Source organism: Heterodontus francisci, chromosome 17, assembly GCF_036365525.1.
Source record: "Heterodontus francisci isolate sHetFra1 chromosome 17, sHetFra1.hap1, whole genome shotgun sequence".
NCBI lineage: Eukaryota > Metazoa > Chordata > Chondrichthyes > Heterodontiformes > Heterodontidae > Heterodontus > Heterodontus francisci.
Genome location: NC_090387.1, coordinates 64,917,384 through 65,049,659, shown reverse-complemented (window position 1 = coordinate 65,049,659; position 132,276 = coordinate 64,917,384). Strand labels below are relative to the sequence as shown.

Here is a 132,276-nt window from a genome sequence, read left to right as displayed (position 1 = left end):
AAAGAACTTGGTTATTACTGCTTTATTCCACACAACAAATTTTATAATCCAATGTTGTACACTTCTGCACATTGCATTTTCATTAAATGCAATAACTGACTGCCAGCAAAGGAATAACTTGTGACTAGAGTATGGTCGCAGACCATAACCTCATAACCTCCATTGGAAACATCATGGGCACAACTCCTCCGATGGTTGAGCATTGTCCAGTGTGGTATTGAATTATACAAATCAGGAAGGGCCCAGGTTCAGTGCCTGATCTTTGCTGAGTTAACTGATTAAAACACTTGGCCTCAGCACTACTAGGTTAGGGAAGGGGAAAGTGACCTAGGATTCCCTCTCCTACTATCCAATGATCTCTGCTAGAATGCCCATATCTGTGGACATGAGGAGAGGAAAGGATCAGGTTCATAAGAACATATGAACTAGGAGCAGGAGTAGGCTATTCGACCCCTCAAGCCTGCTCTGCCATTCTATAAGATCATGGCTGATCTGTCTTGGGGACACAACTCCACTTTCCTGCCAACCCCGATACCCTTTAACTCTCTTGTTTGTCAAGAATCTGTCTACCTCTGCCTTAAAAACATTCAATGCCCTGCCTCCACTGCTCTCCGGGAAAGAGAGTTCCACAGACTCATGACCCTCTGAGAGAAAAAGTTTCTCCTCATCTCCGTCTTAACTGGGAGACCCCTTATTTCTAAACTGTGACCCCTGTTTTAGTCTCTCTCACAAGGCAAAATCCTTTCAACATCCACCCTGTCAAGTCCCCTCAGGATCTTATATGTTTCAATAAGATCACCTCTCATCCTCCTAAACTCCAATGACTACAGACCCAACCTTTCCTCATAAGATAACTCTCTCATCCAGGACTTAGTCGAACCTTCTCTGAACTGCTTCCAATGCAATTATATCTTTTCTTAAGTAAGGAGACCAAACCGATACACAAAACTCCAGATGTGATCTCACCAATGCCCTGTACAACATCGCTACTTTTATATTTGCCATAAGCAACAACATTGCATTTTCCTTCTTAATCACTTGCTGTACCTGCATACTAATTTTTTGCATTTCGTGTACTAGGACACCCAGATTCCTCTGCATCTCAGAGCTCTGCAATCTCTCTCCATTTAAATAATATGTTGCTTTTCTACTTTTCCGACCAAAGTGGACAAGTTCACACTTTCCCCACATTATACTCCATCTACCAAATCTTTCCCAATCAGTTAACCAATCTATATCAAACAATTAAGAAGCAAAACCTCAAAGGTAACAATCTCTGGATTATTACCCGAGTCACGTGCAAATTGGCATAGGACAAATAAGATTAGAGAAATTAATGGATGGCTCAAAGACTGGAGTGTAGACTGGTGTAGAAGTGGGTTCCGATTCGTGGGGCACTGGCACCAGTACTGGGGAAAGTAGTGGCTGTACCGTTGGGACAGTCTACACCTGAACCATGCTGGGGCCAGTGTTCTAGCGTGCCGCATAACTAGGGAAGTAGAGAGGGTTTTAAACTGAATAGTGGGGGCAAGGGATCAAATGTAGGAAGATATGGTAAATCAAAGACAAGGTAAGAGAGAAAGTTATTAATATGGGAAATGATAAAGAGACTGTGACAGGAAGGGACAGAGCGTACAAATCTAACAGTAAATCAACAGATAAGGCTAGAGGTTATAAAAATAATAAAAGGACAAAACTAAAGGCTCTGTATCTGAATGCACGTAGCATTTGAAAGAAAACAGATGAACTGTGTACAGTTCTGGTCACCACACGAGAGGAAGGATGTGATTGCACTGGAAAGGGTGCAGAGGAGATTCACCAGGATGTTACCTGGGCTGGAGCATTTCAGTTATGATGAGAGACTGGATAGGTTAAGGTTGTTTTCCTTGGAGCGGAGAGGGCTGATGGGGGACCCATTGAGGTATACAAAATTATGAGGGACATAGATAGGGTAGATAGGAAGAATAGGTAGATAAGAGGAGCATAGGTAGGTGCATAGGAGTTGTATTGCTGGTTAAAGAGGAAATTAACACAATAGCGAGGAAAGATATTAGCTCTGACGATGTGGAATCTGTATGGGTAGAGCTGAGAAACACTAAGGGGCAAAAAACATTAGTGGGGGTTGTATATAGACCCCCACACTGTAGTGGTGAAGTTGGGAATGGCATTAAACAGGGAATTAGAGATGCATGCGATAAAGGAACATCTGTAATTATGGGTGAATTTAATCTGCATATAGATTGGGCAAATCAAATTAGTCACAATACCGTAGAGGAGAAATTCTTGGAGTGTATACGGGATAGTTTTCAGAACCAATACGTTGAGGAACCAACTAGAGAACAGGCCATCCTAGACTGGGTATTGTATAATGAGAGGGGAATAAATGACAATCTAGTGGTGCGAGACCCCTTGGGGATGAGCGATCATAATATGATAGAATTCTTCATCAAGTTGGAGAGTGACATAGTTGATTCTGAGATTAGGGTCCTGAATCTTAGTAAAGGAAACTACGAAGGTATGAGGCGCGAGTTGGCCATAACAGATTGGGAAATGTTATTTAAAGGGATAACCGCGGATAGGCAATGGCAAACATTTAAAGAGCACATGGATGAACTGCAACAATTGTTTATCCCTGTCTGGCGCAAAAGTAAAACAAGAAAGGTAGCCAAACCATGGCTTACAAGGGAAATTAGAGATAGCATTAGATCCAAAGAAGAGGCAGATAAATTTGCCAGGAAACACAACAGACCTGAGGACTGGAGGCAGTTTAGAATTCAACAAAGAGGACCAAGGGATTGATTGAGAAGGGGAAAATAGAGTACTAGAGTAAGCTTGCGGGGAACATAAAAACTGACTGTAAAAGTTTCTATCGGAATGTGAAGAGAAAAAGATTGGTGAAGACAAATGTAGGTCCCTTACAGTCATAAACAGGGGAATTTATTATGGGGAACAAAAAAATGGCTGACCAACTAAATGCATATTTTGGTTGCGTCTTCACAAAGGAGGACACAAATATCATACCAGAAATGTTGGGCAACTCAGGGCTTAGTGAGACAGAGAGGAACTGAAGGAAATCAGTATTAGTAGAGAAATGGAGTTGGGGAAATTGATGGGATTGAAGGCCGATAAATCCCCAGGTTCTGATGGGCTGCATCCCAGAGTACTTAAGGAAGTGGCCCTAGAAATAGTGGATGCATTGGTGGTCATCATCCAAGATTCTATAGACTATGGAACAGTTCCCACAGATTGGAGGGTAGCTAATGTAACCCCACTATTTAAAAAGGATGGTAGAGAAGAAGCAGGGAATTATAGACCAGTCAGCCTGACGTCGGTAGTGGGGAAAATTCTAGAGTCCATTATCAAAGATTTTATAGTAGAGCACTTAGAGAACAGTGGTAGAATCGGGTAGAGTCAGCATGGATTTATGAAAGGGAAATCATGCTTGACAAATCTACTAGAATTCTTTGAGGATGTAACTAGTAGAGTTGATGAGGGGGAGCCAGTGGATGTGGTTTATTTGGACTTTCAGAAAGCTGTCGACAAAGTCCCACATAAGAGATTCGTGTGTAAAATTAAAGCGCATGGGATTGGGGGTAGTGTATTGCGATGGATAGAAAATTGGTTGGCAGACAGGAAACAAAGAGTAGGGATAAATGGGTCTTTTTCCGTATGGCAGGCAGTGAATAGTGGGGTACCGCAGGGATCGGTGCTAGGACCCCAGCTATTCACAATATACATTAATGATTTAGATGAGGGAACTAAATGTAATATCTCCAAATTTGCAGATGACACAAAACTGGGTGAGAGGGTGAGTTGTGAGGAGGATGCAGAGAGGCTTCAGGGTGATTTGGACAAGTTGAGTGAGTGGGTAAATGCAGTATAATGTGGATAAATGTGAGGTTATCCACTTTGGTAGCAAAAAAAGGAAGGCAGATTATTATCTGAATGGCTATAAACTGAAAGGGGAATATGCAGCAAGACCTGGGTGTTCTCGTACATCAATCGCTGAAGGTAAGCATGCAGGTCCAACAGGCGGTAAAAAAGGCAAATGGTACGTTGGCCTTCATAGCGAAAGGATTCGAGTACAGCAGCAGGGATGTCTTGCTGCAATTATACAGGGCCTTGGTGAGGCCACACCTGGAATACTGTGTGCAGTTTTTGTCTCCTTATCTGAGGAAGGATGTTCTTGCTATAGAGGGAGTGCAGTGAAGGTTTACCAGACTGATTCCTGGGATGGTGGGACTGACGTATGAGGAGAGACTGAGTCGGTTAGGATTATTTTCGCTGGAGTTCAGAAGAGTGAGGGGGGATCTCATAGAAACCTATAAAATTCTAACAGGACTTGACAGGGTAGACGCAGGAAGGATGTTCCCGATGGTGGGGGAGTCCAGAACCAGGATTCATAGTCTAAGGATACGGGGTAAACCTTTCAGGACTGAGATGAGGAGACATTTCTTCACCCAGAGAGTGGTGAGCCTGTGGAATTTGCTATCACTGAAAGTAGTTGAGGCCAAAACATTGTATGATTTCAAGAAGGAGTTAGATATAGCTCATGGATCTAAAGGGATCAAAGGGTATGGGCGAAAGCGGGAACAGGCTACTGAGTTGGATGATTATCCATGATCATAGTGAATGGCGGAGCAGGTTCGAAGGGCCAAATGGCCTACTCCTGCTTCTATTTTCTATGTTTCTATTGATAGGAGAGATAGGAAGGAACTTTTTCCCTTAGCGGAGGGGTCAGTAACCAGGGGGCATAGATTTAAGGTAAGGGACAGGAGGAGGGTTAGAGGAGAGTTGAGGAAAGATTTTTTCACCCTTGGTGGTTGGAATCTGGAACATACTGACTGGAGGGGTGGTAGAGGCAGGAACCCTCACAACATTTAAAAGTATTTAGATGAGCACTTGAAATGCCATAGCATACAAGGCTACGGGCCAGGAAAATGGGATTAGATTGTATGGGTGCTTGATGGTCGGCGCAGTCGCATTGGGCCGAAGGGCCTGTTTCTGTGCTGTAAAACTCTATGAGTCTATGACTGTATAACTGAGAGTGCAAATAGAAATAAATAAGTACAATCTGATAGTCATTACAGAGGCATGGCTGCAGGATGACACAGATTGGGACCTGAATATTGAAGGGTACATGGCATTTAGGAAGGACAGGAACTAGGAAAAGGTGGAGGGGTAGCTGTATCAATTAATGATGGTATTAGCGCAATAGAGAGAGATGACTTAAGTTCAGGAGACCAGGATGTAGAAGCAGTTTGGTAGAGATGAGAAATCATAAAGGCAAGAAGTCACTTGTGGGAGTGGTTTACAGGCCAACTAACATACTGTAGGACGGGGTATAAAGGAAGAAATAATGGCAGCTTGTCAGAAAGGTACAGCGATAATTTTGGGGGATTTTAACTTACATATAGACTCGAAAAATCAGATGGGTAGAGGTAGCCTATATGAGGAGTACATAGAATGTTTTTGAGATAATTTCTTGGAACAATACGTTCTGGAGCCAACCAAAGAGCAGGCTATACTAGACCTGGTATTGTGCAACGAGATAGGATTAATTAATGACCTCATAGCTAAGGCACCCCGAGGTAGCAGCGATCATAATCTGATTGAATTTGACATTAATTTTGACGGAAAGAAGAATGGGTCCAAGACTAGCATTTTAAACATATAAGGGCAATTATAAAGGCATGAAAGCAGAGCTAGCTAATGTGAACTGGCAAATTAGGTTAAGAGATAGGTTGATAGAGATGCAGTGGCAGACATTTAAGGGGATATTTCAGGATACACAGAATTTCAATGAGAAAGAAAAATTCCAAGGGTGGGACCCGCCATCCGTGATTAATTAAAACAGTTAAAGATAGTATCAAACTTTTTTTAAAAAGCCTATATTTGCGCAAAGATGGGAGGCAGGTCAGAAGATTGGCCAGAATATAACAAACAGCAAAGAATGACTAAAAGATTGATAAGGAAGGTAAAATTAGAGTACGAGAGAAAACTAGCTAGAAATATAAAGATAGATCTTTTAAAAAGAAAAGAGTTAACAAAATGAGCGTTGGCCCTATAGAAAGTGAGTCTGGGGAATTAATAATAAGGAGATAGCAGATGAATTCAACAGATATTTTGCATAGGTCTTCACTGCTGAGGATACAAGTAACATCCCAGTATTCGCTGTAAGTCAGGAAATGGAAGGGAGGGAGGAACTCAAGAAAATTACAATCACCAGGGAAGTGGTACTGAACAAATTGTTGGAGCTGCAGGTTGACAAGCCCCCAGTGTTAAAAGTGTCTAGTGCGATAGTTGATATGTTACTTTTAATTTTCCAAAATTCCCTAGATTTGGCAAAGGTTTTGTAAGATTGGAAAATAGTGAATGTAACTCCTTTATTCAAAAAGGGAGACAGAAAGCAGGAAACTACAGGCCAGTTAGCTTAACAACTGTCTGAGGGAAAATGTTAGAAGCTATTATTAAAGACGTTATAGCGGGGCATTTAGAAAAATTCAAGGTAATCAGGCAGAGTCAACATGATTTTGTGAATGGGAAATCATGTTTAACCAATTTCTTGCAGTTCTTTGAGGGAGTTACATGTGCTGTGGATAAAGGGGAACCGGTGGAGGTATTGTACTTAGATTTCCAGAAGGCATTTGATAAAGTGCCACATCAAAGGTAATTGCAGAAAGTAAAAGCTCATGGTGTAGGGGGTAACATATTGGCATGGATAGAAGATTGGCTAGCTAACAGGAAACAGAAAGCAGATATAAATGGGTCATTTTCTGGTTGGCAAGAAGTAACGAGTGTGTGCTGGGGGATCTATGCTGGGGCCTCAACTTTTACAAGTTTTATAAATGACTTAGATGAAGGGACCGAAGGTATGGTTGCTAAATTTGCTGATGGCACAAAGATAGGTAGGAAAGTAAATTGTGAGAAGGACATAAGGAGGCTACAAAGGGATATAGATAGGTTAAGTGAGTGGGCAAAGACCTGGCAAATGGAGTATAATGTGGGAAAGTGCGAAATTGTCCACTTTGGCAGGAAGAATAAAAAAGAAGCATATTATCGAAATGGTGAGAGATTACAGAGCTCTGAGATGCAGAGGGATCTGGGTGTCCCAGTGCATGAATCACACAAGGTTAGTATGCAAGTACAGCATGTAATTAGGAAAGCTAATGGAATGTTATCATTTATCGCATGGGGAATTGAATACAAAAGTAGGGAGGTTATGATTCAGCTATACAGGGCAGTGGTGAGACCACATCTGGAGTACTGTGTACAGTACTGGTCTCCTTATTTAAGGAAGGATGTAAATGCATTGGAGGCAATACAGAGAAAGCTTACTAGACTAATACCTGGAATGGGCAGGCTGTCTTCCGAGGAAAGGTTGTATCCGCTGGAATTTAAAAGAGTAAGAGGCAACTTGATTGAAAATATAAAATCTTAAGGGGTCTTGACAGGGTGGATGTGGAAAGGATGTTTCCCCTTGTGGGAGAATCTAGAACTAGGGGCCATTATTTAAAAATAAGGGATCACCCATTTAAGACAGAGATGAGGAGAAATCTTTTTTCTCTGAGGGTTGTGAGTCTTTGGAACTCTCTTCCTCAAAAGGTGGTGGAAGCAGAGTCTTTGAATATTTTTAAGACAGAGGTAGATAGATTCTTGATAAGCAAGGTGGTGGAAGGTTATCGGGGGTAGGTGGAAATGTGGAGTAATCAGTTCAGCCATGAACTTATTGAATGGAGGAGCAGGCTCGAAGGGTTGAGTGGCCTACTCCTGCTCCTAATTCATATGCTCGTGTATCCTTTTGCAAACTCCTTGGCCTGGATTTAGGCAAAAAAAAAGTGGCCCACACATGCCGTGCGATCTTCCTCATTGCAGCCCACAACAGTATGTCAGTTGGGCCACCACACCCCTACCCACAATCACGTGGAGGGGTTGGGTTGCCCGACACCAACAATGGTGTCAGCTGAAACAAAAACAAGAAATGCTGGATTCACTCAGCAGGTCTGGCAGCATCTGTGGAAAGAGAAGCAGAGTTAACGTTTCGGGTCAGTGACCCTTCTTCGGAACTGCCCAAGGGTCACTGACCCGAAACGTTAACTCTGCTTCTCTTTCCACAGATGCTGCCAGACCTGCTGAGTGAATCCAGCATTTCTTGTTTTTGTTTCAGATTTCCAGCATCCGCAGTATTTTGCTTTTATTATAATGGTGTCAGCTGCCTGTGTGCAGGTGTTGGCGCCATTTATAGAACCCCGCTGGCTAATTTAAATTTTTTAAGTTATACCCCCAACTGACTGTACTGATTAAAAATCTGCCACCCATTTTCCACCCCCAATAACAATAAAATTCATTATTTGCCTCCCCCCCCCCCCCCCCACAAAAAACTTACCTTCCACACTTGACCTTCCCCCCACAAACTGAACAAAGTGCACAGGTCACCCCTTCCCACACAAATGATGACAATTTGACCCCACTGCCCCCCACATTAAAAATCTTCAGTTCCCCCCTTCCCCACCACTGCAGCGCTTGCTTTCGCCAGACGGGAATGTGAAGTCACGTGTATGCTGGCCGCCGCTCAGAAGATCGTGGCCTGACGGTAAGATTGGAGTTAATTTTATTTAAATGTATGCATTCTACTAATTTGAATATTTTAATTGGGGCCTGTTGGCCAGCAGCGGGGGTGGGGGGGCCACCAAAGAGCCTCGCCGCCACAAGAAAGATCAGGCCCAGACCTCCCGATGTCAGGCTCTGTGGTGGGCCGCTTCCGGAACAATCTTCCGTCACCCCCTGCCACGGTGCCCGACATCGGGAGCTTTGTAAAATCCCGGCCCTTATGTCCTCTTCAAAACTTACTCTCCTACCTACCTTTGTGTCATCAGCAAATTTAGTAACATACATTCTGTCCCGTCATCCAAGTCAGTGATATAGACTGTAAATAGTTGAGGCCCCAGCACTGATCCCTATGGCACTCCACTAGTTACAGCTTGCCAACCTGAAAATTACCCATTTATGTCTACTCTCTGTTTTGTGGTAGCTAACCAATCCACTCTCCATGCTAATATGTTATCCCCTGTACCATGGGCTCTTATTTTGTTTAGTAACCTTTGATGTGTCACCTTGTCAAATGTCTTCTGGAACTCCAAGTACACCACATCCACAGGTTCCCCTTTATCCACATTGCTTGTTACTTCCTCAAAGAACTCTAATAAATTAGTTAAACACAATTTTCTTTTCACGAAACCATGTTGACTCTGTCTGATTGCATTGAGATTTTCTAAATGACCTGCTATAACCTCCTTAATAATAGATTCCAGCATTTTTCCTCTGACAGATGTTAAGCTAACAGGCCTTTAGTTGCCTGCTTTCTGTTTCCCTCCTTTCTTGAGTTACATTTGCTATCATCCAATCGGATAGGACCTTTCCAGAATCCAGGGAATTTTGGAAAATTGAAACCAATGCATCCACTATCTCAGCAGCCACTTCTTTTAAGACCCTAGAATGAAGTCCATCAGGACCTGGGGACTTGTCAGTTTTTAGTTCTCACAGAATTGTTACAGTGCAGAAGGAAGCCATTTGGCCGATCGTGTCCACTCCGGCTCTCTGAAAGAGTAGCTCCCTCAGTTCTATTCCCCTGCCTTCTCCCCATAACTCTTCAGATTCTTCCTTTTCATATAACTGTCTAATTCCCTTCTGAATGCTTCAATTGAACCTGCCTCCACCACGTTCTCTGATAGCGCATTCCAGACCTTAACCACTCACTGCGTGAAAAAGTTTTTCCTCATGTCAGTTTTGCTTCTCTTACCAATACTTTAAATCTGTGCCCTCTCGTTCTCGATCCTTTCACAAGTGGGATCAGTTTCTCTCGATCTGCTCTGTCCAGACCCCTCATGATTTTGAATACCTCTATCAAATCACCTCTCAGCCTTTTCTTCTCCAAGGAAAACAGTACAAACTTCTCCAATCTATCTTCATAACTGAAATTCCTCATCCCTGGAACCATTCTCATGAATCTTTTCTGTACTTTCTCCAATGCCCTCACGTCTTTCCTGAAATGCGACCCCCAGAACTGAACATAATACTCCAGCTGAGGCTGAACTAGTGTCTTATACAAGTTCAACATAACTTCCTTGCTCATGTACTCTATGCCCCTATTAATAAATCCCAGGATAGTGTATGCTTTATTAAACGCTCTCTCAACCTGTCCTGCTACCTTCAATGACTTATGAACATATACAACTAGGTCCCTTTAGAATTGTACCCTTTATTTTATATTGTCTCTCCATGTTCTTCCTACCATAATGAATCACTTCACATTTCTCTGCACTGAACGTCATCTGTCACTTGTCTGCCCATTCCACCAACTTGTCTATGTCCTTTTAAAGTTCTACACTATCCTCCTCACAGTTCACAAGGCTTCCAAGTTTCGTATCATCTGCAAACTTCAAAATTGTGCCCTGTACACCAAGGTCTAGGTCATTAATATATATCAGGAAAAGCATGGGTCCCAGCACTGATCCCTGGGGAACTCCACTACATACCTTCCTCCAGTCTGAAAAACATCCATTAATCACGACTCTTTGTTTTCTATCGCTCAGCCAATTTTGTATCCATGTTTTCTACCGTCCCTTTTATTCCATGAGCTACAAGTTTTCTCACAAGTCTGTTCTGTGGCACTGTATCAAATGGCCTTTTGAAAGTCCATGTACACCACATTAGCAGCATTACCCTCATCAACACTCTCTGTTACCTCCTCAAAAAACTCCAGCAATTTAGTTAAACATGATTTTCCCTGAAGAAATCCAAGCTGGCTTTCCTTAATTAACTCGCATTTGTCCATGTGACTATTGATTTTGTTCCGAATTATTTTTCTAGAGGTTTCCCCACCACCGACGTTAAACTGACAGATCTGTAGTTGCTGGGCTTATCTTTACATGCTTTTTTGAACAAGGGGGTAACAATTGCAATTCTCCAGTCCTCTGGCACTACCCCGAGTCTAAGGAAGACTGAAAAATTATGGTCAGTGCCTCTGTGATTTCCACCCTCACTTCCCTCATTATCCTTGGATCCATCTCATCAAGCCCAGGTGCCTTACCCACTTTAAGTACACACAGCCAATCTAATACTTACTCTTTATCAATTTTAAACCCCTTTAGTGTCTGACTTACCTCCTCTTTCAACATTGCCTGGGTTGCATCTTCTTCCTTGTAAAGACAGATAAAAAGTATTCATTTAGTACCTCAGCTATGCCCTCTGCCTCCATGTGTAAATCCCTTTTCTGGTCCGTACGTGGCCTCACTCCTCCTTTTACCACTTTTTTACCATTTATATGCCCATAGAAAACTTTGGGATTTCCTTTATTGCTAGCTGCCAGTCTCTTTTCATGCTAGTTCTAACAATTTCTGGTTAGCTATCTCTCGTACTCTAATTTCTCTCTCATTATTCTTTTCGCCATTCTTTGCTTTCTTTTATATTCTGTCCAATCTTCTGACCTGCCACTACTCTTCACTGAATTGCATGCTTTTCTTTCAATTTGATACTATCTTTAACTTCCTTCATTAGCCACGGATGGTGTGTCCTTCCCCAGAGTCTTGCTTTCTCACTGGAATGTATCTTTGCTGGATGTCATAAAATAGCACCTTAAATGTCTGCCACTGCATCTCTAATGACCTACCCTTAACGTAATTTTCCTGATTACTTTAGCCAGCTCTGTCCTCAGAATTACCCTTATTTAAGTTTAAAACACTAGTCTTAGATCCACTCTTCTCACCCTCAAACTGAATGCGAAATTCAATCATGTTGCGATCACCGCTGCCTGGGGCACCTTTACTATGAAGTAATTAATTAATTCTAGCTCGTTATACATTACCAGATCTACAGTAGCCTGCTCTGTGATTGGCTCTAGAAGAAAAATTGTATGGGGACTGAAGCATTCTGAATCTCATAGACCTGATTAGACATAACACACTTGTACTTTATCATGTGTGTGTTACGTGCCTGGGCCCACTTGACTGAACTGTTGTGCATCAACCTATACAAAATTCATAAGAACATATATCTCTAGAAAACTGATACTTTGTATTCATGCTTTAGGAACATGGGAACAGGAGTAGGCCATTCAGCCCCTCAAGCCCCCCATTCAATTAGATCTTGGCTGATCTGTATTTTATCTCCATCTAGCTGCCTTGGTTCTGTAACCCTGATAAGTTCTAGCTAGCAAAATCCATCAATTAAAATTTTGAATTTGTCAATTGACCTAGCCGCAATAACTTTGGAGGAGGGAGCTGGAATTCCAGGTTTTCATTAATCCTTTGTGTGACGTTACTCCTGAACGACTCTAATTTTAAGGTTATACCCCCTTGTTCTGGACTTCCATACTAAAGGAAATAGTTTCTATCTATTCTATCATATTATCTAACATTTGAAACACCTCAATTAAATCATCCCTTAATCTACTATATGAGTGATTACAAATCCAGTCAATCCGTCTCCATAATTTAACCCTCTCTAAACCCTGATATCATTCTGGTGAATTTGAACTCTAAGACAAATTTATCCTTCCTGAGGAGCGATGCCCAGAAAGGAAGTACTGAAAGCAGCACTCGAGATGCGATCTAACCAGAGCTCTTTAAAATTGTAAAATAACTTCCACCCCTTTGTATTCCAGCCCTCTTGAAAGTAAGACTAACATTCCATTAGCCTTTTAAAATTATTTTTCTACTTGACCTCTGGCTTTTAGTGAGTTCTGTAGATAGATCCCTAAATCTCTCCACTCCTCCACAGTTCCTAGCTTCTCACCATTTAGAAAATACTCTGTTCCTTTTTTCTTAGGTCTAAAGTGGATCACCTTGCACTTGCACTTGAACTCCAACTGCCACTGTTTCGGCTATTCACAATCTATCAATGTCCCTTTGCAACTTTCTGCTCCCATCTACACCAATCACTGTGCCAAGTAATGGCAATTTCCCACATAAAGTTTAGTTTCTATGTCATAACATATGTTTAATGATTGTCAAATGCACCTTGTTTAAGCATTAAGCCAGTTTTATCACAAACAATAACCTTGGTGCCTTGTTCAACATAATTAATGGTGGGAAAGCTTTTTTGCATTTCATGCGGACTCTTTAGCAGCTGCTTTACATTGATAAAAGGTTTTATTTTTGAATTGTGTATCTATCAGGCAGACAGCTGTCTGCACCCACACCCTCCCCCCACCCGATGTACCAATGTACTTTAATTGACTGAATGTTAAAAGTATATATATAAAATATATAGTGTGTACGTTAGGACAGTGTTGCTGAAAAATAATATTCCAGCTGTATATTCATTGAAAAAGAGCAAAATCATGAAATAAAATTCCAGAACAGCAGAGTCAGAACCACAACTGAAAATGCTTACACTTAGGAGCAGTCTGCAAAGTGGAAAGATAGAATCAATTCCCAAATGTTGTTGGAGGACAACAAAGGGGAAATGTGCCTTCTCCATTCTAGGGATAGTGATCATTGCACTGCATACTTCCCAATCAGGTTTACAGGAATAACTACACTTTAAAAACACTTTAGGACATCCTAAGGTCATGAAAGGCACTATATGAATGCAAATCTTTCTTTCAGGTGGATCATAGCAGTATTCATGCTAATTCCATAACACCAGCTAACTGCAGTCACCTTCACCTGACTCTTGATCTGTTACCATCAACTTTCTCTGGCAGTAACAACCCCCATTATTTTCTTTCTAACTCCCAAATTATATGTCGCATTGTATGATTTATTTTCATCATAATCAGCCTCATCACTTGTTTCTTGTGCTATCTTTATTTTCATTAGTCATTCTTCTTTCCCAACTAATTATCAACACTGTAGCATTATATAAATAATGTAGTAGATTGCCTAATAGAAAACGTAAAGATCAATTTAGAATTAGACTAATCCTAATGTGGCCCTTTGTTTAATCACATCATTGCTTTCAATTCATTTAAGTTCCCAAAAGTGCTTTCAGTTGGACCCAGAATGTCAGGTGAGCATTCTATTCCATCACTGCACATAACTTGCATTTTTAAACTTTTCATTTTAATAATTCTACAGGCTTCTGTCATGCAAAAGTGAGAACAATTCAGGTCAAATGATATGAAGTTTCAGTGAGAATGTTATACTGCATTGTTTGTCACTATATGTAATACCAATGAGTCCAGACTCAAAGGATTCAAAGAGAGACAGACAGAGAGTGAAAACCTTCCAATGGGGGGTTCCAGGTTGCTGGAACCTTAAGAGCATTTGGCTGATTATCTTCTCAGCTACAGGTTAGCAGATGCAACAGGGTGGGAGAGGGGTTAAAATAGGGGAAATTTATATAGAGAGAAAGAACAACAAAGAGCAGGAGGAAGGTGGAGAGGCAGAAAGATTTAGAGAGGAAATTCCAAAGCATAGAGCCTAGGGAGCAGAAGGCACAGTCATCAATGCGGGACAAAAGGAGGGGGGATACATAAAAGGCTAAGGTCAGAGGAGCAGAGAGTTCAGGCATTGTCGGGTTGGAGGAGATGATAGAAGATTGGAAGGACAGGACCATGAGGGATTTAAACACGAGGAAGAGAGTTTTAAATTTGAAGCATTGGAGGCCAGGTGCCAATGTGGGTCAGCAAGGACAGGGATGGATGAGCAGGACATGCTATGGGATAGGATACAGGTAGCAAAGTTTTGAATAAGTTGAAGTTTATGGAGAGTGGAATATAGGAGGCTGGCCAGGAGAACATTGAATAGTCAAGTCTGGAAGTAACAAAAGCTTGGATAAGAGTTTCAGTGGCAGACAGGCTGAAACAAGGGGAAAGGTACATGATGTTTTGTAGGTGAAATTAGGCCAAAAAGTGAATGATTTAGAAATAATGGGGATGGAATAAAAGCAAATAAAATGATGAATTTTGTCTCAAAGTATGCTTGTTTTTCCCACTTGAAGCATTACATCTAAAGAAAAGTGTCCAATGTATGTTTGTTTTGGTAGAAGTAATCTACCTCCATGGTCATTGTTTAATTGGTGAATTAATATTCCATATCAGTTACAGATATGGCTGACAGCAAAAGAACAGTTATAAAAGGCAGCAAGCCTGAACAAAGAATAACCAAACAAGGAAAACAAGCATGGCTCTCCTCTGGATTGTCTGTCTTGCTATTACCACGGTAACTACTGGTAAGTGATTTGATTCTTGACATTAAAACATTAACAAAAGTTTTATTTTAATTTTAAAATGTTGAAGAAAATCCTCAAAGTAACATCGTCAAATGGTTCATTATAATGTGATGTAGCAGCTCTGTACAGCACTGAAACAGGCCCTTCAGCCCACCGAGTCTGTGCCGACCATCAACCACCCATTTATACTAATCCTACATTAAGCCCATTACCTTCTGACATCCCCACCTTCCCTCAATTCCCCTACCACCTACCTACACTAGGGACAATTTACAATGGCCAATTTACCTATCAACCTGCAAGTCTTTGGCTGTGGGAGGAAACCGGAGCACCTGGCAAAAACCCACACGGTCACAGGGAGAACTTGCAAACTCCGCACAGGCAGTACCCAGAATCGAACCCGGGTCATTGGAGCTGTGAGGCTGCAGTGCTAACCACTGCGCCACTGTGCCGCCCAACATGAAATATATGTTAAACTTAAAATAATTCTTGGTTTTAACAACTTTGCTTGGATTTTGTAGAACCACAAGAACGTTTTTAATTCAAAGCATGCTTGGACTAAACTCCTATTGGGTCAGTTAATACTGCTGCATTCCTCAAACTCACAAGAAACCTAGTGGTAATGAAATGTGATCTCATATTCCTCATCCTGGTTAAAAAGGCAAACATTGAGATTCTGTCCATTTGATAAAAATGTGTTTACTTTACAGTTAGTGGTGTTCCATCAGCCATTCCCCTTAACAATTATGTTTCCAGAATTGTTAATGGACAGTTTGCTCAACCAGGATCCTGGCCATGGCAGGTTTCCCTGCAGGTAATATTAATTATATTATAACTTACAACAGATCATAATTTGCAATGTTGTATTTAAATCTCTGACAGCCTTATATGTAGTAACATAAAATTGTGATTTTTTTTTGAACTTATCTATTTGGCAGCAGCCTTCTTGTGGGCTCTTTAAGGACTGTTGGTTTGGCAGCTTAAAGGCCCAGAGAAAACTTTAGCAAAAGGGACATGAAACTGACATTAATCCCTCCATTTGCATAGGCAATGGGGCTACCACTCATTTCAGGCACACACCTGAGACTACTACCTATCCACTTGCTGTGCATTTTGTTTGAATTCAATCAATGACTACCATTGGTAGGTTGGGAGCCTGTTTTGTGTCCGAAAATGGGTAAAACAAGGTCCAATTTCGCCCCTGTTGTATCTGATGCATATTTAAGTTCCTCTGATTTAATAGTTACCTCTATGAACCCTTCGTTACAGGACTATAATGGACGTCATTTCTGCGGTGGTTCTCTAGTAAATGAGAACTGGGTTATCACTGCTGCCCACTGCAATTTTAAGTAAGTATTTGATATCAGGTCATCAATATTTAAATTGCAGAAATGTAACTACAAGGCAAACCTAATTCTGGCCCCAAATTAATAGACATTGATCAGGCAACACACTTCACCATAAACATAACCTCAATCTCCTTTCATCAGAGTTATTTCCTGACTGAGAAGCACATTATGTAGGAGCACTTAAAGCTTAAACTCTGATGGTTATAATGTTACTTAGAAAGCCTATGACAGTGTTAAACATTGCAAGTGCTGGCACAATAGGGAATGTTCGCACTAAAGCTGACATTTAAATAGTTTTTAAGCACCTCTTTCCAGTGAATAGAGACAAGTGAAGATTGACACTGGCAGCTTCAACATCACCTCTGGTATATGTCAACATCCAGAAAAGGTATGGATAAGTGACCACTCCCCTGCATGTTCTGCGCGATATGTGTAATCCAGAAAGAGAACTGAGTTTCATCTGGCCTGTGATATATCTAATCTATGATAATTCAATACTGTGACTGAGCAGAAGGTGAGGGAAATAAACACTGTCATGCACATTAATGAGTGCAAGGTTCCCCACCTATCACCATAAGGTCACACAAACTATCCAACCTTGAAGTTTGGGCTCCCAACAAAGGGAAAATTGCACCATTAAGAAGGAGCCCATCACCCAAGCTGACTTCTTAGACTGATACCATTGAGAGATACCATTTAATTTACTAACTTTCTGTCTCCAGATTATTCCAATATTTGGAGATTAAAGTGGTTCCCTGTGAAGGACAGGGAACTTCATCTATTGCAATAGCAGGAATATTTCCTATCCTTTTATTTAGTGACAATTAATGTACACTCTAACTTTTTTGTAGTATTTGGGCACTTTGTAAAGTGTGTGGTCCCCTTAATTTTTTTTTTGCGTCGTGCACACACGGTACCTTAAAGGGACCAATTTATGCCAGCCTCCAAGGGAACTTGCCAGTTGCTACACGGCTTACAGGGAACATTGGTGACAAGTACAATGTCAAAACCTCACCATACATTAACTTTTCAAATGATCTTTTTTGTTCATAGCCCTGGGTATCATCAGGTTGTGCTTGGAGAGTTTGACATGTATTCCTCAGCAGAACAGGTTCAAATCATAAGTGTTTCCCAGGTACGTACTGCTGATATATTACAACGTGCAACAAATGCAAATGCCTTACAATGATCCATTGCATTAAATTTTACTTTTGATCATATAGCATAGAAAAATTTACAACCACAATAGGGAACTTTATGCAAGTGGAATGATGTTAACTAAATATAGATTTTAAGATATAGTTGATCTCTAAACCACATGCACATGCAGGGAATTCTGCTCATTCTATGCCACTCATTCTTTCCAGTTTACCTCAAACACTGTGGAGCTTAGGAATTCCATATCATTTCCAGCAGTAATGTCACTGAGATTTTCAGGTTTTTTTCTCCCATTTTCTCCACTTTCTCTTTCCAAGAACATTTTTTGGTTTGAAAGGAAGGATCAGGATTTGGTAGAATTCATAGCAACAGAAGCTCGATCTCGAAGCACAGGTTTATATATAAACAGTTGCAAACTACATTTTCTTAATAAATTGAAGATTGAATGCATTTACATACTTCGCAATCCATTCCTCACCTTTACATCATCTCAGTCTCAAATATGACATACACAAGGTACTTACGGATGAGGAGGGCTATTCGGCTCATCTTAATTCCAGAACAACCCTAGACTGCCCCATTGCGGCATCTAATTGTTCTTAAATAATTCCAGGGTGTTCTCCTCCCACCCCCCCCCCCCCCCCACCCGCCCCCACTCTGCTCAGAGGTCAATTCCAGGTATCAATTAATCTCTGTGTGAAGAGGAACTGTCTGTTATCAACCCTAAAATGATGGTTTACTAGCTTGAACCTTCCCCCTGACCCACTCCTGCAGTTTAATTTTTTTAATTTTTTGGTAGGATGTGGGTGTCGCTGGCCAGGCCAGCATTTGTTGCCCATCCCTAACTGCCCTTGAGAAGGTGGTGGTGAGCTACCTTCTTGAACTGCTGTAGTCCATCTGGTGTGGGTACACCCACAGGGAAGGAGTTCCAGGATTTTGATCCAGTGACAACTTGCAGGTGGTGGTGCTCCCACACGTCTGCTGCCTTGTCCTTCTAGGTAGAAGAGGTCGCAGGTTTGGAAGACGCTGTCGAAGGAATCGTGGTGAGTTGCTGCAGTGCATCTTGTAGATGGTACACACTGCTGCCACTGTATGTTGTTGGTGGAGGGAGTGAATGTTTAAGGTAGTGGTTGGGTGCCAATCAAGCAGGATGCTTTGTTCTGGATGGTGTTGAGCTTCCTGCATGCTGTTTGAGCCACACTCATCCAGGCAGTGGAGAGTATTCCATCACACTCCTGCCTTGTGCCTTGTAGATGACGGACAGGTTTTGGGGAGACAGGAGTTGAGTTACTCGCTACAGGATTCCCAGCCTTTGACTTGCTCTTGTAGCCACAGTATGTATATGGCTGCTCCAGTTCAATTCCTGGTCAATGGTAACTCCCAGGATGTTGATGGTGGGGTATTCAGTGATGGTAATTCTGTGGAATATCAAGGGGAAATGGTTAGATTTTCTCTTGTTTGAGATAGTTATTGCCTGACGCTTAGATGGCACAAATGTTACTTGCCACTTATCAGCCCAAGCCTGAATGTTGTCCAGGTCTTGCTGCAAATGGACATAAACTGCTTCAGTATTGGAGGAGCTGTGAATAATTTAAAGTATTATTCCATATTAAACTTTTCCATATCATTTACTATCTTGTATACTCCCAGATGTTTTCTTTCCAGACTGAAAACCTCAAGTCACTCAAGTCTTTCTCCATAACTCAGACCTCTGACACCAGATGCTGCCAGACCTGCTGAGTATTTCCAGCATTTCTTGCTTTTTATTACCCCTGACACCAGGATGTCCTTGTTGCTCTTCTCTATGCTGTCTCCCTTGATTTTCGGCAGCTGTAACTGGGGCAGTGCTCATGGTGTGGTTTAACTAAAGCACTGTACAGTTTGATCACAACTTCCTCTGTTGTATATTCTACTCTTTTGGCTATTGACTTTGTTGATTGTAGCTTTGCATTGGTTGGATATGTTGGGCATTGAATATAGTATGTCACCTGAATCTCTTTCAATTCATCTTTAGCTTTATAACACCATTCATGAAGAACGTAGAATGAATAAGTGATATTTTACGTCTTTGTCGCAGGCCATAACCCATCCTTACTGGAACCCCCAAATCATGAACAATGACTGTACTCTTCTGAGACTCGCTACCCCGGCCATACTAAATGGTTACATCTCCCCGGTCAGACTTATTCCTGCTAATGTCGACATTGCAGGAGGCACAATATGTACCACTACCGGTTGGGGAAGGACTGTACCTGGAGGACGTAAGAACCTTCTAAAGTGCTTCTCTAAAGTAACTTTATGCAGTAAAGCAGATCTATTTGTAATTCTTTATTATTATTCTTTGCTTCCTTCATTTATTTTTTCCCAGCTATTTCTACCAAACTGATGCAAACCAATATTCCCATTATTGATTCACAAACCTGTCGACAGTACTGGGGGAGTCAAATCAGTGATATAATGATTTGTGCCGGTGCTTCTGGATCCTCCTCTTGCCAGGTAGGCATTGCCATGAACTTTTAGAAGTTTTCAAATGTCTGAGCGGGCATCTTCTATTGTGAGGTCTACTATTTATTGAACAGAAGGGTGCCAGGAAGGTCCAGCTGCATCAGAGGTCTACTATTTGTTTAAATAAGAAAGCTTCAGGTCACTTTTACTATTGATCAGGAATAAACAGCAGTAAGTTGAAATCAAGCAAACTTTATAATTTCTGTCCAGATGGTTGTCTTTTTCATCATTCTGTGCAATAAGACTACTGGTGACTTTTAGGCGCTGGCTCGAGTAACATTTTGTCATTCACTTGAGGTATGGGACTAATGAGCTCAGTGAATTCCATAACCAGCTCCTTCAATTAGTATTGATGGTTCCATTTCAAGTCAGTGAAACCACTCGGCCAATTTGAGTGGCAATTTCAAGCCAGAATGCATTTGATATCCCATTAGCAAAATTGAGCTACCTGTACAATGACACAGGTACAATCTCCTCTAAATATCCTGCACTTTATTGTGTGGGCAATCTCCTCTAAATATCCTGCACTTTATTGTGTGGGCTGCAGCGTCACTGAAAATTATTGGTGTTCGGATAACACAAGCCTTGGTGCCGCCTTGATCTTATCTTCCTCTTTCTGAAATAAATTCACTGTCACTAACTGGCACTTTCTTATTTTAATCGTTAATAATTTCATCAGTTAGATAGTTAGTTTGTATCCTATAATGGCAAAACTAATCTGTTAGAAAAAAAGATCAAAAAATGACAAAAATACATTCCAATTGGTACAGCATGCTATTTTATCCTTTCCAATGGGAATTTGGGGCATTGTCATAACTTTCAATGGGAATGTATTATAACTTTTGCCTTTTGAAGTGCAGATAGGTTCAATCAGAAAGTTTTACAATGGAATGATGAGGTTTTCCATTTTTGACATTGCAGGGGGATTCTGGTGGACCTCTTGTTTGTTATGGATATACTGGCTGGAACCTGGTTGGCATTGTATCCTGGGGAACAGGAAGCTGTGATATTTACTATCCAGCAGTTTACGCCCGTGTTTCCAAATTGCGCTCATTTATTGATCAATACATTAATTACTAATGAGCTTAACCACCATTTGACATACCAAGCTAATAAATTAATAAACTATGTGATTCCATTCAGTTTTCTTCTTTCATTGATTTAATTTACACTGAGTGACTGCATTAATGAGTTCCAAATACTGAGTTCCTCTGATCAGAATTGGAACGTACTTTGGAGCCAAAAACAAATGAACTCAAATTTTCTGACTGGTAATAGCTACATTTCAGGCATAAAGTCAACATTACCTACTGGAAAAGGTGGTGGTAATCTGTAACACTAGATATTGACCCAATTTACACTTCAAGCACTTTTCTGGTGAAGTGCCAAGACTGAAATGAAGTTTCCTATTTAGATAGCAATGCCAGTGTTTCCACCCACATTGCACAGAGTACATGCTCCCACGCATTCAAAATGGGTGTCCAGGATTGCTAGGCACAAGTATGGATTTCAAGAGCCTTGCCTGAAGATTGCTAGAATTTTATAGAACCTTACAGCACAGAGGACGACCATTCAGACCAACATGTTTCTGCTGGATCTTTGAAAGAGCTATCAAATTAATCCCACTCCATGCACTTTCCCCATAGCTCTGCAATGTTTTCCTTTTCAATTATATATCCAATTCCCTTTTGAAATTTACTAGTGAATCTGCTACCAATGTACTTACACGCAATGTACATCAGATCATAACTACTCACTGAATAAAAAAATTCTCTTCTTCCCCCAGTTCTTTTGAAATTATCTTAAATCTGTCTCCTGTGGTTACTGACCCTCCTGCCACTGGACACAGTTTCTCCCTCTGTGCTGTATCAAAAACCTTCATAATTTAGAACATCTCTAATAAATCTCCCTTTAACCTTCTCTGCTCTGAGGAGAACAATCTCAGGCTCTCTAGTCTCCAGTTTCTCCACATTACTCTCATCCTTGGTACCACTTTATGATTTTCACGAGATTTTCACCTCACGTTCTTGATTTCCACTGTTCTGATTAAAGCAGTAAGCAGATGATGTGGCAATTCTAGCACTGACATTTGTTTTGTCAATGGCATGAACAAGCCAATGGGTTTCCCTATGAGTAAGTCCTATACTTGCACCTATTTGAGGAAGAAAAGGAGAAGGAACAGAAGGATGCCAGGAAGGTCCAACTGCATCAGAGGTGTTCTGTGCCCACCCACCTGCAGATAGAGGTAGAGGTGCATGTACTTCACCTTGTCAGAGGATGGTGTGTGCAACAGCTCCAGTACAATAGGGAAGCTGTGATACAGCAGAGTCGATGGCACAAACACATAGAAGACTAACATAGAAAAGTAGCAAAAGTTGGCCAGCAACTTCAGAAAGGTTGTTACAGCTCCCGAAGAGCTGACAATTCAAGAAAGAAAGACTTACATTTATATAGCAACTTGCACAACTTTAGGATGTCTTAAAGTGTTTTACAGCAATGGAGTACTTTTGAAGTATAATCATTGTTGTAACATAAGAATGGTCCGATCTTATGAAACCGTAGGCTTTATACCTGAAACAGCTTTGGTATTCCCAACATTCCTTCACGAATATTAGAAGAAAAGCATGAGTGCATGAAAGGTTGAAGGCAAACAATTGGTGGTGCAATTCTAGAGGCATCTGCAGGCATGCTCCCCTGCAGAAAAGTTGAATGTTTACCTTAAATATGATCCAATCTAGTTAATTGTAAACACTATTATAGTTCACGATTAAAAAAGGAAAAGTAGTGAAATTTGGATTTTCAACAGGCAGGCCAAAGGTTACCTGAGCAGTCACCCTCCCACATCTAAACTCCACCACCCGAGTTCATAAAGGCACTCTATCACCTGTAGACACCAGGCACAGAGACACTGTACCCAATCCAATCTCCATTCCCTCACAGAGATACTCTCTTCTCCAACCCTCCCAGTCCATATACACTTATTTCTCCCTTCAATTCAATATGGTACTTGCTTCCACCTCCAACCTGGTTAAGCTGATACTCTTCTTCCACTCTCTTCCATTCAATCTTGTGCTATCCCCTCTCTTTTCAGGCTGCCACATTTTGTCTTAGCCCATGCTGACATCTCAGTTAGCGCCGTCAGTTTCATCCTGCCCAGCCCTAAAGCAGCCCTCCCAGCATCAACTTGGCTCAATTAAACTCTCAACTTTAAATCATAAAGTTTGTGAGTTTGAGCCCCAGCCAAGAACTTGAACACGGAACCTAGGCTAACACTTACGTGTGGTATTAGGACACAGACTGAGGTATCGGTTGAGATGTAAAAGCAAGACTCCATCTGTCCGTTCAAACAGAGGGAAAAGATCCAATGGTAATACTTGAAGAAGAGCAAGGAGTTTTCCCAGGATACCGGTCAATATTTATCCCTTAAGCAGCCCTCAAGTAGTATCTTTTTCCAACAACTGCACGTAGCTTGCTGATGACAAGTTGATAAATCAAGGCCTATTTGGGCAGTCACAGCCTCGGACAACTTACTCTGTCTAGCTGCGTAAGCAGACATCTAAGGAGCAAAATAAGGACATTGCGTGCAAAGATAAATTTCAAAATCTTTATGTTTGAAATCTGTGCATGATTCCAAAAAGTACCTTTTTGTGAATTTCAATGGATATTAAGGTAAATAGTGTTAGTACTGGAAATGGAACATTTCCCCATTTCAAGCAGCTGCTGTCAACATCGAGTGCTTCAAAGTCAATTAGAGGGTAGCCAGATAGAGAATTAAGTTCCCTTCACTCTACCCAACCGCAACAAAACACCCACCAGTGAAACATTTCCTTTGCTCACACCAGACACATTTGTGAATGAGATTGTCAATTTGTATTTGTGCTCAGTCGGAACTAGGTTGAAACTAACCAGGATAATTCCAACAGAAGGAGAAGACCTACATCCAATCAGTCTGGGTGGGATTGAAATCCAGCCACTGTGTCTCCCAGCTTTCCAACTGCATTCTTATATGCGATGGAAACAAAGTAACTAGCCTCCAAGAACATTCACTGCTGTGTCAAATACATTGGCCGAGTTTTACAAAGCTCCCGACATCGGGCTCTGTGGTGGGGGGTGGCCGGAAGATTGTTCCGGCAGTGGTCCGGGAAGGTCGGGCCCCATCCTCCCAGCAGCGGCGAGGCTCCATGGCAACACCCCCTGCAGCTGGGTAACGGGACCCGGATTAAAAATATTCACATTCAAATGAGCAGAATGCATACATTTAAATAAAATTGACTCCAATCTTACTGTCGGGTCACAATCTTCTGAGCAACAGCCGGCACTCACGCGCCTTCTCTTTCCCGTCTGGGGAAAGCAGGCATCACAGTGGTGGGGAAAAGAGGAACTTAATATTTTTAGTGTGAGGGTGGGGTGGAAAATGGGTCCAAATTTACAACATTAGTGCAGGGGATGGTGGGAAAGGGTGACCTGTGCACTTTGTTCAGTTTGGGGAGAGTGGGGGCCGGAAGGTCAAGTGTGGAAGGTAAGTGCATTGTGGGAGAAAGGGCAAATAATGAACTTCATTATCATTGGGGGGTGGGAAAGGAGTTGCAGATTTTTAATCAGTACAGTGTGGATGGGTGGGGGTATAACATTAAACATTTAAATTAGCCGGCAGGGCTTTAAAAATGGAACCACGCACAGGCAGCTGACGCCACTGCTGGCGTCGGACAGCCCGCCCCCTCCACATGATTCGGGGGGTTGGGAGGGCAGCCCGACCGGCGTATTATTGTGGGTCGCCATGAGGCAGGTCGTGGAGGCATGGCGGACGGCCCGCCATCTTTTACGCCTGCTGCCGCTCCCAGTGGCGGGTGCAGAGAATGCAGCCCTTACTGTGAACAGTGTTAAATTTCTCAAGTCATTTAATAAATAAATGATTGATACGGTGCCCGTATTATTCTTGAGTTGAATATCTGTTAGGTTTGACTTTAACAGGGTATGGAATTTTTATTTCATACTCACCCATGCTATGTAAGGCACTGCAATGAAACCTACTGAGGGATTTTGAAGCTTGTGAGCCAAATCATCCATGAAGTATGTCCCCAGAACACTGAAGCCACTAACCTCTTATGCTAATGAGCTCCAGTTTTCAATGCACCTTAGTTTTTTGCTATTCATTCATGGGATGTGGGCATCGCTGGCTAGGCCAGCATTTATTGCCCATCCCTAATTGCCTTAGTGAAGGTGGTGGTGAGCTGCCTCCTTGAACCGCTGCAGTCCTTGGGGGGTAGGTACACCTACAGTGCTTTTAGGAAAGGATTTTGACGCAGCGACAGTGAAAGTGCTGTTTAAGGAGCCTTGGTGAGTTGCCACAGTGCATCTTGTAGAAGGTACACAATGCTACCACTGTGCATCGGTGGTGAAGGGAGTGAATGTTGAAGGTGGTGGATGGGGTGTCAATCAAGCAGGTTGCTTTGTCCTGGATGATGCTGAGCTTCTTGAGTGTTGTTGGAGCTGCACCCATCCAGGCAGGTGGAGAGTATTCCATCACACTCCTGACTTGTGCCTTGTAAATGGTGGACAGGCATTAGGGAGACAGGATTTGAGTTACCCACCACAGGATTCCTAGCCTCTGACCTGCTCTTGAAGCCACAGTATTTATGTGGCTGGTCCAGTTCAGTTTCTGGTCAATGGTAACCCCCAAGATGTTGATAGTGGGGGATTCAGTGATGGTAATGCCATTGAACATCAAGGGGAGATGGTTAGATTCTCCCTTGTTTGAGATGGTCATTGCCTGGCAATTGTGTGGCGCGAATATTACTTGCCACTTATCAGCCCAACCCTGGATGTTGTCCAGGTCTTGCTGCCTATGGACAGGGGCTGCTTCAGTATCTGGGGAGTCGCGAATAGTGCTGAACATTGTTCAATCATCAGCAAATATCCCCACTTCTGACCTTATGATGGAGGGAAGGTCATTGATGAAGCAGCTGAAGATAGTTGGGCCTAGGACATTACCCTGAAGAACCCCTGCAGTGATGTCCTGGGACTGAGATGATCGACTTCCAACAATCACAACCGTCTTCCTTTGTTGCTGGGTATGACTCCAACCGCAGTGAGTTTTCCCCCTGGTTCCCATTGACTCCAGTTTTGCTAGGACTCCTTGATGCCATACTCGGTATAAAAATTGGCAAGTCATGCTGCAGCTGTACAGAACTTTAGTTAGGCCACACTTAGAATATTGCATGCAATTCTGGTCGGCACACTACCAGAAGGACGTGGAGGCTTTGGAGAGGGTACAGAAGAGGTTTACTAGGATGGTGCCTGGTCTGGAGAGCATTAGCTATGAGGCGAGGTTAGATAAACTCGGATTGTTTTCACTGGAACGACGGAGGTGGAGGGGCGACATGATAGAGGTTTACAAAGTTAAGCGCGGCATAGACAGAGTGGATAGTCAGAAGCTTTTTCCCAGGGTGGAAGAGTCAGTTACTAGGGGACATAGGTTTAAGGTGCGAGGGGCAAAGTTTAGAGGGGATGTGCAAGGCACATTCTTTACACAGAGGGTGGTCAGTGCCTGGAACTTGCTGCCGGGGGAGGTGGTGGAAGCAGGTACGATAGCGACGTTTAAGTGGCATCTTGACAAATACATGAATAGGAAGGGAATAGAGGGATACGGTCCCCGGAAGTGCAGAAGGTTTTAGTTTCGGCAGGCATCAAGATCGGCGCAGGCTTGGAGAGCCGAATGGCCTGTTCCTGTGCTGTACTTTGTTCTTTATATGCTGCCTTGACGTCAAAGGTAGTCACTCTCATCTCACCTCTGGAGTTCAGCTCTTTTGTCCATGTTTAGACCAAGGCTGTAATGAGCTCAGGAGCTGAGTGGCCCTGGTGGAACCCAAACTGAGTGTCACTGAGCAGGTTTTTGCTCAGCAAGTGCCACTTGATAGCACTGTCGATGACACTTTCCATTACTTTGCTAATGGTCGAGAGTAGACTGATAGGACGGGTAGTTGGCCGGGTTGGATTTGTTCTGCTTTTTGTGCACAGGACATACCTGGGCGATTTTCCACATTGCCGGGTAGATGCCAGTGTTGTAGCTGTACTGGAACAGCTTCGATAGGGGCGCAGCTATTTTTGGAGCATAAGTCTTCAGTACTATTGCCAGAATGTTGTCAGGGCCCATAGCCTCTGCAGTATCCAGTGCCTTCAGTTGTTTCTTGATATCATGGGGAGTGGATTGGACTGGATGAAGACTATCATCTGTGATGCTGGGGACCTCAGGAGGAGGCTGAGATGGATCATCCACTTGGCACTTCTGGCTGAAGATGATGCAAAGGCTTCAACCTTGTCTTTTGCACTGATGTGCTGGCCTCTCTCATCGTTGAGGATGGAGATATTTGTGCAGCTTCCTCCTCCTGTCAGTTGTTTAATTGTCCACCACTATTCACAACTGGATGTGGCAGAACTTCAGAGCTTAGATCTGATCTTTGGTTGTGGGATCACTTAGGCCTGTCTATTGCATGCTGCTTCTGCTGTTTGGCATGCAAGTAGTCCTGTGTTGTAGCTTCACCTGGCTGACACCTCATTTTTAGGTATGCTCTCCTGCACACTTTATTGAACTAGGGTTGGTTCCCAGGCTTGATAGTAATGGTAGCGTGGGGCATATGCCGGGCCATGAGTTTACAGATTGTGGTTGAATACAGTTCTGCTGCTGCTGATGGCCCACAGCACCTCATGGATGCCCAATTTTGAGTTGCTAGAGCTGTTCAAAATCTATACCATTTAACATGCTGATAGTGCCACACAATGCGATGGTGGGTATCCTCAATGTGAAGATGGGACTTTGTCTCCACAATGACTGTGCGGTGGTCACTCCTACCAATATGGTCATAGACAGATGCAGCTGCGACAGGTAGATTGGTGAGAATGAGGTCAAGTAGGTTTTTCCATCTCGTTGGTTCCTCACCACCTGCCGCATACCCAGTCTAGCAGCTATGTCCTTTAGGACTAGGTCAGAAATGGTGCTACCGAGCCACTCTTGGTGATGGACATTGAAGTCCCCCACCCAGAGTACATTTTGTGCCATTGCTACTCTCAGTGCTTCTTCCAATTGGTGTTCAACATGGAGAAGCACTGTTTCAACAGCCGAGGGGGGGGCGGTAAATGGTAACTTCCAGGAGGTTTCCTTGCCCAAGTTTGACCTGATGCCATGAGACTTCATGGGTCCAGAGTCATTGTTGAGGACTCCCAGGGCAACTCCCTCCCGACTGTATACCATGGTACCACCACTTCTGGTGGGTCTGTCCTGTCGGTGAGAGAGGACATACCCAGAAATCGTGATGACAGTATCTGGAACAATGTCTGCAAGGTATGATTCTCTGAGTATGAATATGTTAGACTGTTGCTTGACTAGTCTGTGGGACAGCTCTCCCAATTTTGGCACAAGCCTCCATATGTTAGTAAGGAAGACTTTGCAGGGTTGACAGGTTTGGGTTTGCCATTGTCGTTTCCAGTGCCTAGGTCGATGCCGGGTGGTCTGTCTGGTTTCATTCCTTTTCATAGACTTCGTAACAGTTTGACACAACGGAGTGGCTTGCTGGGCCATTTCAGAGGGCAGTTAAGAGTCAACCCCATTGCTGTGGGTGCGGAGTCACTTGTAGGCCAGACCAGGTAAGGATGGCAGATTTCCTTCCCTAAAGGACATTAGTGAGCCAGATGGGCTTTTAAAACAAACAATGATGGTTTCATGGTCATCATTAGCCTAGCTTTTAATTCCAGATTTATTAATTGAATTCAAATTTCACCATCTGCTGGGGTGGGATTCAAACTCATGTCCCCAGTGCATTAGCCTGGGGCTCTGGATTACTAGTCTAATGACACTACCACAAAGCCACTGCCTCTCCATTTGACAATGGGAATCTATCTTGCTGCTTGAAGACAGAAACAACAGAGGAAAGATGACACCTAATTCAGAATCTCAGAACTGCCTTTAAACATTACTTTGCACATGCACAAAGTATAAACTGTTGATGAAATTTTGCTTTACTGCTGAAAATCACAATGACACCTGTATCTCACACACATAAGAGCAGGAAAACAAACAATTTTAACTATATTAATCTATCTCTAGTAATCCAATTTAACTAACCTCGAAACTTTGATAAGGGTCATCGGAAATAATGAGCATGAGGTGATGGGGAGAAAAGGGATAATGCCATTTTACTTCAATCCAACAGGAATCCCAGTGTACCATGGGTAAAAGGTAACAAGCAGGTAAGGGAAGACCATATCCACAGGGAGAACTTGATAGACCAAAGGTGAATTATTTTGCCTTACTTAAGGAGTAAAATGGCTTTGTGGGGGGCAGGGTGCTAGAAATGAAAGGTTTGTATTTTCCAGATCTGTAAGATGCTGAGAGAGCGATAAACATTGGCTCGGACACCAGGGAGAATTCCCCAGCTCTCTGTTGAATAGTATCATGGGGTCTTTTAAGCCCACCTGACAGGACAGGTTCAACATCTCATCCAAAAGACAGCACCTCAGAGAGTGCAGCACTCCCTCAGTATTTGCACCGAAGTATCAGTCTAGATTATGTGGTCAAGTGTCTGGAATGGGACTTGAACCCACAACCTTCTGACTCAGAAGCGACAGTGATAATGGCTTTTTCCTCAATATGAAGCCAAGAAAATGATCCTCCTGGTGACAGCAAAATGCAACATATGATTCCTCATCCACAACCAATCTCATGAACCTTTTATCATTTCAGAAAAATTAACTCTATGCTGAATGTTCGGGGATTTTAAGTGTGGCTCAGATTTTCCCTCCTTCTTGTACTACACCCATGTACAAACTGCATAGGGACAGAGAGGCACATAAAATCTCCACCCAAAGTATTCATAGAAGAAACATTGATAAAGCTCGCTCAGTCACTCTGGTGGTTCTTTGTAGTAAGGATTGCTCAGATTTCCATGGTACACTGCCTGCAGCAGACCCTCACTATTCAGAAGCCCACCACCCTTTCTTGGTGGAAAATGGACCGCGGTCCTAACTGGGGATCAATCAGGAATTCAAAAACCTGCTGCATAAATTGGTAAGACAGACTTTTGATCACACAACTGAATGTCACAACAACTGACAGAATTTCCATTAATAATATCCTCGGCTCACCATATTGTTTGACTAATTCTATTTTACTAATTTCACCTCAGCTACAGACTGAAGTCAACTAACTGATTGAAAAAATGCATACTGATATTTGCTAGAACAATTGTATAAGACTCAACGCAATGTTGAATTCATTAAATGTCAACTTGTCAGTCCAAGCATTATCAAGTAGTAAAACATATACAAAAAAAATGATGAAAGGTCACTGACCTGAAACGTTAACTCTGCTTCTCTCTGCACAGATGCTGCCAGACCTGCTGAGTATTTCCAGCATTTCTTGTTTTTATTTCAGATTTCCAGCATCTGCAGTGTTTTGCTTTTATAACAAAAAATGAGAACTAATTTACATAAAAATAAAATGTGCCCCTTTGATGTATACTTTGATTTTTACCTTGTAAAAACCTTTATGCTCATTGAGCACCTGCCTGTACTGCCTATGCCATTGGGAATCCCCTCTGGCAGCTGTGTCAGTGGTGAAAGGAATCTCATCCACACTAGGTTGTACAGCTTGTGTTGTGGAATAAAGGAGCAGTCTCCAGCACTCTCTGACATCCCTTTCTAAATGCTGTTCAGCTGCGCACACCTTAAATTACTTTGTTACAATCAAATCTGTAGTAGAAAGTACATTGTATATCCACCTGAGAGTTCTCAGGGAGATGAGGCACATGCTATGTGAGGCCTTTGCCCATATTTTTAATAGCTCACTGCACTTCAGGACAGTTCCTGCAGTCTGGAAGGAGGCTATGTAGAATATAGACCACATATTTTAAAAAGGAGACAAGTCGGACCCACTTAACTATAGTTTCTGTGCAACACGGAAGTCTTTGATATGAGTGGTAATATGCTGAGCTGAATTGAGAACTGGCTGACAGGATGTAGACAAAAAGTAGTTATAGATGGATCTGTTTGGAGACCAGTCACTAGTGGTCTCTGGCAGGGATCGGTGTTGGAACAATTGCTCTTTACTATTTTTATAAATGATCTAGTTGTAAGTGTTGGTGGTACAGTCTGCAAATTCGCAATTATACCAAGATCTATGTGAATGTTAGGACTGTAGTCGATGCTTGATTGCTTCAGGTGGATATTGATGTGTTGGGGGAATTTGGCTCGTGACTTGGCAAATAATATTTAATTTGGAAAAGTGCAGTGTCATGCATGTGGGCAGAGCAAATACTCAACATACATACACTCTTCAGGGAAAAACATTAAAGGAGGCGGAGAAAGAGAGATTTAGGCATCCCAGTGCATTGATTTCTAAAGATTCATAAGCAATGCCATGAAATGATAGCTAGAACAAATTGGGTGTGGGCTGCATTCATAGGACAATTGACTATTTTGTCCTTGTACAAGATCTTGGTCAGGCTTCAGTTGGAATACTGCACCCAGTTTTGGTCTCTTCACATGGTGGGTGATATTGAGGCTTTGGAAAGGGTGCAGAAAAGGGCAATTAACTAAAATGCTTTAAAGTGGGACTTAGTCTATCAAGGTAGGCTAAAAGAGATGGGATTCTACACTTTGAGAAGCACAGACTCAGGGCTGATCTGATCGAGGTTTATAGATAATGGAGGAAAAAGATTGTGTTTCTGCTTCTGGCTGTGGATGGAGATCACCTCATACAAAATTTAGGTTCTTCAGGGAATTCACGGCCAGAGTGATCTCCAGGGCTGATTTAGAGTGCCTAGTTGGGTGAAAAGGGGAATTTCCCAGATTTTTTCCTCCAAATTGGCCTGGGTTTTGATTTGTTTTTCTGCCTCTCCCAGGAGATCACATGGTTTTGGGATAGGGTGGACGGTCTAGAGGAGCTTTACCTGTCCATCATTGTTCATATCTCCATCAGATTTTTTTGAAGCATTTTCTCCCCTTTCGTGCCACACACTGTAAAGTCAGTTCTGTAATCAATTTTCCTTTCTTCTCCGAGCAAGGCCTGGCAACTGCTCATCATATTCTCTGACAGCATGGACATCACCTAGTATACAAGTTAGCTATCTAAATAATTCTAAAGCTACGTGCATAGTAACTGTAGATTATTAATCCCCTCTTCCATAGCAACCTGACATTTGAACATTTTCAGTCACTGGATTCTCATATGTGGCTTCTTGGGCAGGAAAAATACATGTTATATCATGCCCAATGCAGCAGTTTACAAAAACTAAACTGTTGTCCTAAAACGTACAGTTTGTTCCACTTGAAATGCATTAAAGATCAAGAAGCCATTTTTGATTTTCAACCTAATCAGTAACAGTACTATGTTTCCATACATTAGCAACGCTGAGAAGTCAGGAATAAATACCTTCCTTCACTTTTTTTTAAATTTGTTTAGGGGCTGTGGGCATCACTGGCTAGACCAACATTTATTGCCCATCCCTAATTGCCCTCGAACTAAGTAGCTTGCTGGACCATTTCAGAGGGCATTTTAAGAGTCAACCACATTGCTGGAGGTCTGGAGTCACATGTAGGCCAGACCAGATAAGGACAGCAGATTTCCTGCCCTAAAGGACATTAGTGAACCAGGTGGGTTTTTACAACAATCGACAATGACCATTAGACTAGCTTTTTATTCCAGATTTATTGATTAAATTCAAATTTCACCATCTGGGATTTGAACTCATGCCCCCAGAGCATTAGCCTGGACTCCGGATTACCACTATGCCATTGCCTCCCCATAACGTAACTGTTTGTATACTGCAAAAAAGGTTTCCATCAGTGTTATAACTCGTGTCAAGCATATTGGAAACGTGATGATACAAGATTCACAGAATAACCATGAAGAGTTATGAAAAATGGACTTTGTCTTTAAAATGAACTTTTATTTTAAAAAGTGAATAATGGTCCAAAATAGCCACTGAAGAAAATGGGGATTAGCCTTTTGTGTATTCAAACATTCTGACAAAACAAAGGACAAATATTCAAAGCCAAAATGCATTAATGAAACCCATCTTACATTTACCCTAAAAACATTCCAAAATTGAATGTCTTCTTCTAAAACAAAGGAGGTGTGAAGTAGCCAGATCCTGGGCCATTGTGTGATCACCATGGGTAAGAAACCAGAGTGTCTCCTTACAGGAGGTGAGAGGTGACAGTTTTAAAACAAACACAGCCAGAGAGAGAGAGAGAGATTGACCCAGGTCTTCTAACTACTTCTGACAGCTGGCATTCCAGCAAGCCAGAAAGCATATGCCATCTACATTTAAACAGCAGAGAGAGCTGGAAGTGACCCATCATCTTCAACAGAACCTTCAATCAAGAGAGAAATCTACAATCATCTCAGGCCTGCAACTATCTAGAATTTGAGTCTCAAGAGAATTCAACAGGTTTATTGTAACCCTTCTCCCCCACAAAAACCCACCTACCTCTTTTCCTTCCACATCTGTTTCTTCTCGTGTGTGTGCGACGAATGCATGAGTGAATGAGGTTGCGACAATTTCAGGATAAAGCGCATTGATCAGTAAACAAGTGACTGTTTTTAAAAGCTACAAGAAAACTTGTCGCTGTCAGTTTATTTGAAAAACAAAACAGCAAGGGGCTAAACTCAATACAAATACACGGTGTGGTCAGGTGGTGAGTTGAGCTGTGGGAACCACACACATCACACCACGTAGCCGTAATACTAGGAAGAGAGGAAAATACAAAAGCAGAATTTTTGGGGGGTTGGAAAGTAGGGGAAAGCCTAAGGACAGCACTTGGAAGAGTGGCGAGGGAAGAGAAAGAATAGTACACTATGGGGAAAGAGTGCAAGTTTCACTTCCACTATTGCATGCATTTTCTAACATTTCCAATATGTTTGGCGCTGTGAATTATAACTGCTGTTGATCAGGAGGCAGACTCACTTCTCCACTTACCGTGTAAATGAAAAACAAAACATTGATAAAGAGAATCTCTGCAGCTCTGACAACAATAATTATATGGTATTGTTTGGTGGAGAGATTACAGATGATGTCAAAATAGTTACTGAAGTGCACTGATTAATCCTCTTCGCTTTGCATTCTCCAGCGATCAAGTCAACTCAAAAAGTACAGAGCACTATTCAAAACTCCTGCTTTCTAACCAGGGGGCCTCCCAAATTCTCTTCGCCTTGAGGTAGGTAGTCCCATTGTTTATAAAGAACTATCTGGAGCACAGCTGGTCATCTGCCTTTGACGGGTCTTTAAATGACAAATGAAAAGAGGGAATATTGTAGTATTTTAATTACACAATTTGTGGAAATAATGTTACAATTATCATACATTAGAGTTCCGTTTGGACATTAAAAACAACTTGTTTGATAATGCTATTTTTAAAAAAAAGTATTCAAGCTGTTCAGCGGGTAACACAGGACGTATAATCTATTCTTGGACGTTCAATTCACTTTGTGCATTTTGGGTCCTGGGGAGGCATGAAGCAGAGATCGACTGCTTTGGAAACATCAGTTAAAACCCCCCAGAGCAGCAGAGGCCAAAAGCAAGTGGCTACAATGAAAGAATGGTGCATAGTCTCGGAATGAAACGGGGGGCAGAGTAATTTAAAGAAGTGCTTTGCAGGAGGAACAATTAATAGGTTACAAAAGAGAGTGCAAATCAGTTGCGTTTCATTATTCAAACTATAGAAATATTGACCCAAGTAAAAGAGAGCCTTGCATTTATAGTCCGCTTTTCACAACCTCGGGACATCCCAAAGCACTTTCCAAACAGAAGTGTTATAATTCTGTGGTAAAGTTAGGCTGACAGGATTTCAGCTCAATACAGCTGATTAGAGCAGTTTATTATTGCATCCCATTGAATGACTCAAAAATACAAAGGTGTCATACCTGTATCAATCAGAAGATGTCATTCAAATTCCATCTTTTCAGCCCCCACCTGACCAGTCTTTTGCAAAATGCAAGACACAATATTCCAATTAACATTTTATTAATTACAGTAGATTTTTTGAAAATTGTTCAAGCAAACGAAGTTAGTGGGAAGCTAATCTGGAGAAATTAGGAAGTCTGGCAGGACGAATTAGCATCAGTCATCAACACTTCAGAACTCATATTTAAGTTGCAATGGTGGACAGCATCACCAGCTTGTGCTTCATGCTGACTCTCCGGAACCCATCAGCACTCAATATTTTAAAAAGATTTTAAAGCATACATTAAAAACATTTCAAGTTAATTCTAATTGAGGGCAATGCTGGCATTTTTAATAGGATTCCTGATAAGAAATAATTTAATAAGACTATTCCAGCCTGTTCTTCAGAGTATTGGTGGGGGCAGGTCCAAACATGCACATTAGTACCATAGAATGATACAGCACCAAAGGTACTATGCCCTGCGCCAGCTCTGGTAGAGCTATTCAACCAATCCCACTCCCCTGCTCTTTCCATATAGACCTGTAATTCCACCACCTCCCCCCCCCCCCCCACCACCCCCCAACCCCACTTCAAGTTAGTAAGAGAAGCAAAAGTGCAAGGAGGAAAATATTTTTCACGCAGCGAGTAGTTAAGGTCTGGAATGCACTGCCTCAGAATGTGATGGAGGCAGGTTCAATTGAAGCATTCAATAGGGAATTGGACAGTTATATGAGAAGGAAGAATGTGCAGGGTTACAGGGAGAAGGCGGGGGAATGGCACTAAGTGAAGTGCTGTTTCGGAGAACCGGTGGGGACACACGACTGGAAAAACTGGGTTTGTTCTCCTTTGAGCAGCGAAGGTTAAGAGGAGATTTGCTAGAGGTGTTTAAAATTGTGTATATTTTGATAAAGTAAATAAGGAGAAACTGTTTCCATTGGCAGAAGGGTCAATAACCAGAGGTCACAGATTTAAGATGATTGCCCAAAGAATCAGAGGCACATGAGGAAACATTTTTTTTACCCAATGAGTTGTTGTGATCTGTAATGCATTGCCTGAAAGGGTGGTGGAAGCAGATTCAATAGTAGCTTCCAAAAGGGAATCAGAGAAAAACTTCACAGAATCACAGAATTGTTACAGCATACAAGGCTGACATTCAGCCCATCTATATGCAGCTTTCTATAGTAGTGATTATGAGTCAGTTATGCAGACCCCAGCAGCTTGTTTATACAAACATGTGACCAATAGATTTGATAGAATGGACATATGATGGTAGCGGGAAGTGCAATAACGTGTTCCCATTTTGCACATCCAAAGAGATGGATTCAACGTCAATCTATAGTTAGATTCAAGAGGGACATCCTCAGTTTACAATTTCCCCCTTCATTTTTGGGATGATTCAGTGCAAGATCCTGTGAACGGAGCCCTGTCGGAACTGCATACTCAGGTAGAGATGAACTCTGTTTCTAATCCTAATTAGCACCAAGCTATTAACAGCTGCATTGAAGCAGGCCAAGGAGGTAAGATACTCTGGAAGCAGACAGCACTGGAGGGGTTGTGAAGCCCAGAAGGTGGGCAGCTTTGTGACTGGAACCACATGGGAACCTGCGATTTACAAGTGAACAAAGTCTTCTGTTCACTTTACCATTGCAGAATGTTGCTCAACTAATGCTGGCTTTCTATATCATTTCTAAGAACAGTACCTAACTGAAAATGATTTTTATCCCCATATGGAGGCAGAGAGGGGTTTCTTAAAGAAACTTTGCTTTGTGCTTCTCAATGCATGAAAGGGCAAGCTTTATTTTAAATGACTTTGCTCAAGAGAATTTCTGTCTGGTTAACCAGTCACTTCCTGAAAGTGCCCAAGGTCAGCACATACCACAGTTAGTTATTAATGGGAAGATAGTATGGAATCCCAATGGAAATCTAACAGCCCAATGTCAAAGTTTTTAAACAACTTGCATTTATATTGCACCTTTAACGTAGTAAAATGTCCCAAGACACTTCCCAGGACCGCTATCAAACAAAATTTGACACAGCCACATAAGGAATTATTAGGGCAGATGAAGTCAGAGAAATAGGTTTTGGGGAGTGTCTTAAAGGAAGAAAGAGTAGAGGTTTATGGAGATAATTGCAGAGCTTCGGGCCCCCGCAGCTGAAGGCACAGTCTCCAATGACGGAGCCGATTAAAATCGGGAATGCACAAGAGTCCAAGATTGGAGGAGCACATATCTCGGAGAATCATAGACTGGAGGAGGTCAGAGATAGTGAGGGCTGAGGCCATGGAGAAATTTAAGGATGAGAATTTTCAAATAGAGGCGTTGATTATCCAGGAGCCAAAGTAGGTCAGCAAGCACAGGGATAATGTGCGAACGGAACTTGGTGTGAGTTAGGAAACAGGAAGCAGAGTTTTGGATGAGCTTACATGGGCGGCACAGTGGCGCAGTGGTTAGCACTGCAGCCTCACAGCTCCAGGGACCCGGGTTCGATTCTGGGCACTGCCTGTGTGGAGTTTGCAAGTTCTCCCTGTGTCTGCGTGGGTTTTCTCCGGGTGCTCCGGTTTCCTCCCACAAGCCAAAAGACTTGCAGGTTGGTAGGTAAATTGGCCATTATAAATTGTCACTAGTGTAGGTAGGTGGTAGGGAAATATAGGGACAGATGGGGATGTTTGGTAGGAATGTAGGATTAGTATAAATGGGTGGTTGATGGTTGGCACAGACTCGGTGGGCCGAAGGGCCTGTTTCAGTGCTGTATCTCTAATCTAATCTAATCTACATTAATGGCAGGTGGAAGATAGGAGGCTGACTAGGAGTGCACTGGAATAAAGAGGTAACAGATGCATGAATGAGTGTTTCAGCAGCAGATGGATTGAGACAAGGTCAAAGTCAAATGATGTCAAAGAAGTGGAAATAATCTGTTTCAGTGATGGCGTGGATACGTGGTTCGAAACTCACCTCAGGCCAAATATGACACCAAGGTTGCAAACTGTCTAGTTCAGCTTCAGGCAGTTGCCAGGAAGTGGGCTTGAGTCAATAGCTTAGGAACAGAATTTGTGGTGATGACCAAAGACAAAAGCTTCATCCTTTCTAATACTTGAGGAAATTTGTGCTCATCCAGTATTGGATGGCAGTGTGACAAGTTAGAGATAGTACAGGGATCGAGAGAGGTGGTGGTGAGGAAGAGCTGGATATCATCAGCACTTACGTGGAACTAGATAGGTTTTTGATAATATTGCCGAAATAGGAAGTGGAGGCAAGGATAAAACTTTGGGGAACCCCAGAGGTAATGCTGTGGTAGCAGGAAGTCATTGCGGGTGATTCTCTGCCTATGACTGGATAGATAATAATGGAATCAGCCAGATGGACAACAGTGGAGAGGCAATGGAGGAGGATGATCTGGTCAATCATGTCAAAAGCTAGAGACAGGTCGAGAAGGACAAGGAGGGATGGTTTACCACGGTCACGATGTTATTTGTAATTTTGATGAGAGCCGTTTCAGTACTGTGGCAGTGGCAGAAACCTGATTGGAGTGATTTAAACATGGAGTTTCGAGAAAGATGGGCATGGATTTGGGAGGCGACAGCACGTTCAAAGATTTTGGAGAGGAAAGGGATGTTGGGGATGGACAATAGTTTGCAAGGACAGAGGTGTCAATGGTTGGCTTTTTGAGGAGAGAGATGACGACTGCAGATTTGAAGGGACTCCAGAATAGATTCAGCCGTACTGGCAATGAGAGAATAGAACATATTTTGGCACATTATCAAAATTCTTTGCAGAACCATTGGCCTATCCTATCTAAGTGCTAAAGAAATTGATTAAATGGATAACAGAAAATTTTCATGTGCATGGACAACAGTCAAGACTGCTGCCAATAACGTCAGCCAGAAAACTAAGTGTGACTGCAAATGCGGCTTTAAGTACAACTGGAGTGGTTAAGAGCACTTGCTGAAAGGATCTTGGGCAAAGTGCAACTCTCTAAGAAACAGTGTCACTCTCTTTCTTTCAACACCCCCAACCACCACCTCCCAAAACACTGACGTTCAATAAATGTACAAAAATATGTTTCAAGCCTGCCTTGTCCAGTAGTATTAAATAACTGCAAAGGGTCACTAAGTATACACAAACTTTATTTTACAACACAATACTCAGAGACAACTCAGATGAGTAGTACTCTCGTTTAATTGACAAATAAGGAGAAATACATGTAAAAGTTATCTATACAGTAAATCCCAGGATACATTACCGAGGAAAGGATAAAGTGAATGAAAACTTCACTTTAATGCAATATTACATACAAATTAAGCAGACTGAATACATAAAATAAATAACGTCTATAAAATCTCTAACTTTTGAGTTACAGGTTAAGGCTCAACAAATGATAATTATAGATACTGACATTTTTAGAAACAGCAATTGATGGAGAAACAGCAAAAGGCAATAAAACTGAACACAATAGTTTCCAAAACAGCAAATCCAAGAAAATTCTTGTGAACCAGCCAGAGACTGAATTTGGCAAAAGGCATTATAGGGATGCATATCAGATTGGCCACAGAGTATTCCATACTGCAAAGTCTTAACATTTGGTCCCAGTGGTAGACAAAGCTGCCTTTATTATTTTTTTACAACATATTAAAAAAAAGATGGGCCACTTTAAATCAGCACTTTGTATAGAGTATTTCATTTGCACTGAAGTGCTTTGGAGATTCCATAAGATGTGTGCTGTGACACTGCGAACATAATTAAGAGCATAAGTCACAGGAGCCTTTCTGCAGATTAACTTGCTGCACAGCAACGGGAAGGCAATTATCATATCCCTATTGTTAGTAAAGCACTGATTAGGTCTCCAAACTTTGGAACTTTCAAGCTGCTCACCTCCCACTTTCATTGCTGCTTGCCCAAAGTGGAAACAACTGTCTACAGTACTTACCTTATCATTCACAAGCTTATTTTCATAACATTATGTTCTGCACCATTATTACAGTTAAGGAAAACATCTACAGTATACAAACAGCACAATGATTTTATCTTAATAATGGTCCAGATTAATCAAGTGCAAAGAAAATGCTTTAGTGTTTCTACAGGTTAGGAGAAGCCACAGCAATAAATTCTCAACCGACCCATTGATCTGCAAAGGCAATTGAATTGTGCAGAGACACAGAATTAACCAGGTCGAGGGAAAAATCCCAACTTCTGTTTCACATTCATGTTTTAGAATTCAAGTAAGGCACATTGTTGCATGTAGTGTGTCACTAGGATTTTAGTAAAGCATACTGGTGTGCATGAGAAATTTTGATCCCATGTCCACTTTAAATTGTACAATAATTGATTGTATTATTCCAAATGTAGTTGTGCCTGGAGAATGCACTTGGAGCTTTATAATAGTACAGATGTTGAAAGTTCAACTGACAAATCAAGTATACTACATAACATTAAAGCGTATTGGCTCAAGTGTAATAATTCCTACAGTGGACTTACACCAATGTGCTAAATAATCCTTGTGACAACACTGACTGCATTACTGTCCTTTTTGGATTGGAGAATTTAAAAAAAACTTGAAGGAAAAAGGCACCAGCACCAACATGGTTTCAACATATTGGTACTGGACTTATTGGATATCACAACTGTACATGAAAAAAATCATAACTGACATACAGCAATTGTGAAAAATAAATTATCTGCTTGGTCTGAAGTTTATCACTTAAATTAGCAAATGTGGGAAGTTAATGTTGAAAAAACTGGTACACATTTTGCCTACAACATTTTGATTTCTAAAGCCACATCTGCAGAGTAGAAACGCAAATAGATGTATTTATTAACCAGTCTAAAAATCAAGGCAAAAATGTGAAATTTGATCCTGTATAACAGTAATTCAAATAAAAATTCAAAGCAGTATCAGCAATTGATATAAAGAATGTTTTTTAAAAACAATTCATTCTAATCCATGCAGCATCTGCCTGGACACATCTTGGACATTTTTTTCCAAAAGAAATTTAAGAGGAAATGAAATAACTGGAGAAATTCCACAACTTTAAATTCTTACACATTTTTCATTTCAAGAATACTGAAACTTCTTAAATGATCTAGTGAATAGATAAGTTATCCAAAAGGTTCTATGTGCAGTTCAGACAGGAAAAAAGACACTGAATCAATAATATTCTACGCAACATATTTCATTTATTGAGCAAAAAGACTTCTCAATAAAGGCAAAAAAGTAACAATTGCAGGGCCTGCTTCTTCAATGGTATTATAAACCCAACATTCCTTTGGAATATGGTACATGAATTTTATTAAGCAACAGTTTCTTTGTATTACTGGCTCTCAATTCACAGCACTTATTTACATTAGGTACAATTAATAAGACCTGGATAAAATATAATTTCCTTTTACATATAATACATAAAATGAACATTTTCATGAGACAAGTCACTAGGAATTCTTGTGCAGTCAACTAGAAATCCAGAAACCAACCACTATTGCAAATTGTTCCAATGATGAAATAATTGTGCTCTCAGGGTTTGGTCTATATTCAAGCATATCATGGAGAAGGGTGTTTGGAATTAATGTACACCTCTACTCAAAATTTTCAGCCATAACTTGCTTAAACTCAAATTAAATGAGTGAAGAGATAAGTTAGTTAAAAGATAAGCTAAGGCTGTGGCAGAAACCATTTTTCTTTCATAAAAAAAAATGTGCAGAGTACAATTTCAGCTAATGGGACCGAATCACGTTTATCCCAACTGATTTAGTGATAACACAATGAAGGGGAAAATAATGACAGACTGTCATAAGATCAAAACAGAATAAAGAAAGTTAACATATTGCACTCAACACCCTGGATGGCACAAGGCAGCCTATTATCTGAAACTGTGCAGCTTGAGGATTGCCTTTTAAAATGTATTAAGTTTGCACTACATCCCATTGCTTTACATTTTTGTGACTGCCCACAAAGTCTCAAATTAAAATTAGTTCTACATTGGTCAAAATTTGGATTTTGACATATTTCAACAGCAGTGAAATACCAAAATTATTTACCTACCTACAAATATTAATGGTGACAAGATGCAGAAATCAGCTGAATTTTAATCTCTGCTCTACTTAGCAGAGTTGTGTAGGCAGTACAATAGATTGAATACAGCAAGCTATGATTTCAGCTATTCAATTTAGTACTGTAATTGCATGAACCCACTTCAAATGGATGCACCTGTGGCAATTGCCAGAGACACTTTCACTTCAACATCAATATTATATGAAGTGGCATGTGTGCCTCAATTTACTGTTGTTTAGGCTACACTGTCTTATTCAGACCTGCCAGTGCCTAACCAGAAACAATAAACTACACATTTTTTTTTTTTTTACAGTAACCTACACTGCTTATAGTACAGTCAAGTATAATCAGTAATTGACCATTAAGAACTTCTGAAGCCAAAGGCTGACAATGTAAAATCCTAACTGCTTATAGTGTGGATGATTTAGCAAATGTGAAGAAAAGGAACAGAAATCCGGTAAGCATTTTACAACACTGCTGGATCTTTTTTACACCATTTTTGAGCTTCTACACCTAACAATTCTACAAATAGCCAGACTTTATGTTCATTAACAAGCTTTCTAACTGACCAGAAATTCCTGATGATGTTTGATCTCTAAAGAGACGGTAAAGGAAGATCATTGCAAAGAACTGGCTACATCATAGAACCATTAAAACACAAACTACTGACTGAATTACTTCTGCACACTGGTCCACCAAATCCAACATTCTGTAATAAAGAGTACTTTCATTGCCACAATGTAATTACATTAAGCGAATTAGTTTTCAATTATTATATTTGGGAAAACTATTAGGAAGGTGTTAGTTTCAATAAGTACTTACCATGGGTTAGCTATTATAGGTCATACTCTGGTATAACATTTCTTTTGAGAGGTCACAGACTACTGTTTTCATTTATGTGGCTATTGATGGGGAGTTATAAATTGTGGTCCCAGTGACTACATACCTTGCCATAACCAGTCCGGACTTACAACCACAATGTCTTCTAATAATAGCAATGTATCCCCCTATTACCCCCTCTCAAAAAAGACTACTTGATTTTAGAAGGTAATTATAGCATATTTATAAAAATGAATGATCTTTTAAAATATGTTTAAAAAGGATTACTGCCACTTTGAACTTTGAATATTGGCAAATGACTGAACAACACAATATATACCAGACAATTAGCAAAAAGACACAAACATAAAATGTGAGCAGGTTATTATTAAACTAAGCACAAATATAGCACCCATGTTACAAATGTACTTCTAAGGGACTCAAGCTATTTACCCTGCTTCAACTACCAGCAACATTTGCCGTTGGGGACTGGGGAAACTGCAGGTAAAATGCTCCTTCACTGACTACAAATGGTCAAAATTGCATCTCAAGTTGTGCTGTTTTGATGTGCAAGAGCAATGGTCCTTTTCTTTATATAGTGGCTTTAACGCAGAAAGGTTTCCATGGTGCTTTACAGAGGAGTAATCAGACAAGAACAGATGTTAAACCAAAAGTTGTTCTAAGTGGTGGGTTTTAAGGAGAGTCAAATCATAGAAATTTACAGAGCAGAAAGAGGTCCTTTGGCCATCTTACCTGTGCTGGCTCTTTGAAAGCTATCCACATAATCCCACAACTATGTCCTTTCCCTTCTCAAGTATATATCCAATTTATTTTTGAAAGTTACTACTGAATCTGCTTCCACCACTTTTTCAGGCAGTGCATTCCAAATCTTCACATGTTGCTAAATAAAAGTCTCATCTCGTGCCACCCACCTTGAAGGTGGAAAGGTAGGCAGAGGGAAGGAATTTCAGGACTTGGGGCCTAGACATCTAGAGGCATGGCTACCAATGGTGAGGCAATGGAAGGGGATGCACAAAATGCCACAGTCAGAGAAATCTAGATTCAGACGGGCAGTAAGGGAGGTTTGAAGGGCTAAAGGAGAGTACATAGACAGGGAAGGGTAGGAACAAGAAGGAAAGTAAATGTTAGGATGATAATTTTACACTGGAGGTGTTAGGGGACCGGGAGTTATTGTGGGTTAGCAAGAACAGGGGTGAAAAGTAAGTAGGACCTAGTGCAGGAATGCTAAAAGAAGTATAAATCTGCCCTGTGTTAGAGGCAAATGCCACCCAACATTTGGCACACTGAAAATTAATACACAAAGACTTACACAACAAATGACCTCCCTTCAGAAAAGCCATGTTTTCAGATGGGCACTAGTCTGCACCTGCAGCTCCCATCAGCTTTGGAACTCTCTGCCTCAGAAGGTGGTGGAGGTGGGGTCAGTGAATATTTTTAAGGCAGAGGTACATTGATTCCCTTGCCTAACAAGAATCTAAGATTATAGGGCTAGATGGGAGTGTGGAATTCAAGACAGAAACAGATCAGCCATGATCTTATTGAATGGAGGAGCAGGCTCGACGGGCCGAAAGGCCTACTTCTGCTCCTAACTCGTATGGTCGTATCAACGGGTACATTGGCTCTAATACCCTTGGGGAGGTAAGGATTATCTCAGCTGGAGGGTGACAAATTGAAGAACGAGTCACCCTGGGTTGAAGATGTACACTACAAGTTGACTAAACAGCAACTGAGGTCTGGCAACAGGTCAGCTGCTTACCCACCCATCCTGGAAATTGCATTGGAGATCTAGAGGTAGAAAATAAATACAGTCCTAAAACAGAAACGGAAATAGGGTTGAAAGAAGCTATCGGTTTGTCCATATTGAGGTTCTTGCTTGCATACTTTTGTTATGGCAGCATTTCACCATAACATTCACAACTGGCTTATGATTCCATCATTAACTGAAGAGGACAATCTCTCTTCTTCCATCCCAAGCCCTTCTCCCACACCACAGAAGCCATTAAATTAAATTGGGCAATTTTGGAAATAGACTAATTCAGATTCTATTTCTGGCATTTTTGGCACTATAAAGGGCACGACGGCTAAATTCATAATCATTTAATTAGCCATGCACATCTAGGTTAGCAAAAGAAACACTGATGAAGTGCACATAAAGGTAGTGTATGCAACAGTTGTGATTTTTGAATTTCTAGGCTACAGTGGCTCATTTATATCTATAACACAATATATTCAGCCCTAAAAAAAACTCTGTTGATTGCAAAAGAAAGATGTGCAGCTGTAAGAAAGTGTTTAAAATACAAGTTTGAAAATTGCTGTCTTAGTATATGGCATCAGATCAAACATGGACAAGGAAACCTCCTGCTGATTACCACCTACCGCACCCGCCCCCCCCCTCAGCTGATGAGTCAGTACTCCTCCATGTTGAACACCACTTGGAGGAAGCACTGAGGGTGGCAAGGGCACAGAATGTACTCTGGGTGGGGGACTTCAATGTCCATCACCAAGAGTGGCTTGGTAGCACCACTACTGACCGAGCATGCCGAGTCCTAAAGGACATGGCTGCTAGACTGGGTCTGTGGCAGGTGGTGAGGGAACCAAGAGGGGAAAACATACTTGACCTCGTTCTCACCAATCTGCCTGCCGCAGATGCATCTGGCCATGACAGTATTGGCAGGAGTGACCACCGCACAGTCGTTGTGGAGACGAAGTCCCGCCTTCACACTGAGGATACCCTCCTTAGTGTTGTGTGGCACTACCAGCATGTTAAATGGGATAGATTTCGAACAGATCTAGCAATGCAAAACTGGGCATCCATGAGGCGCTGTGGGCCATCAGCAGCAGCAGAATTGTACTCAACCACAATCTGTAACTTCATGGCCCAGCATATCCCCCACTCTACCACTACCATCAAGACAGGAGACCAACCCCGGTTCAATGAAGAGTGCAGGAGGGCACATCTCAAAATGAGGGGTCAACATGGTGAAGCTACAGCACAGGACTATCTGCGTGCCAAACTGTGTAAGCATCCCATAACCAACGGATCAGATCTAAGCTCTGCAGTGCTGCCACATCCAACTGTGAATGATAGTGGACAATTAAACAACTAACTGGAAGAGGTGGCGCCACAAATACCCCCATCCTCAATGATGGGGGAGCCCAGCACATCAATGCAAAAGATAAGGCTGAAGCATTTGCAACAATCTTCAGCCAGAAGTGCCGAGTTGATGATCCATCTCGGCCTCCTCCTGAAGTCCCCAGCATCACAGATGCCAGTCTTCAGCCAATTCGATTCACTCCACTTGATATCAAGAAACGACTGAAGGAACTGGATACTGAAAAGGCTATGGGCCCAGACAATATTCCGGCAATAGTACTGAAGACTTGTGCTCCAGAACTTGCTGCACCCATAGCCAAGCTGTTCCAGTATAGCTAAAACACTGGCATCTACCCTGCAATGTGGAAAATTGCCCAGGTATGTCCAGTACACAAAAAGCAGGACAAGTCCAACCCGGTCAATTACCGTCCCATCAGCCTACTCTCAATCATCAGTAAAGTGATGGAAGGTGTCATCAACAGTGCCATCAAATGGCACTTGCTTAGTAATATCCTGCTCAGTGACGCTCAGTTTGGGTTCCGCCAGCGCCACTCAGCTCCTGCCTCATTACAGCCTTGGTGCAAACATGGACAAAAGAGCTGAACTCAGGAGGAGAGGTGTGAGTGACTGCCCTTAACTTCAAGGCAGCATTTGACCGAGTATGGCATCAAGGAGCCCTAGCAAAACTGAGGTCAATGGGAATCAGGGGGAAAACCCTCCGCTGGCTGGAGTCATACCTAGCGGAAAGGAAGATGGTTGTGGTTGTTGGAGGTCAATCATCTGAGCTCCAGGACATCACTGTAGGAGTTCCGCACGGTAGTGTCCTCGGCCCAACCACCTTCAGCTGCTTCATCAATGACCTTCCTTCAATCATAAGGTCAAAAGTGGGAATATTCGCTGATTATTGCACAATGCTCAGCACCATTCGTGACGCCTCAGATACTGAAGCAGTCCATGTAGAAATGCAACAAGACCTGGACAATATCCAGGCTTGGGCTAATAAGTGGCAAGAAACACCCGTGCCGCACAAGTGCCAGGCAATGACCATTTCCAACAAGAGAGAATCTAACCATCTCCCCTTGACATTCAATGCCATTACCATTGCTGAATCCCCCACTATCAACATCCTCGGGGCTACCATTGACCAGAAACTGAACTGGAGTAGCCATATAAATACTGTGGCTACAAGAGCAGGCCAAAGGATAGGAACCCTGCGGCGAGTAACTCACCTCCTGACTCCCCAAAGCCTGTCCACCATCTACAAGGCACAAGTCAGGAGTGTGATGGAATACTCTCCACTTGCCTGAATGAGTGCAGCTCCAACATTCAAGAAGCTCGACACCATCCAGGACAAAGCAGCCCGCTTGATTGACACCCCATCTACAAACATTCACTCCCTTCACCACCGACGCACAGTGGCAGCAGTGTGTACCATCTACAAGATGCACTGCAGCAATGCACCAAGGCTCCTTCGACAGCACCTTCCAAACCCACAACCTCTACCAACTAGAAGAACAAGGGCAGCAGATGCATGGGAACACCACCACCTGCAAGTTCCCCTCCAAGTCACACACCATCCTGACTTGGAACTATATTACCGTTCTTTCACTGTCGCTGGGTCAAAATCCTGGAATTCCCTTCCTAACCGCACTGTGGGTGTACCTACCCCACATGGACTGCAGCGGTTCAAGAAGTCAGCTCACCACCACCTTCTCAAGGACAATTAGGGATGGGCAATAAATGCTGGCCTGGCCAGCGACGCCCACATCCAATGAATGAATAAAAAAAATATATTCCCCATGCACGTAAATCAAACTTAAGACATTTTGGCAAGAGATTAAGTTTCCATTATGCACGTTTGTTGAGTCAGAAACTTTCATTTATGCCTTGGATGTTTGAAAAACCAGTAAAAGGCTTTTTGCAAAATGGGAGCCAACTTTATCAGATTAAAAGGCATTGACAATAATGTGTATGGAGAAGACAGCAACACAATTAAAAACACAAGCTTATAATACTGGAGTTAACTGGATGTTATGAAATGTAACAAGAACATTGAGGTTCAACATTTTTAGCCCTTTTAAGACCAATTTCAGATATGTCAATCTAAAATTACTCCTGTAAACGGCCCCATTATGTACAGTAGTCATTTAATCATTTACATTTAGCTAATTTAATTAGAAAGTCTCATTGGCTCAATATTTTCCATCCTTATTTTGAATATTGGTCAGCTTTTTCTGCTGAAGGTGAGCGTTAAGTTCGCAGTATCATTTGGAAATTAGTTCAGACGAATCTTTGTAAATTGGCAGAAAGTGGTTTGTGTAAACTCTCCACGCAACCAGTTCACCGAATCCACAATGATCAACATGCCTTTGAGAGTTACAGAAATAGAAAGTGCATAGTGGAAGGCATCATTATGTAAAAAAGCTCCAACTCTCGTCAGCCCTCATACTGCTGTTGGTACCGTAAATTAAGCTCACGCAGTTCCCGCTCTCGTACTCTCCGTGATTTGTTGGACTTTGTGGACCTACTGGATCTTGTGGACTGGGCTGACTTGGTGCTTTGGCATCGAGATGAAGCTCTCTTCAAAAGGTTCTGAGAGATAGAGCGATGCAAGTTCTTCATAGAGGAGGAGGCTGCCATGCTTACTATCCAAGGGTGTTTCAAGGCCTGGCCCACAGTCAGCCTTTCATTGGGATCCACAGTAAGCAGTCGGTCTATAAAATCCTTGGCTAGGTTTGAAACACTGGGCCACGGCTAAAAACAAAACAGATAAAAACATCAAATCATTACAACTGCAGGATAAGTTTTGACATCACCCACATCACAATATGCCAAATCACTAAAAATACATCAGCATTTTTGTAAAATGAAAATAAAAAAAGTCAGTAATATGAGGGGAGAGCACTGGGGTGAGGGGCGAGAGAAGAGCACCAGGGTTAAAGGGAAGGGGGGACGGTGGAGATGAAAGGAGAGCGTTGGGAAGGTCAAAGTTTATGCAGTTACTCATGAAGTTTGATGAATCCATAATAAAGCATGGCTTTGTTACTAAGGTGACAAATGAATGCTCATAAGTGGATAAACGACAACATGAAATTATACACGCCCAAGGGAACAAAAACTATTGCTTAAAAATACACTTCCTCAAGGAAACTAACTATATCTTCAAGGATCAAATCGCAAAAGCATCCTGGTTTGCATTTTGAAGTTCGGTCCTAGCTTAGTATAAAATTTCCAGTGTCTCCTGACAACGCAGAGCATGTGCAAAGTGATCACGGATGTCATCAGTGCATCGGAACATTTGCCAGCTTGCAAGTATGGGTCTGTGCATGCGCTGACATCACTACACAATGTCGTCAGACATAATGACGTCTGAGCATTGCCTCACCCCTCAATGGCCACAATCGTCGCCTCCATTCCCCCCCCAATAGTACCCCGCTCTCTCCCGCCATCCCCACCTCAATTGCTGCTTTCAGTTTCCTGCTCCTCACTACTCGCCGCTCACTCCTTGCCTCGCTGCTTCGGCCGCTTGCTCCCCGCTTTGCCGCCCGGAGAAGCAGTGGGGGGCGGGAAGTGAGCAGCTGAGGGTGAGGCCCATGGCCGAGGGGTGACAGGGCGACGTGGGAGTGAGTGGCTGTGGGGGGGGGGGGGGGGGGGAGGTAGCGAGCTGGGGAGCAGACAGGCATGGGGGGGAGTGGCAAAGAGGAAAAAAAAGAGAAGGGGCAATGGTGGGAGCAAGCGGGGTACTGTAGGGGGTGGAATGGAGGCAGTGATCGCAGCCATTGAGGGGGTTTGGGTTTAATTCTTTTTTGTGTCAAATTAAGCAGCACCATCTTTATTATTGGCAGCTGCCTGAAACATCGCAGACAGTGACGTTTCAGTCACTGAGGCTGCATTTGCGCATGCGCCAGTACTGCACCACCTAGTGGTTGTGTTGCCAGTGCCACTGCCTTATAGTGACCTTGTAAGTAAAATTATTACAAAGTTTTACTAGCATTTGAGGACCTCATTATGACAGTGTAGTGTATGAATTAATGATTAGGGGCATTGGCTTATGGAAGCTGAATAAGTCAAATTCTGATTTTACTACATGGGAATCTGGGAGTTGTACTGCCCTTTTGGACATCACCTTTCACAATACAAGTCAATTATTATGTAAATTGCAAAATAGTGCTCTTGCTTAGCATACTTAGTTTTTGGACATTTATGTTAACAGAATTTGGTGTAAAGTCCTATTTATGGCAATACTGCACACATATGACTTTACAAGGCTATTAATTTTTTTAAATTAATGCACAGCATCACTTATCACAACCACAACTTGTCAGGAATTCACAAAAGCAAAAACATTTGGTAAATCACTGAATGGGTGCATTAGAAGTTTGAAACAGTATTTATACTAAAACACTTGTCCACATGTCTATATAAGCCTAGTGGCCTACATAATAGTCTTGAACATTAATTTACTGTCTCAAGCACTTTGAGATGTTGATATGAGGCACTACATGAATACGCAAATTTGTTTTACATGTGTAACTCAAAAAGTAGTCTGACTTTTCCACCACCTCCTGTCCCAAACAGTATAGTGCCAAAACACGCTGACGCACCAATTCTCTCCATTAGTGAACTAGGGCACCATGAGTGTTCAATTTTATCTGCAACCTTGGGAGAAAATGCAGTTCCTATAGCAGTGATAAAGGCAGTGTCTTTTACCACCACCCCCCCTCCCCCCACCAAACTCTGGAACAGTGCACAGTGCAGGGGCAATGGCAATCAGATACCCTGCATACCTTGTTTTCCATTTTTAAGTAATTTACTGCTCTCCCCCTACTCGTTCCTGTGACATTCTGGGCTCTGTACCCCTCAATAACAGCTATCGATACCATATAGTGTATCAGCCCAGCAACAAGTAAATCCCACATCTCTTCCCCAATTAGATCGACAGCCATTTACCATTGCTCCTTAAGTACAATAAAACTCACTGGCCGACAGCTTTGCTGCTCCTATTCCATTTTCAAAGCCAGCACCAATGTGATCTATTTTGATTCCTTAAATATTTTACTCTCTGCAGCTCTATGATTTATACAGTGTTAATAAAAGTTAATTAGAGTTCAATGTAATAAGCCCACATGTATTTGGCACTTGGACATTAGTTTACTTATCTAATGGATACACCCAAGACAGAAAGGTTCTGGTCCAAATTTTTGGTGCCATGGGACTGCTGTGAGTTTCTTTGCAAAACTCACAAATGCAGTTAGATGAGGGGCAATGTCATTGATTGGGTTTCTAATTGCACAGCTGTCTGGTGGAAGTCCAATTCTTTGTAACTAGAGCTACTAGGTCAATTTTAGAGCTTTATGACAACTGTTCAATGTTAATCCCCTCTCCAAGACAAAGAATCCGCACAGGCTGCTACTATAGTATCAGAACACAGTGCTGATTGATGTAGGAAATAGCCTGCCCTTTTCTGACATCCAGGGAATATATTCGGAAATGCATATGTAATACTTTATCAATTGAGGATGAAAATGTTGGATTCTCCAGGGTGACGAATTAATGAGGCAAAACATAGTTTCCATTCCACACCTCATTTCCTCCAGTTCTACATACTCAGCAGATGCCAATTTTCTGTTAAAGAATGCAGGCCCCGGTGATACCAAGTTAAAATACAGTCAGCTTGTTAAAAAATATGTTTGCAGGATTCTTTGATGCTGGGATCAAAATTCAAGACAGGAAATTGAGGCACGAGTAAAAGAAAACTACAAAGTTCACTTTCTACAAATCTTATTACTCACTGCAAGCATAACCAATAACCATTTGGCTACAGTCTTTCATACTTTTCATTCTGGTTCAAATATTTGAATTTATCTTTTACAGCAAGATGGCTTGACTATAATAACACAAACAAAAAGTTCATCATTCCTGCAAAAATGATTTTGCAGGAAATAGTTACAAAAAAACTTAATGTAACAGCAAAATGCAACGACACCATTTATCAGACCGTTACTGGGGATCACTATCAGGAGGTATTAGAACACTTCAATAGTACCAATGCATTTTTTTTTTAAATTAAATGCATATTAATGTATATTGCATTCTATTTTTATATTTGCCATACTAAACATGTGGCTTTTTTAAGATACACTAACCAGCAATATGACTAGAGAACTGCACAACACAGACATCCTATTGCAGGATTGATTAAACTGCAAAATCTGTTGCAATAATGTGTTGGAAGTACTATTTCTGTAAAATGTGGTTATCAGATTTGAATACAAGAATGCTGAAAATAATGACTGTAAAGTATTCAAGATGGCTGGGAATGTATTTGGAGGATAGGAAAATAAATCATGTTATTTAGCCAGCACAAGGACTACTACATCAATGGACTTCATTAATCAGGCCCACCAATTATTCTTCATTCAAACTGCCAGCATTTACAAAAGGTATGCCGGTCTAAAGGAGGAAAAAAATTAAACTGCATTGCTGTAGGATCGGTTGCAAACAGGTTGGTGCTACTAGATTGGTTACATTATTAGTAAATAAGCTTTGGATCACTATAAATACACAGCTTTAAAGGTTTTACATAACCTTTTTACAAAGGTTAACATCTCTAATAAAAAAAACTATTTTTGTAGATAATAGTAATATTTGCAAAAGACACCATATGGCACAAAATAAACATCTGAAGTTTTATAATTTTTTTTATTCATTCATGGGCTGAGGGCGTCGCTGGCTAGGCCAGCATTTATTGCCTATCCCTAATTGCCACTTAGAAGGTGGTGGTCAGCTGCCTTCTTGAACTGTTGCAGTCCTTGGGGTGTAGGTACACCAACAGTGCTGTTAGGAAGGGAGTTCCAGGATTTTAACCCAGCGACAGTGAAGGAACGACGATATAGTTCCGAGTCAGGATGGTGTGTGGCTTGGAGGGGAACTTGCAGGTGGTGGTGTTCCCATGCATCTACTGCCCTTGTCCTTCTAGGTGGTAAAGGTAGTGGGTTTGGAAGGTGCTGTCGAAGGAGCCTTGGTGAGTTGCTGCAGGGCATCTTGTAGTTGGTACACACTGCTGCCACTGTGTCAGTGGTGGAGGGAGTGAATGTTGAGGGTGGTGAATGGGGTGCCAATCAAGCGGGATTGTCCTGGATGGTGTCGAGCGTTGTTGGAGCTGCACCCATACAGGCAAGTGGAAAGTATTTCATCACACCCCTGACTTGTGCCTTGTAGATGGTGGACAGGCATTGGAGAGATAGGAGGTGAGTTCCTCGCCACAAAATTCCTAGCCTCTGACCTGCTCTTACAGCCACAGCATTTATGTGGCTGGACCAGTTCAGTTTCTGGTCAATGGTAACCCCCCAGCATGTTGATAGTGGGGGATTCAGCGATGGTAATGCCACTGAACATCAAGGGGAGATGGTTAGATTCTCTCTTGTTTGAGGTGGTCATTGCCTGGCACTTGTGTGCCACGAATGTTACTTGTCACTTATCAGCCCAAGCCTGGATATTGTCCAGGTCTTGCTGCATTTCTACATGGACTGCTTCAGTATCTGAAGAGTCACGAATGGTGAACATTGTGCTATCAGCGAACATCCCCACTTCTGACCTTATGATTGAGGGAAGTTCATTGGTGAACTAGCTGAAGATGGTTGGGCCTAGGACACTACCCTGAAGAATTCCTGCAGTGATGCCCTGGGACTGAGATGACTGACCTCCAACAACCACAATCATCTTCCTTTGTGCTAGGTATGACACCAACCAGCAGAGCGTTTTCCCCGATTACCAGGGTTGGTCTCCTGTCTTGATGGTAGTGGTAGAGTGGGGGGATATGCCGGGCCATGAGGTTACAGATTGTGGTTGAGTACAATTCTGCTGCTGCTGATGGCCCACAGCGCCTCATGGATGCCCAGTTTTGCATTGCTAGATCTGTTCGAAATCTATCCCATTTAGCATGCTGGTAGTGCCACACAACACTAAGGAGGGTATCCTCAGTGTGAAGGCGGGACTTCGTCTCCACAACGACTGTGCGGTGGTCACTCCTGCCAATACTGTCATGGCCAGATGCATCTGCGGCAGGCAGATTGGTGAGAACGAGGTCAAGTATGTTTTCCCCTCTTGTTGGTTCCCTCACCACCTGCCGCATACCCAGTCTAGCAGATATGTCCTTTAGGACTCGGCCAGCAGTGGTGCTACCAAGCCACTCTTGGTGATGGACATTGAAGTCCCCCACCCAGAGTACATTCTGTGCCCTTGCCACCCTCAGTGCTTCCTCCAAGTGGTGTTCAACATGGAGGAGTACTGACTCATCAGCTGAGGGGGGTTGGGGGGGTGCGGTAGGTGGTAATCAGCAGGAGGTTTCCTTGTCCATGTTTGATCTGATGCCATATACTAAGGCAGCAATTTTCAAACTTGTATTTTAAACACTTTCTTACAGCTGCACATCTTTCTTTTGCAATCAACAGAGTTTTTTTTAAGGGCTGAATATATTGTGTTATAGATATAAATGAGCCACTGTAGCCTAGAAATTCAAAAATCACAACTGTTGCATACACTACCTTTATGTGCACTTCATCAGTGTTTCTTTTGCTAACCTAGATGTGCATGGCTAATTAAATGATTATGAATTTAGCCGTCGTGCCCTTTATAGTGCCAAAAATGCCAGAAATAGAATCGGAATTAGTCTATTTCCAAAATTGCCCAATTTAATTTAATGGCTTCTGTGGTGTGGGAGAAGGGCTTGGGATGGAAGAAGAGAGATTGTCCTCTTCAGTTAATGATGGAATCATAAGCCAGTTGTGAATGTTATGGTGAAATGCTGCCATAACAAAAGTATGCAAGCAAGAACCTCAATATGGACAAACAGATAGCTTCTTTCAACCCTATTTCCATTTCTGTTTTAGGACTGTATTTATTTTCTACCTCTAGATCTCCAATGCAATTTCCAGGATGGGTGGGTAAGCAGCTGACCTGTTGCCAGACCTCAGTTGCTGTTTAGTCAACTTGTCGTGTACATCTTCAACCCAGGGTGACTTGTTCTTCAATTTGTCACCCTCCAGCTGAGATAATCCTTACCTCCCCAAGGGTATTAGAGCCAATGTACCCGTTGATACGACCATACGAGTTAGGAGCAGAAGTAGGCCTTTCGGCCCGTCGAGCCTGCTCCTCCATTCAATAAGATCATGGCTGATCTGTTTCTGTCTTGAATTCCACACTCCCATCTACCCCCTATAGTCTTAGATTCTTGTTAGGCAAGGGAATCAATGTACCTCTGCCTTATGTGGCTGGACCAGTTCAGTTTCTGGTCAATGGTAACCCCCCAGCATGTTGATAGTGGGGGATTCAGCGATGGTAATGCCACTGAACATCAAGGGGAGATGGTTAGATTCTCTCTTGTTTGAGGTGGTCATTGCCTGGCACTTGTGTGCCACGAATGTTACTTGTCACTTATCAGCCCAAGCCTGGATATTGTTCAGGTCTTGCTGCATTTCTACATGGACTGCTTCAGTATCTGAAGAGTCACGAATGGTGAACATTGTGCTATCAGCGAACATCCCCACTTCTGACCTTATGATTGAAGGAAGTTCATTGGTGAACTAGCTGAAGATGGTTGGGCCTAGGACACTACCCTGAGGAACTCCTGCAGTGATGCCCTGGGACTGAGATGACTGACCTCCAACAACCACAATCATCTTCCTTTGTGCTAGGTATGACACCAACCAGCAGAGCGTTTTCCCCGATTACCAGTGACTGCAGTTTTGCTAGGGCTCCTTGATGCCAAATTCAGTCAAAGGCTGCCTTGATGTCAAGGGCAGTCACTCTCACCTCCCTAAGCCATCAAAGCCTTGCCCATTTACATGCATCATTTTATGCAGTATTTATATTAGCAGACTCAATATTAGGTGCCTTGATAAGGGATTCAGGAATATCTATACTCTCTCTTTGCCAGATATTTGACAGAATGGGAAACGGAGAGGTTTAGGCTTTTTGGGACCAGACACGTTGACTCGAGTCTTTGATCCTGCACATTCCTATTGTAATATCAAATGTTACTTTGACACCCATCAAAGCCAGTATATATTTACTAGAATGATTCCTGGGATGGGGGAATTTTAGTTTAGGTTGGAAAAGCTGGGTCTGTTCTCCTTAAAACAAAGGAGATTGAGGGGAGATTTAATACGTGTACAAGATAATGACAGGCTTAGATAAGTTAGACAAGGAAAAACTGTTCCCATTAATAAATGCTACAAGGATTAGGGGAGACTGAAAGTTTTGGGCAGAAGATGCAGGGGAATGTGAGCACTTTTTCTTTTACACAGCAGGTGGTAATGACCTGGAACACTGCCCACAAAGGTGGTGTAAATGGAGACAATGACATCAAGAGGAAGCTGGATGGACACCTGAGAGAAAGAGACCTGCTGCGCTACGGAATTCGAGGTAGGGAATGAGACTAACTGTTTAACGCCATGAAGAGACGACAGACTTGATGGGCCGAATGGCCTTTTCCGTGCCATAAATGACTCTGACTATTTTATTAGGGAACAATCTATGCAATGGTGGCTTAAGGTACAGCGCAAGTATTTTGAAAAACGGATTGACTGTAATGTTTCTTTACACTTGCAAAAGTTGCAAAGGAAATGTTTTAAGATCAAAATGAATCACTGTGTGGTAACGGGGTGTAGGTTTGAATTTTTGCTACAGAATTCCCAATCTCAGCTGTCTTGCATGTGGGAGATACCAGACAGAGGCTGGGACTGAGGAAAGAATCTCAAGATGTCAACTCCAGATTGCTCTTGCACATCTTGACTGTCGGGGCACTGACAATCTACAAAGCAATCTGCCATCCAGTCTCTTGGCTGGTGCAAGTGTGTGGCTCAGAAGGGGATTCCAAGGGGAGAAAAGGCAGAGGAATTTTTTTTCAGCAGTGTTTCTTATTGTCAATTCAGAGATTGAGGTCTGGACACTTGGACATGGCATTGGAGAACTTCCAAATAAACCATCACCGCAGGATGGGAGTGTTGAGATGAAAAATAACTGGGGTAGAAAAACCTTTTTCTTCTGATGGCAACAACTCTTGTAGAATTTCCATTAGTTGCTGCACCTCTCTAGTACCAAATATGGACTCTTCACATATGAGTCTGAGTGTTGACAGACATACTCTCTGTGGCGAGGACCAGGGCTCTATCCATGCATGCACACTATTCAACAAATTAGCAGATAGCAAAACTTGACTCAATTTTTTCTTCCCATCAAGCAGAAGCAGAACCAGTAGCCATCTGTAGCTCAACTAAAATCGGCTAGCTCAGCACAGATCAGTACTTACCCACTGAACGACTAGGGAACCTAACATGCACATATAATCAAATGAATGATAGAGATATAGAATAACTGGGTAATCCTAACATACAGCTATGTAAAAAATGCCACACTATTAACCATGTCCCTTTCAGCAGCTATACTAGCTTGGAGACAGCCATTTTTCAAAACCAATAATAAAATAATAGGCCATTGAGAGACATTACAAAACAAACCTTTCGTATAGATTTTGCTCCTGACTAAACTAAAACAACAGATAAATGTTGACCGTGGCACTAGGAGACTCCCCGCTCTTCAAAGAATGCCATAGAATCCTCTGTATCCATATGGATAGGCAGACGAGCCTGAGTTTAATATCTCATCTGACAAACAGTACCTGACAGTGTAGCATTCCTTTAACACTGCAATAAAGTTTCAGCCTCGATTATGTGGTCAATTTCTGGAATGAGATTTTATCTCATGACCTTCTAACTCAGAGGTGCGAGTGCCATCACTGAACCCATTCAGGTGAATGTAGAAGATCCCACTATTCCAAAAAAGAGCAGGGAGGACTTCCCAGTGTCATGACAAATATTCAAATAACTTAACTGAACAATTATTTCACTGCTGTTTGCGAGACTTGCTCTATACAGTATTAAGGCTGAATATTGCTGCGCTATAAGGGTTATATTTAAGTACTTCATTGAAAACGTAGTTATCAATGTATTTTCAAAATCTATCAGAAAGATCCTTTTTTCCAGGCAATTGTTGATCATTTCTAACACATTCTGTGACCTTAGGTTATCAGCACGTCTTTCCTGTTATTTTAAAATCTAAAGCAGCTGGGCAATTTTCAGGACATTGAAATATTGCTCATCAACTTTCTTACACAATGAAATCATGCCACCAAATTGTTGATTTTAATCAGAAAATTAGTAATAATTGTATTTAAAATCAGTATTTTTACGAGAACAAAACTAGAAAAATAAGGTGCTGAAAATACCTGGATGCACTATTCAATTTACAACCGGCTATGAAATGCTTGCTGCGTTGGCCATTTAATAAAAAAGAGGAGTGTTAATGGACAGAACTTTGAGGTCAGAGCTCATTCCCTTCTACTTTCCATGACTTTTTTTCTCCCTTCTCCATTGCCATTTCAATAGTACTGAGATTATAATTATTGTTTACACTTGGGAGCAGTGCAAAATGCAATATGCTGGGTGAGAAGGGCAACTGAAGATTGAATATGGGAGGCTGCATCGATTGAAGATGCTGATGTAAGACAGAAAACTCCTAAAGGGATAGATGTTCCTAGATATTTATCATTAGGTTGTCATACATTACACTGGTCAACAAAGGAAAGTTACATTTGCAGTGGACAGCCATTTATAAACCATCCAAGATACCTTTTGAGGATTGAGACAACATCTGCAGCAGTTATATCTTATTCCTAGTCATAGGCACAAAATCTGATAGCCGTCTAATATGCATTGAAACAGTTAATAAATGCTCCTTTTCAAATCAGTCTGACAGTCAGAATCTATTGGTCTTTATTCCCCATCAAGATTTAGCAAGAATTTCAGTACAGCACTCAAAGAATAATGAAGCCATGATGAAGTGAATCCCTTTTATTAAAAATGTGAAAGGCCTTATCTTTTCACAGCATACCACAGTTCTATTTCAAGCTATCTTAGAACATCTTACTCTGAAAAGGTCAAAAAATACTCAATAGAAATTCTATATGCAACTTTTCTATTCATTGGTCTCTCAGCTTTCCTTATACACTTCCCATTTCCCAACAGCAGCTTTGTGTCTCTCAGATTCAGATACTTATTTTGATTGTTTTGCAATGATCAACAGCAAATTGAAGATTGTGGGACCCTGGAGAAATCTTTACTGAACTCTATAGGAAACTGGGGTAAAGAACAGGGAGCCTCAATGTACAAATCTTTTTCCCAAAGCTATTAAGTGAAATGTCAGACAGTTTTGTCGCTAACTTCAAAAAGAAAGCAGCCAGTCTACTAGGAAGCTCACACGTCGTACTTAAAGGCATTCTGAAGTTATTTCAGTTTCATACTTTTAGTACAGGAAGATATCCAGCATCTTCACATTATAATTATTTTCCACAATTACAACCAGATTCCTTTCTATTTAATTTTAAAAATTAGCCAATATGATCAGAACTGTGTCAAGGAGACACTATTCTGTATAAATAATATAATTTATAAATTTGACAGTACCGGTTGTATGGAACTTATAAACTAAATTACACCTGCTATACAGAACTTACAAAACACTTGCATATCTGGGTCCCTTCGAAGAATGCCTAATGAAGGAACCTGAACTGAGTAGTAGAGTGGGTTAGCATAATCTCCTTCCACCTTTCAGGTCTGAAGTTGAATCCAGCTCAGTGATTAAAAAGTTTCTCTCCGTCAATTCAAAGGGTCCCATGTGAAACAAGTGCACAATTTAAACCCAATGGTAATGCAGCTGAGTATAAATAACCATTTGCCTCCTCCACTCCCCCAACTATTTTTCCCTGCCAAAAAATTAATGTTAAAAAAAAATCAAGTAGCTCAATTTTCAACTTATGTACAGTACACAGTATATAATATTATTAGCTACTAAATATTTTGCACAGGCACTTCAGATTTCTGTACTAATATAAAAGCAAAATACTGCAGATGCTGGAAATCTGAAATAAAAACAAGAAATGCTGGAACCACTCAGCAGGTCTGGCAGCATCTGTGAAAAGAGAAGCAGAGTTAACGTTTCGGGTCAGTGACCCTTCTTCAGAACTTCTTTCTGTACTCCATACTTGAAATGTGCTTGTCCCTATCTGTAGATCAGAGTTGTCCAACATACGGCCTGAGGGCCAGAATCCGACTTGCCAAAGTTTTCCATCCGCTCAACGGTAGTCATGGTCAGCCTGGGAAACAGAGAGCATGATGAAAGTGAATGTGAGCCCGAGGCTTGCGGCCTAGGCCCAGCGGGAGGAGAGAGAGAGAGAGAGAGCGAGAGAGCGAGAGAGCGAGAGAGCGAGAGAGCGAGAGAGCGAGAGAGCGAGAGAGCGAGAGAGCGAGAGAGCGAGAGAGCGAGAGAGCGAGAAAGCGAGAGAGCGAGAGAGCGAGAGAGCGAGAGAGCGAGAGAGCGAGAGAGCGAGAGAGCGAGAGAAGGGAGAGACACAGAGAAGGGACAGACAGACACAGCAGCGACCGGCTCAGAGAGAACAACCGAGAGAGAGATACCCAGAGAGGGGGGGGGGGGGGGGGGGGGAGAAAGAGAGAGAGAGAGATACCCAGAGAGGGGGGTGGGGAGGGGGGGGGGGAGAAAGAGAGAGAGAGAGATACCCAGAGAGGGGGGTGGGGGGTGGGGGGGAGGAGAGCGAGAGAGATACCCAGAGCGGGGGGACGAGAGAGAGAGCGAGAGAGATACCCAGAGCGGGGGGACGAGAGAGAGAGCGAGAGAGATACCCAGAGTGAGCGAGAGAGCGAGAGAGCGAGCGAGAGAGCGAGAGAGCGAGAGAACGAGAGAGCGAGAGAACGAGAGAGCGAGAGAGCGAGAGAGAGACCCAGAGAGGGGGGTGGGGGGAGAGAGAGAGAGAGACCCAGAGAGTGGGGTGGGGGGAGAGAGAGAGAGAAAGAGAGATACCCAGAGAGGGGGGTGGGGGGAGAGAGGGAGTGATAGACACAGGGTGGGGGGGGGAAGAGAGGGAGTGATAGACACACAGAGGGGAAGAGAGAGAGCCATCAGTCCTGACAGATGGACATTTATCTGGAATACTCTGCATTGCTACATCAAGTGTGCAGGCAGACATTGCCTCTTGCACAAGCAAAAGCAATACCAGGTATCTCACTAAATTAGTGTTCAACATGGTAAATGAATTCATTAGAATTCTCGTATAAATCTCGTTCACAAAAATGCAAAGTTTTTGTTGTTTTGATTAATTTTAAAATAAATTTCTAATGCCTTTATCCTTCTGAAATTTGCTCACCGGCCCCCTATATACGACAAAATTTGTAATGTGGCCCCTCACGCAAAAAGGGTAAACATCTCTGGTGTAGAATAAGTTATCTTTTCATACTCATGGCTTGTTCTCCTTTCCCACTTTCCTTCCCCTACTCTGGTCTCTCCAGGAAGTGCACTTTCTGCCACTGAGAGGATGGGTGGGGCCTTGCTCCTAATCTTCCACTGATTTTTAGCCAGCTGCTTAGAGGCACATGTGCCAACAAAACTGTCAATGACTAAATTAATTTACACCCTGCGGGAAGGCAATTGGTTTGCTGCTTGGCATTTCCTCATAGTAATAGGTTAGGGTCCAGACTTGAACATGTCATGGTGCTGCAACACACACACACACAGAGCATACTGTTAAGATCCCTTTCTCATTCTATTGCCCACTCCAAAAGCATAAATATATAGTTAAAATCTTACATCTGCATTGCATCCGTGTTTTAAAAAAGTGGAGAAGGATAAACCTATTGCAGGTCAGGCAGCTTGATTTCAGTGTTACGGAAGCTTTTAGAAACAATAATCCGGGAAAATATCAACAGCACTTGGACAAGCATGGACTAATAAAGGAGAGCCAGCATGAATTTACAGAAAAATCCTGTTTGACTAACTTGAGTTTTTTGATGAAGTAGCAGAAGGTGTTTGAGGCAGTGCAGTTGATGTTGCGTATATGGACTTTCAAAAAATGTTTGATAAAGTACATTATTAGGCTGGTAAGCAAAGTTGAAGCATACGAGATAAAGGGGCAGTAGCAGCATGGATACAAAATTGGCTAAGGGATAGAACACAGATCTGGTGAATGGCTGTTTATCAGACTGGACGGAGGTATACAATGGAGTCCAGGACCAGGATCATTGCTGTTTTTGATATACATTAATGGCTTGAACTTGGAGGTACAGCACACCATTTAGAAATTTGCAGATGACATGAAACTTGGAAATGTACTTAACAATGAGGAAAATAGTAACAGACTTCAAAAGGGCATAGAGAAGCTGGTGGGGTGAGCAAACACATGGCAGACGAAATTCACTACAAAAAATTTTGAGTTGATATTGGGAAGAAGAGTGAGGACAGATTATACATGCTAAATGGTACAATTTTAAAGGGGATGTAAGAACAGAGACACCTGGGGTTATTTGTGCCCAATCTATGAACATGGCACAAGAAGTTAAAAAAAGCAGTTAATAAAGCATATGGATTGCTGGGCTTTATAAATAAAAGGCAAAGAGTACAAAAGCTAGGAAGCTACGCTAAACCTATATAAAACTAGTGTGGCCTCAGCTGGAGTATTGTGTCCAGTTCTGGGCACCACTCTTTAGGAAGGGCATGAGGCTTTTGAGAGGGTACAGAAGAGATTTACTAGAATGATTCCGGGATGACGGATTACAGTTATGTTGCTAGAATAGAGAAGCTGCGGAGCAGAGAATGCTAAGAGGAGATTTGATAGAGGTGTTTAAAATCATAAATGGCTTAGAGTAAATAAAGAGAAACTGTTTCCAATGGCTGAAAGGTCAATAACTAGAGGGCACAGATTTAAGGTGATTGACAAAAGAAACAGAGGTGACATCAGGAAAAACTTTTATGCAACAAATGGTTAGGATTTAGAATGCACTGCCTGATAGGGTGGCGGATACAGATTGAACAGTAGCCTTCAAGAGGAAATTGAATAAATAATTGAAGAAAATAATTGAAGAAAAAAATTGCAGGGATATGGGGAAAGAGAAGAGTGGGATGAACTGGATTGTTCTTCAAAACAGCCAGTGCAAACTCGATGGCCAAATGGCAGCCTTCAGTGTTGTACTGGTTTATGAATCTATGAAAGCTGCCGTCAAAGGAATCATACCTCTACAGCATAAGACATCACAATTGGCCCAAATAGTCTCAATTAAACCAGCTTACAGATATCATATTTAGTCAATAGGAGATTTCAGCTAATCAAAAACAAGTTCAATTTACAAAAGAAAAGCTTTCAATAAACAACAGTAAGCATAACAAAAGCAACCAGTTAAATCCTTCAATTTTTTTTCAAAGCTACTTACTATTCATAAACTCTCAGGAGGGTAGTGGAAACGTTTACAGATGTCCTCAAAGCATCCCTGAAGAGATCTAAAACATTCTCGTCGACTCATGGGAGTCCCTGGCTGGTGACCATCCTAGATGGAGAAAACTCATTTGGGAAGGCATCGCACACCTCGAGGGACTGTGCGGGAACATGCAGAGGCAAAGTCGAGGCTTTGGAGGGAGGCACACAAACCTCCAAACTACCCATCTACCTGACTCTTCAAGCACCATCTGCTCCTCATGTAGCAGAGTCTGCAGATCATGCATTGGACTTATCAACCACCTCAGAACCCATCATACCCGAGTGGAAGCAAGTCATCCTCTATCCCGAGGGATTGCCTAAGAAGGATTCATAAACTACCAAGTACCACATAATCTTTATAAAGCAGCCAGACTGCATAACAATAACTCTTAAGGTTTACTCTCACACATGTAAAATGTATTATTTTTCAATTGCACAATTCTGCAAGAAAAATCTTGTCCCTAAAGTTAGCAATTGTAGATCAGAAATGTTACCAGCAAGTTTCTACCATTCAGTTCTGCCCTATTTCCAAATCTTTGACTCTTCAACTGACACAGGGCATTTAGCTCCCATTCTGGCAAATTGCCTGTGCTCATATGCATCTGATGGTGTTATTACAGATGAAGAGCTTGTAGTGTTGTTGAGAGGGGGTTTTGACATTTGCTCAAGGGCATTGAGAAAGTGTGGGTGGGGGGCAGGGGTGGGAGGAGAAACACAGCGGCTGACTATCTGTTCTTCAAAGTTCTGGTCAATGCAGACTTGATTCTGTGCTGCACCAATTAGCTTCATCGCAAACTACAAATCCAATGCTGGAACTATTGGGAGTGGGGATTCAGGAATGGGTGCAGTGAGGCAAGGGAAAAAAATAAATTTAATGTTTTAATTATATCCAAGGGAAGAAGGCTTTAAGGATTTAAAAAAAGCATGAGCATATAAATATTAAATAGCATCTGAATCATGTGGGGTAGGGTAAAATACATTTTTATAATGTAAATAACTTATTTTGCAAGTTTTATTTAAAAAGGGGTCAACTTATGCATGTGATCTGTTCTTTTTTGAATACTGATCACCTACCAATTCTGTGAAAGGTCCAATTCAGAAACATTAATTTGTCTGTTTTCTGCACGTATGTTGATTGAGTCTGCAATGGTTTCCATTCCTGCTATCAAACCATTACTTTCTGCTGCCCTCCAAGGATCTATCCTTGGTCCCCTCCCATTTCTCATCTACATGCTGCCCCTTGGCAACATCATTCAAAAGCACAGCATTCATTTTCACATTTACACTGATGACATCCAGCTCTACCTTCCACTAACAAACAAAATCTCAGTGGGAAAGATCCCTCAGTGGCTTACGAAGGAGGTTATGGATAGTATTAGATTAAAAGAAGAGGCTTATAACGTTGCTAAGAACAGTACTATGTCTGAGGATTGGGAGCGTTTTAGAAACCAGAAAAAGGTTACCAAAAAGTTTGCAAAAAGGGGAAAAAAATAGAATGAGAATATACTTGCCAGGAATATAAAAACAGTTTGTAAGAGCTTTCACAAATATATTAAAAAAAGTAGCTAAAGTAAACATTGGCCCCTTAGAAGCAGAGACAGGAGAAATTATCATGGGGAATGAGGAAGTGGCAGAGACATTGAACAAATATTTTGAGTCCGTCTTCACGGTAGAAGAGGGTAACCTAGGGGCTAATAAGAATGAGGAAATTAAGGTAATTAATATCAGCAGAGAAAAATTACTGGAGAAACTCAAGGGATAAAAATCCAGCAAATCCCCAGGACCTGATGGGCTAACTCCTAGGTTTCTAAAAGAGATAGCGGCAGAGATAGTGAACATGCTGGCTATGATTTTCCAAAATTCCCTAGATTCTGGAAGGGTCCTAGCAGACTGGAAGTTAGCAACTGTAACACTTCTATTCAAGAAAGGAGGGAGAAAGTAAACAGGGAATTACAGGCCAGTTAGCCTGACATCAGTCATCAGGAAAGTGTTAGAATCTATTAAGGAAGTCCTGATAACGCACTTAAAAAGCATGGTATGATTAGAACAAGTCAACATGGTTTTACGAAAGGGAAATTCTGTTGACAAATTCATTAGAGTTTTCTGAGGATTTAACAAGTAGGGTAGATAAAGGGAAGCCAGAAGATATAGCACACTTGGATTTCCAAAAAGCATTCAATAAGATGCTACACAAAAGGTTAATACACAAGATAAGGGTCGGACACAAAGAGGCTGCAGAGATATAAACAGCTTAAGTGAGTGGGCAACAAGGTGGCAGATGGAATATAATGTGGGGAAGTGTGAGGTTATTCACTTTGGTCGTAAGAACAGAAAAGCAGAATATTTTTTAAAAGGCATGAAACTTGTAAATGTTGTTCAGGGAGACATGGGTGTACTTGTACAAGAAACACAAAAAGTTAGCATGCAGGTACAACAAGCAATTAGGAAAGCAAATCACATGCTGGCCTTTATTGCAAGGGGATTGATGTACAAGAATAAAGACTTGCTGCAATTCTACAAGGCTTTGGCGAGACCATTCCTGGAATACTGTGTGCAATTTTGGTCTCCATATTTAAGGAAAGATATACGCATTCGAGGCAGTACAGCGAAGGTTCACTAGTTAGGTCCCTGGGATAAGAAGGCTGTCCTATGATGAGAGGCTGAGTATACTGGGTCTGTATTCGCTAGTGTTTAGATAAATGAGAAGTGATCTCATTAAATATTCAAGATTATGAAGGGGCATGATAGAGTAGATACGGAGATGTTTCCCTTGGCTGGGGAATCTAGAATAAGGGGGCACAGTTTCAGGATAAAGGGCCAATCATTTAGAATTGAGATGAGGAGAAATTATTTCACTCAAGGATTGTGAATCTTTGGAATACTCTATCCAAGAGGATTGTGGATTTGCCATTGTTGAACATAATTATGGCTGAGATAGGCACATTTTTGGTCTCAGGGAATCAAGGGATATGGGGAGCGGGCAGGAAAGTGTATATGAAGCCCTAGATGAGCCATGAACATATTGAATGGCAGAGCAGGCTCGACGGGCGGTATTGCCTACTCCTTCTCCTACTTATGTTCTTACTTCATCATCTCTCTCGATTCCTCCATTGTTGCTAAATTATCAGTCTGCTTACCCCAACATCGAGTACTGGATCAGCAGAAATTTCCTCCAATTAAATATTGGGAAGATTGAAGCCAATGTTTCTGGCCCCTGCTCCAAACTCCATTCCCAAGCTACTGCCTCTGCCTGGCACTTGTCTGGACACTAAACAGGACTGCCCGCAACCTTGGAGTCATATTTGACCCCAAGATGAGCTTTCGACCACATATTCGTGCCATCACTAAGACCATCTATTTCCATCTCCGGATCATCGCCAACTTCGCCCCTTCTCAGCTCATCTGCCGGTGAAACCCTCATTCATGCCTTTGTTACCTCCAGACTTAACTATTCCAACACACTACTGACTGGTCTCCAACATTCAACCTTTCATAAACTTGAGAGAATCCAAAATTCTGCTGCCTGTGTATTAATTCACACCAATTCCCCTTCACCTATCACTCCTATGCTTGCCGACCTACAATGACTTCTGGCCAAGCAGCACCTTGATTTTAAAATTCTGATCCTGGTTTTCAAATCCTTCCATGGCCTCACCCCTCCATACCTTTATAATCTCCTCCAGCCCCATAACCCTCCAAGATATCTGCACTCATCTAAATCTGGCCTCTTGAGCATTCCCAACTTTAATTGTTCCACTATTGGTGGCCTTCAGTTGCCTAGGCCCTAAGCTCTGGAGTTCCCTCTCTCCCCTCTCTACTGCACTTTCTTCCTTGAAGACACTCCTTAAAACCTACTTCTTTGACCAAGCTTTTGGTCATCTGACCTAATATCTCCTTATGTGGCTTGGTGCCATATTTAGTTTTATAATGCTTCTGTGAAGTGCCTTGGGATGTTTTTATTACATTATAGACTCTATACAAATACAAGTCGTTGAACGTTTCAGTGTTTACAACATTTTCTGTTTTTATTTCAGATTTCCAGCATCTGCAATGTTTAGCTTCTTGGCGAACAACCCGCATGAACGCAAAAGCTTTGACAAAGTGCATTAGCCTAACAAAAATGTGACTAACAGTGAGAAACAAAAACTGGCATGCTACCATAACAAGAAGGTAACAAGCCTGCATTTACTCAATTAGATTTTTTTCTGGTCAGGAACAGATATTTTCTTATTGTGAAATAATACTTACAATGAATGCCAATAATCTCAGCATGCAGGTTCTGTAACAATTTAAACCCAAATCCAACAAACAGGAAATAGCACTGCTAACAATGAGGTTTCGCTGTTAATTTTCTTCTGTAAACCTCTATAACCCACCAACAGCTCTTATATATGTAAAAATCATAAATTACGTCAACCATCACTCATTTGGAAGAGGATTATGCCTGGGATCAAACTATCAAGATTTAAAATTAAAACATAATCTAGAGCTTCTTTCACATGTTTCAGTATTACAAATGCACTGCTATGCTCTGGAATTCTTTTTCTTTCAAGAAAACCCCCTTCAAAATTGCTTCAACACAATGTACACAGACGTTGAACCAGTCACCTTTAGCTTGACAAGATATATTAGCTGTGACTAATCAGACCCACAGGAACAGTGACTGGTCAAAGGGTCAGTTTAATTGTCAAGTCTCGGGTGCTCCGGTTTCCTCCCACAGCCAAAGACTTGCGGGTTGATAGGTAAATTGGCCATGGTAAATTGCCCCTAGTGTAGGTAGTTGGTAGGAGAATTGAGGGAAGATGGGGATGCGGTAGGGAATATGGGATTAATGTAGGATTAGTATAAATGGGTGGTTGTTGGTCGGCACAGACTCTGTGGGCCGAAGGGCCTGTTTCAGTGCTGTATCGCTCTATGATCTATGATAACCTTAGCCTAATTCCCCAGCTACTCTCCACACTATTTGGCAGGAAATTTGTGGGCAGTTAATGACATCATGCTCATTTCTCCAGGCTTGTAATGTTTTTGTGAGCCCACCCAATATTTTAATCTATAGGCTCTGGTTCTAAAACTCAGGCCTCAAGAATTCCATTTAATTATTTTTTGAAACTCCTTTAATGTTCCAGATTGTCCATTTTAGTGATTAAAAGATGACCTTCAGATAGTTGATGTTTCAGCTTGCTGCACCAGAATAGAAATAAAACAATTACCCCACACACGGTTTGTGATGCTTTGCTATAACCTTTTCATGCAGCTCCCAAAGGCTTTTATACATAGTAGCTGTATACACTGTAGCTCTGAACAAAAATTTCAAAAAAACACACCATGTCCACATCAGCAGCAAAAACCAGGTTCAGATTGGTCAAGCCCATTTCCCTTTATTTGATGACTGTCGGGGTTTTAAGTTTCGAACTTAACCTCAGTTTCTCCCTATCCAAGCTACCAAAAAAAAAACTCCTGAAATTTTGATCACCTGTAGTAAATCTCCCCTTAACCTTCTCTGCTATAAGGAGAACGATTCCAGCTAAAGCCTGGCTCAGGTATAAAATTAAAACCCGACCCGGGCCCGACAACAGCCAACCTGAACCGGGCCAGATTCCTTCAATTTTTCTAAATGCCCGACCCGACCCCGGCACATGCGGTCGGGTTTGGTCGGGCAGCCAGGCTTTACTGGAGAGTGCTGAGTCCGGACTGCACGTTTCCAGCCTTGACATCCTGAATATTCATTTGAAGATTACTTCCCGGAGCAAGCCAGCACTGTCCACGTCCAGCCTGACCTGACCTGAGGATCAGCGTCATGAATCTATTCTGCATCTTTTCCATGGCCTTGACATTATTATGGCCACATGGTAAGATTTGAGTGGTTCCCACTTTTCCAACTCTCACCTGACTGCAGCAAGCATGCTCTATTAGGGTTTAACCCCTTTGTGTCTTATTTGCCAAATAAACAGGCAGTGGCAGGTTTTCCTGTAGGTTTAACACAGAAAATCAAATCAATACACCATATCCCAAAATTATCACAACCATATTCACTCACTCCTTCATTTGTGCGCACGCACACACACAGACAAGGGGCAGAGAGAAATGAAAAGGGGGAAATGGGTTTATAAGTGGAGGGAGGGTCACGGTAAATCTGTTGATGTCTCTTGGTGGTCAAGTTCTCATTGGTTGCAGGCTTGAGGTGTTTGTAAGTTTCTCTCTTGGTTGAACGTTCAGTTCGAGACAGTGGATCGAGTGGATTACTTCTAATTCACTGCTGTATAAAGTGTAGATGTAGAATTCTACAGTAGGGCACACCTCTTCTGGTTTGCTGGAAACAAGCTTCGTGGATACTGCTTTCTGGGTCTCCCTCTAAATCTCTCTCTCTCTCCAGACTGCCTTTTAAGGTAAAGATGCATTACATCTCGCCTCATGGTAGAAGATGCTGTGGTCCCTCCTCCATGGTGATCGCACAATGGCCCAGGATATGGTTACTTCACTCCTTCTTTGTTTTAGAAGAACCCATTCTATTCTGGAATGTTTTAAGATGGGTGTAGGATCGGTGCAATTGACACCACTTAGCTTTGAAGATTTTTCTTTGCCCCTATCAGACAGCTTGAATATACAAAGGCCAAGTAATTTTCCTTCGGTGGCCATTTTGGAGCGCATTGTCTACTTTTTAAAAGGTCAATTTTTTTTTTTTAAATGGAGTCAGTTTTTATAACTTCAGATTTTGTCCATAATTTTTAATCGTTGCACTTATTGTACACGTGACAACATCCTTCCTAAAGTAGTAACGGTGATCTGCCCAAGGATGGATCCTCTGTTCATTCCTCCATACCTCACGGTCCTGCGTTTTCCTCTCAGATGCTCGTTAAGAGCCTCCTTTTTTCTTAAACACTTCCCTGAGAAATGAGCAATATGACTAGGGAGAAAGTACTAGGTGGTTTCCTCTTGCCTTCCTCATGTGTCCATTAAAGGAAACACAAGTCCTCCTTCCGAAGGATCCTCCCCCTGTAAACAGTTGTCCCTCGAGGTTCTCGTTCTTCCGCCATCACCACCGAAAATTCACTTGTTCCGCCACTGCCATGGCTCATAATCCTGAGCATGGTGCCATTACCTAGACCTGGGGTGACTCACAAAAGGGCAGAAAGGACCACCCCAAGGTCTCAAATGACCCTGTTACCAAATTCATAAAGTAGGATGCTTAAAAATGGACAGTATACAAATTGCAACCATATTTATGATTTATATATCATATTGCTCTTGCACACAATGTCCAGGTTTTAAAAACATCCTCCTGATTAAGTACACATGGTCCTCTTCACAACTAACCACACTGCCTACCTTTATGTCTTCAAAATTTTGATATTGTACCCCCATGCCTAAATCCAGGTCACGAGTGAGTCCTAATGTAGCCATCTAGTTTTAGACAAAGCTACAGATTTCAATAAGAAAAATTGGACAAGCCCATCATCGTTGACTCAGACAACATATCAGGACAAGAATGCAGTAATCTCAGTACAGAAAACCCTGCAAAGTCCTCCTCACCAACCCAGACATCTCAATCACTATCTCTGGTTATGTCTCGTCCCGTCAACAGGGCAGAGCAACCAAATGGTGGTGGCAAAATGATATACAGGTGGCAGTGACCCTAGATAATAGCTTCCATAGGTTCATGCTTGATTTTTCAATTTGACTCTGGACGTGATGAAGTCTCATGGCTTGAGGTCTAAAAATGTTAAGAAATTCTGATCATGTACCACCTATCTTCAACTGAAGTCAATGTTGAACATCATTTGGTGGAAGCTCTGAGGAAAACAGGTTACTCGGCTAGGGGAACTTTAAAGTCCACCAAGAGCAATCAGTAGTACCGCCATTGACCAAGATGGCAAAGTTTTGATGGACATAATTGTCAGACTGCACCTACGTCAGGTTGTGAGGAAACCAACACAAGGAAGTGGCATACTCGACCTCATTCTCGCCAACCTACTCAGTGGCAGATATGTCTGTCCACGATAGTATTGTTGAACTGACAACTTCACAATCCTTGAGAAGACAGAATCTTCTCCACCATGAGGACATCCTTAAATGTGCAGTACGGCATGACCACTATGCTAAGTGGGATTGACTAAGAACAGATCTAATTGCCCACAACTGGGCATCTATAACCTTCTGTGGACCATCAGCAGAATTGTAACTGCTACAATTTATAACCTCATGGCCCAGAATATCCCTCATTCCTTGATCATCATGCCAGGAAACTGACCCTGGTTTCAATGTGGAGTGTAGGATGATATGCAAGCTGGATCAGAGATACCTCAGAATCAGGTGTATTCCTAATGAAGCTACTACACAGGGCAACTTGCATGCCTGCACCCACCTCGCTGCTAATACAGAGAAGGACAAGAACATGAATGTTGTGGGAACACCATCATCTCCAAGCCAGACATCATCTTGACTTGGACCTATATCATTCCTTCATTGTCACTGGGTCAATGTCCTGGAATTCCTTGCCTCACACCATCACCACAAGGCCTACATCAGTTCAAGGGGAAAGACCACCACCACCACCTTCTCAGCGCAACTAGGGATGGGAATTACATGTGACCTTGCCAGCATCTCTCACATCAAGAATTAAAAATAAATTCATATTTGAAAATGTCCAAGTAACACCACTGCTCCAGTCTGAAAAATACACAGTAACAGCTACTCTTTAACCAGCATTCGATCCATGCTGCACATTCCCCTTAATGCCATGCACCTCAATTTTAAATCAACACACTCATTTCCAGCAGCTTATATGACTTTTGAAAATTCACATGCTAAACAGCTATTTCTTTAACAATATACTCCATAATGTCTACAAAAGAGCTCTATTAAATTTGTCAAGCATGCATTTTTACAAATCCACAGTGGTTGTTCTCAACTAACCCTTGTCTTTCTAATTGAGCACTACTTTTATCCCACAAAGGCCTCTAGAAACTTACCATTACTGATGTTAGGGTGCCTGGTCTATAGTTTCCTGGTTTATCTCTCTTTCCGTTTTTGAGCAAAGGTAAATTGGCAATCCTTTTGTCTCCTGACATAACTTCAATATTCAAGGATGTTTGAAAAAATTGTGGTCAAATCTCTGCTATATCTTCTCTAACTTACCTCAACATTCTAGGATTCAGGCCATCGGGGCCTGGTGCCTTTTCCACTTGAGTGCCATCATTTTTGTCATTATTACTTCCTTTATAGTTATTCTCTAATTCCTACACTTTGCCCTCTTGTACTCTTCCATTTCCAGTGTCACATTCTTCTGTGAAAAATTAAGCAAAATACTAATTTATTAGCCCCACCATCACAAATCATTAACGAGATAGTCTTCTCAAAGGCAAAGGTCCCAAGTGTGTCAGCACTAACCAAACAGAGGCGGCTTCAGTGGAACAGACAGGTTCGCAGCATGGAAGACAGTCGCATACCCAAGGACCTTCTGTATGGTAAGGTAGGTGCGGCCAGACAACCAGTGGGGCGCCCAGAGTTCTGCTTCAAGGATGCTTGTGTGACATGAAGGCCCTAATTGTTGACTATCGCACCTGGGAGTCACTAGCTGGCGAAAGAGGGAAATGGCAACACATCCTGTCAATTGGTGTGCACTACGATGACGACCAGTTGCTACAGCAGCTTGGCAACAAGCGCCATCAAAAACTCACAGCATCACTTGGCAGCTTCACATGTGGCACTTGTGGCAAAACCGGTCTCTTAAAGATTGGCCTTCTTAAGGATTGACCTTCAGCAAAGGTGCACCAAGAGAAGACACTCCACCTAATGGATTTTTAGATGCATGTCCATCATCTTTTGTACATTTTACACTATTCACATGCACGGTTATAAAAATCCTTCATTATTTTCCTCGATGTTACCTTCCAATCTTTCTTCAAATGGTCTATTGACTATTTGATCTTGTTTGCTTTCATTTTGATCCACAAAGCAGTGGAGAACAAGAAAACCATTAAATACCAAAACAGCACGATACATTTTTACTGCTTTTTAAAATCTTCCCTTTGTATCTTCAGTCCTTAAATAAAGTGAAGGAAATAAAGGGCAAAATAGATGGATTCTTTTCTATTATAATAAAAGCAAAATACTGCAAATGCTGGAAAACAAATAAAAACAGAAGTGCTGGAAATACTCAGCACATCTGGCAGCATCTGTGGCAAACGATGCAGAGTTAACGTTTCAGGTCTGTGACCCTTCATCAGAACTGGCACAGGTTAGAAATGTAAAAGGTTTTAAGCAAGTAAAGTAGCGGTGGGGGCAAGAGAAGAAAAAGGAAGGTGTGTGATAGGACAGAGGGCTGGAGAGATTAACTGACAAGGAGGTCATGGGGCAAAGGCAAAGAGTGTGTGCTAATGTGTGGGCGGCGCAGTGGTTAGCACCGCAGCCTCACAGCTCCAGCAACCTGGGTTCAGTTCTGGGTACGGTCTGTGCGGAGTTTGCAAGCTCTCCCTGTGACTGCGTGGGTTTCCGCCGGATGCTCCGGTTTCCTCCCACAGCCAAAGACTTGCAGGTTGATAGGTAAATTGGCCATTGTAAATTGGTGTAATACGCCCTTAGCGTAGGTAGGTGGTAGGAGAATGGTGGGGATGTAGTAGGGAATATGGGATAAATGTAGGATTAGTATAAATGGGTGGTCATTGGTCAGCACAGACTCGGTGGGCCGAAGGGCCTGTTTCAGTGCTGTATCTCTAAATAAAAAATAAAGCATTAGTGCAGAGAGTGTTAACGACAGAATAATGAACAGCCCTACCCTTTTGATCTCTTTACCCACCCCTGCTTAACTTGTTTAAAACCTATTACATTTCTAACCTTTGCTAGTTCTGATGAAAGGTCACAGACCTGAAACATTAACTCTGCTTTGCTCTCCACAGATGTTGCCAGACCTGATGAGTATTTACAGTACTTTGTTTTTATTTCTTTTCCACTATATCGGACTTACCTCATTCTTCCATTCACTCTATTGAAAGATGTAGAATTTAAAACACAACACAGAAAACCAAGTGGATTATACATTGGCTTTGTTCTGCAATCACTTTGGAGTTAAACAAAGGTCATCTGAAATTCTCGGATTAGGCATTAAATGAGTGCAGTAAAGCTTTTACATAACCAAACTTACTATCCCGAATTATCCATCAACTTAGTTACACTGAACTGCTCCTGCACCTACTACAAAATTATTTATTAACAGAATATTAAGGTCAGGGCATTGAAACTACTTGAGTAGGAGCTCCCATAAGTGCACCAGAGCATTCCAAAGAACCTGCCTTAAAATAAGAAAGATACAGGCAAGTTCTAAAAGGTTTTCCATTTTTAAAGTCAACAACTTGTATTTATATAGCGCCTTTAATGTAGTAAAATGTCCCAAGGCGATTCATAGAGCATTATCAAAGAAAATTAGACTCTAAGCCACATAAGGAGATACTGGGGCAGATGATCAAAAGCTTGGTCAAAGAGGTAGGTTTTAAGCAGTGTCTTGAAGAATTAAAGAAAGAGGCGGAGAAGTTTAGGGAGGGAATCCCAGAGCTCAGGGCCTTGACAGCTGAAAGCAAGGCCAGAAATGGTGGAGCAATTAAAATCAGGGATGCTCAAGAGGCCAGAATTGGTGGAGCGCAGATGTCTGAGAATTGTAGGGCTGGAGGAGATTACAGAGATTGAGATGGGTGAGATCATGGAGGAATTTGAAAAAAAAAATTGAGAATTTTAAAACTGAGGTGTAGCTTAACCTGGAGCCAATGTAGCGCAGCGAGCATAGGGATGATGACTGAACAGCACTTGGTGCAAGTAAAGAGACAGCCATCCTTGGATGACCTCAAGCTTACAGAGAATAGAACATGGGAGGCCAGCTAAGAGTGTATTTGAATAGTCAAGTCTAGAGGTAGCAACAGTATGAAAGATGGTTCAACAGCATATGAGCTGAGGCTGGGGCGGAGTTGGACAATGCTACGTAGGTGGAAATAGGTAGTCTTAGTGATGGCGCAAATATGTCCTCTTGGAGTTAAATATGACACCAAGGTTGCAAACAGTCTGGTTCAGCCTCAGACAGTTGCCAGACATGGGGATGAAATCAGTGGCTAGGGAACGGAGTTTGTGCCAGGGACCAAAGACAATGGCTTCAGCCTTTCCAATATTTAGTTGGAGGACATTTCTGCTCATCCAGAACTGGATGTCAGACAAGCAGTCTGACAATTTAGAGGCAGGAGATTTTGGTGAAGTAAAGCTGGGGGTGTCGTCAGCATATATATGGAACCTAACATTGCATTTTCAGAACATATATGCAAAAAATGCAACAAAAATCTCAACAGTTAAAACAGATTAATGTAGACAGCAAAGGTGTCTTGCATATTACAGTACCTTTACTTTTCCAATCTTTAACAGAGATTTCAGTATGCATTTCACAAGCAACTAACAGTTAATTCTGAGTATCAAAGGGAGCCAAGTACAGAAATTATTAAAACACCTGTTACATATAATAAACAGCATTCTAACAAGTTCAAAGCTTAGCATTTCATACTTTTTTAAAAAACTAGATATTGGCAAAAGTGATCAAAGAATAGTCCAGGGAGTTCATTCAAAAAATTATGTACCCAGTATAGTCATCTGCATTTGCAAATTATATGCATCCTCCAAACATTGTACGACTAGCTATATTTGAGGAAACCACTTAAGAATGGGAATGAAAAGGTCATGGCTTTGCAGACATATATAAAATTTTCATCGTTGTTTTCAAATCCCACTATACCCTCACCCCTCCCTATCCCTGAAATCTCCTCCAGCCCCACAACTCTCAAATATCTGCGCTCCACCAATTCTGGCCTCGAGCATCCCTGATTTCAATTGCTCTACCATTAGAGGCCGTGCCCTCAGCTGCCAAAGCCCTAAGCTCTGGAATTCCTTCCCTAAACCTCTCCACCTCTCATTCCTCCTGGAAGATGTCCCTTAAAAACCTCTTTGACCAGGCTTTTGGTCATCTGCCCCAATATCCCATGTGGCTTGGTGGCCAATATTGTTTGAAAACGCTCTAGTGAAATGCCTTGGGATGTTTTATTACATTAAAGATGCAATACAAATACAAGTTGTTGTTGCTGCATATGATCTACTCCCACATCATATAAAACACTGGGCCTGTGTTGTTGCATCAATTTGTTGGAACCAGAAACTAACCCTCATCCCTAAAGCTTTGCTCCCATAAGGTCTAGAGGGACAGATGGGTAGGATTGTGCTGTGTAGAGGATGGATATAATTAGATGAACGAAAAGCCTATCGACATAAATTCAACCTTTCTATTCGTTCTGCATCCTCCACACACACAGCATCATACCAAATCACCAGGAACTTAGGCATCAGAGCCGTGACACCAACTTAGATTTTAAATGATTCTGCCTGATCCAAAACCATTTCAAAAATATTTTGGCCTACTAGCTGTGACACGTGAAAGTGATCCATGCTCCAAAATGCTGGAAATCCATTATAAGACATATTAACAGTGGCTCCGTGGGATCTAATCAAAGAATATACCTTCAGAGATGGAAGATTCTTCTATCCATCAACCATTGTCTGCCATCAACTGGAATATCTCCAGGATCAGGCATAATTTTTGACCTGTGCAAATGTGGAATCCTGCTTTAATGCCCAGTTCTCAATCTCTGCGACCAATAATGGGTTACCAGTATATCCTTTGCTCTGTCTGCAAACATCATTTGGATGTCAGGAGATCAGGGTAAATGAAGGAAAAATACAGAGAACCCTGACAGCCTCTATTCTTAAGCAAAAACACAAGAGCTTATGATCACAAGAGGAAAATGGACGGCACAGTGGCGCAGTGGTTAGCACCGCAGCCTCACAGCTCCAGGGACCCGGGTTCGATTCCGGGTACTGCCTGTGCGGAGTTTGCAAGTTCTCCCTGTGTCTGCGTGGGTTTTCTCCGGGTGCTCCGGTTTCCTCCCACAAGCCAAAAGACTTGCAGGTTGGTAGGTAAATTGGCCATTATAAATTGTCACTAGTATAGGTAGGTGGTAGGGAAATACAGGGACAGGTGGGGATGTTTGGTAGGTATATGGGATTAGTGTAGGATTAGTATAAATGGGTGGTTGATGGTCGGCACAGACTCGGTGGGCCGAAGGGCCTGTTTCAGTGCTGTATCTCTAATCTAATCTAAATCTAAAATAGGTTTATCTGGTGACACAGCAACTCCCGAAAATGCCCTGAACTGTCTCCGTGTGGAGTGTCTCATGAAGGTGAGCTGTGAACCACAGTACCTCCTGCTATGTTATCTACCAGGATTAAATGCTCAGGGAAGCATATAATTTTAAAAGGTTTCCTCTGATAATGCAGCATCAGACCACAGTGCTGTTGGCTGCACAGACACACATTGGTTTGCTCTGTACTGCAATTGGAAGCAATTCAGAGCTACTTGTAGTACTCTTAGTTCCAACTAATTGATGTGGAATGTGCTCAATCCTTCATTTGCCCAAATTCCACTATTCCCTTACACCCAATTTTCTTGGGGATTCATCGATTACAAAAAAGAATTGCCTCAGTATTTTGTCCTCCTGTGACCACATGACACCCAGGGCAAAGGTTGTTTGATCCTTAGTCATTGCGAAAGAGAGGCTACACTGTATCTCACAGGGATGTGATACTCACAGGGACTGTAGTCCAGGAAAGAAAATTGATGGAACTGATCTCTCCCTGACTCACTGGGTAGCACTCTTACCACCAAGTCAGAATATCACCAGATTAAGTTTCACTCTGGGACTTGAGTGCATAATCAAAACTGACACTAAAAACTATAGCACCAATTTAAAAAAATATAAGTTCTCCCAGTATCCTCAACACATTTCACCCTCAGCCAACACCACCAAAATAGAATCATGGGTCATTCATTCGTTAATTTTACAGGTTTACTCTGCCGATATAATAGACTTTAATTCAAGTACGCTGTGCAACATTCTTTGCCACATTTTGGAGACACAGTGATAAAGCATTATATATCGGATATACTCGTGATTTTTGAGACCTATTTTACATGAGTCATTTTCGAATTTTTATTAATAACCAGCACGGAGACAGGAAGTAGAGGCGGATGGATGCGCAGGAAACTGTGCATCCATTCTGGCGACGTTCACTGACCCATTCTGCAACTTTACCATCTAATTGTAGTCACTGGACAGGCTTTCCCCATTGGCACTTTTCTTCTTTGGCATCTGCATGAACTCTGGAAAGCTTTCTCCAATCTCTGACATTCTTCTGATACTTTGAATTCACTTGCTGCCGCACAATTACTCACCTTCTCTACACAGGCAAGGACTTTCAGTTTAAATTGCGCTGTGTATTTGTTGTTATGTCTTGGCGCCATATTGAAAAAATGTAGGGGTCCCAGCTGAACATTCAGGTATTTGAAATAGTATGTTCTGCCTGTGCTCTGAAAGTTAAGGTTGACCTTTACACGAGAGATAAGAAAATTTAAGATTTTTTGGTGTAAAGTCATGGGTCAATTTTTACACGAGTGTATACAGTAAATGCAAGCCATGCTTTCTTAATTATATATTTATGAACCTATAATACATTCAATGCATAGATTTATTTTTACATAATGATGATATACAAGAGAAACAGATTTATCTACCATCAATGTATGAGAAAACGCTATTTAATTATAGATGAAAAGAACATTTATATAACACCTTTCACAACCTCAGCACATCCCAAAGCAATCCATTGGCTTGGAATTACTTTTGAAACAATCAGTTTTGCAGGCAAACGTGGCAACCAAAGTGCATACAGCAAGGTCCAACAAAGAAGAATGTGATGAATAGTCACAGACCTTTTTTTTGATGGGACTGGAGGTGGGAGCTAAAAGAGGCAGCAGGAGAGAGGGGGCAAGGAAGGTACAGGTTTTCAAAGAAAATATGGCTAGTGGAAGGAGAATGAAGGAAAGAAACTTCCCTTTATTCCCCTAAAGTATAAAAAGAGATTTGCCCAAACATTGCTGAACATGCATTTTAATTAGAGGTTTCCACAACACCTGGGGACAACCGATTAAACATACAATATATACTCAGCAGTATTTATTTTAAACAGTACAGATTTTGGGAATCCCCACGCCACCCCACAGTGACAAATGCAATGTTACCAGCCACTACGCAAAGCTGGCTTGAAAATTCTTTAAAGTGCATTTACTGCTTTTAAAATTGTATAATCAAGCCATAAGTCTGATTTCAGAAGCTGAAGGATGGATAGTGCTGTGGATAACTGTGCTAAGTATGTTGGAAGCAGAACTATATGATCTCAGGGGCTACATTGTTTTAATATAATTTATTTTGTAGACAGGGTTTGCAAAAGCAGGGGTAAGTAGTGAGGTCGAGGAACAAAGGGATTTCAGAATACAAACACACGAATCACTAAAGTTCCACCACAGCTTAGCATGGCCATTAATAAAAGCAAACCAAGCACTAGGCTTTATTACTAGAGGGATAGATTTGAAAAGTTGGGAAGTTATGCTAAAACTGTATCAAACCTTAGTTAATCCACACTTGGAGTACGATGTGCACTTCTGGTCACCATATTGTAAAAGGGATATGGAGGTACTATAGAGGGTGCAAAGATGATTTACAAGGGTGAAACCAGAAATGCATGGGTATGTATATCAGAAAAGGATGAACAGGCTGGGTCTCTTTTCTCTTGAAAAAAGGCAGCTGAGGGACAACTTAATAGAGGTCTTTAAAATTATGAAAAATTTTGATAGAGCAGATACAGAGAGAATGTTTCCACTTGTGGGGAAGAGCCTAACTGGAGGCCATCAATATAAGACAGATACCAAGAAATGCAAAAGGGAATTCAGAGAAATTTCTTTACCCAAAGAGTGGTGAGAATGTGGAACTCGCTGCCACAGGGAGTGGTTGAAGCAAATAGTGTAGATGCATTTAAGGGTAAGCTAGACAAGCAGAAAAGGGAATAGAGGATTACGATGATAGATTTAGATGTGGAAAGATGGAAGGATGGAGTGGAGCATATACGCCGGCGTGAACTGGTTGAGCCGAGTGGCCCATTTCTGTGCTGTATATCCCATGCAAAATAGTAGAATGAATAATCAAGCTGAAACATGACAGAATGCTGATAAAAATAGCACAAGAAAGTTTTACATGCAACATTTATACCAAGAAAGCACTTAGCCCTAATTGCCTTGAGGGTGTGCCCAAGCGGGATATATTCCCAAGTTACCATGAGCAACAGCATGGGCTATAGACAGGTTTTCAACATACAGTTCTATAACAACATATCAGGAAGCAATCAGTAACTCAGCATGTACCTACCCAGCTGAATCCACGGGAAAATGAATTTATAACAAAGAAGGTTAAACGGCTAAAAAACATAACACTAGATATGCACACAGTCATCTTGTCCAGGTACTCAATGGTCACTTAGATGCACTGGTTCATAGCATTTCAGTCATACAGCCATAGTACTGTGATTAGATTTAACTTCAGCACAGAGTCAATTCCACCGCCTCACAACACACCAAAGTTCACTATGCCTAGAGTAACTTTTTAAATAATTCTAGATCAATGATTTCAGATTTGCAATGACAAATGACACAGAGCAAGCTGTTTCTTAATCATAATGCTCAGTATATTGACACCCATAGGGAAACCCCTGAAATAACATTTTTTTTCTCCCCAAGACAAAGAAATAGGTTCTTCATAATTCAAGCTAATAAAACCCTCCAAACTACTTTTACAACACTGTAGCAACCTGGTTCACAGCTCCATTTATTTAATTGGCAAACTGTAGGACAAAGCTACAGAATTACACAAGGTAGTTTAAAAAAAACTTGCAGTGCACTATCAATCTTTGATATTTATGAACAATGACCTGCTGTACTTCAAATGTGTTTCCAATATTTGGTAAACGTTATTGTTCCTGACATGCGCACTCAGTGGAACATAACATTTCCAGTTGGAAAAGAGTTTGTTACTGAGGTTACCACAGAAGGCAGTGTTGCAGACATGGCATATTGCTTTAGATTTCTTCAATGACTTCATTGCCAGGCTCCTCAATGACTGCCCTGCACAGTGTTCCATTTACCCACTTCTCTTCATCCTGCTGAACCTATATTGACATCCTCTCTCCCAGTTATTCTTAAATTTTCACACTTGTATTCAAATAACACAAAAGCCTCACCTCTGCAGCTCCTGCATCATCCCTCCTTTCAGTCCTCCAAACTCTGTCCATTTGTGCATTTCTATCCCACTCTCCCCAACACACTCGGCCCTACCAATTTAATCATTTTGGACGGAAGAAAATGTCAAAATGCATGATGACCATTCTTTTATTGGCATTGTTGCATTGTTTGAGGGAGGTGCATCAGCTGTTTTATGTCCTGAATTTTCTCTTTTGTAGCCTGTTTATACTTTCTTCACAGCAAATTAAAACAGCAGTCAGAATGGGATTCAAACCCAGATTCACAGTGTGGGAGCCTAGCGATTATCTCTAGAGTGGACCAATGGTGGGACAACTTAAGATATTTAATTCTAGTTCAGTTAAGCTAAAAATCATACCATATATAATAATTTAATTGATTCCTTTACATAATATACCTGGCTCAGAACTCAAGATAATTTCAACAATTTCACTAAGTCTACTTTAAATTACTATAAATGCAACTTGCTTGTAGTGCCTTTAACATAGTAAAACATCCCAAGGCACTTCACGGGAGTGTGATCAAACAAAATTCTACACCAAGCCACTCTCAAAAGGAGGAGGTAGAGAGACAGAAGTTTAAGGAGAGAATTCCAGAGCTTAAGGTCCAGGCAGCTGAAAGCACAGCTGTCAATGGTGGAACAATTACAACTGAGGATGTGCAAGAGGCCAGAATTGACACAGTGCAGCGATCTGAGGGTTATAGGGTTGGAGGAGGAATGAGGCCATGCAGAGAGTGGAAAACAGGAATGAGAATTTTTAAATCGAGGCATTGCCAGATGGGGAGACAATCTAAGTCAGCGAGCACAGCGGTGACGGGTGAACAGGACTTGGTGCGATTTAGTATACACACAGTAAAGTTTTGGATGAACTCAAGCCTACAGAAACATTGGAAATATACAAAAAAGGGCCAGTACATCCAATACTACATGGTAGAAGAAAATAAATTATTTTGAAAGTTGACAGAAACATTGCATACACATACAGTTAAAAGGAAGCTCAAAAACATATTATAGCTGTCACTTTAAGTCAGTGACAGAACATAAACTTTTAATTTGTGCACAATGACTGATCTTACAGCTTTCCTTAAGTGTATAAGCAGCTTGGGGAAAGGGGTTACAGAAGGCAAATTCAGCTTAAAAATCTATTTTTTAATATTTACCCTAATATTCAACCAAACTGGTCCTCATTTAGTGCCAAGGCTAAAACTCAGGTTAGCCAGCTAACTGTACAAACAACATGGAGGTAGAGTGTCACTATGCAGATAATCCTATAAAGATCAAACACCTTTACAATTACTTCATGAGTTTATTCAATATGTAAGAAATGCTCAGCTTACTTTTTTAAAATCATTTTTTGACAGGGCTGGGAATGCAATAGGGACACTAAATGAACAATTCATAAAACAATTTAAAACTCATTTCTCAGACCAATCTTTACCAATTTTAAACCATATATTCCCCTACTCCTCAACGTGCAGCACCAAATGTGAATGCAAAGATCATATTGAATTATATTAAAGCACATTTAGATTGGAGCCCAAGATCAAAACAACTTGTATTAAGTGGGAATATAGGAACAGTTAGCCCCTTGAGCCTATTCCACCAATGAGGCCATAGCTGATCTGTGACCTAACTGCATATTCAAACTTGTCTTTGCCTCATATCCCTTAATACCTTTAGTTAATAAAAAAAACTATCAATCTCAGATTTAAAATTAACAATTGATCTAGCATCAATCGTCATTTGTGGGAGAATTCTAAACTTCTACTGCCCTTTGCCTGCAGAAGTGTTTCCAAACTTCACCCCTGAAAGGTCTGGCTCTAATTTTTAGACTATGCCCCCAGTCCTAGACTCCCCAACCAGCAGAAATATCGCTCTATCTACCCAATTTGTTCCCCTTAATATCTTGAAAACTTTGATCAAATCACCCCTAAACCTTCTAAATTCCAGGGAATCAGGGAATACAACCCTTGTGTAATCTCTCCTGGTATTTTAACCCTTGAAGCCCAGGTATCATTTTTGTAAATCTACATTGCACTCTCTCCAATGCCAATATACCTTTCCTAAGGTGTGGTGGTAAGTGCCTTTAACATAGCAAAATGTCCCAAGGCCTTAACAAGAGCGTTATCAATAAAAATGTTGTCATTGAGCCACAGGAGGAGATATCAGGACAGATGAATAAACATTTGGTCATAGCTTTTAAGAAGCATCGTAAAAGGAAGAGAAGTAGGGAGGCTGAGGTTTAGAGAGGGAATTCCAGAGCTTAGAGCCAAGGCAGCTGAAAACATAGCTGCAGTGGTGAAGCAATTAAAATCAGGGAAGTGCAAAATGCCAGATTTGGGGAGCACAGTGATCACGAAGGCTTCTGGAGCTGGAGGAGGCAAGAGAGATGGCGGCCGGGGGGGAGGGGGGGGTGGAGGCAGGGGAGGCCATGGAGGGATTTGAAAACAAGGATGAGAATTTTAAAATTCAGGCATTGTTGGACCTGGAGTCAGAGAAGATTAGCAAATACAGGGGTGACGGCTGAACGGGACTTGGTGCAAGTTAAGATATAGGCAGTAGAGTTTTGGGTGAAAGATGGGAGACTAGCCAGGAGAGCACTGGAATAGTCAAAGCAGATGAACTGAGACAGGGTCAGAGTTGGGCAACGTTATAGCGGTGGAAGTATGCAGTCTTGGTGATAGAGTGGATATGTGGTCGGAAGTACATCTCGGCGTCAAACACCACCAAGGTTATGAACGATTTGGCTCAGCTTCGTAGAGCTGCCACAGAGTGGGATGGAAACAGTGGTCAGAGAGTAGAGTTTGTGATGGGGACCAAAGACAATGATTTCGCTCTTCCTAATATTTAGTTGTAGAAAATTTCTGCTCATCCAATACTGGGTGCCTGACAAGCAGTGTGACAAATCAGAGACAGTGGAGGTGTCAAGAGAAGTGGTAGTGGGTCACAGCTGACTGTTGGCAGCATACATGAGGAACCAGATGTGTTTTTGAATGATGTTGCCAAGAAACAGCATGTAAATGAAAAAATAGAACGGAGCCAAGAATTGATTCTTGGGGAACTCCAGAGGTGAGAGAGCAGGAAGAAAGGCTATATCAGATGATTTTTTTCTGGCTACAATTCGATGGGTAAGCATGGAACCAGGCAAGGACAGTTCCACACAGCTGGATGACAGAGAAGATGCACTGTGTGGTCAACAGTGCCGAAGGCTGCAGAGAGGTCAAGAAGGGATCGTTTCCCACATTCACAGTTACATAGAATGGTATGTGACTTGAACGGCAGTTTCAGCACAGTGGAGGGATTCAAATCATGGAATTATGGGAAAGTTTGGCACAGATTTGGGAGGCGGCAACACATTCAAAGACTTGAGAGGAAAGGGAGACTGGAGATAGGGTAGCAGTTTGCAAGGACAGAGGGGTCAAAGGCAATATTCCCTTCTACGTGGCGCGGCCATGCAGCAACCTGAACATTCCCACACAGGCCACACACAAGTTACTGCTCATGTCCAGCCACGCAAAGAACTTAAATCACCCGCTCAAAAAAAGAGGGTACATTGGTCAATGGTGGGTTTTTGAGGAGGGGGGTAATGACGGCAGGCTTGAAAGGGAAGGGTCAGTACCTGGCAGGGAAGCGTTAACAACATCAATTAACATGAGGGCCAGGAAGGGAAGTTGTATGGTCACCAGTTTGGTGGAAATATGGTCGAGCGATCGGGGGCGGGTCTCATGGATAAGATGAGCTCGGAGAGAGCACGGCAGCAGATGGAATAAAATCTAGAGAAAGCTGCAAGTTCAGATCGAGGGCAGTGGCAATAGAGGAAGTTTGGTCTGATAGGTGAGGGAAAGGGAGAGAAGAGGTAGAGGTAGCTGAAAGCATGGTCTCTGTCTTTGTGACAAAAAGTCCATCAGCTCATCACACTTGTTATTCTTTTCAGTGGGGTTCTGCAGGGCTCAGTACTAAGTCACTTGCTTTCTGTGGCAAGTATCAATGACTTGAACTTGAATGTAGGGAGTATGATTAAGAAGTCTGTAGACGATACAAAAACTGGCCATGTGGTTGAAGAACAAAAAAGCAGGAAGATATCAATGGACTAGTCAAGTGGGCAGAACAATGGAAAATGGAGTTCAATCCAGATAAGTGTGAGGTAATGCATTTGGGGAAGGCTAATAAGGCAAGGGAATACACTAGAAATGGTAGGATATTGAGACGTGGAGAGGAACAGAGGGACTTTGGAGTGCATATTGTCATGGAACTGTTTTTTCCTCTGTTTAAAACAGTGTGCCTTTAAGACTTTGTTTAAAAACAAACAGTGTGCCAGCAGCTGCACCCGTTTCCTAGGTAACAGCAGGAGACACATGCTGTTTTGTATCAATTTAACTGTGTAAAGACTGGCTAAAACCAATGTTGAACCGGAGACCAGCGAAGCGTGGTTACTGAAAGGATCCCACTCTCTTAGCAGAGAAATCTACATTTATCTTCAAGCTGTGTATTGCCTAAGAAGAGGAAAAAACCCTGGAAAAAAACATTGTATTGTTGGAGGTAGTAAATTCCTTTTTACTTCCAAATTCTAAGAATTCTCTGCATCAGGAGTGATTCTTGTTTATCTTTTCTGTGTTTGTTGGAATTCTCAGTAAAGTTTCTACTGAAAAACTACCAATTTTAAAATCCAAACAGACCTGTTGCTATATGCCTTATTAAAAGAACTGTGTGATGCCTGCTGCAACTGAAGTGCTTTGAACGCCTATCCATTAAAGACTGTTCATCAAATTCGCCTGGAGACATTGAGTCGCATCTGATGATTCAACTCTGGGATACCTCACCAATCAGGAACGTAACTCACTAGGACTTACAACCCAGCTATTTATTTATTTATTCCTAAGAAACAGCTCTTTTATTAAAAAGACCACCATTTTTTAAAAAAACTGTTAATCTTTGGTTATTGAATGTGTGCGTGCACATGGGGGTTAAGAGAAATAAGAAGTTATAAAGTCTTTAGACACAGGTTCATCTCAATAGTGTTTAAGATATAGCTTATTAATAAATAGTTAATTTGTTATTGTTTAAAGATACCTGGTTTGGTCCGTTTTCTTCTGGGGGGTTACTAAAGTGTTTAGGTTGGCTAATTTCCAGTAGTTGGGAAAACGTTAATAATATGCTGCGACCTGTGGAGTATTGGGACTGAATTGACAGTCATAACAATATCCACAGATCCCTGAAGGTGGCTGGACAGGTCAATAAGGTGGTCAAGAAGGCATACGGGATACTTGCCTTTATTAACCAAATAGAATACAAGAGCTGGGAAGTGATGCTGGAACTGTATAAAACACTAGTTAGGCCACAGCTGGAGTACTGCATGTAGTTCTGGTCACAGCACTACGGGAAATATGTGACTGCATTTGAGCGGGTACAGAGAAGATTTGCAAAGATGTTGCCTGGACTGGAAAATTAAAATTATGAGGAAAGATTGGATTGACTAGGGTTGTTTTCTTTGGAACAGAGAAGGCTGAGGGAAGATCTAATTGAAGCATATAAAATTATAAGGGGGCTAGATAGAGTGGATAGGAAGGCCCTACTCCCCCTGGTTGAGGAGTCCATAACCAAGGGGCACAGATTTAGGGAGGTTTAGAGGGGATTTGAGATGACATTTTATTCCCCAAGAGGATGGTGGGGATCTGGAACTCACTGCCTGAAAGGGTGATAGAGACAGAAACATTCATAATATTTCAAAAGTACCTGGATATACACAAGAATATGGACCAAGAGCTGGAAAGCAGGAGTGGCCTGGATGGCTATTTGTCTGCTGATGCCAACACAATGGGTCAAATGGCCTCCTTCTGTGCTGTAAATTTCTATGATTTCTATTATTAATGTGCTGAGTATGCAATTTCACATTAACCCAATAGTGCAAACATGAATTTCAAAAAACATGCTCAATAGCTATCTTAATGTGTCCAATATAGCCAAAGAAACAGTATAATTAAAACAATGAGCTTTACTGTAGTACCAGCCAAGGTACTTTCAAAGGAAAAGGGTGGCGATGTTAGTCATATTCCTTGGCGAGAAATCAGTTTTTAATATTTCATTGCTGAATAGGAAAATTAAACCACAAATATACCTCTTCAGAAATAAAAAGTACAATTTTAATATTCCTACTCACCTGACTTACACCTAAATGGTGCTATTTCTTCTTCCCAACTCACTTAACTTGGATGCTAATTAATGCTTCGCTTCACTTCACAACCCAACCCCTGCACTGCAGCCCACAACACTTCCCAACAAAAATCAGGACAGGTCCCGCATGGCAGACTGGTCAGGAAAATAAAAGTCCATGGGGTACAGAGGAACGTGGCAAGTTGGATCCAAATTTGGCTCAGTGACAGGAAACAAAGGGCAGTGGCCGACGGATGTTTTTGTGAATGGAAAGCAATTTCCAGTGGCGTATGGGATACTTGCCTTTATTAGCCGAAGCATAGAATATAAGAGCAGCGAGGTTATGATGGAGCTGTATAAAACGCTAGTTAGGCCACAGCTGGCGTACTGTTTATAGTTCTGGTCGCCACACTATAGGATGTGATTGCACCGGAGAGCGTGCTGAGGAGATTCACCAGGATGTTGCCTGGGCTGGAGCATTTCAGCTATGGAGACAGACTGGTTAGGCTAGGGTTGTTTTCCTTAGAGCAGAGATAGCAGAGGGGTGACCTGATTGAGGTGTACAAAATTATGAGGGACATTGATAGGATAGATAGGAAGAAACTTTTTCCCTTAGCAGAGGGATCAATAAGGTACGGGGCAGGAGGTTTAGAGGGGATTTGAGGAAAGAAATTTTCACCCAGAAGGTGGTTGGAATCTGGAACACACTACCTAAAGGGGTGGTAGAGGTAGGAACCCTCACAACATTTGAGTATTTAGATGAACACTTGAAACGCCATAGCATACAAGGCTACGGGTTAAGTGTTGGAAAATGGGATTAGAATAGATAGGTGCTTGATGGCTAGCACAGACACGATGGGCCGAGGAGCCTGTTTCTGTGCTGTATAACTCTATGACAGGTAGATAGAGTGGGAAAGAAGGCAGAAGGAATGCTTTCCTTTATTGTCTGAGGTATAGAATACAAAAGCAGGGATATATTGCTGGAACTGTATAGAACATTGGTTAGGCCACAGCTGGAGTAGTGTACACAGTTCTGGTAACCACATTACAGGAAGGACATAATTGCTCTGGAGAGAGTGCAGAGGCGATTTACAAGAATTTTGCCAAGGCTTGAAGGTTGCAGCTGTGAGGAATGATGGGATTGGCTAGGGTTATGTTCCTTGGAACAGAGGAGGCTGATGGGAGACTTGATTGAGGTGCACAAAGTTACGAAAGGCCTCGATAGAGTAGACAGGAAGGACCCATTTCCCTAGCGGAGAGGTCAATTACCGGGGGCACAGATTTAAGGTGATTGGTAGAAGGCTTAGAGGGTATATGAGGAAAAACTTTTTTACCCAGAAGGTATTGGGTGTCTGGAATTCTCTGCCCGGACGTGTGGTAGATGCAGAAATGCTCAATGCATTTAAAAGGTACCTGGACACGCACCTGAAGTGCTATAACCTACAAGGCTACAGACAGGTGCTGGAAGGTGTGATTAGATTAGGCAGTTAGTGATTGGATGGTTAGTTTTTTCAGCCGGCACAGGCACAATGAGCTGAATGGCCGCTTCCTGTGCCGTAACTTTTCTATAGTTCTATGCACAGGGTAATGTATTTTCTATTTTGCTGAACATCTAGCAATTTTAAATGAAGTAACTTATACGCCCTAATTTTCAGTGCAAAACTTGGAATAAATGTTCAAAATGTCCAACACAGACAATATGCATTCATCAGCATAATCCTGAAACTCTCAGCATGACCAGATATCTTCCTTGGCCAGTTACACAATGATTTTCTTCAACAGAATGCCAGTTTAATTCTTGGCAAATTCTTGGTTCCCCTGAGTAACATTTCACTTGCTGCAAAATACTTTCCTCGGAGCCAGCCTCTTTAAAGAAGGAAATTAAAAAATTATATTTACTTGTATTACTCTGAGAATTTGTTGTGTTGACCAAACTGCCAATTTCAAAATTTCAGTACTAATCTTTAGCTTATAAACTCAGCCTGAACCTGTTTTCTGCCTATCGGTGCCCAAGATTTCAATAACACACATGCTTGCCAGGGTCCATTTAATGTGCATGTGAATAGCTTTGTTTACTGAAGTAAATTAGAGACTTGCTTTCACAGAGAACCAGCCCACTATTCCACAGCAACACCCCCCTCAGACAACTGTCAAAAGCATTGACAACCAAGGTGCACGCATCTCAATTTTACATAAATCAAATTCTAGATATAAAAAATCCACCAGTTTTCATTTTTCTTTATTCATAGGCCTTCTTTTTGAACCCCATGCTAAGCTCCATTTTCCAGGCACAAGGACAGGTAATCTGCTCCCAGTCCTCTACTAATGCTAACCCAGAGTGATTCATGCTTCAATCAGCCCTTCCTCCATACTGTCCTCAAAATCATGGCTGGAATCAGCAGTACAGTCCAAAAAATCAGTATCAAAATGGTCTGGTCAAAAAGTTCACTCATTGCTTGGTCATATCCTTATACAATCACTGGATATTGTACATTTTCCCCACGCTACAAGACTACTAAGAACTGGTTTTTGATGGAAAAGTCTGTGGCACGTGATTAAATAAAAGCAAGCTAAAACAGAAGTACTTATGCTTTAACTTTGCCCTGAAATATAAAACTTGAATCCACATATGGTGAGTGCAACTAGAGTAAAGGTAAAAAAATGAGTGCATGGGATTATAGATATCCTCTCACCTTGTCCATAGCTAGCAGCTGCCCAACCTTCCAGTCAAAGCCTCTGATACTACCAATTTGCAGTAAAGGTTAGCTTAATAACCATTTTACATAATTCAGATTTACCCCAACCCAAAATCCAAAAAGTGTTACGACCAGGTGAGAAAGAGGGTTCCCTTTCAGCCTTCACTTGATCTTACTGTAACAGGGTTTTATTTTTAAACACTGTTTTTTGCTCCCCCTTGGTGAATCCTTGTTCACCACTTTCCAATTATAAGGCAAAGAAATGAGCACAAACAGGCTTTCTTAGGTTTAAAAGGTGGTGAAATTTATAAAAACTTAAACTCTAATTCGGTTGGCGCTTACGGATACACGGTGCGCCGACGCTAGCATGCAGATGTGATACACACATGCAAACAGAGACAGAAAAGAGAAGAAATAAGGTGGAAAAGTTTGAGGCAATATTTGAAGAGTTTTTGTATCGGGTCTTCGAGCTCACTGTATAGTCCTTGATTGTAGGTAGTTCTTGCTTTTTGTTGGGGCCCAGTATTCTTCTTAAACCTTGTTCACTGTAGGAGACTTTTCTGTCTTGTGGTTTATGTGCCTTCAGTCAGTTTTTGGAGTGCCGTGAGAAAGAGATGGGTGCAGATAGGAGGAGAGGAGGTCTTTTCAATCCAGGAGCCAAGAGCTGTCTGTTAGTTCAAACACTGTCTCTACCAGCAGGGTGGTCACGTGACCAACTGGTTTGACCAGGTCTGTTCTGTGTATTGGAAGCAGGGGATAGCTCATTTGTTCCAACACGGTCTGCTAATATGCAAAAATATCTTTCCGGCCAGGGACCTGGCAATTCCTTGTAACAGGCCTTCTCTTCTTTCCAGCAACAATTTAAACTTTAATGTTTATATGGCAAAATTAATGTGCCTCATTCTTGGCAGGTAGGGGCCTGCATGACAAAAGTCTTTGTAACATTAGATTTTTAGATTAGATTAGTTTAGATTAGAGATACAGCACTGAAACAGGCCCTTCGGCCCATCGAGTCTGTGCCGACCATCAACCACCCATTTATACTAATCCTACACTAATCCCATATTCCTACCAAACATCCCCACCTGTCCCTATATTTTCCTACCACCTACCTATACTAGTGACAATTTACAATGGCCAATTTACCTACCAACCTGCAAGTCTTTTGGCTTGTGGGAGGAAACCCACGCAGACACAGGGAGAACTTGCAAACTCCACACAGGCAGTACCCAGAATCGAACCCGGGTCCCTGGAGCTGTGAGGCTGCGGTGCTAACCACTGCGCCACTGTGCCGCCCTAACATTTAACAATTTTTTCTGCAATCATTTTTCTCCATCCATATGTTATGAACCAGTGGAAAGTAAAAAAAGTAATCTGTTCTCATGCCTTTGCTTACCAAAACATGAAGTGGAGTGATCAAGAACTGGCCCAGTGGGACAGGGGTACAAATCGGTTCTCCAACACTCCATGCTGCAATAATCAATGATTGTGGAGATTTACACAATGTAAGAATAAAGGATGATTGAATATATTTCTATCAGGATTTTGGCTGAGGAGAAAATAAAAAACAGGCACACATAATAGCACATTGATTCACACATGATGAAACTTCTTCAGTTATTTTCTGAGGGCCAAAGAGCTGAAAATTCTATACACCATGTTTAGCTGCTTCTATTATGTCACAAAAATACAGAAAAAGCCCAAGATGGAAAACCATAGTTGGCTGAAAATGTAGTTTATTATTTATAGTTAACATAGAAACCCCAATGATCTGCACTTCAATATTTACAAAATGAAAAACATGCAATTCTTTTTCTTTCTTTTGGGCCTCCTTATCTCGAGAGACAATGGATACGCGCCTGGAGGTGGTCAGTGGTTTGTGAAGCAGCGCCTGGAGTGGCTATAAAGGCCAATTCTGGAGTGACAGGCTCTTCCACAGTATATTATACACTTAAAGGCCTAATCCTGTAGCCATCATAACAATGCATTTTAATGATTGGCTTGCCAACCAGCACAATCACCTATGTCCCATTTGGGACACACAACATTGCATTTTGGTGGTTAGCCCCATCAAGACTCACTACTCCACTAAAAGCAATGAGCAGTAAAAGATCCCAGGATTTCAAGCTAACAGCTGACCCATGATTAGAAAAACCAGCTAGTTACATGTTTTGCTATTATTTTTTTATATTAAATACAAGTAGTATTTTATGGTCAAATACTTAAGAGATCATTCCAGGACCTTATGAAAGATTTCTTTAAACTATTGTAATATGTGTGAGACACTATTGTTCAGTGACATGAACTATGCATCAACTTTAGTATTTAAACTGTTGACCATGACAGATCATCCTAAATTTAGTACTGAACCCAACAATCTTGGCATTCTTGACAAAACAATGTGCACAGATGGGGGATGCCATGCTGACAACAATGATTAGAATACCACATTCTATTAAGGCATGTAAATAGATCTGAACAGCTTGTTTCTTTGTCGGGAAACCTGCAAGATTGAATAGGGGGTAACAGAAGACTAAGTAGTTCAGTTGATCATGATTGTGAGACACAGTTTGAATTTTAAATTCCTTCAGCTTGTCAAAGAAAGGGAAGATTGAAGAAAGCAAAGGGTTAGGCAGCTGTGAGGTCTCAAGTTACAGTAAGACAGAATGTGATGAAGAAGTTCCGAAGAAGGGTCACTGACCCGAAACGTTAACTCTGCTTCTCTTTTCACAGATGCTGCCAGACCTGCTGAGTGGTTCCAGCATTTCTTGTTTTTATTTCAGATTTCCAGCATCCACAGTATTTTGCTTTTATATTAGAATGTGGTGAATTTCTGTCTGTGTACATACAGTAAAATATAACTGTCGATTGGTGAAAAGATAGTGCTGGATGTAGAAAATGAACCATGTTTACATGTGACGTTGCCAAGAAACAGCATGTAGATTACTAAAAGTTATGAGTGGAACAAGGGCACTCCCACTGAGATAGACAATGGAGAACAGGTATCAATAGTGATGTGGTCGAACATAGAGAAGGCTGCAGGGAGGTTGAGGAGGGATAATGTACCACAACACAGAGAATGCCATTGGTGATATTGGGTGCTTCCATGCTGTGTTGAGGGGCTGATGGTGGATTTGGTGGATTCAAAGAAAGCTGTAGGAAAGATCATAAGAAATAGGGGCAGGAGTAGGCCATTCAGCCACTTGAGCCTGCACCACCATTCAATAAAATCACGGATGATCTGATTGTGGCCTTATCTCCACTTTCCTGCCTGTCCTATATAACCCTTGACTCCCTTGATGATCAAAAATCTGTCTAACTCAGCCTTGCATATATTCAATGACCCAGCCTCCACTGCTCCCTGGGGAAGAGAATTCCAAACAGTCACAACCCACTGAGAGAAGAAATTAACTCATCTCCGTCTTAAATGGGCGACCCTTTATTTTGAAACTGTGCCCCCTAGTTCTAGATGTCAAGACCCCTCAAGAGTTTTATGTTTCAATAAGATCACCTCAATCTTCTAAACTCCAATGAATATAGGACTAACCTGTTCAACTTTTCCTCATAAGACAACCCCTTCATCCCAGGAATCAGCTGCGTGAACCTTCTCTGAACTGCTTCCAATGCAATTATATCCTTCCTTAAGAAAGGAGATCAAACTCCTCAAACACAGTACTCCAGATGCAGTCTCACTAAGGCCCTCAACAGCTGTAGCAATACTTCACCACTTTTATACTCTATCCCTCTTGCAATAAAGGCCAAATTCCATTTGCCTTCCCAATCATTTGCTGTACCTGCATGCTAGCTTTTTGCGATCGATGTACAAGGAGAGTGTTTTTCGGGAGAGCGTTGCCCTGGAAGTCCTCAACCGGACCCACTGAAGTCTCATGGCACCAGGTCAAACATGGGCAAGGAAACCTTATCAGTGCTTCTCCATATTGAGCACCAGTTGGAATACGCACTGAGGGTGGCAAGGGCACAGAATGTATTCTGGGTGGGGGACTTCAATGTCCATCATCAAGAGTGGCTCGGTAGCATCACTACTGACCAAGCTGGCCGAGTCCTAAACGACATATATGCTAGACTGGGTCTGCGGCAGGTGGTGAGGGAACCAAGAGAGAAAAACCTACTTGACCTCGTCCTCACCAATCTACATCTTTCAATGACAGTACTGGTAGGAGTAACCACCTCACAGTCCTTGTGGAGACAAAGTCCTGTCTTCACATCGAGGATACCCACCATCGTGTTGTGTACCCTACATCTGTGCTAAATGGGATAGATTTCAAATAGATCTAGCAACTCAAAACTGGGCATCCATGAGGTGCCGTGGGCCATCAGCAGCAGCAGATTTGTACTTAACCACAATGTGTAACCTCATGGCCCGGCATATCCCCCATTCTACCATTACCATCAAGCCGGGGGACCAACCCTGGTTCAATGAAGAGTGCAGGAGGGCATGGCAGAAGCAGCACCATGCATACCTAAAAATGAGGCGTCAGCCTGGTGAAGCTACAACACAGGACTACTTGCATGACAAACAGCCAAAGCAACATGCAATAGACAAAGCTAAGCAATCCCACAACCAACGGATCAGTTCTAAGCTCTGCAGTTCTGCCACTTCCAGTCGTGTCTGATGGTGCACAATTAAATAACTGGAGGAGGAGTCTCCACAAATATCTCCACCCTCAACGATGGGGGAGCCCAGCACATCAGCGCAAAAGGCAAGGCTGAAGCATTTGCATTCATCTTCAGCCAGAAGTGCCGAGTGGATGATCCAACTCTGCCTCCTCCTGAGGTCCCCAGTATCACAGATGCCAATCTTCATCCAGTCCGATTCAATCCACGTGTTATCAAAAAACGACTGAACGAACTGGATACAGCAAAGGCTATGGGCCCTGAAGACTTGTGCTCCAGAACTAGCTGCGCCCCGAGCCCCTGTTCCAGTACAACTACAATATTGGCATCTACCCAGTAATGTGGAAAATCGCCCAGCTTTGTCCTGCCCACAAAAAGAACAAATTCAACCCAGCCAATTACTGCTCTTTCAGTCTACTCTCGATCATCAACAGTGCTATCAAGCAGTAATCGCTCAGCAATGATATGCTTACTGAAGCTCAGATTAGGTTCCACCAGGGTCACTCAGCTCCTGACCTCATTACAGCCTTGGTCCAAACATGGACAAAAGAGATAACCTCCACAGGCAAGATGAGAGTGACTGCCCGTGATATCAAGGCAGCATTTGACCGAGTATGGCATCAAGGAGCCCTAGCAAAACTAGAGTCAATGGGAATCAAGGGGAAAACTCCCCACTGGTTGGAGTCATACCTAGCACAAAAAAGGAAGATGGTTGTGGTTATTGGAGGTCAATCATCTCAGCTCCAGGACATCACTGCAGGATTTCCTCAGGGTAGTGCCATAGGCCAAACCATCTGCAACTGCTTCATCAATGATCTTCCCTCAATCATAAGGTCAGAAGGGAATGTTCACCGATGATTGCACAATATTAAGCACCATTCACGACTTCTCAGATACTAAAGCAGTCCATGTCCATATGCAGCAAGACTTGGACAACATCCAAGTTTGGGCTGATAAGTAGCAAGTAACATTCGTGCTACACAAGTGGCAGGCAATGACCTTCACAAACAAGAAAGAAAGAATCTAACCATCTCCCCTTAATATTCAATGGAATTACCATCGCTGAGTCCCCCACTATCAACATCCTGGGGGTCACCATTGACGAGCCACATAAATGCTGTGGCTACAAGAACAGGTCAGAGGCTGGGAATTCTGCAGCGAGTAACTCACCTCCTGACTCCCCAGTGCCTGTCCACCATTTACAAGGCACAAGTCAGGAGTGTGATGGAATACTCTCCACATGTCTGGACGGATGCAGCTCCAACACTCAAGAAACTCGACACCAGCCAGGACAAAGCAGCCCGCTTGATTGGCAACCCAGCCATCACCTTCAACATTCATTCCCTTCACCACTGACGCACAGCGGCAGCAGTGTGTACCATCTACTAGATGCACTGCAGCAACTCACCAAGGCTCCTTCCAAACCCACAACCTCTACCACCTAGAAGGACAGGGCAGCAGATGCATGGGAATACCACCACCTATAAGTTTCCCTCCAAGCTACACACCATCCTGACTTGGAACTATATTGCTGTTCCTTCACTGTCGCTGGGTCAAGATCCTGGAACTTCCTTCCCAGCAGCACTGTGGGTGTACCTACACCCCAAGACTGCAGCGGTTCAAGAAGGCAGCTCACCACCACCTTCTCAAGGGCAATTAGGGATGGGCAATAAATGCTGGCTTAGCCAGCAACGCCCACATCCCATGAACAAATTTTAAAAAATTCTGCAGTCTCTCTCCATTTAAATAATTTGCTGCTTTTCTATTCCTCCTGCTAAAGTGGACGGTCACATTTTGCCACATTATACTCCATCTGTCACATTTCTTCCCACTCACTTAACCTATCTATATCCCTTTGCAGATTCTCTGTTTCCTCTTCACAACTTGCTTTCCTGCCTATCTTTGTGGCATCAGCAAATTTAGCTACCGTACACTCGGTCCCTACATCCAAGTCATTGAGACAGATTAGTAGTTGAAGCCCCAGCACTGATCCCTGTGGCAAGCCATTAGTTACAGCTTGCCAACCCAAAAACGACCCATTTATCCTGACTCTCTACTTCCTGTTAGCTAACCAATCCTCTACTCATGCTAGGCTACTTCCAACGCCATGAGCTCTTATCTTCTGTAGTAACCTTTTTGAGGCACCTTACCGAATGCCTTTTGGAAATCCAAAAATACACTACATCTACTGGTTCCCCTTTATCGACCCTGCTTGTTACATCCTCAAAAAACTCTCAAATTAGTCAAACACTGTTTCCCTTTCACAAAACCATGCTGACTCTGCCTGATTGTAATACGATTTTCTAAAGGTCTTGCTGTTATCTCCTTAATAATGGATTCCAGCATTTTCCTTATGACAGATATTAGGCTAACTGGCCTATAGTTTCCTGCTTTCTGTCTCCCTCCTTTCTTGAACAGAGGTTTTACATTTGCAGTTTTCCAATCTGCTGGGACCCTTCCAGAATCCAGGGAATTTTGGAAAATTACAACCATTGCATCCACTATCTCTGCAGCCACTTCTTTTAAAACCCTCGGATGCAGGCCATCAGGTTCAGGGGACTTGTCAGCCTTTAGTCCCAACAGTTTTCTCAGTACCATTTCTCTAGTGATCGTGATTGTTTGAAGTTCCTCCTTCCCTTTTCTTAATTTGTAACTATTTTGGGATGCTTTTAGTGTCTTCTACAGTGAAGACTGATACAAAATATTGGTTCAATTTTTCCACCATTTCCTTGTTTCCCATTATTAATTTCCCAGTCTCACCGCCTAAGGGACTAACACTCACTTTAGCTACTCTTTTTCTTTTTATATACTTGCAGAAAGTCTTACTGTCTGTTTTTATATTGCTTGCTAGCTTTCTCATACTCGTACAGATGGACATAAAGCTAGGAGGTGGACCTTGAAAAGGAACTGGAGTTTGAAAATGGAGTAATAATTTACAAGGATACAGGAATTGAGGATGGGCTGATAACAATGGTTTTAAAGGAAAGGGAGAGCGCCGAAGACAGAACTAGTTACAATGTCAGCTCAGAGCAGCCAAGAAAGGAAGCTGGGTGGTCAGGAATTTCGTGGAAACAAGGTCAATGGAGCAGGACGTAAATCACATGGATGAGCTGAGCTTCAGCAGGGATTGAGGGAGGAGGGAGAAGAAAGCTCTGAAGGTACGAGGGGAGGATAAAAGAATTCAGGGCCAGGGGAGTAGAGAAACTACTTATGGGACAAGGGGAAGTGGGGACAAGCAGTGGAAGCAGCTAAATAAATTATCTTGATCTTTGGAGTAGGCAGGCATGAGACTCAATAGTGGAGGCTAGGGTAATCATTGCCCTCTGAGGTGACGGTACGGTAGAGGACAGATTTAGCAAAGGACAACAAGGCCCAATAAGAGTTTGATTAGGTCAAGCCATATTAGGTGCACCAGATACACTCATTTGTGTCCTCGGACTTGGAGAAAAGACAGGGCCTATACCAGGAGGGACAATGGGGATGGACAATAGCGAAGGTTTTGGTGGGGACAAGGGCATGAAAAGTAGAAATCCTGCTCAATCACTGAGCATCATACATGCACAGACACCACCTTCATCTTTTGATATGTTTTAAATATTTCTGAATGTTTGAAAAGTTAGTTTGCTTCCTCTGGACATTAACAAGCTAATTTCAGAGTGGAACTCATTAAACAAATGCGTCTTGACTAAGATAACATATAGTTGAAGAGTTAGCGTAGCTGTCACAGAAAGGTTCCCATACAACAACTGGCATCTGCAAAACAGTAGCCCTGCTAGGAAACAATGCCTTCAGGAGAGGAAGAGACAATTGAGGAGATGAAAACGTTTTTTTTTAAAAGACAGAAAATATAATTAATTGCACAACTCAAAGACAAAAGGAATGGAAAGTAATGTATAGACTTACGCTGTCAAGGACCCAAAAGAGTGAGAAAATGATGAGAATCAGCCTGACATAAACAGACCACTTCTGCACTATACCTTGCAAAACTGTCACAAAAGTGTCTCTGTGTTTGGTTAAATATATTTTTTGAGGATTCATTTTTGAAAGATTGAAGAAATGTTAAACTTTGGGGTTTTCAAAGGGGGTCATGTAAAGGCCACCTGACTTTGGAAAAAAAAGTCCCTGTAAATATATATATATATTTTTAAAAGGTGCACTGAGAGGTCTTGAGGAAAACATGCCTTTCAGGGAAACCACTTAACTTCCAGCAACAATAACAAGCCTTTCCGGGAAACCACCTGACTTTCAGCTCAATAAACAACAAAGAACTTTGGACACCTAGAGAAGTTGTTTACGAAGATGGTACAGGTCAAGATTGATGATTCAGTTTCGTTTTTGAGTTAGGGTTGAACTGTATAAAAAGGGAGAGAACTTCCAAATAGAAAAGAGAACTTCCAAGGAAAGAAGACCCACAAACCAGCTCAGCTTTCCAGAAACTCTCTAAAAGACCCTGAGAAGTCCACTGTGTTAACTCATCTTGTCTCCTGTCTTTGAAGAAAAGCCTACTAAATTAATTCTCAATGCCACCTGAAAAGAACTGTTCTAAAAGATCCCAGTGACCCGTACTCAGAGGACAGACTGTATGCCAATTTTGGAACACATATCTCATCTGCTGTTTCTTCAAGAATGAGCACGTATTCAGCCCAAGTGTTTGTTTGTCTGTAACAGAGCTCTAAAAACAAAAATTCCTTTATTTTTCTGGTTAACTGGTGTGTGTGTGTGTGTATGAGGTGCTAAGGTAAAAAGGGAACTTTAATATTTCAATCTGTGTGTTTATGTTTTACTTCATTACTGATTAGGACTTGTTTTTATCATAAACTGATAATTTTGTTGTTTATTAAAAGAAACCTGGTTAGTGTATTTTATTCTGGGATAAAAATAGAGTTTATCATTGACCATATCAGTAAGTGGGAAATAATTTAAATATATGCTGTCACCTGTGGAGAGGTGGAGCTAGAATAAACAGTGCACTACTCCCACCTCGGTCATAACAAAGCCAACCCTGGGAGCTCTATTGAAATACTAAGAATTTATCTGAACAAATCATTGGACGCAATCTGTAATTTATCACGTTATTGTAAAGTTTCAACAAAAATGCTATTTATCATATCAAATGGCAAAGAGCAGTTGTGTGTTAGATGTTTTTCAGCATCAAAACTAGGAACAGGCATAAAACCCAACCGTGGCCTTAAATGGTTAAGAATATATATAAATTCTGAATTTTAAAGCAACAGAAAAATATAAATTTAAACTAGCTGCTGGTAAGTTAAAAGCTAAGGTTCTGGATGTACCCATTATCTATAATTTTAATCCTAGCTAATGGGATTTACAACAGATAAAATCTAGAGAGATGAATATCATTTTACTAAAGACATGACAAGCATTAAAGCATCTTGTACTTATCAGAGCTGTGCAGGATACAGTAATTAAACACTGTATTCTCATTTTACACTTGAGATAGAAAATATATCTCAATGCAAGCAGTTGAAGACAGAGCTTATTCCAGGAGGGATCTGTGCAGTTCATGCTCAGTTGTGAAATAAATTAACAACCAGCACTCCATTGCAAAAAATCTGAACCATCGAACAAGTTACTGAAAGAAAAAATGGTAAATGGCCATAAAACCATCTCAGTAATAGCAAACATAAATCATTGCTCAGAAAAATCACTTCATAACATTTAATAAACTCACTACGCCAAGTATAGTCAAAAACGGATCAAAGCAATGCACTCTTTGTGCTGGAAATACTCAGCAGGTCTGGCAGCATCACTGGAGAGAGAAGCAGAGTTAACGTTTCAGGTCTGTGACCTCTCATCAGAACTGGAAAAAGTTAGAAATGTAATGGGCTTTCAGCAAGTGAAAGGGGAGGGGGGGGGGGGGGGGGGGGAGGGAAGAAGAACAAATGGGAAGGTGCGTGATAGGGCAGAAGGCAGGAGAGATTAAATGACAGAGATGTCATGGAACAAAGGCAAAGGGAGTGATGATAGTTGTAGTAAAAGACAAAGCATTAGTGCAGAGTGTGTTGGGAGCAAAATAATGAACAGCTATGTCCAAAAGCAAAAACATGAAAAGCAAGCTTAAGACAGGCACATGGTTAAAATAATAAAATAAATATTTTTTTTAAATTAAAATGGCAGTCATGCTCTGAAATTCTTGAACTCAATGTTGAGTCCAGAAGGCTGTAAAGTGCCTAATCGGAAGAGGAGGTGCTGTTCCTCATGCTTACGTTGAGCTTTTATTAGAAAACTGTAGCAGGCCAAGAACAGAAATGTGGACATAAGCGTAGGGTGATGAATTAAAATGAAATGCGACTGGAAACTCGGGTTCATGCTTGCGGACTGAGTGGAGGTGTTCCGCAAAGCGGTCATCCAATCCCAACGTAGGGGATACCACATTGAAGGCAGCGAATACAGTATACTAAATTGAAAGTACAAGTAAATCACTGCTTCATCTGAAAGGAGTGTTTGGAGCCTTGGATGGTGAGGGGAGAAGAGGTAAAAGGGCAGGTGTTACACCACCTGTGACTGCATGGGAAAGGATGAGGTGTCGGGGGTAATGGAGGAATGGACCAGGGTGTTGTGGAGGGAACGATCCCTTCGAAATGCTGACAAGGGAGGGGAGATGATGTATTTGGTAGTGGCATCACACTGGAGGTGGCGGAAACGATGGAGGATGATCCTTTGATGTGGAGGCTGGTGGGGCGGAAGGCAAAGACATGGAGAACCCTGTGGCGGTTCTGGGAGGGAGGGGAAAGGGTGAGGGCAGAAGTGCGGAAAATGGGTCGGACACAGTCGAGGGTCCTGTCACCTACAGTGTGGGGGAATCCTCGGTTGAGGAAAAAGGAAGACATATCAGAAACACTGTTGTGGAAGGTTGCATCATGAGAACAGATGCATCAGGTAGAAAAACTGGAAGAATGGAATGGAGTCCTTACAGGAGGCAGGGTGTGAGGAAATGTAGTCGAGGTAACTGTGGGAGTCGGTGGGCTTATAAAGAATATTCGTGGACAGCCTATCCCCAGAGATGGAGACAGAGAAATCAAGGAAGGGAAGTGTCAGAGATGGACCATGTGAAGGTGACAGAAAGGTGGAAATTGGAAGCAAAGTTGATAAAGTTTTCCAGTTCCAGCACTTTGTTTTTATTCCATTTCTATAAACAGTGCTTTCCTTCTCTGAAGTTAGATTTTCATTCAATAAGACAAAATCTCAAGGAACAGTACATTTTTCAATTAGGCACTTTACAGCATTCCAGCCTCACTGAGTTCAACAGCTTTAGATCATGCTGGTAATGGTTCTCCTGTTACAATTTACACCTCTTCTAGACTCATCCTTTGTTTGTTTGCGTCCAATTACCACACCTTTTGCCTTGTACCCTCATCCCTTTTGTCATTGACACACTCCTACCCTCCATTCCAGCACAGGGCCCTATGTTCTTTCCTCCCACTCCCACCCACCCCCTATTCCCTGGCTCTGTGCTTGCTGTCATGAAAATCACATCTGCCAAAAATGAGACATTAATTCCATCATATGGAACATTAATTTTAAACTGTTGCTGGGCTGTAAGTGGCTTGGTTTAAAAGATCACTAAAAATATGGCGGCCCATTTGCTTTCTAAAAGAGTATTGCCTGGAGAAGACAATGGGAGTGCTTCCCCTAATTCAATTAGCCAGATGGATTTTGGATCAAGAGAGATCGAATATTTAAAAGCCAGCATTCCATCCCACCCCCAACCCCGCCCCCCGAGGGTGTCTGCTAAGATTGAAAGAATCCACAAAACCTCGCAGAAGTTATCCCAAATAAGGAGCTAGTCACATGACTAACCTGCTGGCCCAGGTTTGGTTTGAATCGTGCTCACTTAACAGTTTGAAAACAGACTGCAACTGAACTTCAAGAAGACAGCATCTCCCGGTCTCTCTTTCTCTCACGAAAAGCATAGAAACAACTCAAGACAGAACACCAGCAAAACAAGTTTGAAAGTGTGCACTGGGCCCCAACAAGAACTGCAAGATTTAACCGCAAAGACTCCACATCCAACTCAAAACGAGTAACTGAACTCCATATTACTTCAAATATCTTTCTTTTAATTCTTTCTCCGTTTCTGTCTCTATTTGCGTATAAGCATGTGGTCGCATTGGTAGTCTTAGTAGACTTAACTGAGTTAGAGTTTTAAGGTTAATAAACTTACACCTTTCTTGTCTAAATCTAAGGAAACCTGTCTGGTTGATTTCTTTGCCATTACAATTGGAGAGCAGTGAACAGGATTCACTGAGGGGAAGCTAAAACACTGTTTTAGAAATTAAATCCTCTTACGGCCAGACCAGGAAAAAGCTGAGAGGGAACCCCTAGACCCCTTTCTCACCTGGTCATAACATTACTTACAAACTATTAAATGTCTTGACTTCTTCCAGTTCTGATGAAAGGTCATTGACCTGAAACTTTAACACCGTTTTCCTCTTTCCATAGATGCAGCCTGTCCTGTTGGCCAGCCTTATAAATACTCTGGCAACAACAGGAGGTCCGAGGTTGGTTTTTCTGACACGAGTGACTCACCCACCTGATCGATGGCCTCTGGGTTTGCTCTGCCCACAAGTGGAAACGCTCTCTCCATGTCTTCTCTATCAAAACCTTCCATAGTTTTAAAGACCTCTACTAAATCACTCCTCAGCCTTCTCTTTACAAGATAAAGTCCTGGCCTGTTCATTCTTTGCTGATGGGTAATACCTGAGAGTTCCGGTATCATCCTTGTAAATATTTTTTGCACTCCCTCCAGTGCCTCTATACTCTTTTTATATGGCGACCATAACTGTACCGGGATTTCAAATGTGGTCAAACCAAAGTTCGATACAAGTTTAGCATAACCTCTCTACTTTTCAACCCTATCCCTCTAAAATAAATCCTAGTGCTTGAAGTAATCTTGTTGCTACTTTTAGTGATTTGTGTATTTGTACTCCAGATCCCTTTGCTCCTCTACCCCATTTAAATTCTTATTTTCCTAGTAATATACGACCTCCTTATTTTTCTTACCAAATCTTTATGGCGGACACTTTTGTGTTGAAATTCATTTGCGAGTTATGTGTCCATTCTGCAAGTTTATTCATGTATTCTTGTAATTTGTTGCAGTCCTCTTCAGTATTAACTATTCCGCAACCCCCCCCCCACCCCGCCCAATTTGGTGTCATCCGCAAATTCAGAAATTGTGTTTTAGAATCCAAAAGTCTAAATCGTTCATATAAATTTTGAACACAGTGGTCCAGCACTGATCCTTGTGGGATCCCAGTTCCCACCACCTTCTGCCATTCAGGATCACTAAAAAGTCAGTTTTTACTGATAATTTTAAACCCTTTATGTATTTTTTTCATGTAAAATCAGTTGAAAAACAATTAGACTGCAAAGCACCCAGGTATACTTGGAGATAAATCAGTGATTTTGAAAATAGTACGTTGAACGTCACTAATACTCAAGAAAACAAGCAAGGGACTTTATAAGGGCAGTCAGGCTAAGTGACAGTCACAATGATTCACAGTTCCCTGGCACTACTGTTGAGAGGATCAACATCATTCGCTCTCAACCCCGAGATATTTTTTGAATTAAAAGTGAAATTGAAGAATTTAGGATTAATGTTGTGGTACCTGGCACTTAACTGCCACCATGATGACAGGATACACAAATCATTGATCATGCACAGTGAAAGAACTGCAATCTTGTTTTTAGTAAACAATGTCTTGGTATGTGACTGGAGACAGCCATTCATTGATGACATCAGCAATTCTTCAGAGATTTATCTGTATGGGATACTGCCCTTGTTTCATGCCCAATTAGGAATGAAAGACTGGTATTTGCTGCCATACAAAGAATATTTGCACAACAGTACCCTTCAAAAAATAAAAACTGCACTGCCTTTGTTTCTTTTGTCGTCAAAAATCAGGTCCAGAATTGCAGTGATAGATGCACATACTGCGTGCAACTTTTGTGCTATGACGTGAATGTGGAGTCTCATTTGCAGTTTTTAAAAGAGGGTTTTTAAAATCAATTCATCACAAGAAAAATATTTACAGGAATTGAATGGTAGAAATTGACACATTCTGATTTTATGGGTCCTGTCACCACGCAGCCTATGCAGTGGGATATAAAGAATCAAGAGAAGGAAGGTTATACATACACACGAACCTATCAAGCTCACCAAAACTGAAAATTGATTTGATGCCAGATAGTTGCAGTCGTCTCGCCAGGCACTTTCAATGTACCAATATGCCAGATATTATAACGTGGCAATAAGCCACTTGTGTATTCTTTTAATTCATCAGTTCTACCAGCAGTGATAGACCAGTATTTCATTCTAGTGTTATATAGCTCAGGGGTTCTCAACTGGGAGTCCATAAGGTAGTTTCAAGGGGTATGCCAACACCGTGCTTCTCCCAGAACCATCAGTCTAATTCCCAGATTAGCTCAGCTCTTACTGGCAGCTATCACAATCAGCACCAGTCACGTGACCCACCTGACCTCTCACCTCTCTCTCATGTGCGACTCTTTTTTTTGTTGCACGCAGCCTGTTCGTGTTAGTGTGCAGTACCTTTAAATTTTTTGTGACCGCCCAACAGGTCAACTTGAATATCCTGCGCAGCACCTTCTGCGCATCCATGTGCACCTTAGGGGAGCATTGTAAATAAATTGCTGGCTCATGAGCAAAGCTCAACATTAAAACTAAACTGCTGATAATATTTTTAATACATTATGTTTAGATCCAAAAATAAAATGTTATTTTATTCTCTCCCAACACTCCACCTGCAAGCTTCTGGATGGCGTGACTGACTGTTCTGTTTGAATTATCGGTGCACATTTTTTTTTATTCATTCATGGGATGTGGACGTCACTAGCTAGGACAGAATTTATTGCCTATCCCTAATTGCCCTTGAGAAGGTGGTGGGAGATGCCTTCTTGAACCGCTGCAGTCCATGTGGGGTAGATACACCCACAGTGCTGTTAGAAAGGGAGTTCCAGGATTCTGACCCAGCGACAGTGAAGGAATGGCGATATAGTTTCAAGTCAGGATGGCGTGTGACTTGGAAGGGAACTTGCAGGTGGTGGTGTTCACATGCAACTGCTACCCTTATCCTTCTCGGTGGTAGAGGTCATGGGTGTGGAAGATGCTGTCGAAGGAGCCTTGGTGCGTTGCTGCAGTGCATCTTGTAGATGGTACACACTGCTGCCACTGTGCATCAGTGGGGGAGGGAGTAAATGTTGAAGGTGGTGAATGGGGTGTCAATCAGGCAGGCTACTTTGTCCTGGATGGTGTCGAGCTCCTTGAATGTTGTTGGAGCTGCCCATCCAGGCAAGTGGAGAGCATTCTATCACATTCCTGGCTTGTGCCTTGTAGATGGTGGACAGGCTTTGGGGAATCAGGGAGTTACTCGCCGCAGGGTTCCTAGCCTCTGACCTGCTCTTGTAGCCACAGTATTTATGTGCTACTCCAGTTCAGTTTCTGGTCAATGGTAACCCCCAGGATATTGAATGTTGATAGTGGGGGATTCAGCAATGATAATGCCATTGAATGTCAAGCGGGAGATGGTTAGATCCTCTCTTGTTTGAGATAGCAATGCCTGGCGCAAATGTTACTTGCCACTTATCAGCCCAAGCCTGGATATTGTCCAGGTCTTGCTGCATTTCTACATGGTCTGCTTCAGTATCTGAGGAGTTGCGAATAGGGATAGAAGTTTCAATAGAGAGGGACACTGGCTATTAAAATTACGAAGCAACAACCCAGATCTTGTAGCTGAATGAAATATTTGGATGGGAACTATTTAGGCACCCAGTCAGAGGCAGCAAGAAGCCCCAGAGACAGGAAGGCAGGTGGTGGGAAGAGCCTGCAGAATCACTCCATTACAGGTTTTGCTCTCGAAAAGGAGGACCAAAAAACTGGATGGCAGCTATGTGCAGGGGAAAATGGACCCTGCTAATTCTGTGTGTAGAACATGCTAGAGACTGGAGTTGCTATAAACAGACAGAAATGCACAAGGGAAATTGGCAGGAACAACCCACAGAATCAGTCTCCAAGAAAAAATTGATCATTTACTTAAACGCAAAAAAAGGGGAAATGGAAGTGAGAGAAAATATGCTGGGTAGTTGCTCCAAAACTGCTATTGTGCTGGAGGAAGGTTAGGAATGTTAGTGGCGCCATGGAGTTGTGAGGCTGTTTAATATAGTGTTGTTGTGAACAGATACAGGATCTGCAACTTACGGTGTTCCAACGGGTGATAGGTGACAGGTTGCTTCACAATGCCTGATAGGGTGGTGGAAACAGATTCAATAGGAGCTCTCAAAAGGGAATTGGATAAATCTTGGAAAGAGAAAAAATGCAGGGATGAGGGGAAAGAGCCAGGGAGTGAAACTAACTGGAGTGCTCTTCAAAAGAGCCAATGCAGACCCGATAGGCCAAATACCTCCTTCTATGCTGTGCAATTCTACTGGCGACCATGAGGGTTCCGGGTGTGAATGCTTCTTCTGCAGCACTGGAAGTATTAGACCCATTTAGTCCAACCTACTTACGCAACACTGGATTTTCAGCAATGAAAACAAAGTACAAAACCAGGATGAACACTGACTGTAACATGTACATGTGTTTGTCGAAGATACCGCCACATCTTCACAGAATTGTTGCTCAGCACCAAGTTTCAAGAACAAAAATAAATATAAGTGTTTAAATGCATAACTAATTTTATACAGAGAAAAGACTTGTGTTACGGGCCCCCATGGAATTAACACAGGTGGAGGACTTGGAAGCAAAAAAATTGAGAACCCCTGATATAACTCAAACTACTGTGACCCAATAATCCAAACTTGAATGGACAAATCCTAGATCTGCATTGCCAAACAGTTTCAGACCTGAAGTACAATATTACAAAAACACCAATTAGGTGAATGCCAACCAGGCTTTACTGAAATCTACAGCACAGTAACATAGAACATTTTAATGCCCACGATCAAGTTTTACAGAACACCTCGTGGCAATATTGGTGGCAAATTTTAGTTTTCTAAATTCTGTATGCATTCTTCTGGAAAATGTTTCATTTATATTTGGGAATATGGTCTGTTGGTTTCCAAATGGTTATGAAAACTGAACGTACCAATTGTTATTGAAATTTTTTGAAATCATTTTGTGAATTCACCTGAAACACTTCTAGTAAGCTACACAAATACAAAGTGAATTATCATGGTCTCATTCTTTTAAAGAGTAACCACGTACATGAAAAATAAGTTTACAGAGGCATTTTCCACAACACAATGGGCTGGAATTTGCAAGAAGAATAACTGAAATCCAGATATTGCTATGAGAGATACCCTGCTCCACCACAGGGTGCACTGTTGTAGTCCTCCCCAATAGACTTGCACTGAAATAAATGCAATGGTGTGAATTTGAGGTACTTGACCACACTAAAAATGGCAAAAAAGAGTTATGGCTGATAATGGAATTTAATCCTGAGAAGTGTGAGGTGATGCATTTTGGGAGGACTAACAAGGCAAGGGAATATACAATGGATGGTAGGACCCGAGGAAGTACAGAGGGTCAGAGGGACCTTGGTGTACTTGTCCATAGATCACTGAAGGCAGCAGCACAGGTAGATAAGGTAATTAGGAAGGCATATGGGATATTTGCCTTTATTCGACGAGGCATAGAATATAAGAGCAGGGAGGTTAGGATGGAGCTGCAGAAAACGCTAGTTAGGCCACAGCTGGAGTACTGTGTACAGTTCTGGGCACCACACTATAGGAAGGATGTGACTGCACTGGAGAGGGTGCAGAGGAGATTCACCAGGATGTTGCCTGGGCTGGAGCATTTCAGCTATGAAGAGAGACTGGATAGGCTAGGGTTGTTTTCCTTCGAGCAGAGAAGGCTGAGGGGGGTCCTGATTGAGGTATACAAAATTATGAGGGACATTGATAGCATAGATAGAAAGAAACTTTTTCCCTTAGCGGAGGGATCAATAACCAGGGTAAAGGGCAGGAAGTTTAGAGGAGATTTCAGGAACATTTTTTTCACCCAGAGGGTGGTTGGAATCTGGAACACACTACCTGAAGGGGTGGTAGAGGCAGGAATCTTCACAACATTTAAGAAGTATTTAGATGTGCATTTGAAACACCATAGCATACAAGGCTATGGGCCAAGTGCTGGAAAATGGGATAATAAATAGGTGCTTGATGGCCAGTACAGACACGATGGGCCAAAGGGTCTGGTTCTGTGGTGTATAACTCTATGACTATATGCAGGAGTAAACAAGGTTTTAATGACAAGGTGAGTGATAATTATTGCCAAGCAACCTCTCTGGCCCGGAAAAATTAATTTTACAAGTGTGGCAGCTCATTTTCTCAGATAATTAGTGTTGAATTTAAATTTAAAGTTTAATTTCTTTCTTTACTTTTCCTGCCTCGGTCTTCTGTTAATCCCATCTGAATTTCCAAATCTTTCCTTTGCTTTCTGTACATGATTTACATCTAATTGCTATTTCCTGGTCCTGGTTGAGAATCTGCTTGACTCAATCAGGATTCTTTAATCTGATTGAAGAGCCTCGCTGTTTCTTGCCCTGCTTACAGTACAGGGCACCACACTGGATTAGAGAAAATCTTTGCTCCAAAGACAGTAAGAGCTTCATGGACAGCTGTCAGCGAGGTGAACAGCAAGCACTGTTCCTTTGCCACTGATAGCAAATTCTAAGCCAATGTATTCAATGACAACGCAACAAAAATATAGTCCTTCTGGCTCTTTTCATTTTACAAAACAGTACTCTTTTAAGTGCAGTTAAGCCTTAAGAGTAAAATTGAACTAGTTAACAAAATGCTTTTTTTTTGTTGAAAACAGCAGCAAAATTGCAGCCAACTAAAAAGAAAACAGAACCTTCAATTGGTTAATTACACCATTGCCCAAACTGATCTCCTGGAATATAGGATGGCTGCCAATTCAAAAAAGATCAATAAAGAACTGAAAGCTTTTAATCAGCTAAATACTAAGGGCCAAATTTTGCCGCAAGCGCAAGAAACCAACATGGGACCATTTCCGGGTCCTGGCCCATAGCGTTTCAGCAGCGCGTCTGCTGGCTTAATTTTACAGGAGGCAGGCAATTAATAGGTCACCTTCACATTCATTGTCCAATTAGGGACCACGGTTGGGCTGCAGAGGCCAGAGTGCCTGAAGCGAAGGACAGCAGTCAGCCCTGATGTGAAGTCTGTGCACTGCTGATCCGAATGGAGCAGGAAAGGGCAGCACAAGATGGAGGGACGATAATGACGACGTAATTGGCAGCCAATTCCTCCTGCCCAGAACAATCCTGTGGATCCATCTACAGGTGAGGGGCATCCATTAGTAAGCCTTTATAGATGGATGGCCTGAGGACTGCCAGTTTGGTCTTTCAATGATAACACTTCATATTCATCCTATAGCACTCTGATCTCTCGCTGTGCTCTCACCACCTGTAAGTAGGCGAACTGCAGACAAATCAGGGGTCCCATGCGCCTTCAGCAAAATTGCAGACTGTTCAGGAAATGCCCCCTAATTACATAAATAATTACTTTAACTATCTGCCCGCCACTGGCAGGTGCATTGCCATTTCTACTGTGTTTCCGCCTCTGGGAAATGTGAGAAGCAGGAACACTTCAGGGAGCTGGCCCAACGTTTTTCCTAAATTTCCTGGCCCCGCCCCGCCTCCATGGGGCAGGGAGAATTCTGCCCTAAGAAGCCGATTTGAGATACATATTCTAAATATAATGTTATTTGATCCCAAGCTATTTCTGTCTCTTTACTAAAAGGGATAGAGAAGCTTTGTGCAGAAACAAACCTCCTCACTACTGGGCTCTTGGAACACTGTCACATATCAGCTTCTTGCAGAGTACCTGCAACAAATGCCACTCTTAAAACCAATCTCATCACTATGGAAAATATGTTTAGATCATTACTACTGCTTGCTGTGCTGTGGAATGAGCACCAGGAGATTAAGAAATCAGACAGAAAACCCAAAAAAAGGCAAAAGCTTCATTACAATACTGAAATCAATGAAACACTAAAGTGACCAGATGTGCAATTTCCTGTGATTGTTCTTACTTACAAAATTTTTTTTTTTTTAATATAAGAGTGCACTGTTTTAATGCTAATCACTTACCTCCCCTGAGTAACTGTATTTACCCTTCAATATTTGTCTATATAATCTTGTGCGATTATCATCTTCAAAGGGCATAGTTCCACTTAACAAAATATAGGAAACTACACCCAGCGCCCACATGTCAACAGAATTTGTGTAAGGCTTCCTCACAAGGATTTCCGGAGCAATATACTCTGGGGTGCCACAGGTAGTCTTCATGAGACAGTCATCACCTTTCTTTCGAGTGCTTGCTAATCCAAAATCTGTGATCATAATTTTAGAGTCAGCACCTGGGTGATAATACAGCAAGTTTTCAGGTTTCAGGTCTCGATGTGTGATGCCTAGGATGTGCAAATATTTAACACCATCAAGAACCATTTGCAGCACTCTAGTGGCATCTCTTTCAGTAAAGGAGCCTTTGGCTATGATCCTGTCAAAAAGTTCACCTCCTGTTGCCAGTTCCATCACCATGTACACTCTCTCTTGAGTCTCAAATACTTCAATCAGTTGTATGACATTGGTGTGCCTCACTCTCCTGAGGACGTTGAGTTCAGATTCACACACTTCCCTGCCTTCCTTGTACTTTGTCTCAATCAGTTTTATCGCATAAGGCTGTTTTGTGCTTTTGTGCTCCACTCTGACCACTCTACTAAAACTCCCTCGACCAATCAGTGCCTTGATGTCATATTTTGCAGTCACTCTGGGGTCAAACTTTGCACGGTATTTGGCCACTTTATTCTTCCTAGGATCACTCTGCTGGTCCCAGTGTCCACTTTGTTGGTACACATTAGTCTGATGAGGCGGTGGTTGGCCAGTCTTGCCCACACTCTTGATGGCATCATATTTAATAAAGTGCTTGTATTTATCACCGTGCTGGCCAGTGTATGGCTCCACAGTTTTAACTAGGTCCAAATGGAAGTCTTTTGGTGGCTCAGGCAGCACTTTGCTTATCCCGCAGCCCATCACTTTTTGTTGTTAATGAGCCAGGAAGGCATTTCGTCCCGTCATTACCCCCCCTCTCCTCATCCACTTGTACCTTGATCCTTCCTCTGCAATGAGAAAAAGGTACACAAATTTCAAACCACTTTAAATATATTTGTAGTTGAACAAAAAATTTCAGAAAGAATATTCTCCAAAACTGCCATTTAACAATAACTGACTTTTATTTTACAAAACGATTGGCATTTACAAAAATATGACACTGAAAAGTTTTACAGAAGATAAGCTCAGTTCAATGCGCAGGACATAAAAGAGAGGTGGAGACCTGCTAAACTAATGAAACTCTCACTCCCCAACCCACCACAGGTTAAAGCTTTAGGAGGCGAATCCCCATGGCCCGGGCGGCCTCTACCCGACAGCGCCATCCCTCACCTGACTCCGCTGAGAAGCTCTTTTCCAACCAGGCCCAGCCGCTTCTCCTGTCCCGCTCACCGCCGGCGCCAGACACAGCATCCCAGCCTAGGAGGCGGAGACGCTACTTCCTCCCGATGCGGCACAAGATCGTCAGCCTCACTCCAACCGCCCTCGCCAACTTCCCCTCAACTCACGCTCCCTACGGAATGGCGTCACTTCCGGACGCGCCACCAGCCTGCCGAGCTATGCGCGTGTTCCAGGGCCCCTGACTACGGTTGTCATGGTAATGCCAATCATTCTGCATACCAACTCTCCAGGACAATTTTTATTTGTTCATAGGATGAAGGCGGCACCGGCTAGGCCAACATTTGTTGCCCATCCCTAATTGCCCTTGAAAAGATGGTGGTGGGCTGCTTTCTTGAAACCACTGAAGTCCATGTGGGGTAGGTACATCCACAGTATTGTTAGGAAGGGAGTTCCAGGATTTTGACCCAGCTACAGTGAAGGAACAGCGATATAGTTCCAAGTCACGATGGTGTGTGACTTGGAGGTGAACTTGCAGGTGGTGATGTTCCCATGCATCTGCTGCCCTTGTTCTTCTAGGTGATAGAGGTCATGGGTTTGGAAGGTGCTGTCAAAGGACTGAGTTGCTGTAGTGCATCTTGTAAATGGTACACACCGCTGTCACTGTGCTCCAGTGGTGGCAGCTGATGGCATTGGTGGAACAATTAAAATCAGCGATGGTTAAGGCACCAGAATTGGACGAGCACAGATACCTCAGAGGGTTTTGGACTAGAGGAGTTTACAGAGATAGGCCATTGAAGCATTGCTTAATGGGGAGCAATGTAGGTCAATGAGCACAGAGGTGATAGCTGAACGGCACTTAGTGCGAGTTAGGACACTGGCTGCAGAGTTTTGGATGATCTCAAGTTTAAGGAGGGTAGAACGTGGGAATCCAGTTAGGAAGCTGGTATTGGAATAGTCAAGTCTAGAAATAACAAAGACATGGATGAGGGTTTCAGCAGCAAACAAGCTGAGGCAGGGATGTAGCAGCTGAAAATAGGCGCTGTTAGTGAAGGCTTAGATATGTGGTCGGAAGCTCACCTCAGGCTCAAATATGACACCAAGGCTGTGAACAGTCCAGTTTAATTTCAGACAGTTGCCAGGGAGAGGGATGGAGTTGGTGGCTAGGGAATAGAGTTTTTGCTGGTTTGGTCTTCGGTCTTCCCAATATTTAATCGGAGGAAATTTCTGCTCATCCAGTACTGGATGCTGGACAAGCAGACTGACAATTTAGAAACAGTGGAGGGATCGAGAGAGGAGGTGAAGACGTGTGTCATCAAAGTACATGAGTAAATTGATGTTGTGTTTTTGGTTGATGTTGCCAAGGGGCAGCATGTAATTGAGAAATAGGAGTGGGTCAAGGATAGATCCTTGAGGGACATCAGAGGTAAAGGTGTGGGAGCAGGAAGAGAAACCATTGCAGGTGATACTCTGCCTATAACTGGATAAATAAGAATGGAACCAGGCAAGTGCAAATCCACAGCTGAATGACAGGTAGAGGCATTGGAGGAGGATGGTGTGAGCCAAAGGCTGCAGATAGGTCAAGAAGGACAACAAGTGATAGTTTACCACAGTCACATAGGAAGTCATTTGTGCCTTTGATAAGAGCCATTTCGGAACTGTGATGGGACGGAAGCCTGATTGGAGCGATTCAAACATGGAGTTTCATTAAAGATGGACATGAATTCAGGAGACAACAGCACATTCAAAGACCTCGGAAAGGAAATGGAGTTTACAGATGGGACGCTAGTTTGCAAGGATGGAGTGGTCAAAGGTTGCTTTTTTGAGGAGAAAGATGATGACGAAAGATTTGAAGGAGAGAGAACCGTTAACAATATTAGCTAACATGGGCGATGGAAGAGAAGTAGGGTGATCAGCAATTTAGTGGGAATAGACAAGATTCTCATACACAAAATGAGCATGGAGAGAGCATGAGGGAAGATAGGAGAGAAACTAGAGAAAAATAAGAGTTCAGGGCTAGGACAGAGGGGAAGCCTTACAGGCAGTTTGGCCCATTCAGCTAGGGGAAGGGAGAGAAGCAACAGAGGCAGCTGATTGGTGGTCTCAATCTTAATGATAAAGCATTGTTGGAATAAGATTCACTAAAGCTGATGAAAAAAATGAATTACTGCAGATGCTGAAAATCTGAAACAAAAAACCCAGTGACATTCAATAGGTTAGACTGCATCTGTGCCTCAAACACAAATTGGTTGATGTTTCAATATATAAGCTCTCAAATAAAACATATGAGCAATGTTTAAAAAGGAACCGAACAAGAGAGAGGGGAATGAGGGGACTACAAACAGAGGAAAAGACACAGAACAACCCGTATTGTGTTTTGGTGGGGAATCCACTTTGCTAGTTTTTCATATTTCCTATTCTGTTTTTCTATCTCCTTCAGCTCTTCCCACACTCTGTCTCTCATATATGTCTTTTATTTCTTTGATTATATCTCCTTTTGTCTCCTGCAAGTATGGCTTCTGCTATTTAACTATCTCCTGTTTACTACCTTAGTACTTCAGAGGACATTCTATGTCTTTTCTTGTGTGTGCGGGTCGTTGCATGTTCCCCTTTACTCTTGATCAGCTCCTTTGTAAATGCACTTCATCTGTAATATCTTGCAGTTCCACAAAAGAATTTATATCTGAAATATTAACAGATTTATGCTTTCTCGACAGATGCTGAGTGTCACCAGCATTTTCTGAGAGCCGTTGCAAGGCTGATTGAATGAATGGCTTCACCATGTTTCCATCGTATTAATTATGTATTTTGTTCCCGGTACACCATTGCACATAAAGGAGCTGCCAATTACACACTACAGATCCACTTATCATTTATTCATCTATCCAGGCTTTGGATGGGACATTACTTGTTTCTAACAACATCAACAGAAATGTCACTCCCTGGCTCCATTTGTTGCTGTCTCCATGTAAATCTGTTTATCTTTTTCTTTTTCTCTTCATTAATCTTACCCCATTTTTTCTGTGTTTCTCTCTTACTTCTTAAGTGTTTCTAGTGATTTTGTTTTTATTCCAGTCATCTTTAGATTCTCTCAATTGCATCCTTCTCCAGTGACCTCCTGCAGCTGCTAGTTCCTCCTGCGATCTCTCCCAACTCCATAGCCTCATCAGTGTACATACTGTATGACAACCACAGTGTTACATCCCCCAGGTTTCTAAGTGACTGGTCAATGTACTTCATAAGTTTCTCTGGATCCTTAAAAAGCCAATCGATGTGCTGTATAAATTGCTCCTCCATTCTGCTGACCCCTGACGAGCTGATCAATGCAAGTTACTTCCATGGACAATTGAAAAATTGATCATTATGCTATATAAGTTGCTCTTCTGCTCCCCAGGCCCCTGAACGCTTAATCAGTGTGTGGTTAGAAATTTAACAAGACTGAAACTCATTGACATTACATTTATCAGCTTGGCGTCAGGGTCTATCAAGTCAGGACCTGTGTGCAACCACAGAATTTAGCCTAAGGGAACATGTGGAATCTTGAGTTTCCACGTACTATTTTCAGAAGCCCTGGATTTTCAATTGTGCTGCATAGATTATTTCTTCATATATGTATTCTTGTAATCTTGAATCCCATTCTTAATTAGATATTCGTTCATTTTCCACATAAATATGTGAATCAATGATTCATGAATTGCTTTTAATAGGAATCTGGATTACATATTTGCTAAATTAAATAATTCGTCTAATTTCTTGCTAGAAACTTGCCAGATTTGCTTAAATTATGCAACCCAGTTACACCTACATTGTCAATGTTAGCAAACTTTTAAGACTGAATTTAAAAAGCAACAGGGATTAATTATTTTTAAAAAGTGACAAATCATTTTCGATAACATAGTATAGGAAATCCCGGAAGCTAACCTGGGCTATTCAGATAGATTCAATGTCAAATCTCTGAATTTAAAAACCAACTCAGTAAACCTCCCAGTGCTGTTCAACACATCTCAGAGATCAGAAGAACTTCATGGTTTATAATGTTACACTCCATAGTTCAGTTCATCAAAAAATATACTGTCTTTTACAACACAACCTCAAATCTGTAATCTTCCAACAAAGCTTGTCTTTTTTTCTATTTTTTGCTCCTTCGGTTGTCTTATTCTTGTAAATTTATCCTGTTATAGGAAATATGTATTGTATATCCTTTGACACTGGCAATTCTTGAGAGTCAAATTGAAAGGAGTTTTTTTTATTCAATGCTGACACAGAATATTGGAGCTCATACACCTTGTACCATCGGCGGGCATGGCTATCAACTGAAAGAGGCGATGGTATATTATTGGGAGGGATAGTGCATTATGGGGATGGTGCCTTATGGTGGGAGATAAACAAGGCTAGATAACTTTTTTAAATGGCTCAATGAATAAAAGTGTAAATTAATGAAAGATGCAACTTTTATCTGCAACTCTTTGCTTAACACAATATATATTTGTAAAAGTACCTTGCACCTACTGGAAACGTTGAAGTGAGAAGAATGTTTGATTGGGTTCATTTGGGACTTGATTTGTGTGTGTTAAATCCAGAGGATGTGAGTCAGACAAGTCATACAAATATATGAATTAGGAGCCACTCGGCCCCTCGAACCTGCTCCACCATTCAATAAGATCATGGCTGATCTGACTCCACATTCCCGCCTACCTCCGATAACCTTTCACCCCTTGCTTATGAAGAATCTGTCTCTGCCTTAAGAATATTTAAAGACACTGCTTCCACTGCCTTTTGAGGAAGAGAATTCCAAAGATTCACAACCCTCTGAGGGAAAAGAATTTCTCCTCATCTCTGTCTTAAATGGGCGACCTCCTATTTTTAAATAGTGACCCCTAGTTCTAGATTCTCCCACAAGGAGAAACATCCTTTCCACATCCACCCTGTCAAGATGCCTCAGGATCTTATATGTTTATCTTAAATCTAAAATCAATAGAGTTTGTTACTGATTACACCTCAGTAGTGATTATAGATAAACTCCAGGGCTGCCATAGATTGTCTTGCTTTGTGATGGAATCCGTGCTTTTGCAGAACCAGTGGGGGAGCATGTACGAGCTATTGTCTGAACAGATGACTTGTTGAGTATTCTGTTAGGTGCACTGACCCTGGTTTCAAAGCTTGTTTTTTTTTTGAGACAGACCGGCCAGGATCTTGTTCTCCTCCTGATGCGGGCTCTGTGGGAGGTGGGGGCTGGAAGATCATAGTAGCAGCAGCCAACTATAGAAACAGCGCCGGGATTGGCAGGCCCATTCTTCCTGGCAGCAGGTAGCTCCGTGGCAGGCCTTCTGCCACTCTGCGACAGGACCTGACTTTACATATTTAAATGACCTGTTTGCATGAATTAAAATGAAAACCAGAGCAATCTTACCTGCAGTTCCAGATCTTCAGCGCGACATGTGGCACTCGCGTGCCTTCACTTTCCTGTCCAGGGAAAGTTGGCACCACCGAGATGGGGAAGGGGGGGAACTCTGCATTTGTTGTGTAGTGGGAGGGGATGGGGTGAGCTCTGCATTTGTTTTGTACTGGGGGGAAGGGCTCAACTCTGCATTTAGTGCAGTTGGAGTGGAAGGGGTCAACTCTGCAGTTTCTTCACAAGGCTGGCAGCCCTTTAAAAACGGTGCCAACGCCTGTACAGAAACAGTTGACACTGTTCACGACGTTGCCAAGGCCACCCCCGCCACGTGATTGGGGGTGGGGGGGGTGGTGGTGGCCACCCTGCATATGATAATGAGTCGCCGGGCTCAAGATCAGGCCGGGTGGCGGCATGCGGCCCGTGTGTGCCGGCCGCCATTTTTTATGCCCACCACCGCTCCCAGCAGCAGGACCACAAGATTCAGCCCACCCTAATTGAAAGGGAAACTAAAACTGAAACAGGGACTGGCACCAAAACTTCAGGTTTATGTGGAAACTGAAACTGGTTGGAACCAGATAAAAGGACATAGAACCATCCAAGCTCAGATCACGCAGGAGTGGAGTACAGGCAGGCTGAAAAAAGCGAAGGCTGGAGCTGTTTCTGTTACCTAATGCCACTGATTAGATATTAGATAGGCTGTCTGTACTTAAAGTGGATAAAGCACCAGGACCAGTTGAGATGCATCCAAGGATACTGATGGAAGTGAGGGTGGAAATCGTGGAGGCACTGGCCATGATGTTTCAGTCTTCCTTAGACTCGGGGGTGATGCTAGAGGACTGGAGGATTGCAAACGTTACACCCTTATTCAAAAACGGGTGTAAAGATAAGCCCAGCAACTACAGGTCAGTCAGTTTAACTTTGGTGGTGGGGCATAGAGAACAAGAGCGAGGAAGTTATGTTGAACTTGTATAAGACACTAGTTCAGCCTCAATTGGAGTACTGCATCCAGTTTTGGGTGCCGCAAAAGATGTGAGGGCATTGGAGAGAGGACAGAAAAGATTCATGAGAATGGTTCCAGGGATGAGGAACTTCAGGTATGAAGATATGTTTCCTTGGAGAAGAGAAGGCTGAGAGGAGATTTGATAGGGGTATTCAAAATCATGAGGGGTCTGGGCAGAGTAGGTAGAGAGAAACTGTTCCCACTTGTGAAAGGATCGAGAATGAGATGGAACAGATTTAAAATAATGGGTAAGAGAAGCAAAAGCAACATGAGGAAAAACTTTTTCATGCAACAAGTGGTTAAGGTCTGTCATGCGCTGCCTGAGAATGTGGTGGAGGCAGGTTCAATTGAAGCATTCAAAAGGGAATTAGACTGTTATAAGAAAAGGATGAATGTGCAGGGTTACAGGAGAATGGCACTAAGTGAATTGCTCTTTTGGAGAGCTGGTGCAGACACGATGGGCTGAATGGCCTCCTTCTGCATTGTAACAATTCTGTGATTCTTTGACTTTGTAATTAATCAGACCCGGCCATACAGTGCCTAGGGTTGTCACTGAAGGGCTTGGATAAATTTAATACTGGTGGATCCATGCCATCAAGACTATCATGAGCAGAGCTGAGGAGGTTCTGGAGAAATGCACCATTTTGGGTGAAGACCGTACCCGTGGAGTTCGAGTTGAAAGGGAACTGCTGTCGGATGGGAATTGGTGGCTGCATCTTGGAAGACAGGAGCTGGAGATCTACCTGAGGAAGTTCAGAGCTTTGAAGAACTTTGTGGCTGTAATTAGTGCCATATATGCTGAGTGGACTGCCCAGTAAATCCATGAGATCTATCTCTGTCATATCTGATAGTTAATGTGTAATTTGTAATATATATATTGACTGTGATTTGTCTGTTAATTCATGTTTAATTTATGTTGATTTTGATTTGATGTTAAAGTAAAAGCTATAAAAGTGAAATCTTGTCCATTTGGTTTTGTTTATTGGGGTCATTTGTTAATTTCAGTTAATATAAATATTTACTCTACTAGTTAACATCATTCTCAATTACAACAATACAAATTTGTATTTATTTGGTAAAACCTCCTAAGGAGCTTCACAGGTGTGTTATCAAACAAAATTTGACCCCAACCACATAAGGAGATACTGGGGCATATGATCAAAAGCTTGGTCAAAGAAATAGGTTTTAAGGGGGAAAGAGAGAGAGGTAGCAAGGCAGCAACATTTAAGGAGGTAGCTCCAGAGCTTAAGGCCTAGGCAACTGAAGGTATGGCCATCGGGGAATGCACAAAAGGCCAGAATTAGAGAAGCGCAGATATCTTGGAGGGTTTTAGGGCTGGAGAGATAGGGACGGGTGAGGCCATGGAGAGATTTGAAAACAAGGGTGAGAATTTTAAAATTGAAGCATTACTTAACCAGGAGCCAATGTAGGTCACCGAGCACAGGGGTGATTCGGTGAATGGGTCTTGGTGCGAGTTATGACACGGGCAGCAGATTTTTGGATGACCTCAAGTTTACGGTTGGTGAAAGATGGGAGACCGGCAATGTCCCCTCTAAATCTTTTTCATTGTGGGTGGGCCGTCAATTTGAATATGCGGCACCTTTAAAATATTTTGCATGACCGGGCACAGACAACATCTTAAAGTGGACAAATTGTGAGGAGTCTGTGCGGTACCTTCCTTGTTGCTGCATGACCATGTACAGCTTACAGTGAACACTGGAAACCAGACAGGAGTATTTGGAAGAGTCAAGTCTCGCAGTAACAAAGGCATGGATAAAGGTTTCTGCAGCAGATGAGCTGAGACAGGGCCGAAGTCGGACGTTGTTATGGAGGTGGAAGTAATGAAGACGCAGATAAATGGTTGGAAGCTCACCTTGGAGTCAAGTATGGCACCAAGGTTGCAAACAGTCGGATTCGACCTCAGACAGTTGCCAGGGAAAGGAGTGGAGTTGGTGGCTAGGAAACAGTGTGGCAGGGACCCAGGACAATGGTTTCAGTCTTCCCAATATTTAGTCAAAGAAAATTTCTGCTCATCCAGTACTAGATGTCGGATAAGCAGTCTGACAATTTAGAGGCAGTGGAAGAGTCAAGACAGGTGGTGGTGAGGCAGAGCTGGGTGTTGTCAGTGTACATGAGGAAACTGGCGTCATGTCTTCAGATGACGTCACCAAGGAGCAGCATGTAGATGAGAAATAGGAAGGATCCAAGGATAGATCCTTGGTGGACACCACAGGTAAAGCTGCAGGAGCAGGAAGAGAAACCATTGCAGGTGATACTCTGGCTATGACTGGATACATAAGAAGGTACGAGGAGAATGCAGTCCCACTTAACTGGACAACAGTGGAGAGGTGTTGGAGGAGGATGATGATGTGGTCAATGGATCAAAGGCTACGGACAGGTCAAAAAGGATAAAGAGGGATAGTTGTCACAGTCATATAGGGTATCATTTGTGACTGGTAAGACCCCTTTAAGAACGTCATAAGAACATAAGAAATAGGAGCAGGAGTAGGCCATTTGGCCCCTCGAGCCTGTTCTGCCATTCAATAATATCATGGCTGATCTGATTGTGGCCTTAACTCCACTATCCTGTCTACGCCCCATAACCCTTGACTCCTTTGTCAATCAAAAATCTGTCTAGCTCAGCGTTGAATATATTCAATGACCCAGCTTCCACTACTCTCTGGGGAATAGAATTGCAAAGATTAACAACCCTCTGAGAGAAGAAATTCCTCCTCATCTCCATCTTAAATGGGAGACCCCTTTCTCTGAAACTGTGCCTCCTAGTTCTAGATTTCCCCCAGGAGGGAAAACATCCTCTCAGCGTCTATCTTGTCAAGCCTCCTCAGAATCTTGTATGTTTCAATAAAATCACCTCTCATTCTTCTAAACTCCAGTGAGTATAGGCCCAGTCTGCTCAACCTTTCCTCATAAGACAACCCCTTCATTCCAGGAATCAACCTAGTGAACCTTATCTGAACTCCCTCTAATGCAATTATGTCCCTCCTTAAATAAGGAGACCAAAACTGTATGCAGTACTGTAGGTGTGGTTTCACCAATGCCCTGTACAGTTAGCAAGATTTCCCTACTTTTATGCTCCATACCCCTTGCAATAAAGGCCAACATTACACTTGCTTTCCTAATTACTTGCTGTACCTGCATGCTAACTTCTTGTGATTCATGTACAAGGACACCCAGGTCCCTCTGTACTACAGCATTTTGCAGTCTCTCTCCATTTAAATAATATTCTGCTTTTCTATTCTGTCCACCAATGTAGACAACCTCACATTTTCCCACATTATACTCTATCTGTCAAATTTTTGCCCACTTACTTAAACTATCTATATTCCTTTGCAAACTCTTTGTGTCCTGTTCACAACTGTCTTTCCTACCTTTTTTTATTCTTTCATGGGATGTGGGCATCACTGGCTAGGCCAGCATTTATTGCCCATCCCTACTTGCCCTTGTGAAGGTGGTGGTGAGCCACCTTCTTGAACCACTGCAATCCATGTGATGTAGGCACACCCACAGTGCTGTTAGGAAGAGAATTCCAGGATTTTGACCCAGCGACGTGGAGGAACGTATCTTTGTATCATCAAGAAATTTGGCTACAATACACCTTCATTCAAGTCATTAATATAGATTGTAAATAGTTGAGGCCCCAGAACTGATCCTTGTGGCATCCTACTAATTACAGTTGGCCAACCTGAAAATGACCCATTTATCCAGACTTTCTGTTTCCTATGTTTCCTGTTAGTTAGCCAGTCCTCTATCCATGTTTCAGTACTGTGGTGGGGCGGAAACCTGATTGGAAGGATTCAAACATGGAGTCCATGTAAAATGACCATGGATTTGGAAGGTGAGATTCAAGGACATTGGAAAGGAAAGGGAGGTTGAAGTTGGGGTGGTAGATTGCTGGGACAGAGGGGTCAAGCATTGGTCTTTTGAGGAGAGGCATGATGACTGCAGATTTGAAGGAGAGGAGTACAGTACCTGATGAGGAAGAGCCATTAACAATATCAGCTAACATGGGGACTAGGAAGGGAAGTAGGGTGGTCAGAAGTTTAGTGGGAAAAGAGCCAAGGGAGCAGGAAGTAGGTCTCATGGACAAGTGAGCTTGGGAAGGGCATGAAGGGAGTGGAGAAAGTACAGAAAGATGTGAGCTCAAGGCTAGGACAGGGGGAACCTTAGAGGAAGTTTGACCTGTTATCTCATGCTGAAGCTAATCATTTTTTTCTATTTTATATAATCATTATAAATAGAACAGCAAATACATAATCAAACTGAATGGTCCAAATTGTATAATGAAATGTAAGGGGAAAGGTCAAGTGATCTCCAGGTGTCATTGAAATAATTTCTGTAAATAACCCAGCATCTTGATGTGCTTACAGTTTAATCTCTATTGTTTTGTCTCCTTTTTATAGAATTATCTAATAGATTATATGTATTGTAATACTGAATTAAGTAACAAGAAGGAACAAAAGTAACAGATAGAGCTTTTGATTCTGATTATTTCACTAAATAGCTGAATATCATTAGTTTGTAAGTTTGTCCACAGCCATATGGTCTCATTTTCAGTTCTGTCAGTTCTTTATAATTCTGTCAGTCCAGCCCTAGAACTTTGCTATTGCTTTTCCCTGAACTCTCTTAATGTCCTCTACTTGCATGCGATATTGTAAATTTGCTCCAACCTCTGAGGAATACACTCTCAAAATAGCTTGCTTCCACAGATAGTCAATAGCTTTGTATATCCAATACTTGGGCTGTAATTTCCTGTTGGGCGGGAGGTCCCTCTCACCGGCTGAAAAGTCGGTCGCAGGCCCGCCTCCACCAGGCCTGGGGAGCCAGGCTGGGATTTTACGCTCCCCAAGCCCTTAATTGGTCTTGGGCAGGACATCAACCTCATTGAGGCAGGAAGTCCTGCCTAATGGAGCTGCCGGCCAGTCAGCGGGCCGGCAGCACTTAGTCCCAGCAGCGCCAACGGGAGCGGTGGCCACTGCTGGGACTACACCCAGCCATTGCAAGCAAGGTGAAGAATGGCCCAAAAGACAGGTAAGTTCTTAGGGCCTCGCCAGGGACAATCGGCCAGGCCCCAGCAAGGCAAGGGGAGTCGGTTGGGGGGCGGGGGCAGTGTTTTGTTTTGGGGACGATTGGGGCTTCGGGTCAGGAGGGCTGCCCCCAGCCCGCAAGAAGGCTGCCTAGCATCACTCAGCAGGGTTCTTGAGGCTTTTGCCATCCGGCCGCTGAAGGTATAAATGCCCGCGATGGCGGGAGGAGCCCCTTAAGTGCCAGTAATTTGGCCATTTAAGGGCCTTGATTGGCCTGGGGTGGGTGGGCTGTTTCTCATCACTTCCACCCCGTGCAAAATTGCAGCGGGGGCGGGAGGGGGTCGGGAACGCCTCCCCCTACCCCCCACCACCAGCCCGCTCGTTTGGGGGCCATAAAATTCTGGCCCTGATTTGCCTTGTGGACAACTGCTTGAAATTAATTTATACACTGAATGCTTAACATGCAGACCAGCAGTCAACAAAGCCAATAGAATCTTGAACTGCATAACCAAAGCAGTGGAATACAAGTCAGACCAAATGATCAAATATTCTGCTCTTCTGTGTCCAGTTCTGTTCACCAAAATGTAAAGGTTGGTGGCAGTGCAGAGCCACAATGTTGATCCTTATCATATGAGGTTGGCATCATGTAGAAACTTAGGCTTTTCAGCATCAGTTTGGCTCGATAGTGACATTTACACCTCTGAGACAGAATATTGTGTGTTCAGTTCTTTTCCTGAACATGTTCTAGGCTGGTATTTAGTTGTGTTTCTGAGTGAATGCTGCATCATCAGAGATGCTGTCCTTTGAGACACCTGTTCAGGTGGGTGTAAAAGATCCCTTGACAGTATTTGAAGACAAGCAGGGGAGTTTTCCCGGTGATCTCACCAACAATTTTCCCTCAACCAACACCACCAGAAACAGATTATCTGGTCATTTAGCTCATTGCTGTTTGTGCACTCTTGCTTTGTGCAAATTATCAGCTGTGTTTGCCTGCATAACAACAGTGATGACACAAATACATTGGCTATAATGCATTTTGGAATGTCCTGAGGATGTGAAAGGCACAATGTAAAAGCAAGCTCTTTCTTTCTTTGATAGGAGGTGTCTGGGAGGTAATCTGATAGAGGGATATCAGATAGCAAACAGTGCAGAAAAGGTTAATCCTTAAAATAATTTAAATTTAGTTGTGAGACTAGGATAAGGGGGCCACAGGTTGAAATTAATAAAAGGGATTTGCCGACATCAGGAAGTTGTTTTTAACTAAAAGAGTGAGCAATACATGGATTGGACTCCCAGATAGAATAGTAAATGTTGTCCTTTTAAGGGAACCAGTTGATGTATTATGCTCGAGTTAGGCTTTGCCCTAACCTACAATCTCCCGGTTCTGCTTGAAACTAGGACCTATTCATTGTGCAAACTTTTACCAAGACCCTGCTTAGTTCCAGGGTAGAATTGGTGGCACTGAAACAAGAAATGTCAAATGAGATCACCTTTAATTTAACTGGTCTTTTTAGTTCACAGACAGGAATTACTACCCACTATTTGTTAATGAGGTGTGATAATGGTACTACCAAAATAACAACTGCTGCCACATTTGCAGTTTCCATTCAACAGTAAGTAGCTGTAATATTACCAGTTTTTAAAAGCACTGCTTGGTTGCAACATTGCAAAAATATTACATCTGTACATGGTGCCATGACAGATAAAGTTATGTGACACAGCCAACTAATGTGACTTATCAGTAGCCCACCTTTGGAGCCATGCAAGAATGAAACATTTATTTTTTTAAAAGTTCTTTAAAAATTGGAAAGCTGATTTTAAAAAACTCAGTCAGAAATTAAGTCAATGAAAGGATGGGTCAATAGGCACCCACACTAGATTACAGTTGAAAGTGACTTGCAAAAAGACAGTGCTGTGAACCCCTCGACTCAGAACAGAATGGCAAGTACACTTACAGAAAATATTATTTTAATATGAGGACTCCTGAAATCTTTGAGGGTTTCTCAGGATTTGGCATCACACAACCTGCAATGACATCAATTATGCATCTGCGCAAAGAAGAAATCAAGAAGAGAATTGCTAAATATTGATTGTCTTGCCAGAAACACATCACCAACCACATGAATACTTTCTGAGTGTCTTTACTGTCCATGAAGCAAAGAATTCCCCACACTCCACCAAAGAAAACTTCTCCCCTTCTGAGGCCTGCTCATATCCACTGCTACAGAGACAGAATTTGAATTGCAGAGCCCACACCAAAAGGAGCCGGTAGGTATGGACCACTGCCCCGCCCCCATCCCAACAACGACAACTTGTATTTATATGGCACCTTTAATGCAATAAAACATCCCAAAGTACTTCACAGGAGCTTTAGAAAGAAAAATTAGACACCGAGTCACTGAAGCCGATATTAGGGTAGATAGCCAAAAGCTTGGTCACAGAGGTAAATTTGAAGCAGTGTCTTCAAAGAGGAAAGAGAGGTAAAGAGGCAAAGAGGTTTAGGGAGGGAATTTCAGAGTTAGGGCCTTAGGCAGCTGAAGGCACAGCTACAATAAAAATGAGGGAAAAATCTCACACCACCAAGCTGCACCACCCAGCGCAACGAAACATTGCCACCACTGAAGACAATATTGCACACCACACCCCCTTACAGAAACAAAAACTGAACACTCCACCCCACCCACCCCTCTCCTCCACTAAGGCAAACTTCACAGTCTGATTCACCCCCACCAAAGGCACAAAAAATATTCAGACACACCCTAATGAAATCTCCTTAGTCCCTCCCTTCCTTTGCCCTCTTCCCCTCCACATCTCCTCTCCCCACCCTTCCCTCCCTACTTTTCTTCACTTAACTTCCCTCCCCTCCCTCGGTCATGACTCCCATGCAACACCATGGAAGATCAACTAATATATTATTAGAATTCATGGGATGATTTTTCAGGCCTCTCACCTAGCAGTATTGAAAATGGTGGGCCATGGACTTTCACCCTGTTGTCCCATTATTGTGGCCATGGCAATGTTTCCCAGACCTACCCCTGGACGGTCAGTGTGGTTCCTCGAGTCAGGAGGTAGGCCTATTTAAACTGACAATTATGTTCCAAGATGTGTATAGGACTCAGACTCCCATGTTTGGACTCAGGTGGGTGAAGTGAGTACTGTGCACTCTGACCAGCATCAGGTGATGGTTCAGCCAAAGAGGGTCCCAAAGACAAGTTCTTTTTCATTCAACCAAATCTGGGCCACTATGTATCTCCCAACCTTTCGCAAACCCAATTTCCTCCAGCCCGGGGGTGGGTTGGACAGCTTGCTGTTGTGGCAGCCCAGAACCAGCTGTTGACCGGAGCACTCAGTTTCCAGCTGTAGCCTGCTGGCCCAATGCAAATGATACCGGCTCCTCAAAATGGGCTAGACCTCTCGGAGGGAAACAACATGTTCCGCCGAAAAGCCAGACTCCATACTGGGGGAAATCCGCCACTGCATGTCCTTTTGAAGGTGTTCATCTACAAACTGCACTGCAGCAATGCACCAAGACTCCTTAGACAGCACCTTCCAAACCCGCAACCTCTACCACCTAGAAGGACAAGGGCAGCAGTTGCTTGGGAACACCACCACCTGCAAGTTCCCCTCCAAGCCATACACCATGCTGGCTTGGAACTACATCACCATTCCTTCACTGTCACTGGGTCAAAATTCTGGAACTCCCTTCCTAACAGCACTGTGGGTGTACCTACCCCACATAGACTGCAGCAGTTCAAGAAGACGGCCCACCACCACCTTCTCAAGGGCAATTAGGGATGGGCAATAAATGCTGTCCTAGTCAGCGATGCCCACATCTCATGAATGAATAAAAAGAATATAAATTCTGTCCATACGCCATTATATTCGTAATACCCAGTGACATATGTAGATGGCACTGTAATAGGGTTTCACATGTAAAGCACTCAGCTCTTTGTCATGATTTTCAGTCACAAAAGCTTATGATGGCGCAATTCCCCATTGGAAGGTTTTGTTTGATTCTGCCAACAGTGCCATGCACTAACCACTGGGTGGCTCTGCAACAATATGGGTTCTCAAACTTTGTTGGAGATTTTACTGGTGAGCAGCAGGCAAGGTTTTAACCTTTTGAAAAAATGAACAATTTAAAATTTGCAAACTGTTATTAATGTGGTTAAACTTCTCCCCAAATGCATCCCCAATTAGAAACGCAATTCCCTATGGCAACAAAGATGTTGATCCCCTTACTATGCCGCTCCCAAAAGCCTTCCAACTTCTCCCAACAACTTTGATCCTCAAATCCAGCAATGAGCCCTCCTTTTGCGTCACAGCTTTGGTGAATTTCCACTCCAGAGCAGTGGATTCTCAGTTAGACCACCCCCACAATCATCCGCTCACTGTGAAACAATCCTGGCCTCCTGAACAGCTATACAATTCTGGTGTCTCAGTATAACTCCTCCCTGCAACACACTGAGCTGGATGCCTGGCCTCTCAGTTCAACCCCTCCACAGATAGCTCCCCATCCCTTTAATGATTTTCCCCTGTCCCCATTTGGATTCCTCATCCACTTCATCTCCCCTCCCTGTTGTCCATCGGTCTCCCTCCTTCTTCTCGTCTTCTCCCTCCTTTCCCTCCTCTTCTCTTTCCACATCTCCTTTCTTCCCCCTACCCTTTTCCTTCCTCTCCTCCCCCTTCAGTCCACTCCACTCCACATCCATTCCCTTACTGCGTCCTTCATTCCCTCCTCAGATCTCTCATGTCTTTGCCATTTCTTTTCCCTCCCTCTGTCTAATGATCCTCCACTCCTAATCCTTTACGTAATGAATGCACTTTGTTTTAACTTGTGCGTGCATTGCCACAGGAGATTGAAAATGTTTATAAATCCCTCTCAAAGTACTTTGTATAAGTGCAAGGGAAGATCTGCTTATCTACTTTAAAAAGAAGCAAATCTTCAGCATCATTCATACCAGCTTTTTAACTTGTACTGCTTGTATATAGCCATTAGATAATCTACAATAATTAGAATGCACACTTGTTTGGGAGTAAAATTCCCTTTTTAATGATAAATGAGAGAAAGTTTGTTTTTTCTCTGTAATTAGCAATCCAGTAACTAAATTGCTTTAAAATTGCACCTTTTGAAGTCACATATTCCCAGTGATTTTCTTTGCGGGTTGTTAATTCTGGAGAAAAATGGATACTCTCTTCATTAAAAGAGGAATTTCATGCCACACTGTTTATTACAGCCTGACATCTCACAGGGATGGGCAATAAATGCTGGCTGAGCCAGCGACGCCCACGTCCCCCGAATGAATTAAAAAAACACTCAAATGCACAGTGACTTAAATTGATATAAAGCAGAAGGCTTCAAGTATGGCCTGCAAGTTCCCTACACACTGAGTTCTCAAGATTAGTGGATGCGTCTCTGAGCAAGGGAGAGAAAGAGAGAGTTGATAGACGCCCTGCTGACTATGTACAGTGCAGCACTGCCAGGTCCTGACAGCAAGTTGTTACCAGCCTCTCATCCAGAAATGGGTACAACAACAACAGCTTGTATTTATATAATGGCTTTAATGCAGTAAAAAAACATCCCTTGATGCTTCACAGAAGTATAAGGAGTAAAAGACCCCACCATTTCAATGAGTCGGTGTAGATCACAGGATCCCGGCAAGGGATGAACCAAAACATGAGTGCGATCTGCTTGATCACGAGTTCATGCCAGAGTTTGAACCAGTTCAGACTTCAGTGTCTGAAGCACTGATTTTTGAGAAAGGAACAAGATCTTCTTGATGTTCTGAAGCTAAACCAAGCAGTCCAAAACCTGACTCTGCACCAAAACCTGACTACACCAAAACCTGACTCTACACCAAAACCGGACTCTAGACCAAAACCTGACTCTACACCAAAACCGGACTCTACACCAAAACCTGACTCTACACCAAAACCGCACCAAAACCTGACTCTGCACCAAAACCTGACTACACCAAAACCTGACTCTACACCAAAACCGGACTCTGGACCAAAACCTGACTACACCAAAACCTGACTCTGCACCAAAACCTGACTCTACACCAAAACCTGACTACACCAAAACCTGACTCTACACCAAAACCGGACTCTACACCAAAACCTGATTCTGCACCAAAACCTGACTCCACACCAAAACCGGACTCTGCACCAAAACCTGACTACACCAAAACCTGACTCTACACCAAAACCGGACTCTACACCAAAACCTGACTCTGCACCAAAACCGGACTCTACACCAAAACCTGTAAGGAGATCAGAAAGACTTCACAAACCAATTATTAAACTTGATTTGTAAATATAGTTCATTGTTGAGAAAAACACTTCTTTTGAAAGGGAAAGCAGTGTAATGTATTTGTATAATATATTAATGATGTGATGAAGTAATGACATCCTGACATCCTGATGTAAATAAACACTTCCTTGAACTGGCCATGCTTGATGTCCATCGTGCCTGTTAGTGCCACCCAAATATATCACACTGTTCATGACATTTTAATGATCTGTGTACCTGGGCCCCCAAAAGTCTCTTTGGACTTCCACTATTTCTAGCTTTTCACCATTTAGAAAGTATCCTGTTCTATCCGTTTTAAGGGCCAAAGTAGATGACCAGACATTTTCCTACATTGAAATCCATTTGCCACAGTTTTGTCCATTCACGTAATCTATCACTATCACTTTGTGATTTTATGCTTCCATCTAAACTGTTTGTGTATTGTAGCATAGATTGAGTGTTTTTTTTTATTTAGAGATACAGCACTGAAACAGGCCCTTCGGCCCACCGAGTCTGTGCCGACCATCAACCACCCATTTATACTAATCCTACACTAATTCCATATTCCTACCACATCCTCACCTGTCCTTATATTTCCCTACCACCTAGCTATACTCGGGGCAATTTATAATGGCCAATTTACCTATCAACCTGCAAGTCTTTTGGCTGTGGGAGGAAACCGGAGCACCCGGAGGAAACCCACGCAGACACAGGGAGAACTTGCAAACTCCACACAGGCAGTTTAAAGATGTCTTGGGGTCTTTGTAGGGCTAAAGAATAATCTGTTTATTATACACATATAATTATTTACTCTCTCCACAAGCCTGTCCAGCCAGCACATCTCGCACTGCTACTAGCTTCTTCCCAGCCTAATACCCATGTGACTATTACATCATCATCACTACAGTGGGAGGGGTTTACTCTCACTGTCTCAAACATTAACCCTTTCAGGCCCTTATACTACATTTCCCCCCAAGTCTTTGTCCATATCTATTTTTGATATACATACATTCATTCATTCATTTTGACTTTACATACTACCCCTTCTCCCCCCAAGTCTCAGTCCATCACAGATTCAGTCTACCAGGAGGTTTCACGACTCTCTGATCATGTTCTTATCGGGCTCGGAAGATCGGTTGGTTTGTATGAATTTCTTTTTGGATGCCTTGGATGGCCTTGACCAATGTTTATAGTATCTTGTTGTCTCTGGGTTTCTTGATCATCTTCTGGTTCATCCAGATAAATAATTGATTGTAGCTCCTGTGCAATAGAGATAATTTTTCTCCTATTTCGTCGTATAGAACTCTCTGCCATGCGTACTAGATATGGGGCTGAATTTTACGTTGGGCGGATGGGAGTTGGCCACCGATGTTGGTGGCGAGCCTGCTTCTGCCTAGCCTGGGGATCCATCCTGCATTTTACGGGTGCCCAGGCTTTAATTGTTCTGAGGCGGGACATCCACCTGCTTGAGGGAGGAAGCCCCACCTCATTGAGCTGCCAGCCAATCAGCGGGCCGACAGCTCTTAGTCCCAGCAGCGCCACCAGGAGCAGTAGTGGTATTAGGGGAGGCGGTGGTGTAGTGGTACTGTCACTGGACTAGTAACCCAGAGACCCAGGGTATTGCACTGGGGACATGGGTTCAAATCCCACCACAGCAGAAGGTGGAATTTGAATTCAATTAATAAATATGGAATTAAAAGCTAGTCAAATGATGGCCATGAAACCATTGTCGATTGTTGTAAAAAAAAAACCATCTGGTTCACTAATGTCCTTTAGGGAAGGAAATCTGCTGTCCTTACTGGTCTGGCCGACATGTGACTCCAGACCCACAGCAATGTGGTTGACTCTTACATGCCCTCTGAA

General features: G+C 42.2%; 2 protein-coding genes across 3 annotated transcripts; one reads left to right on the top strand and one right to left on the bottom strand.

The window, feature by feature from the left end:
- Positions 1-15,125: 15,125 nt before the first annotated feature.
- LOC137379132 (chymotrypsin-like protease CTRL-1) lies at positions 15,126-21,290 on the top strand. Its single transcript, XM_068049849.1, has 7 exons — positions 15,126-15,174; positions 15,885-15,988; positions 16,444-16,523; positions 17,577-17,658; positions 19,759-19,942; positions 20,050-20,177; positions 21,108-21,290. Exons 1-7 carry the CDS (start codon positions 15,126-15,128, stop codon positions 21,264-21,266), a joined length of 786 nt encoding a protein of 261 aa, XP_067905950.1. The 3' UTR covers positions 21,267-21,290.
- A 17,990-nt stretch (positions 21,291-39,280) lies between these two features.
- On the bottom strand, positions 39,281-112,847 carry pskh1 (protein serine kinase H1). 2 transcript variants are annotated; one of them, XM_068049544.1, is made up of 4 exons: positions 112,676-112,847; positions 111,326-112,353; positions 78,786-78,938; positions 39,281-48,852 (listed from the first exon to the last, which is right to left on the bottom strand). In XM_068049544.1, exons 2-4 carry the CDS (start codon positions 112,265-112,267, stop codon positions 48,535-48,537), a joined length of 1,413 nt encoding a protein of 470 aa, XP_067905645.1. In that variant the 5' UTR covers positions 112,268-112,353; positions 112,676-112,847; the 3' UTR covers positions 39,281-48,534. The 2 variants fall into 2 exon arrangements, with proteins under 2 accessions (XP_067905645.1, XP_067905646.1); XM_068049545.1 differs by lacking the exon at positions 78,786-78,938.
- Between the last annotated feature and the right edge of the window lie 19,429 nt (positions 112,848-132,276).

Coding starts and splice junctions, on each gene's coding strand:
- LOC137379132 (XM_068049849.1), top strand. CDS start 15,126: ATGGCTCTCCTCTGGATTGTCTGTCTTGCTATTACCACGGTAACTACT. Junction 15,989..16,443: donor CATGGCAGGTTTCCCTGCAG/GTAATATTAATT, acceptor CCTTCGTTACAG/GACTATAATGGACGTCATTT. Junction 17,659..19,758: donor AAATCATAAGTGTTTCCCAG/GTACGTACTGCT, acceptor TCTTTGTCGCAG/GCCATAACCCATCCTTACTG.
- pskh1 (XM_068049544.1), bottom strand. CDS start 112,267: ATGGGCTGCGGGATAAGCAAAGTGCTGCCTGAGCCACCAAAAGACTTC. Junction 78,939..111,325: donor AATACAGTTACTCAGGGGAG/GTAAGTGATTAG, acceptor TCTCGTGTAAAG/GTCAACCTTAACTTTCAGAG. Junction 48,853..78,785: donor TCCTTGCCTGTGTAGAGAAG/GTGAGTAATTGT, acceptor TTTTGTTTTTAG/CCGTGGCCCAGTGTTTCAAA.